Raw genomic sequence first — 144,179 nt, forward strand, 5'->3', positions numbered from 1 at the left:
CGTCGCCGCGACTGTCGCGAAAAATATCGTGATTCGCTTCGTGTGTCGTGTTCAAAGGGCGACACTAGACACACGAAGCAATACACGATAGTTTGCGCGGCAGTCGCGGCGACGCACAATATTTGTACTGTTGAAAGGATTCCGTAGTATACGACATCGTAAACTACATGTCAAGGCATGAACGTCGCCATCATGTTTGTCACGTGATTATCCCATCTGCCTATATGACTAACATTTTATATTTGTGCAAGCAAAAGATGTTAGAATTTCTTATAACAAATTCTTTCTGAAATTTTCCATATCAAACACATAAGATTTACCCAATGAGCTTTTTTATTTTTACCATGAGATTTCCTGTTTTACATAGTTTTGCAGACATTGTATTTAATTATCCTCGCTCTAGAAGAACGTGTCTCAATGCATGTGCGTTTAGTGCTTTCCCGGAAAAGCCTGTGCAGTCCGCACAGCTTTATAAGGGACGACACTTTGCGCTGGCACCGGATTTGAAGTTCTTTAAACGAAAAACACAATAACAGCGGAAAGTGTCGTCCTTGATTAGCCTGTGTGAAGGACTAATTTTATAGAATCAACCTTATTTTGGATCACGATGCCATTGAGTTGCTTTAAGAATCTTCAAACTGTTTTATTGAGTCTTCAAACGATTTTACCTGTCGTCATAGGGTTGCCTATTACAAAAATTAGCCTCGTCGCAAAAGACTTCAGCGCTACCGACACCGTGTTTACCGCTACCGGAAGTGACGTGGAAAACGATAACGTCATCTACAATATGCTGTCCTGTACCCCGAATGCCACGTGCCCATTTATCATGTCTCCGAGTAGGTTGTTCAGTAAGCATTTTACGCGGAGTGAATCATTTACGCGGTAACGAAGTGTATAAAGATTTCCGCCCTGTTATGGAAACGCCCCATAGTTGATCTAAGAGTGTGCTTTAGATTTAATAACCATAATAAGTGGTTCGATTCAAAAATTAGCTTTTGGGGAATACGAGTTAACATAAATGCACTAAATAATGTATCACAAAAAGCCATTCACTGTAAAAGTATTTAAAAAAAATTTTTTTAATGATTCCGTGGGTTGACCAATTTATTTTCATCAGCACACAATTTCGTCATAAAAATGACTATTTCGTTAGCACATAAATTCTGTATTTTTTGAATTTGAAAAAATGCGTTCAACACAGCGACGCAATTTAATTTTTTTTTCCCCAAATCCAAAATCTACGATGTAAAGTGTCCATAAAAGGTAATTTATTGAAGTATACACGAATTATCAATTACAACGGCGGTACTCTATAGTCTCCGCCTATTGAATTTGCTTACATTGCTTTCTTTACTTTTTTGTGGTTCGGTAAAATTTGAAAATGTATTGTACTAATATTTATTATATTGCGTACAACTATCTTCATTTTCATATCTTAAAAACAGATGGTATTTGCCGCATAAATCTTCAAATAATTAATGATAGCTTGTGTACAAGCATAATCTATTGCGCAATTCTAGATGGAACCATAGTAACGAACGCGGATCTTCATTCGTACCCTAACAACTCGTTCCAACTCTCGGTTGTGGCAACAGACAAGTATAACAAGAATCCGACTCCGTACACCGTCATTGTAGAAATAACTGGTCAGTACATTGAGACAACTAGGTAAGTGTTGGATAAATTAATTTAGCGAGGATAACAAAACCGAAACCACAAACATTGGCGACGTAAATGCTAACGTATCCGTTTTAGACACAGTTACCGGATATATTCTAGTTTTGTCAATGTTTCTCTGCCTTTGAAAAAAAAACAGATGGAAAAATAAAACCAAAACACGAACATCCACAACTGACGAAAGGAAACAAATCAAATCGACGACAATATTTGTACTTGTGTTCGCTGTTTATGCCATGGTATTTAATTTTGTCAATGCATGTGAAATGTACCATTTAATGTCGAGATTCGTCTTATAGCTACGAATCGCTCCGACCGGTTTCGCATTAAAATATTTCTTTCTGTCATTGTTTGCCTTTCCACCTTGATTATTGGAGGGGAGGTTATTGTGATTAAGTAACAAGAAATGAGTTTGAAATCATGATTGATAAAGCGCTTGATTTAAACAAGAACGTCATCATGCTTGGGGACATAAATGAAGACCAATTTAAACACAATGCTTGCCTCTCTCAATCAGTATCCCTGTATAACATGCACAACGTTATCACTCAAGCGACAAGGGTCACCGCAAATACTGCTACACTAATTGATCCGATATTAGTCTCGGATACCATTTCATGCTTGAACAGTGAAGTAATAGTTATCCCTCAAACTGTTAGTGACCATCATGCTTCTACCATTCATGTTACAATTCCTTTAATAAACAGCAAACCGATTCAACGAAACATTTGGTTGTATAAATATGCCGATTTCGATCGACTAAACAATCTTATTACATGTACAAATGGGAATTTATCCATGATTCTAATGTAAATGAAGCAACTGTTATGTTTACGAACAAACATATCGAACTTATAAAACTTTGCATTCCAAATAAACTTGTCACAGTGCGCCCTCATGACAAGCCATGGTATGATTCTTCTATTAGAACAATGGCTCGTAAACGAGATAGACAAAAACACATATCCATAGACAATCCTACTTCTTCTAACTGGAATAAATATAAACAACTTCGAAATAAGGTTATTAACATGATGAAACATTCGGAAGAATAGTTTTATTCTAACTTAGAAACATCTCGTGATGAACCAAATACTTCAAATCCAAAAAATATTGGAAAACACTAAAGCAACTAATAAAAACAAATTCTCACCCGAATTCGATACCACCTTTACAGTCAACGGACTCTGACGGCAATCTTATCGTACATTTGTCAGATACTGACAAGTCAAACTGTTTTAACAGATACTTTGCCTCCATTGCGTCGTTGAATGACTCAGCCGGTGTTCTTCCACAATTCTCAGATATCTCTAACGCAAAATTATATAACCTGCCCATATCAGAATCGGAAATTATAGATGTTATTAAATGCTTAATAACCAATAAAGCCGTCGGTTGTGACCTTATAAGTCATATTGTCATTAAGAAAACGTGTAATTCTATTGCTTAGCCTTTTTGTATCCTCTTTTACAAATCACTAAACGAAAGTACATATCCCGCCCAATGGAAAGAAGCGATTGTAATGCCTCTATTTAAAAAGGGGAAACCGAATAATCCTTCCAACTACCGTCCTATCTCATTATAAGTTGCGTAGGCAAGCTGATGGAGAGGATAGTTTATAAACATTTATACAACCACCTTCTTGCTAACAAACTTATATACTCCAACCAGTCGGGCTTCTTAAAAGGTCACTCCACGGTCGCTCAATTAATCGACATTTTTGATCGAATAACGAAAGGTATTGATGAAAAGAAACTCACATGCATGGTTTTCTGTGATATTTCTAAAGCGTTCGACCGCGTCTGGCACACAGGACTACTCTTCACACTTAAACAAAATGGATTTGATGGTAATTTACTTAATTGGATAAAAAGTTATCTAGGGAGTTGCATTCAAAAAGTCGTGGTTGATGCATCAATATCTCAAACGTTAGAGCTTAATGCCGGTGTTCCACAGGGATATGTTCTAGGCCCATTATTTTTTCTTGTTTACGTAAACGACATAGTCAAGCACATTCAATGTACTGCCCGCCTTTTTGCCGATGACACTTCCCTCTAATATACTACCTCAAATATATATATAACATTGAAATTGTTCTGAACCATGACCTACAAGTTATAAGTAACTGGGCAAAACTATGGCTTGTAGATTTTAATCTACATAAAACCATGGCTATGTTGTTTTTATCACACCATGCTGTTCCCCAACCACATGTTTTATTTAATAATGTACCGGTCAATTTTGTAGAAAACCACAATCATCTCCTACTAGATTTATCACACACAATTCAGGTATTTCAATACATGCATATACCAAAACACTCATATGGTAAACAAATGAACAAATACATTACCACCTGTCAACTTAATGTACGTCTTTAATGCGGACTCGAAATATATAATGATAATTATATAAGCAATAGTAAAGTATGCTTGATTGGTTATTGTCGGCTCAGATACTACTTCAAAGTACCCGGGGTAATTAAAAAATATACTGCAAAGTATGCGGGGTACAGAAAATATATTAGTATATTAAACCAGTTCTAAAAAGTCTTCCGTAGTATGACCGGGTGCGTATTTTCCGAATCCAGGGTACATTGTAGAATACTTCTGAGTACCCGGGGTACTTTTAAGTAGTACCTGAGCCGACAATGACCAATTGAGCGTAAATTATGTGTGGTGTCCCTCGATCGTGCTTAGGCTACTACAAAGTATCCGGTGTATGGAAACTGTACTAAAAGTGCCTTGGAATCTCGCCGAGTGCCTTTAAGCGTATTATCCGTACCTGGGTAACATTGTAGTATACCTAATATTAATAGTACACAGGGTACTTTGAAGTAGTACCTGAGCCGACAATTAACAGTTGAGCATTAATTATGTGAGGTGTCCCGCGATCGTGCTTAGTCTTTTGCTTTCAATAAGCACGCTCACACACAGGGAAATATATGTAAATTAATCAGCTGTATGCGTGTATATGGTACCCAGGGTACTTTAAAGTTTACTACACGGAACCTGGTGTATGGAAAACAGTGTATGGTGCCTTTAAGCGTATAATTCGTACCCGGGAACATGGTAGTTTACCTAAGGGTACATGGGGGTACTTTATAAGTAGTACCTGAGCCGACAGGGACCAATTGATTATGTGTGGTGTCCCTCGATCTTGCTTAGGATTTCGCTTTCTGTAAATCTATTAGCTGTATGTGTTTATATTTCATTATAACAATGCATATTCATTCTTTATTCTTTCTTGTTTTATTTGTTAAGTTTATTTTATGGTGTTTCTTTTTTCAATTACTTTATACTTTGCGTGTGTGTATGTCTGCAATATTTTTCTATGTGTACATGCATATTAAAGGGATCTATTTACGGTTTGGTAAATTGACAAAATTGAAAAAAGTTGTTTCAGATATTTGAGAGGAAACAGTATTACTGAACATTTGCCATGGCCTAATATAGCCATTATATGCATCTTTTGACGATTTAAAAACCTAAAAATTATAAAGCGTTGCAACGCGAAACGATTGAATAATTTGGAGAGTTCTGTTGTTGTCGTTGAAATTTGTGAAACTACAAAGATTGCTTATATAATGTATAAAATACGCATCTTATGTATGCTTGGCAAGATAGCTCAGTTGGCTAATCGTTTTTACTGCAGGATTCCGGGGGTCACTGGTTCCAGCCCTGCTGCGGGCTACTTTTTTTTCCTATTTTAAATTTTATTTTGGATTTTTTACTGGAGCTTTTAAAATTTAATGTTTACATTTATCAATATAAAGCATTTAATGACAAACTTCAAAACATGCCAAAATCTTTGAAAATGCCCCTTTAAATAATCTAGCCTTATTACCGAAAACAAATATGGAATATGTTCAATAAATATTTTAATTGATTCAGCAAGTCTTTCATAGCATTTCAAACCTCATTCACTTAGTAAAATAGTAAAAGTTACACCAACACCACATTTTATCTTTATTTTAATAACAACTTGTTTACAATGCAAACATGCGCCCGATATTATTCAACTTACTAATGGAACATGACACTTATCCGATTGCAGCGAGAATACAGTCATAAGAATGTGTCCTAATTCAAACTACACTGTTATACACAATACAATTTCAACTGCTACCATAAGACCAGATCGTCAGATTCTACGGTGAAAACAATTTGTGCAGTGTAACCTTTTCTTTTGCTTTGCTCTAATCGATAATTCACATCTTTCGCCATAAACCATTCGTAATCAAGTTTATGTTTTGAGCATTTCTCAACAAAATACACGCAAATTGATGTCGATTGCAACATATATTGTGTTTGTAACAATGTATTAGGTTGATTGAACTCGATTTTATAGACATTCGTGATACATATTTTTTTACATTGTTTTTGCCTTTGAACAAAAAGAACTATGAGCTGTACGTATGTACTCATAAACGCTCAGAGCATTCAAGAAGAACTTCAACGATAAAGCATAAGCTTTCTAAAGCAAAAGGTAAATTTCCGATGTCATTTTATGTAATTAACAGTAAATACTAAATATACGTCTCGTTGTGATTCACATCCATACGGTATTTTTCACACCTATCAGTCTATATGTTATCAGTGGGACGAAACGTCCAATGCCTCCCTACACAAATATGGGTTATGGAGGTTTCGGTAAATGACAAGTTCGGTAAATTGATTTATATAGTAAATGCCGTGGAGGTTTCGGTAAATTGGTATAAATAGGGATTATCGCACCTTTTGTCGATAAGCGTGTACATTAATTGAGTTGTTTGGCACTAATTAAATTATCTGTTTAGATGTACGGAGTTGATTTTATCAATTTAGAGATGTTTGCAAAGTGTTAATATTAATTATCCAGGCTTGCAACCTATTAATATTCTAATCAAGGGAGGTAAATTATATATTAAAAGTTTATCTTAGGTCATGATCTTTTTGTATTTTATATATGTTTTTAAACAATTAGTTGATAAAAACCTTAATTAAAGCGTATCAGATAAAAAATTAAATAATGTGGCTCTTACAAGAGGTGGCCTCCACGTGGCAAGAGCTGGGCAACATATTCATTATGTTGGCAAACTACCTCATGTTTATATAATGAGAAATTTTCGGTGGTTTAAAATACTTAGATCAAATATGTTTGTTTTTTATATAAATAAATTTCTCGCTTCTTTTTCCTACAATCAGGTCAGCATATAAGGTATTATTCTTAAAATAATCTAGATATGTATGTTTAGATCGTGAACATGCTTTAACACTGGTGGCCGAGTTTTTACATACACGACCAGTAACTTTCAAACTGTGAAATAAACAAACGTTTTCCTTCTTTAATCATGTTTTACAAAAAAATACTGGTGGTGACATCAAAGGATGTTTATTTGTGGTAAAAATAACATTATTATGTAATTGGGTAATTATAAAATTATCATGGTCATTTTCAAATAAGAAATCAAAGAGAGGATGAAGAAAAGACTACATCAAGCATGGGATGACTACGAAGAGGAGAAGCTGACAACCACTGAACTTCTGAGGATCATCAGCCACATCAATGCCCTGGGACCATCCACGGCGGTCCACCACATGCTCGACGCCGACGAGTTTTGAACAATGTGAATGGCTGATATTGTTGAAATGTCACATTAAATTGTACTGTGTCAAAAATGTATCTCATTTTTATTAAAAATGAAATTAAATTAAATCAGCATGCGGAGAATCTGAATGATAATAATGTGTCGTATTAATATTGTACTGTGTCAAAAATGTATCTTATTAATATGTGACTACTCCCTCATTTTTTTAAATGACATGATATATTCAAATATGTCCAATATATATATATATATATATATATATATATATATATATATATATATATATATATATATATATATATATATATATATATATATCACATTTAATTGAACTGTGTCATTAATGTATCTTATTTTTATTAGAAATGAAATTAAATCAGCATGCGGAATCTCTGAATGATAATATTGTGTCGTATTAATATTGTACTGTGTCATAAATGTATCTTATTAATATGTGACTACTCCCTAATTTTTGTTTAAATATATATATATATATATATATATATAAAACGGATTACAAAGTCAATCAGTTATTTTTTTTTATTCAACGGATTTGTTCAGGCTAAAAATGATATCAGTTATTTTGGCCGTAAAACCCATTGTTCCAGTACAGTAGCCAGATGCCTGTGTATTAAGTTGATAAGATAGTGATCATCACAGCAGCTTGCTATTACACAGTGTATTCATTCTACTGGCGTTGTGTTAGATGTGATTTTTATCAGTTTTCAATTATGTGTATCTCTTCGCTTAACTCAACGTTCAATGGCACGCGTACTTAACATAATTATAAAACATAACGCGTATCATTATATTACTTTTTATTAATTACGTACACGTATTAGATTTTATATATTGTTTTTTTCTTGTGTTTTTCTCAACCAGAAAGAAATAATAAAACATGTAATATAAAATTCAACATTTGGCTCTTACAAGAGGTGGCCTCCACGTGGCAAGAGCTTTGGTTTCATATTCATTATGTTGGCGAACTACCCCATGTTTATATATTGAGAAATTGAGTGTTTATCGGTGGTCAAAAATACTATTGTGCTTTATATTTAAACTGTAATCAGTTTTATTAAATCATATTTTACAAGAAACTTTTTTAAAAAGCATTAAACTGAATTGAAGATCTTACATTGATTCCGCCATTAATCATTATTTATTATTACTATTATGTTATTTAAAAAAAAGCACCAATTATAAAAAAAAACAGTATTGCGTTATTTAAATCGTAAATTAACCTACAATTTCCTAACAGAAATCGTTTTTCAGAGGTAGCTCATTCATTTCCCTTAATTCTTTACCGTTGGCATAGCATTAATTACTCAACTCAAAATTAATCCACAGTTTGCAAATAAATGCCCCTAATGTTATTGTAAGCCAATAATAGGTGTCATTAACACCTCGTTGTAGGTATACCACCTCTATAAAATCCAATTTACCGAACCCTCCACGGCATTTACTATATAAATCAATTTACCGAACTTGCCATTTACCGAAACCTCCAGCACCCCACAAATATCAGAGGCACGAACTGGTAGTGGCACGAATTATCATAGTGTCGTGCTGTGGTAAAAGGTAATGGCCTATAAGTAAATATATCGTAAACAAACCATATGAATTAATTATTTAAAGGCCTTACCGAACAATCCACGCAGAATGGAGTTTTGTGTTCGTTCCTCGGAAATAAACAAACGTAATATTCCCGCGATGTTTACTGTGTCAATGTTTTATGTAGTCGTGAAAATAGCGTTTTTAACAATTCGTTACTCTGCATTTGGAACCAAAATGTTTTTTTAAACAAAGTCCTTTCTTCAAGTCAGTAACAGCGTCGTTGATATGTCTAGTTGCGATGAATCAAAAATTTTATTGAAAACAAATCATTGAAAATAACTGTGCCTAACAATATCAGTTTCCGCATATTAACATAAATGTACACAATTAGAGGCAAAATTTGCTTCCTTCATATATGTTAGGGTTATGACTGCAAAACGACAAGGGCTCATATCCGCGGAAAGAGTTTTTATTGAACGTACGGGTTTTATAACAATCTGAACACTTCGGACAGTGGGCTACACATCGCCGGTATGGCGGAATTGTCCGAGGATTCCCGATTGGGTTTTTAATAAACTATTACACAAAGGTAACGAATATTGAAATAGAAAAAAATATCATATTAAATTATGTTCATACTGAACATTTTCTTCAACTTCATGATGTATTGATGAATGTGCGAAGGTTTTTCTGGTCAAACAATAAAAAACGGAACGGGTCGAACACAACGGAAATGTAATTCTGTCATTTTCCTTAAAAAGTATAATGTCCCTTACCGTGGTGTTAATTAAGGGCCACGTGTCAAATTGCAAGTATAATGTATCGGATTATAATCGATAATCAGGATAAATATACAGATAATTCAATAAAGATAAAGTCAATATAGGTACAGTATACGTGTTTGTTCATTGGAGTATCGCATGTTATAAAATAGTAATTATTTCATAATTTTCTTCACATGCTTCAAAGTCATTTCGTCACACTTATGACGTCATTTTGTGTTTTGAAATGTATTGATGCATGCCACGGGAGAAAGGGTAACTTTTCAGCGAAAGGGAAACAGCTGTTGATTATTGTCTTGAAAAAGGGGCATAAAAGAAACATTCACTCGTGATCATAGAACAATAATATTTTCACTTATAGCTGCGCCATTCTTGAAAATATATTGTATATGATCTCTCGTGAAATAACAAACGGTCTTACACTGACATGTACAAATATCCTCTATTTAATCTTTTTGCATAACACGTCGTTTCTGTTCGTTTATTTTCCTTTTTTAAAAACAACAAAAGCATTGGTGTATCGTTTCATCATTATATTCGATTTTGGGTTGAATGAGGTAATAATATACATTTCAACAGATAATTATATTACATATAAGTTAAATGTTGATTTCATATCAATAATTCAAATTAAAATTAAACCACCAAAAGCCCCTGTATTTTTCAATTGTTCAGAAGAGTGATGACATATAGAAAAAAATCACAAATGCAAGAAGGGGCGGGTCTTACAAAGGGTTATGGGTTACATAACCCAACTGTTCGAAATAAATATGGTAAAAATGTACAACTATTAGAAGTATACATGGTAAAACTGTTTAATAACAGTATATTAACGACTTTTGAATTCTTACATGCGAGTTTATAAAACATCATGGGGATGCTGAACAGTGAATAAAACTTGGCTGGCCTGGTTATGCAATTCACTACAATCCAAACACTTGTTCTGAATCAAACCCGTTTTGCTTCAGGGTCAGTTAAATCCTGATAATCACAAAAACAAGATATTAACAACAGTAAGTAAATTTTCAAAACAGAGCCAGTAAAACGAATCAATGTGTGATTAATATTTATGTATACATTTACAAAAACATAGTTGCGTGTATTTCATAATTCTAAAATTAGTGCTTTTGCAGGATGAGGCAGGTTTACAGGATGTTGGGTTCGAGTGGTTGCGATGAGTTCAAAATATAAAGAAAATAAAGAGACCACCAACAATTTGCTGTCAAGTGTCTAATGGTCAAGATATATTTCGGATTAAACACAAACACACAAGTGTTGGTCTTTTTTAGAAGTAATCGCCCAAATCAGCCCAAACGCGACAAAACTCTCGGGAAGATATCAAATTCAGGCGACATACTTTGTCCCACTTTTGCCGAGCGCTCCGGTCCCACGCACTTGTCGTTGTAACCTGAACAATGACCACTATGCACTTGCAGGTTGTTTCGAAGTGTATTAATATGAACAATGTCAAATTTCACAAGAAAGATGTGATTTAAATTTTAAAAATAATATCATAACCTTCGATTGGCAGAAAATAAACAGCTCAGCTTGTAAAACCACGGGGTCATGTAGTTTCAGAGAAAATTAGGTGACTCATTTTATATTGAAGTATGTATAATCACTGTAACCCCACGCAGGGGTAAGGCGCCTTACTTTCGTTCTACGATGATTTAAAAAGAGATTTTGTGATAAAAATAAGGACCTAAATAATCTACCTAGGCAAATATCAGCCTTTGACTCACAATTTGTTATTCACTTAATTAACATATACAAAGAATAAATGGCGTGTTGTATTTCAATACATACGGTATTTTCGAACAACTATAACCTTCTATTCCATAAAATGAATATCTGAATTGTAAAGTATGCGTCAGTTGTAAGATTGAAAAATAGTGATGGTAGTAGTAGTTGTAGTAGTAGTAGTAGAAGTAGTAGTAGTAGTAGTAGTAGTAGTAGTAGTAGTAGTAGTAGTAGTAGTAGTAGTAGTAGTAGTAGTAGTAGTAGTAGTAGTAGTAGTAGTAGTAGTAATAGTAGTAGTAGTAGTAGTAGTAGTAGTAGTAGTAGTAGTAGTAGAAGTAGAAGTAGTAGTAGAAGAAGAAGTAGTAGTAGTAGTAGTCACAGATTATACGTTTCAGAAATCATGCATTATACAAATTACACGTTTCAGAAATTATACTTTTTCATTGATTCGTATTTTTGAACTGTGTTGAATCAATTTTTTATGACTTTTTTCGTTGAGTCGTATTTTTTAACTGTGTTGAATCAATTTTTTATGTTAAAAATTTAATAACAATAAAACGGAAAATGTGCCAGTATAACAAAAAAATATGAAAATATTTAACAACAACTGAAACGACAAAAACTCGCATTGTGAAGGAGATCAAGTTGATGTTTGTGGATTAATGTCCCAATGTTCATTTATGAGTTAATTTGTATTTCAAAGTGTATGAGGTCCTTACGCGTCCGTTACTGCATTTACTTTCTACAAACAAGGACGTTTGGTCGAATACTGAATTATAGCAGCAATTTACAGCAATTAAGTTATTGTCACTGTATATGTACTTTTGGTGTGCTGTTGGGCGGAGATCCGGAAAAAAACAGAGGACATCCCTCTATCCGAAGAGCAAACCGGACATGTGTATATTAGTTCCCCGGTGATGCCTCTCCCAGCTGCAATGCGTGGCTCGATGACGTCACAGTTTGACAACCTATGGCGAATTTCGTGTCCGGCCAGCAATAACAACAGGAACGGACGCCAATATTTACCGCTCACTCCCCTGGGTCCGCCCATCATCCCACCGCCACTTCTGGCTCCGTCACTGCCGCCATTTCCGGCGCCCATACAGAACGGGCCCGTGCAGCCGCCATTACCGCTTCCACTGACTACCGGAAACATCGGGTTGATGCCGCCTGTAATGAAGAATGCAGTGCTCGTGTATATACGCGCCATGTGACATCTTAAAACAAAATTTGTTGTAAAATATGGAAAAAAACATCTTCATTATCCTGGAGACATTTAAAAAAATCGGATTTATCCATTAAGAGTCATTATTCCATGCAACTCCATCCAGCTCCTTCTTTCATAGCATGAAGTATAATTTGGACCCCTATATCACGTTTCGATTTATTTTCCGCAAAGAAGCGGGACGGGCAAACGATACAAGCGAAATTTATGATCCGAACTCACTTCGTAGGCATCGCACGCTCGAAAATGACCTCAATTCATCAATTTCCCCACATAAGGCCACTGCATAGACACAGTTTAAGTCATTTTACTAGTGAAATACATGTTCAATTAAACATACATAGGTCATGCACTATAGAAGTTTAATAGATTATAGCGAAAATTTGCGGATGCGTAATGTTTTCTTTAAATAGTGCATATATAATGTACGTATTCATTAAATGTGCGTGTTTTGTTATTCTTAAAGCGGGACTGCACGATTTTGTCAAATCTTTGTGAATTTATATAAAATGTGTAAAAAACACATAAGACATATATATCGATATGAATTAAAATAAAAGTTAAGAAGAACATGTGTCGAAAAATGCGAAATAAGCCAGATATTTTATTCTGAAATCGAAAATGTCTGTATTATAGTCGAATTCGACAGCATGCATATAATGCATGTACGATGTGAATCTAAATTTATTTTTACGGATCATGTTAATTTCCGGCAACTATATCTATTCATACGACACACAAACACTAACTAATAATAATAATGATAATAATAACTTTATTTCATGAAGAATTCACATTAAGAAATAATTTCTTTTTTACAATGTGGTCTTCAGTAACAAAACACAAGTATATATTTTGAAACATGCATACGAACATACAAGGGTAAAAAGGAAATGAACTATACAGTTAAATGTTATAATAACTTCCTAATCAATTCCGACGACGTCGACGACGACGAAGACAACGGCGACGATGATAATGATGACGATGATGATTATGATAATACAAAATATGCAAAATGTGATACAAAAATCAATCTTTCAAAAATTAATCTTTCAAATAAATCACATCAGACACATCACAACAAAGTATTAGCATAGAAAAATTAACAAATGAGCATACATATATATCAATGATTTGTTTGTAGGTATTCTTTAAATTTTATTTTGAATGTAATACAAAAGACGAATGCTTCGGTTATTGTAGGAACATATGTACGAAATATCTTCGTCACAATCGGCTCGGGGCGCTAATCTGTCTTTGCTGCATTTTATGAAATTGGTCTTCAATGTATAATTTTTTTCTTGACTATTTTGTGTTATTGCAACATATTTTTTTATCAATTTATTACAATTTAACATATATAAAAATCGTGCAGTCCCGCTTTAATATACATATTACAAAACACTAATTGAGATTATTCTTCAAAAAGTCGTCGCACACATAAGGCCTTTCTTTGCATTCATTTACACATTAATGTTATTCAATCGGTTAACCACGGGTGGTCGGATGGAAGGACATGTGCAATTTATCATGTTACCCATTCAGTGTGGGCATGAAAATAAACAGGTCAAAACTTAAATTGAAATAGAGACAAGGGCGTTGTCTATGTGTTTTACCATAACATGAAGTACAAAATGTCATCTATGTGTGATATCATAACATGAAGTACAACATGTCATCTACGCATATTGAGGTTTTTGATAAGGATACCATCAACGGGGTCATCTGTTATTTGTCTTTTTATTTAAACACCGTATTAGTGTATTTTAAAATTTGCCGCATTAAGACACTATTACATTAGTTGAATGCTAACCCATTTCTTTATGGGTGGAAATTATGAAAGCGGTGATACAATTCGGAACCCCTCGACCAAAAGATGGACACTATATTAGCTGCGTTCTTTGAATATTGGGTTTAATACATATGCTTTATAAACGTCTCAAATCAGTATGTGCAGTCCGCATAGGCTTATAAGGAACGACACTTCCCGCCAAGACAGGGACGACACTTCCCGCCAAGACAGGGACGACACTTCCCGCCAAGACTGGTTATTTAGTCTAGAAGATACTTCTTTTAAACAGTTAATTCCTTAAAGGCGGAAACTGTCGTCCCTGATTAGCATGCGCGAACTCCTTTTAACATCATTTATGCATTAAACTCCGTTTTACAAGAACGAGCCTCATAATTTGTTGATGAGGTTAAATGAAAAAACGAAATAACAGAACCTCCGCTTCCCGGACACATCGGCCCGAAACAACTAGAAGACGCCCGCTAACGACGTTAATAGCTCCTCATGTGTCCATCCCGCCACCTGAAGCGCTCCCGTCACTGTCTCAAACCGACGCTGCATTTCAGGGATCACAACCCCCGCCACTGCTTCCGGTTTCTGAACCAGATCCACAAGAGTCTCTTCCAGCACTTGCGCCGTCACCGCTCCCGGATGATGAGAGCCCCTTGCCGCTTGAAGAGCTCATACCGGATGCTGTAGTGGTTGGTTCTTTTGTGGTTTATTCCAATTTTGCTGTGACGCGGAATGTTGCAAAGATCCTAGAATGGTATTGGTGGAGAGTCTATACTTTTTCTCTAAAGTAAAAATGCTTAAACATGTAATGCATCATCATCCATATCATCATCATAATCATCATTATCACAATCATCAGCATCATCATCATCATCATCATCATCATCATCATCATCATCATCATCATCATCATCATCATCATCATCATCATCATCATCATCATCATCATCATCATCATCATCATCATCATCATCATCATCATCATCATCATCATCATCATCATCATCATCATCATCATCATCATCATCATCATCATCATCATCATCATCATCATCATCATCATCATCATCATCATCATCATCATCATCATCATAAAAATAATAATAATAATAATAATAATAATAATAAAAATAATAATAATCATCATCATCATTATCAGAACCGACATCATGATCATAATCATCAAATACAATAGCATCCCCGTCGCTACCATCATCAACCGACACATCATCATCATCATCATCATGATATCTTCATAATCATCATCAACATCGTGAGCAACATGATTATAATCAACCTTATCATTATTATTAGAAGCAGCCTCAGAAGCAGTAGCACCACCATCTACATCATAATCTATCGGCACCATCATAACAATCATTCCTATTCTCATCCTTCTACTATTCTTCGTCAGCATCATCAGCATCATCACTTCCACAAACCCGCTCAAAAAACATCACCCCCACCATCATCATCACCAACACTACCACATATCAAGTGATAATTCTACACGGCTCTGAATCCACGCATGCGCACGTCTGACAGCCAGTCTCATCTGTTGTGGTGCTTAGTGTGTAGCCATCGTTGCGCGGCAACATGCACATGTCGTTGCACTTTCGGTACGTGTCGCTGCTGATCGAAAGTGCACCTGGTTCGTGTAAAGTAAATAATATCGATCTTAATCTTCTAAGTTAACTCAAGTTTTGTTTTTAATGCAAACGTCATGCATAATACATATCCTTTTGAAAATAGCTAAAATACGTTTAGTTGAAATAATGACGCGAAATACGATTGATAAAGGTAAGGAACAAAATGCTCAATAATGCACTCGCTAAACAAAATATATTTAACGCCTTCTTTTAAATCACGATATGAAACGCATCCAAACGGAATACATGTGCAAAACCCTTCTGCATCTTGAAACATATTGATTACCATTCTCTTTGTTGGTCTCATGCGTGTCGGCACTTTCGTTCATCCACCACTTGCTTGGACAATTCTTAGGCGTCGGTGTGCATGCATGACTCGATGACGTCGCCTCAGGTCGCATTGCACAATCGCAGACTCTGCACTTCCGGTTGTCCACAGCCAACGGCGGGCAGCGGTTATTCTTCATTTCCGGAAGTGTTTCCAGAATGTTGGAAAAGGAATTGTTGATACGACATGCCACCTCCTACCGACCGGAGCCCCGGTACGCGAGCGAGGGAACTTCCGGGGTTCCAAGGTACTTGACATTTAGCTGCGATTATAAACGATTTGACTTTTCATATAATAATACTAAAGGAATTATCGAACTATAATAACTTCTCTTCTCAAACTACATGTTACGGCTAGTTTGACATTTGTGCTTCTAAAACTACCAGTAGAATTGCTACTTAATATTGATGATTGAATAAATACCAAATCATTAATACGTCAACAACAGACAATCTTTATCTTAATTGTTTACTGAAGTACGTGCCTGATAAAATCAAGATCTATTTATTAAGAAAATAACGACAAATATTCACAATTACAGCACTTCATAAAACAAAAACAGTATTATCATCACTGTACCATAACAAATAAGTAGAATCAAAATCGACGCCCAAATGACATCCGACCTATTTGTGAATAACAGCGTCAAGAATAATTATGTCATTATTATTGGCACGAAAACAGCGCTGCACCTCGCGCGTGTTACAATTTTGCAAAAGACGTCGTTTCCGAAAACGTAAAATATAAAAGGGCTGTTCGATGTTTGATAATTATGCAAGTAGCTGATCCGTGGTCTAGTGGTAACACACTGGCTTCACAATCCAGAGATCGCTGGTTCGATCCCCCGCTGCACCTAACGTACTAACTCGTCTTTCGCATGAGACGTTAAACCGAGGTGCAGTGTACTAGGTGCTATACACCGGGCACTAAAAGACCCAGGGTCACCTCTGGAACGGGGTGTCTTCTGTATCTTGCACTATCCCCCGTAACCAACTAACACGTCTTTCTGGGGGCGATGGCCATATGGGAGACAATCCCGGTGCACTCGATAAAAAACAACAACAACAACAACGATAATTATGCAGTAAGACGCTTATATGATTACCATATTAAACACAATTGAGTTACGGCGTATCAACGCGGCTTTCTGTCATTATGGGCGTAAAGGAAGGCTTTATCAGCCCGTGTTCTTAAAATGCGTGACAGTTACTCGAAGAATACATTCAGATTACGGTTAGTTGCGTGACAGTTACTCGAAGAATACATACAGCTTACGGTTAGTTGCGTGACAGTTACTCGAAGAATACATACAGCTTACGGTTAGTTTTAGTGATATTCGACCCTATGTTGGCTCGACTGTTTCAAATGTTTGCGCTTTAATTATAATACATACAGTTCCGTTTTCTGGCTAGAACTGGTGTCAGATTTCCGAACGCGCGATTCAAGTTGAACTATAGGAAAATGTTTGATAACAGATATATGTTTAAAATTTGAATTGCTAATGATCTGCTGTTAAAAATATGTAATAACCGACATGTACCTATACATTATTAAGAGATGCTTAACTTAAAAAAGACAAATAAATATTTTCAGTACTCTAAAATTCTTTCGTAAGGGTTAATACAGTTGTGTTCTGTGGTGATATTATTACATAAGTATTTACGTTATGATGGTTGTGTTTCTTTCTCAATCTAAACTTCTTTAAATCATCTAAAATGACTTAAGGTCAGAATTGTATTAAAACAATTCTTGGTGTTTTCCTCGCTTCCTTTATTTAAAACTGGCCGTAACTATGTTCATCTTTATCTTGTTTGTTGGAAACTACACAATACCTGAAACGTTAACACATCACATGACGCATATTTCTCTGGGCCGCAGGTTTCTCGGTACAACAGTGGAGAGTTCTTCCGTAGTGCCTCTGCTACAGAGTCTGGTGCAACAACTGAGTTTATCATAAACTCGATAAAGAACATTCTTTTTGAAAGATGAATAGTTTATTAGTGCCAGTTGTATTTGTAATCTAACATTAAATGCCAAGCAAAAATACTTGTAAGTCAGTAAACCATCATTGAATTAATTGGGAATTCATTATTTTCTTTTAGTAATCAATCTCAAGGGTAATCCTAAGTTATAACCGTTCCGTCCAAAAAGTCTTCAATCAGGATCATATTAGTCGACAAGTTTGAAGTGAGTGGAAACTTGAACGTTTGATGCAAACAAGAAATTACACAGCTAGGTTTTTTTTCAATAAATTATTTTGTATAACGCTATACTGACATTTTGCTCAATTCTGATCTGCTGTCGTTTGACGAAGCCATGCTTTGGCGCTCGTTCGACCCGCCGTCACGGACAGTACTGCAGACGACAGTCCGTACCTCAGTCGACTTCCTGTTCAGTCGTCTGGAGAAACTGCACGGCCGGATATTGGTGTGTCGCGCCTTGGGATATTTTACCTTAGGTGGGGGTTGAGTCACTTGTATTCAAGTCTTGTTCTGGGTAAACTGGCCTTAAAGCACTTAATTCGGCCTTAACTAGATTTTTGTTAAGAAAAGATTGTACACTAACCAAATAAAAGCGGAACATGTCTTCCCTGATAAGCCTGTCCGGGCCACAAATGCTAATCTGGGACGGCACTTTTCGCACATGCATTAAGACCAACTTTCCCATAACGAGGATCACTTGTTTATCTACTTGCCAGCACATTAATGGAAGTCTCGTTTAGCAAAAATCCAGTTCAATATGGATCTTTACTTCAGCCAATCACGGAATCACCGAGGCGGAGCTTGATGACGTGATGTCCTGCGATGATGACGTATTAAATGACGTCTACACCTACTGGACACCGCCCATGCGCAGACTGCCCCCTCTACTTCTCGTGTGCATACGGGCGGACATCGACCAATATGTCGGTACTGAACTTTACTGTTATTTTCTCGTTTGAATTTAATGTTTTACGAACGTCGAGCTGATGAGAAAACAATGATGTTATATGTACTATGGCGATTTATATTGGGATTTCCAATTCATTATCAACATCGCATGTTATTAAAATTAAGATAAAGCGGTTATCGCAACGCGGTTGAACGTCTGCCTTAAGAACTTGTGATCATATAGGTTCGCTACCACTTGATGTTTTCTGATTTGTTTTCAGCTGAGAAACACTTTGTTCAACTTTCTTTAAATGACTTGCTTATGACTTTAGAATTGCAGAGCAGTGTTGAGATTAGCAAGGAAAAAAGGCTGATTTTATGAATTTTAGGCACTATGATATTCACAAACAAAAATTTTCATTGAGTACCATTGGTTCATATTGAGGCAGATAATTATTTCAATTGTATAACTTCAATTGATGCCAAAATGGCTCAGCAAAATGATTTGGAAAATCCGTATACTAAACAAAGCGTCGCACTGTAAACTTCGATGGTATAATCATGGTGGACATCGGAACGTACCGAGCTAGAATCGGGTGTTTAACGGCCAGGTCTGGGTCTCTTTTGGACCTAGACACACTTCGGGTGGTTGGCGTTTTTGGCTTTATTGGTATTCTCATCTTTATGGCCGGCGTCGAGTTAAATCCGGGACCGTTTCAGGTGATAAAAATCTTTGTGAACATTAGAATTTGCAAATTATGTATCCCGCGTATTAAACTTTTTCGACATAGCTGTATACGCCAGCTTTTCACCTTACCTGACCTTTGTAACTGTCCCATAAAATTCAAATAAAATTTCCCGCGGCTAGGTCACAAAGAATACACTTCATTTATCCCATAGGCTGATATGAGCATACGACCAGAACATTGGAAACATGTCCGCGTCTTTGTAACACTGTTTTACTGCGTGTTCAGCATGAAGCAATTTTATCTCTAATGAAAAGGCTTACTAGATAGAACAGTTTTACACTCAATCTCGACATCAATACAGTTTGTGCGTGCACCTTTTATTTTAAGAGGATTGCCAGCGCGAGAACTTTTCTACTTAAAGGCTATGTTCTCATATTTAGTTCTAACTTCCATATTCCTGTCAACATGTTAACATGTAAAAGTATAAAGAGCAGTGGAAGCGAGGCCTCACTTTAATGCATTGCATTTCAACCCGCGAGGTATCAGGGTCAGTTCGCGGTTAGTGTGTGTGAATGTCAGAGTTTATATACAGGTCATCGCTGCGTCTTCACGACTACCTTATGTGTTGACCGGAGTTCGCGGCCAGTAAAATAATCGTTATATAATAAAGACGATAAAGCGTGAACTAGGTGAACTGGAATTTTCTTTAGACCAGAAAGATGTTAAATGAAGATATCCAGCGATATAATGGTATGTCAATAATATATTCTTAATGTGTTCTCAACAATACCATGATAAATATTATTTTTAATTAATTTAACAAGAATTATTCCACTATATTGACTAATGTATTAAGCATGAGCGCGATGATTCTCGATACTGTTAATAAACGAATCAAATAGCAATGCCCGACAAACCACTAAATCAGGTTTGTTCGAAGAACGCGCGTATAAATATTTAAAATATGTACGGATACTAAGCGTGTGGCCGGTTGACTCGTATGTTTTAATTTCACTTCCATTCTTCTTTTGGTTTTCTGTTTTGAATCTATAGGTTTATGACCAGCAATATGTAATAATGTAAAATAAGCCGCGAAAACTCCGCGTAACATCCCGTACTGTGTGTGATGCAGCTACGAACTGCACAGAAAAAGACATTCGCTATCCTTGATCTCATTCATTGAACTCTTTACCTTTTATAAACAATCAACGCCGTATATCTTTTTTAAAGATATTTCTTGTTTGATATAAAGAAGTTCAATTTTTTATATAAAGAAGTTCAAGTCTTTTCTTTTTAATAGTCAATGTAATTGATGATAGACCTGACAGAAAATGATGAGGCAGTGCTATAACAAAATTTTACAGAAGAAAATTTAAAACAATGGCCAGAAACTTTACTGATTTATCTTAAATATTTGTACTCCTCATAATAATCAATACGTCCCTGTGACGCAATCAGTAACGACTCTGGATCCATTGACCACTATTATATTGTCACTGCATTGGTTCGAACCCCTGTAGTTTTTTTTCCAAATAACTTTTCCATCAATGATCATTTATATATGTGCTTATGATTGAAAACGCTTTTGATTTTATGTATTTAAACATTTTTTAAGAGCTCTATGGTGCTTTCAAGCTCTAAATGAAAAAAAATGTCCATGAATTTGTTCACGGGAACTTGTCCGAACTACAACAGCAAGTTTGCAGAAGCTGATTTGATGTAAACTCAAAAATAAAATTTATAAAAAACTCATAACGAATAATATCTTATGTAAATACAATGCTATTATATATTAACATGTCAATGGCATCGCTTTAATGTTTGTGCATAAACACATTCCAGTTGATCGAAAACGAATTGTTTAAATGTGGGATCCGACTGGAGACAGGAGAGATAAATTAGCGTTTAATAAGATTGATATTTAAAAGTTGAAGAATAATAAAACATGTTAAGAGAGTGAAAACGTTTTTCATAATATATGAAACATTATTCGCTAAAATGTTTGATAGATCTGTTTTCTTCATAATATAAGGTAGATCTATATTATTTTAGTATTTCAATAATAAATATATAAAGCACATTCTATTATCCATAAACATATTATGTATGAGAGAGCTGCGTCTCATTTTTTTATTTTTCTATCTGACTTCAAATGAATTATATGACCATTTTTCTGTATTAAAGGTTGTTACATCATTGTCACTTCAAACACCGTTTATGGTAACAGAGTTTAAAATTGACAATAAACTTGAAGCAGATTTTTTTGTTAACTATATTGATACTAACGTCAAATGTAGCGTCCACGATTCCACGATTCCGATAATCTAGGTATACACAAATTTACGGGGGGGGGGGGGGGGGGGGGGAATGCCCCCTGACCACCCTACATTGACCTTATATACTGCCTCGGCTAAAATTTGGGTCTGGCTACGCCACTGCTTTAGCATCAGCGGAAGTGGTAAATTAGCTACATTCTGCATGTAATAAGTCAAGGCATTTTAAAAGTACATGTACTATATACACACTGCGCGTATTTTTGTAATGCTCTGTGATTGACTATAATTAACAGATGTGTTGTTTTTTCACCGCAGTTGAGCGCGGTGCAGACGGTGCGCGCGTGTTGAACTGGTACCACCGTCAGTTTACGGAAGCTGCGCACGAGCGCTACTGCGCAGATTAAGCGCAGAAAAGCGTCTCCATAGCAACCTAGCTGATTTCTTCGCGGGAACCTGGGCCAATGGTAGTATTGTGCATAATTATGATATGTATGGACAGTTAGTCGTTATATCAGAAAGATAATCACAATATCGAGTATGCAAACAATAAAAAATATAAGTTGATTGTTCAATCAGGCGCAATTTGCTATGTGAGTCTTTGATAATTTTTGATCCTCCAATAAAGAAGTATAATGAGGAACATTATCGTATTCATGAGTTTTTAAACGTTTCGTTATTTTCGAATTTCCGCAAGTCATTTTTAAATAGAGACTTTTGACATTGGTTTTACTAATTCACTCCCTGTAATATCGAAATTTTCACCGAAAATACATGTAACCAAATTCATGTGCTAGCACGTGAGTATCTATATAAGTCTCGCTTAAGGAAAACCGGACTTTATGCATGTGCTTACATTGTCCCGGATTAGCCTGTGCTGACTGCAGAGGCTAATCTGAAAGGCACTTTACGCACATGCATAAATACCAGTTTTCCGAGATTGATGCTAAAATAAGCTTTAAAGTGTTTTTAGTGGAGGTAATAGAAGAGAACCGCTATGGGACGTCACAGCCCTTTCGCTTCAGAGAGGATGACTACAACAATCGGGCTCTCAACAATCTGCCCTATCTCCGCGGTCACGTTGACCTTCTCAAGAAGGAGTGTCTCGCCAATGTGCACTTTGGTTACACGCACTTCTTGTTGAGTAACCTTTATGGTTAAGAAATGTTACATCGTATGTTATAATTACTCACTTAAATTGTTACGACCTAACGCTCTACCTTTGGTTTTAGTTGTCGTTTACTGTCATTGCTACCACTGTAACTAGTGTATGCGGACTTAGTTACCTGATGTAATTGTAGACTGATAAAATGACTTTTTACCTGTTTAAATACACGTTAAAGTGAGACTGCACGATTTTGTCAAATATTTATTAATTTACATAAATTAAAATAAAAGTTAAGAAGAACATGTGTTGAAAAATGCGAAATAAGCCAGATATTTAATTCTGAAATCGAAAATGTCTGTACAGTCGAATCTCGGGAGTCGAATTCGCCAGCATGTATATCATGCATGTACGATGTGAATCTAAATTTAGTTTTAGTTCAGATTCGTTCATACGACACAAAGACACAATTTTATTTTAAGGATCATTTTAATTTCCTGCAACGATATCTATTCATACGACACACGAACACTAACTCCGACCCTAATGAAAAGACGAATGCTTCGGCTATTGTAGGAAAATATGTACGAAATATCTTCGTCACAATCGGCTCGGGGCGCTAATTTGTCTATGCTGCATTTTATGAAATTCGTCTTCAAAGTATCATTTTTCTTGCCTATTTCGTGTTATTCTTACATATTTTTTTATCAATTTAACACATATAAAAATCGTGCAGTCTCACTTTAATTTAGATTGTTTGAGTTTTTTATGTGAACATTATGTATAGCTTTCAACGAATAAGTAAGTAAACTTTGCTCAGTAACATTTTTAGCTTTTCGTTAAAAAACATCTGACATAGATAAAAGTATATTTTTCAAAGTAAACAAAACACTGTCTCTTGTACTAACACTGGAACATGAGCCAAACGCGTCTTAAAGTATGTTTTTCACGCATGTTTCTCGCGGTTATCCCAGGGCGCTTTTAGACGACTTCACGGCGGCCAAAGCGGCATTCCCGGGGAACCCCCTGATCAAGTGCATTCTGGAGGCGCTTTTGTTCTCCCGGAAGGGGCTGCAGATGGATCCGGTTCAGTTCATGCCTCAGCTTCTAGGGCGCCTGGAGGACAACGAGGTTTGAAATAGGACTGATATGAGCCTCGTTTCAAGAAAACTGGTCTTAATGCATGTGCGCAAAGTGTTGTCCCAGATTACCCTGTGCAGTCCACACATTCTAATCAGGGACGACACTTTTCGCCGAAACTGGATTTGCGTTTAGAAGAGACTTCTTTTTAACGAAACATTCCATATAAGCGGAAAGTTTCTGACTGTTCTGGCTAATCTGGGACGGCAGTTTATTTACATGCGTTAAGCCCAGTTTTCCCAGAACAAGACGCATATTTATAAACATACATTAAGGTAAAACAAGAATACAAAATCATTTTTTTACATCTCCGGTAGCACTTGAATAATAGATCATTGAATAAGAGATCTGCTATTCAAATATCGTTATTACTTAAAAAAACCCGCGCATACAAGTGGAACACTCTTTTTCACCAAAAATAATCAAAATATGCTGTTTGATGTTATAATACGTTATATGTATACAGGCATTTAACAAGGAAAATCACCGAAAAGTGTTTTCTTAAAAGTTCTGTATGAATTGAGCCGCTTCATGCGAACACTGTTCTTTTGCCGTATGTGGTCAGCGAAGCCCCAGGCCATCCTGCGCATTCATTCAGTCGGATCAGGAGCTACCATGTCTGCTATTGACATCACGAAATATCGCGTGACTTTAAAGAGGACAAAGTAACTCCTGACCAGAGTGCGCAATCGGCATACGACCCATATTCGCATGACGCGGCTCAATGCAGTGTTTTGTTTCAGACAACAGCCGAGTTCAAGCAGCGCTTACGTGAATATAGCTCAAAAGTGTGGTTCGAGCCCGATGTCAACATCCTGGAGCGTCCCGGGGGTCAACTGCTTCACGGCATCCACGTGCACACGTCCGAAATTTACATGATGACGATTACGTCATATGGACATTATGTAATCACAGGTGCATTATACGTTATGGCTTAACTTTATAAAAGAGTTGCCTTTTTTTGGGCGGGTTTACGAAACTGAATTAACGTTTTTAGTTTCGCAATTTTCGACATGTATAAATTGTAAGAGTGGATATTTTATTACAGTTTTGAACTTTCTTTATCAACATATATAAGCGTAATCGAGGCCACATATTTCCATTACGATGAAACAAATATTGCACGAGAGAGGTCGGTATTTACCGTTTAATGGTGTGATGAAAAATGAAATAATTCACAGTCATCTACAGAAACGAAACCAAAATAAATTGGTTCTAAAATGTAAACAAACGTGAAACGCTAAACAAGATGGTCTCATATAGAGAGATTATTAACGCTTGACCTTCTTTAGTCTGCGGGTCGTTGGAGGAGATCAAAATCTGGAACATCAAGGTCGACCCCCACGGTTGCTACGCAATGTGACGGGTAAAGGTCAGTCTAGAAAGGTCGCGTTTTGTCATGGCGATGAGTGGATCGCCATAAAATTTGGCAACGTAATAAAAGTAAAAGGTCTGCAAACAGGTGAGCATTACCAATAAAAAACTCTATATTTAAAATTTGAAATATATATTTTTGATTGTGTATGTATGCATGTTTATTTGTATTTTGCTAGCCTTTGAAATATTAAAATGTGTTCTTATCATAAATCATCAATTAACATATTTTTACAAACAAACAGAACATCAACACAATAATTAGGCCAAGCCGAAAATGACTTTATCTATATACTAGGATAGAACTTGTCACGAGTTTCTTTTCAAACAATCTATTGTTATTCAACGGTGTTGGAGGTTACTCACGAATTTTCGGGGCGAATAAATTATATGAAATAAAATAGCAACGAATGTCGGATAATTTTATCAACAATCAGTTCTGATTCGCTGTAAATTCATAAACACAACGTCATTCCACCTCTCAGAGAAAATATATACTTAAAATGTAAAATGCATACCGGTATTTAAAATGTATCTTCCACATTTAAAATTAGCAATTAAACTCCATAAATCTTAACAGGCATGAAATTATTATTATTATTTACTTTTTTATATAAAAAAAGACACAACTAAAACATACAAACATATCACGATTACCGGTAATTGCAAAAAAATGGTAGTTTGCACGCTGCAGTTGCATTCAACTCTTATACGGTTGCAATGATGCAGTCGATAGTTTGTTCGTTTGCGACCGGATTACCCCTTGTTAAATCCCCGCTCAAGGTGCGCTCTTAGAATCATCTCAAAAGACATTAATACGTTGGTCTTGCTATGAAATGGAATCGATTCAACTGACAAAAGTTTCCGATGTTATATGGTTTTAATAAAAAAGATTATATAACCTTCATTATCGCATTCCTGTTTGCAGGTAAACAATGTATGGACATACCGCTACTCAACGGCGATTTGGTAACAGCGTAAAGTGTGGTCCCAGTTAAGCGTGTGCAGTCCGCACAGACTATATATGTATACAAGTATTTGCTAAGATAAAGAATGTATTAGAGACTCGCTATGGGAAAACGGTTCTTCTTGCTTGTGTGTTAAGTTTGGTGCCAGATAAGACTGTGAAGTCCTCTTGCTAGTGCGTAAAGTGTGGTCCCAGATAAGACTGTAAAGTCTTCTTGCTAGTACGTAAAGTGTGGTGCCAGATAAGACTGTAAAGTCTTCTTGCTAGTACGTAAAGTGTGGTCCCAGAAAAGACTGTAAAGTCTTCTTGCTAGTACGTAAAGTGTGGTCCCAGATAAGACTGTGAAGTCTTCTTGCTAGTTCGTAAAGTGTGGTCCCAGATAAGACTGTGAAGTCTTCTTGCTAGTACGTAAAGTGTGGTCCCAGATAAGACTGTGAAGTCTTCTTGCTAGTACTTTAAGTGTGGTCCCAGATAAGACTGTGAACTCTTCTTGCTAGTTCGTAAAGTGTGGTCCCAGATAAGACTGTGAAGTCTTCTTGCTAGTACGTAAAGTGTAGTCCCAGATAAGACTGTAAAGTCTTCTTGCTAGTACGTAAAGTGTGGTGCCAGATAAGACTGTAAAGTCTTCTTGCTAGTACGTAAAGTGTGGTCCCAGATAAGACTGTAAAGTCTTCTTGCTAGTACGTAAAGTGTGGTCCCAGATAAGACTGTAAAGTCTTCTTGCTAGTACGTAAAGTGTGGTGCCAGATAAGACTGTGAAGTCTTATTGCTAGTTCGTAAAGTGTGGTCCCAGATAAGACTGTAAAGTCTTCTTGCTAGTACGTAAAGTGTGGTGCCAGATAAGACTGTGAAGTCTTCTTGCTAGTTCGTAAAGTGTGGTCCCAGATAAGACTGTAAAGTCTTCTTGCTAGTTCGTAAAGTGTGGTGCCAGATAAGACTGTGAAGTCTTCTTGCTAGTTCGTAAAGTGTGGTCCCAGATAAGACTGTGAAGTCCTCTTGCTAGTTCGTAAAGTGTGGTGCCAGATAAGACTGTAAAGTCTTCTTGCTAGTACGTAAAGTGTGGTGCCAGATAAGACTGTGAAGTCTTCTTGCTAGTTCGTAAAGTGTGGTGCCAGATAAGACTGTGCAGTCTTCTTGCTAGTTCGTAAAGTGTGGTGCCAGATAAGACTGTGAAGTCTTCTTGCTAGTTCGTAAAGTGTGGTCCCAGATAAGACTGTGAAGTCTTCTTGCTAGTACGTAAAGTGTAGTCCCAGATAAGCGTGACCAGTCCGAACAGACTATATATGTATACAAGTATTGACTTAGATAAAGAATGTTTTAGAGACTTTCTATTGGAAATCGGGTCTTCTTGCTTGTACGTAAAGTGCGGTCCCAGATAAGCTTGTGCAGTCTGAACAGACTAATTAGGGACGACACATTCCGCTTTATGGTATTTTTCCTTTAAAGAAAATCCAATTTAGGCGGAAGTGTCGTCCCTGATCAGCGTGTCCGGACTGCACAGACGAATAAGGACGATACTTAACGCACAGTCATAAAGCCAGTTTTCCCAGAGCAAGGCTCCTTTGTATAAGTTTCTTTCTTTTAGCCGACTATAGTCTCCAGGCCCGTACCCAGGCCATGGGCCCAGGGGCCCCGGCCCCCCAGCTGGCTGTCGAACTATGATTTTTTTTTTAATAATCGGCCCACTGCAATTTTTTCTCGGCAAGGGCCCACAGTATACTTTCCCTCAAAACAAAAGAGCAGCTATGTTTTATTGTCCCTGATAAACAAGGGGATAAACGCTCGCCAATCGAGATAAGCCTCAAGGCAATGTGTTCTTATCGCCTTGTACACACTTCCCCGATCAGTCCCCCATTGTGATCATGAATGCTTCATCTATCGATGGTGATGTAACATGTATTTTCATACGTGCAGCGAATGGAAGCAACTGCTACAGGAGTTCGTAGACTTTGGTCTGATAATTGCCGTCGCAAGTTTTTTTCTTCTTTGAGAAGGCCCTTGACGTATTTTTCCCTTCTAAAAGTTTTTTTTTAAACCTTTTATTGGGAATTTTTAGGTCCCAATATATACTTTTTGCATTGAGAATAGGGCCCTGAATTTGAACCGGAACAAAAACACTGACAAAGGTATTTAAACTGAGTATTTATAATTTTTGAAAGGAAATCACTGAAAAAGACTACGATAAGATAGTTAACATGTTTGTTTAAAAGAAAAACAGATTCATAAATTTGCCGAGCAAGAGATAAGAATTTGGCAGAATTCAGTATTTAAAATAATTGAGTACCGAGAATTGAGTAATATCAACCTATTAATGGCTCATTGGTAAAAAAATGAAAATTGAAACAACAAATCGATCTCATTATAGAAGTTAACCTGATCCAGTGTAGAAAAATATTGTATAATTAAATTATCTCTTTCCTTGAATTTGTTTGAAAACAGTAAAATATGTTAAATTGATTATTTAAGACTTTCATTATTTCCCAAAAAAATTAGGCGTTTCGCGCATTTTTTTCTCAAAAATGACAAGGTCTTTCCCAAAAATCAAATTTAAAAAAACCTGTGACGTTATTGAATTGTGGAAAAAAATGGTGGAAGCAATACGAGAGTTGATGTGGATAATCGTCAGTTTAAACCGGTAAGTTTCGGAAATCTAAAGCTTTTAATATTGTTGTGAATTCACACCAATGTTTAAAGTTAAAGACTTCCGAAATGTGCTGATTTACTTGTTATATTCCATTAATTCATATCACAAAATAAGTTTTTTATAAGCATTAAAATTCACCTTGCAAAGTGCCAAATTAAAAAAAAGTATATACATATATGGAGGGGGGGACCCCTCCCAAACCCTCCCCGGTTGGGCCCCCCAGTAAAAAAAATCCTGGGTACGGTCCTGGTCTCTGCATCCGCAGTATAAACTTCTCTATCGACGGCAGATTTATCTACTATATAAGCTACGGATCCCTCGAATTTCATAACACTGCCACACTGCAAGAAATTCTTCCTTTGTTCGGGGTTTTACACAAATCTTTATCCATGTAAAATCTTTACATGCAGTAACGATTCAGAAGGCTTACAAACACAAGTAACGTAAATAATTTCAGTTCTTCGTTTAAAAATAAACTTATAACATTTATTAAATAAATAATACAAAATAATACAAAAATACATACATAAAAAATATATACATATAACATATATAACATAAATAAATACTATGACTTTGGTTAAGAACACAAATGATATTTATTCAACTACTCATGGTTCGGCCTGTATCAACGATTACGATTACAAGATGTGGCATATTTTCACGGCATCGTGCACCGCTCTTCGCGACAGGAGAAAGATCGTCTGGAACACACAAATGATCTGAAAGGCGCGCGCACTGTTGACATGGTAACGGTGGTAACGATTGCAAAAGATAACAAATTCAGGGTGTGGGATCGATCCCGGGACAAAAAGAGTGCCACAGATCGGCAGGCCAAATCGAGTAACTAGCGATAATTAAAAAAATATATAAAATATAAAAAATATTCTGGTAAAACGAGAATTAATGCATTTGCGTTACGTGTCAACCCAGATTAGATTATGCAGTCCGCACAGGCGAACCAGGAACGACAGTTGTCGCTTAAACTGGGTTTTACTTTAGAAGAGACTTCCTTTAAACGAAAATTTCTATTCAAGCGAAAAGTGTCGTCCGTAATTAGCCTGTGCAGATTCACAAACCGATCTTGGACAACACTTTTCGCACATGCATTAAACTCTTTTTTCGCAGAGTGCGGCTCATATATAATTATATTTTACTTATTTTAGGGCTGTTTCGTTCCCGGTTTCGTTTCAATTTTAACGTCATTTATTATATTTTATTAAGTTCAAGTTATTTTTAGCGCATGTTTTTAGTCCTCTTGATTCGCGACTTTAATAACATACAGCATATTTATATTTATTTTTGTTGTAAAGAAATATTTCAGAGAAACGTATTTGCTTATTATATAACTTAAAAATTATATTAGTTAAAGGTTACACATATTATTCAATAAAACAACAACGGGGACGGTGTGCGCAGAGAAAAAAAAACATTTCAATGGCCTCGCTATAAAGTAAAAATACACCGCAATAGCATTAAGAAAACTAACAATTATTCTTTAATTAGCCTCAATAAAGTCTGTTTACACAGAAAGTGTTTTCCGGCGGACCACCATAACAATTATATTAGTTAAATGTTTAATGTTACACATTATTGTTTTTAGGAAATATTAATGGTTTCGCTATCAAGTAAAATACACCGCAATATCATTCGGAACACTAACAATTATTCTTTAATGACCGGTAGCCTCAATAACGTCTGTCTCCACAGGACGTGTTCCACTGGGCCACCAGGATGCGTTGTTCGTGACCGGCAGTGCGGGAGAGGACTCGCCCAACATAGTCGGCGTGTATGATGTCGGCAGACTGGAATACCGCGCCATCCGAGAACTTGTTAGACGACGGGTTTTATTTCGCTCTTTGCTAATTGTATGTGTATTGCTCCCATTTGCTTCAATGAATATAATGATGACGTCTATATGAGCCCCGTTCTGTCAGTGCCGTAGCCAGACCCAAATTTAAGCCGAGGCAGTATCTTAGGTCCTTTTAGGGGGCATGCCCCCCCCCCCTGAAATTTGTTTGTACCTAGAACGTCTCACGTGCGTTTTAAAGGCCATTTAAACTACATTTTATACCTAAATTATCGGAATCGTGGACGCTACATATTACCGTTTGGTATCAATAAAGTTTTTAAAAAATTGCTGCAAGTTCATTGTCAATTTTATATTCTGGTACCATAAACGGTGTTTAAAGTGAAAATGATGTAACGAACTTAACTACAGAAAAATAGTCATATACTTCATTTGAAGTCAGATAGAAAAAATAAAAAATTGAGACGCAGCTCTATCATACAAGCCATAGCATGTATATGGATAATATAATGTGCTTGACATATTTATTATTGATTTACTAAAATAAAATAGATCTTCCTTATAATATGAAGAAACAGATCTATCAAACATTTAAGCGAATAATGTTTCATTAGCATGTACATGTATTATTATTCTTCAACTTTTAAATGTCAATCTTATTGAACGCTAATTCAGCTCTCCTGTCTCCAGTCAAATCCCACATTTGAAGAATTTGTTTTCGATCAACTGGAATGTGTTTATGCACAAACATTAAAGCGATGCCATTAAGCCGTTCCTCTTTCACAGTAGAACATGTCCACGTGTTAAGCCTTCGCAATGCGCTAAAACTCCGCTCACATGTACAAGAACCAATACAAAATATTATTTCTTCAGTTAACATCAAATCAGCTTCCGCAAACTTGCTGTTGTAGTTCAGACAAGTTCACCGTGAAAAAATTCGTGGACGATTTGTTTTTCCATTTAGAGCTTGAAAGCACAATAGGGCTCTTTAAAGAAATATTTAAATGCAATAAATCAAAAGCGTTTTCAATCATAAACACATATAAAAAGGATCATTAATGGAATTTACTTAAACACGGACCTACTGGGATTCGAACCAACGCAGTGACAATATAATAGTGAGCAATGGATCCAGAGTCTGCCGCCTTACCGATTGCGTCACAAGGGAATATTGCTTATCATGAGGAGTACAAATATTTAACATAAATCAGTAAAGTTTTTGGCCATTGTTTCAATTTTCGTGTGCAATATCTTGTTTTAGCATTTCGTCATCATTTTCTGTCAGTTGACAGTTCTATCATCAACGTTCTATCATCAACTTCATTGACTATTATGCTATAGTCTGGTTGAGTCGTGGGTAATTTTCATAAAGTTGTTACATCACAAATATGTTATAAATATATGACCATGAATCATAATGAAAATAATTATTAACCTTTCTTCTTTAAGATGTGTTGCTTTTTTCCAAATGTTTATTGTCTTTAAACATCAAAATAATCGACTGTGTTGATAGTGTCAAACTACCATCCACTCTGGATCAGCAGACGATTTATTTCATAAATCAATCTCTGGGTTAATGGTCGCCATCTTTCGAACTACTTTCAAAAGTACAACAACAACAATAACAGTAGAAGACAATTTTAATTGCGAAAGTTGAAAAATTGAGTACATGTGTCACGGTTGTTGAGTGAAATAGTGTTATTTTCAACTGTGTATGAAGCATGTGAACTGGTAGTGGAATAACCGAATTGTTGGTGGAAATGGAATTTACAAATATATCTAATAATTCATTATTGTGAAGAATTATCATCAGCATCATTTCTGTGGAACATTGCAATATTCAAAATACAAGTGTTTCATAGATATGGTGCTTTTGACATGGTTCACTAACCATCAAGACTGAAATGATGCATGCACACAGGTAAAGTAAATAATTGAATTTGTGCAGAATGTTTATTTTTTACAAATTATTATTTAATTTGACCAATTTATTTTAGATTGATTGCACTGAAACTCAAAGTCTCAAGCTTAGTAAGACACTTAAAGGTTACACATATTATTCAATCAAATTTGATCCTGACCCGCATGTCACAAAATTGAACATTATATACGCTTATATCTTGCTTATTTTGTGAAAACTTTAAAAATAATCTTGTCCTTAACTCTAGGACCTAGGGCTACCACATTTTGTATATAGTGAGATATAGTAGTCCTCTACAAAGTTTGCTCAAATTATGCCCCTGGGGTTAAATTTGACCCAGCCCAGAAGGTCACAAAAGTGTACATGTGCTTAATTAGGGCCTATATTTAAGTATTTGCACATGCAGAGAAATTAGTTTCAGCCTTTTTTTTCAGCAGTGGAGCGATACAGAGCCATCATGGCCCTCTTGTTTAAATACTCAAAAAATGAAACCGCGTTAATGCTTGCATGAACACAGTTTATAAATGCTGTCAGATTTATAAAATATGCAATTACTATAAATACACATGCCAGGGAAAAGTGCTTTTTGTACTGAGACTGAGCCACACTTAGTATCGTTGGGGAGATGAGTTGTCAATTTTATGTTTATCAGTCTTTTATAATCCAGTATGCCTGTAAAAAGGGAATTTGTAACTAATAATCACAAAATATACACAATTAAAATTGTATGCATTTAGATTTATTTAGTACTGCACATTAATCATTTTCCAAAAATATGTAGCAACATTATATTATATAATGCTGCAATACTAAAGTAAATTACTAATTAAAGGTCGCTGATGTCCACCTAATGATCTGGAGGTCACTGGTTTGATCCCCAGTGTGGGAGCATTCTTAAGAAATCTCCAAGAGACACCCAAGTACTGGTTCTAGGCCCAGGAAACGAACTCAAGAGCATTTCACATACATGTACGCAGTTAGTAATTTAAATTCAATCGAACTAAAAATGGGTTAAAACTAACAACTGAAACCCTTATTAATACATTTTATTTCGAATCAAGCAAATGTGGAAATTCATTAAAAATAATGAGTACAATTTAAAAATTCTACTTTAAAGTAATCATGATAATTTAGATTATTTTCAGAATATTTAATGATGACAATGATACAATTATTATTCCCTAAATGATAAAAATAAAACATGTTATGTTAATTTATGACAAAAACGTTTATTTATATCAATATCATGGAAATTACAACTAGATACAGGCAATTATATCAGAAACGTGCATTAATTATATTAATGAACAACGCAGACATTTGTAGTGATTTATGGTCACTATTTGATTAACGTTCTATACATGACCTGTCATAAAAGGTATTTTTTTTAGCCAGTACTACAATCGGCAATGATAGTCTGTATTGCATACATATTCCAACGTCTATTATCGATTCGCTTCCTCAAACTGAACAAATATTTAATGTTTACATCGCGAAACGTAATGCATCCAGTTTCACTTTCGGTTTGGTTGGTTTTGTAAACACCGTCATTTCATCTTAAAAATTGGATGATAGGGTGATTAAATAATAATGGAAAAGTAAATCACTTGGATAATAGGTCAAAATGCAACACAAATGAACGTTAATAGTGCTCTTAATATCAAAGTTTCGGTAAAAAGTTTGGCGCTAGTTCAACGCGCATCGTATACAGCCTCATAACAATAGACTGACAACCTTTTGGGTAGTAAAGTAGTAAAACAAGGCAATATGGCGACCGTTAGCCACGAGGCCTATCTTACGGAGGAATCCGAGATAGCCGATGTATCACGATTGACTACCATCATTAAAATAAGCTTCCGGTTGATTCGTGGGTTCTGATTGGCTGCCAGAATTTCAAGATTTGCATGCTATAAATAGCCTTTAAACTGACCTTGCAGGACAGGTTAATTTCTTGTGAAAAAATGTCAACAGACGATGTAGCATGATAAATACTCATAAGTTAACAATTTTGTGTTACTTTGAAACACTATATGAACACTACATAAATGAGGAAATACTTCATAAGGACCTATCAAGTTATGATGAATTACACTATTTACTTGTTTTTGACGCATTTTTTATCGGAAAAAATGGTGACCGTGTCAAAACATTTTTCCGTAACGAACTGCATCATGTGCGAACGTTCTATCGCGAGATTTCGCGCGATTTCTATACCCACGAATCAAACAGAACCCACGACTCTACCAGTAACAACCATAAAAAGAAAAGACTTGAACTTCTTTATATCAAAAAAAGTTTAATACGCGGGATATCATAATTTAAAATTTCTAATGTAAACAAAGATTCTTACCACCTTAAACTCATCGCCGGCCATAAAGAGGAGAATTCCAATAAAGGCGAAAACGCCAACCACCCGAAGTGTGTTTAGATCAAAAATAGACCCAGACCTGTCCGAACAACACCCGATCCTCGCTCGGTACGTTCCGATGTCCACAATGATTGTAACATCGAAGTGTACATTGCGACGCTTTGTTTAATATACGGATTTTCAGAATCATTTTGCTGAGCAATTTGGCATCAATTGAAGTTATTAAAATAAAATAATTATCTGCCTGAACATGAACCAATAGTACTCAATGATACTATGTGTTTGTGAATATCATAGTGCCTTAAATCCATTAAATTTCCTCAATTTCTTATATAGATTTTATTCTTTGACACAAATTGTGTTTTTTTTTCTTGTAATTTCAACATTGCTCTGCAAATTTTAGCCGAGGCAACTGCCTCGGTGTGCCTCAGCGTGGCTACTGCGCTGTCTGGGAAAAGTAGGGTTCACGCACGTGCGTACATTGTCGTCTCAGATTAGCCTGTGCAGTCCGCACAAGCTCATCAGGAACGACACTTTCCACGTTTGTTGATTTTTTTCGTTAAAATAAAGTCTCTTTTTTACGAAATTTCAGTGTGAAAACTGTCGTCCCTGATTAGCCTCTGCGGACTGCACACTGTACGCAATGCGTTAAGCCCAGTCTTTCCCAGAACGCGGCTCATATAAATAACCCATTAATTAATTGTTTTCAAATATTTTTATTGAGTTTCTGTTATGTAATTATTCTTTCTACACTTAAAACGTCCATATTTTTGTAAAATGTTCCATTCCCCCTGAAAATTATTCGATACTTAAGATACGTTTATAATTAATTTGATTACAAAACAGTCCAATTAAGTAAATTTTTCAAAAATAACAAAATATCGTGCGTCATACTTGCAAACGTTATACTCATCAGGAGGTGGCCTGCAATGCAAACATGAGGTTTTACGAAGGAGACAACAGATCAGTGATCATGGAAATTTACGATAAGTTTTACTTGTTTGACCTTGAAAAGATGGACGTCGGCATCGTGTTTCCGGGTCGAGTAGTCGATACACGAGTGTGTATCTTGACCAAACGGAAGCGTACGTACAATTCTTATTTACATTATACAATTCATGTGTGGAGGTGGCAGTATTCACAACATAGTTATTAAATATTCCGGTGATGGTGTGTCATTACTATTCCGCGTCACTAAGAAATCAAATTCATGATTTAAAGATTTTGCTAACTGAACGATTTGGGTCAGAACGCGTAAGAAACCGTTCCGCCCACTTTATCTCTGTCTATGACGTCATTCTTCCATTGTAGAACTCCTCGTGACGTCACGTTTTGGCAAGAACGTGAAACTGTACAACATCACAAAATGCTGCATTGACGCCATAATAAAAACTGGACACAAGAAGGAGATCTACCAAGTTGTGGTCAGTTTTTATACCTTTCTTAACATTATGTCATATGCCACCTGTACTGTACAAGTGGTGTAGTAGCAAGCAGTGAACATCTCAAAACTGTTTTGCTTTTTGCTTTTTAATGTTTTGACGAACATTTACATTCGCAAGTGATGTGTTCATATATATACGACCATTCTCCCCATACCCCTGATTCAAGTAGGCAGTTAACAGATCTGATAAAAGCATGTGTACTAACTTTTGTACTAAGTGATTGGAATCGGTTCCCCAAACGGAGTCGATTAATCGTAGGCCATAATCAGCGATTAATCAATTAATCAGCTTTTTTAACAAAAAATTAAGTTTTTAATATTTAACCAATGTTTTTGTTGATATTAACATTATATTACTATATTTTATCAAAAAGAACTTTATCATGACTATTCCTTATGTGTTTTGTGATTTAATAATGAATACATGCTTAAAAATATTGCTTTGTGTTTGAAATATTGTGGCTGCAATGTTACGTACTGTGTGAAAATGGCTTAAACCCCAATGACTACAACAAATCTTGTACAGAGTGAAGAGTAATAAAGATTATTATTAGAAAAACTTGTATGATCATTATCAGAAGAATATGAAAATATCTACTTAAATATGGACGTTATGATAATAGTTTTTTGACATGGAAAGGTAACAAATTCTTCTCTGACCGACATCTTGAATGAATTGGCTATAGCTGCTATACACATCCGTATTAAGATCGCTGATAGGTTTAAAGGGGTTGTTTTATAATGTTATTGATTAGCTGAAATATTGAACCTTACTGCACTATTGTTATTATAAAAAAATTGAGCTGAATATGCTAGGGACTGAGTGCTTAAAGTATATTTTTAAAGATTTAAACTTTTGCACACAAAAAACATATATATCGAATGATCCGTGCGGTATAAAAATCGTCAAAATTTCGTCGACTCTAAATTTTCATGGTCATCGTCACGTCAGCAGCGATTCGTCGATGACGCGTCGACGATCTGATTAATCAACTCACCACTAGTACTAAGTAATTGGAAATCAGCTAGCCAATTAAAAGTTATGTTAACTGGCCGCCACGATATGACTTGTTTACTGTTGAAAACGGTGATCAATGTAAATAAACCCCGTTCTGCGAAAAATGGGCTTAATGCATGTGCGTAAAGAGTTATTTCAGATTAGCCTGTGCAGTCCGCACAGACTTATCAGGGACGACACTTTTCGCTTTTACGGAATTTTTCGCTAAAAAAGGTCTATTCTTAGCGAAAATCAAGTCAAGGCGGAACGTGTCGTCTCTGCTTTCCCAGAGCAAGGCTCATATCGTTGTTTTACAGGTGAACGATCCGGGAAGGCTTGCTGCAGTGACGGTAGTTTTTGGACCTGTAGTGTTGATGGACCTTGTCACTCCCTCTCGCATGTATGAGATCTCAAACAGTACGTTCAGCAGATGCGAAAGTATCTTTACCTCTCAGAATTAAACATACGTTGAAATTTCGCGGCATATATCGTACAATATATTTTAATGTTAACGGCGTTTCTTTTTTCTGTGTACGCATTGCATACTAGCATAGCATATACTATCAATAAAGCGCACTTTGCGAATGTTGTTTTCAAGATCAGTTTATGGTGTTCGCTCCATATGTTATAAGACTACGAAAGTGTTATCGACCAATCGACTTTTAAGTTTGAACGGATGTTGTTTACCAATGAGTCTCTTTCGTCATGTTAATCTGTTGAAGAAATTCAGTTCTATTCAAACAAATATTTATTTTATGTGAACACATGTAAGCACCGTTGTCGCTTAGTTGATTGCCTTTATAACTTAATATATAAGCCGCGTTTTGTGAATACGGGGCATAATGCATGTGCTTAAAATGTCGTCCCGGATTAGCCTGTGCAGCCCACACAGATTTATCAGGGACGACACTTTCCTCATAGAATAGATTTTCGTTTATAGGAGATTTCCTTAAAACGAAACATTCCATAAAAGCGGTAACTGCACATGGTTATCTGGAAGTATACTTTAAAAGCATGCATTAAGGATTGTTTTCCCATTGTTAGCTTTGTTAGTTTCCCGATTGAAAGAACCGGTCGATTTTTTTAATTTCGATTTCTTTGGCATTGGCAGATCAATGTTTTACAAGGTCTTATTAACACAAATGTGAGTACATGTATAAATATATGGTATAAATATATGTATATATTGTTTATACCCATATCCTTTTCTAACTCCCGATGCACATGGTTAAATGTCGTTCAGAATATTGCATCATGAACATGTCATTTAAATTCATAACTGGTTATTTAAATTTATATTAATTTCTTAAAAAGATGTTCTCGACATGTCTGTATTTCAAACGGTATAAATGTAAATATTTCAAAGCGGTTGTCAGCAACATTCACTTTTTGAGCACAAATACGAATTGCATATAGATCAAAAAGCGAATGTCAAGAAGTAATCAAGCAGTCGCTACTCTCAAGATTGATATCTGCTACAACGAAATTGGCACGCATTTTTTTTTCAAATGTTTATTGAGCAAAAGCAATTAACAAGAAGCAGTTAAGCATTCTTTTTTCACCATGAGATGGTCTCATCTGAATAAATACTAAATACAGGTGTAAAACATTTACGATTAAATGTAACATGAAGGTTTGAAAAAAAAAACAACAACATGTCTTTCATTCAACATTGAATCCGAAATAGGAATCGGTTGAAATCAAAGCTAAATCTGAACCATATGACTTAACTAGGTCTGAAAGCGGACAGTGTCGCCCCTGATTAGTCGGTGTGGACTGCACAGGCTAATCTGAGACGACACTTAACGCATATGCATTAAGCCCGATTTTTCCAGAGCGAGGTTAAAATGATTTTACAGATTTAGGAAACCAAAGAATTGTGAATGGAACATCACGAAATATACCGGTAAGCAACAAAAAAATATTGATGCCAATCACATGTACATCCAGGCTCCTTCGAGTAGCGCTATTGGTTTGAGTGATGCAATATTGTCATAATAGCGCTGGTCTATGAGCCGCGTCATGCGACAATGGGTCGTATGTCATAACCACTCACCTAATTCAACCACGTGACAAGAGTTTGTTCGGTTCATTTAAAACTAGTAGATTATTGAAACAGATACGTTTATAAAAGTTTCGTTTATCTCGTAGAAGAATACATGCTGAGTCCGGTGTATCTGAAAAACACATGATAAGACCAAAAGTAAGGACATGATATTCCGCATCGGTCTTCATTTGGGTTTTAACAGACTGATTTGGGTTTATTAAACCAACTTCTAAAACCATACATGACCTATAAAGTTAGATAAGTCCTATTCACATTACATTGAATGTCCTTACCAACTTTATCATTTCAATGTCTTTAAAAGTTCGAAATTAAGAAACATGCTATACCGGTAGTAGAAGCAAAACAGATATATAACATAAAACGATATTTGGCAGAAACGACTGCAAAAGTCAATGTCTTTTTGTGTTTCGACACGATCATCATTAGTTTACGAGGAAATACTTTATCATAAGTTTAACAACAATCAAAGTACAAGGCATCCCTAAGCTGGCGCATGACTTTAACCCATTTATGCCTCACGTCTAGAAAAAAGGCCTTTGCAAACAGCGTAGAACCATATGAGACGCCGCATCATGCGGCGTCTCATCTGGGTCTGCGCTGTTTGCTTAATGGAATTTCCGTAAGAAGTATTCTAAATATAGAAATAAATATACTAGACATGCCTGATTTTGGAAATAAATTGATTCAATTTAGATGGATGCGAGAGTCCACTAGGCATAAATGGGTTATGATACATGTATATTGTTTCTCAAAAGCGATGCGTCCGTATGTTGTTTTGATTTGAAAAACAATGTCCAGTAGGAGCGATTTCTACAATATTTTATTTAATACTAACGTAATTCAGAAATGCATTTTAAAGGGACTTTTTCACGTTTTAGTTAATTGACAAAATTAAAAAGAAATGTTTCAGATTCGTAAATTTTCGTTTAAGTTATGATTTTTGTGAGGAAACAGTAATACTGAGCATTTACCATGCTCTGAAATATACATTTTATGCATCTTTTGACGATTTAAAAACCTGAAAATTTTAAATTGTTGCAACGCGAAACGACTGAATAATCTGGGGAGTTCTGTTGTTGTCGTTATATTTATTTTGTGACACTACGAGGATTGCTTATATAAAGTATAAAATACATCATTCATTGTATGAGAACGGATGGCCGAGTGGTCTAAGCATTAGACTTTAACGTCAGAGGTCAGTGGTTTGAGCCCAGTGGAGGGTTACTTTTTTGTTTCTTTCTTGATTTTAAACAGAAGCTTTTTAGATCAAATGTTTACATTAATTAATATAAAGCATTTAATGATACACTACAATACATGCCAAAATCTGTGAAACGGTCATTTTGAGTCCATACACAAGTCATTTAACTTTAGGCTTGCTATGCTGTTTAAACATGTACTTAGACAAGACTTCAATATGGTGTCACATACATAGGTAATACGTATGCGATTCATACCAAACCTGATACCGTAGAGATGGTAATTAAGGAAATATTTACAAAACAAATATGCTTGATTAGGATCATTATTCCAAACAATCGCGGTTCAATATGGGAACATGAATGCTTTCGTCATAAAATGAGTCGCGTTCTGAGAAAAATGGGCTTAATGCATGTGCGTCAAGTGTTGTCCTAGATTAGCCTGTGCAGTCCGCTTGACAGAGCCACGACGCTTGACAGAGCTACGACGCTTGACATAGCCAGGACGCTTGACAGAGCCACGACGCTTGACAAAGCCAGGACGCTTGACAGAGCCAAGGCTTGACATAAAAACGATGTTTGAGATAGCCATGACGCTTGACAGAGCCACGACGCTTGGCAGAGCAACGAAGTTTGACAGAACTATGACGCTTGACAGAGCCACGACGCCTGACAGAGCCACGGCGCTTGACAGAGCCAAGACGTTTGACATAGCCAAGACGCTTGACAGAGCCACGACGCTTGACAGAGCCACGCCGCTTGACAGAGCCACGACGCTTGACAGAGCCACGACGCTTGACAGAGCCACGACGTTTGACAGAGCCACGAAGCTTGACAGAGCCACGACGATTGACAGAGACATAACGCTTAACAGAGCCACGACGATTGACAGAGCCACGACGCGTCTTAGGATTGGAAACACACTGTAACTCGGTGGCGCAGGAGAGTATGTCCTCGTGCTGGAACCGTTGTCGGGAGCCCTTCACGGCTGCCAACATTCTGCTACACTGCAACCTCTGTTCATTGCAGAGGCGCCGGCTTCGAGCCGCATTGCACTCCCATGGACTAGTGTTAAACCTTTTCATCGAGGAGCGATGCAAAGACCCGGTCTTCTCTGTGCTGTCCAAATATCTACTGGACATTATGATAACTGACAAGATCTTGGTCTTTGGGAAAGAGGCAGTAAATCCCACCAACGTATCATACATCTTGCGCGGAAACATACCCGGGCTGATTCTAGTAATATGGTACCGCATTCTTATAATTATTGGAGTGATAGGTGCAATGCAAATTATAATTAAATATTAATACAAACTTTGTATAATAGTATAGTCAAATTTCATATTATAAATACGTATTTAATGATAGTAACAGTCAATACAATACTATATTAACACATACGTACGCTCTGCGTGTCATACCCTGGGAATGTATAGTCCAGTATATTCCTTATGCCCTTAGGAATACACTGTTTTAGACCACTATTGTGGACTCAAGAATGGTTACACGATTTTGCTATGATTTGACATAGTGACCTAGTTTTAAACACGTGACTTAAATTCTATCTTTATATAATGTTCAAACAGTCCAATATTTTCTGACTAAGTTCCATAAAGATGAGATGGAAAACGTGGCCTCTAGATTTGAAACGATCTGAAATATTTCGATACACACATACCGCACACCAAATGATGCTGGACGCTTGACATAGGATGATTACAGAAGCTCACTTTGAGCACGGAGAGACGTTCTTTAAACGAAAAATATCATAAAAGCGGAAAGTGTCGTCCCTGATTAGCCTATGCGGACGGCACAGGCTAATCTGGGACGACACTTTACGCACATGCATTAAACCCCTTTTTCACAGAGCACGGTCCAAATATATTAAAAGATCACTAGTAAGAACAATAAAATAAGAAAGCATAGATAAACACATAAGTTTAACAATTTATACCAAACAACTCAACAAGAAAGTGTTAAATGTCATTCTATACAGTCATGCGCCTTTTATGCTCTCTAGAAACTATTTTTATAAATATGTAATGTTGATCTTATTAATATCAATCTTATGTTATATTATGTGAAGTTTTATTTACCTTAAACTTAAATGTCTATTTTATTATTTTATCCACATTTCATGAAGTCAATGTCGAAACAATGACACCTGGGTTACTGCACTGATAACCATGGTACCATGTGGAATACTTAATTGTAACATGTACTGTTACAATTTTGTTACACGTATACACTATATGGGTCTTGTTCTGAGAAAACTGGGCTTAATGCATGTACGTAAAGTGTCGTCCGAGATTAGCCTGTGCAGTCTGGACAGGCTAATCAGGGACGACACTTTACGATTTTTTGGTATTTTTAGTTTCAAGAAAGTCCCTTCGTATCGAAAATCAAGTTTTGGCGGAAAGTGTCGTCCCTGATTAGCCTGTGCGGATTGCACAGGCTAAACTGGGATAACAGTTTACGCTTATGCATTAAGCCCAGTTATCCCAAAACAAGGCTCAAATAGTTTAATCATGTGATCTTTATAAAAGTGGTATACTCTTCTTTTCTCTCTCTTCTCGCTATAGTTCCAAGCTGCAGAGAAAGAAAAATACTGAAATAATATCACGTTATCATATTTATTGTAATAAAACGACGCCAAAGTGTGTCTGGTGCCATGTGGAGTACGTATTTGTCACGTGCTCTCTTACAATTTTTGTTACACGTATACACTATATGTTCATAAAGTGGTTCTATGATCAAACAATTTAACGATTTCATAAATAATAAAGCACGGTTTGGCGGAAAGATCTCGATGTCATATCTCACTGAACCTAATTTCCTCGTTGTGATCATCCCCAACTTGGGAATGTAAAACTCGCCCATTGCTTGTTTTATGTTGCAATGCCCACTTCATACAGAGAATATGTTACTATTCTATCATTGCATAATTTATCGAATCGGCGAGGCTTAACATACCATGGCCTGAAATGCGTATATGAGTGTTTTGACCCTTTACTACTTAGATACGTATTTTCAAGCATGTGTAGTCCCTTAGAAAGTACTTTTAAATTAAAGGCCTTTCTTCAAGTTTGTAAGGCTTCCTTTCCAACACTTAGATACTGGTGAGTAGCAAACAACATAAAACCTGAACAAATTGCGAGTTACTCCACGGCTGTTCTGGTTTTATGCTGTTTGCACATAGTCATTTTCACTTTGCTTCTGAATGGGAGAGGGTTTAATATTATACTGCGTGGTTGATATATACGGGAATTCTTCAGCAAATACAAAAGCTTTTTACAAGTAAAAAAACTAACGTAATAAAAAGTATTTAAAAACATCTTATCCTAATGCTCACGCACGCGCATTGGCAATAATCAAATTGTAGTTCGGCCGAGTTAGATACATTGCTTTTTTTCAAATCAGATAGTGTTGCAATCTACTATTGTTCATATCACTTTCTCGCTTATATGGCTGGAATGTGAGCGGCATTAAAAAAGGTATTCAAGGTCATACAATGGCGAAAAATACGAAACTCAGAATGAACGTCGCCAAAATGTCTGTCACGTGATTGCATCCCACTTTTATTTATAATCTGAATCAGCCTGTTAACAGATTTATTTCTGAGAAAACTGGTCATAATGCTTGTGCGTAAAGTGTCGTCCCAGATCAGCCTGTGCAGTCCATTTTCGTTAAAATAAAGTCTCTTCTTTGCAAAAATCCAATTAAGGCGGAAAGTGTCGTCCCTGATTAGCCTGTGCGGACTGTACAGGCTAATCTAGGACGACACTTTGCGCACATGCATTATGTCCAGTTTTCTCAGACTCATTTAGTCCAGTTACTCAGGACTATGAAATATCGGTTGAATGGTTTCAATGTAAAATTGTATTGTTGTTATATATCAAATCGCTCCAAATCGCTTGGTGCAAAATGGTACCACATACCGTTAAATTTAAAGTACACAAGGTACCTTTTTGCACCATGGGTCGAAATAAAACTATGAAGCGCACGCGGATGAAATTGATAAAAGACTGATCCTTTTTTGCTACTTTGACTTTTGAGCTGAACATACTGCCTATGATTGGTCGGCTAAGTAAGGGCATAAGATTGCTGATGATGGGCGTTAGGTTACAAAAGTTAACATATCAGAACTGTTAAAATAACTATATTGACTGTGATCTGTGAAAAAGGGGTTTAATGCATTTGCGTTAAGTGTCGTCCCAATCTGGGACGACACTTTACGCACATGCATTGAACCCCTTTTTTACAGAGCATGACCCCTTTATAATCTGCTCTTGGTCTGCCATCCACGAGTGTTATTTGAAACCTTGGCGTTTACCCATGCCAAGTTTTGTTTTTAACTATGACTTGCCAGATTCAAAGGCTTACACTGGGACGGATGATTTAAGTCTATAAGTAAGGGAATAAATAATATATACCCATCACGTAGTTGTTAGATCATCAGGGGGAATCTTAGAGGAGACTTATAGTTGATACGCTCCGCTTATGGAAATTACAGATAATTTTCATAGTTCACAAGAGGTCTCTAAAAAGAGAGTTTTATCGTCCATGTTATCGCGATAAAATCTTCTGTCTACATTACCTGCACATGAATAAGTAATGAATTTCAAAACGGAAGATTACAGATTAGTTCTGAAGTTTTACCTATAAAGGAATCCTACCTTTGCGCAGACACCCGGTGTGGTTTTATGTGATATGGATGAGAAGAAGAAAGAAGATTGTTATTTTTTTTAAGTGTTTTCAGACATAATTTAGAATTTCAAAGTACCAACTTTTATTATGGACTACTTGTTTTCTCCTGTTTTGTTTTCATAAATTTTCAGCGAAATTCCAAATGATAGAACGAGTACGCAGCGAAATTATAGGTCAATTAGAACTTGAAGTAATTAGTACATTTAACAAACTACCTAAGCTGTCGCTAAGCAAATAGACGACAATGCACTCAGATTATTAGAGCAAATACAACATTGATAAAAGAAAAAATATTTAGTTTCAAACAAAGTCCGTGTAATGTGCATTATATTTATGAAAGAAAACTGAGTTAAATTAAATGCAGACGTTGCAAACTCAGGTCAGTGGATACACAGTCCGTCCAAATACCGTATTTTCGTTTTTTGACAACCTTAATACGAAAATAAACACATATTTAATTCGTTTACCGATTTTGAAAGAACCTAAACTTAAAACTACTGAAAACCGAATAATTTTCTTTACATCTTTTTTGTTGTTCCCGTAAAACAAACATAAATAAAACATAGCCGTTAATTATACAGGTATGTTGTTAAACGTCAGAATGAGAAATATAAAATAAGACTCTTAATATAATTGCTTATTTATTTTTAAGTTTCATTACTCATTTCCAAAAACAAGATAGTTATCATCTATACAAAAAGTATATGCAGCTTTATAACAAAAAAAAACAACAACATTATTTTAACGTTGGCGCGTATATTAATTCGGTATATTGAAATTCCTATAAGCTTCTTAAAAACAAACAACAGTTTGTTTATGACGCGAAACCCAAGTGTTTTCGTTCAAAGAATAATTTTATGTGTATTTAAAATATGTCATGCATTAACCCATTTATGCCTAGCGTCTAGAAAAAAGGCCTTGGCAAACAGCGCAGACCCAGATGAGACGCCTCTTGAGGCGTCTCATCTGGGTCCGCGCTGTTTGCTTACAGGAATTTATGTAAGAAATATTCTAAATAGATAAATAAAAATACTAGACATCCCTAATTTTGGAATGAAATTGATCCAATTTAGAATAATGTGAGAGTCCACCAGGCATACATGGGTTAAAAGTCCCAGTGGTATAAGTTGCGCTATGGCTTTAAACTCCTCATGGTAAACACTATTTTCATATGACAAAATGTTCTTCCTTTGATATAGTCTCCGCATTTCTCCTTCCCACATGCTTCAATAGCATAACTTTGATTTCCGATTCTTCATAAATTATTAAAAGCGACAACTTTCCCTCATGACATCATCAAACGTTACTAAAACAAAACTTTTTTTGTTATTGAAGTATCTGGTTGACACATTCATTTCCTCGAATTTTCATTTTCGACCGCTGAATTTAAAAAAGTACCAGTTTGCACTCCTCCTGTTCAATATTATGGGCACAAAATACGTTTCACGAAATACGTTTTCTTTTATGTTATGCTCAATTATTCGTTTACTAATGAAGCGCTTTTTTTCTACCGCTGCACTTTTGCAGTTTATTGTAAGTGATGTTCCGAATAAGAATTGTATCTCGATAACAGAAGCTCTGAATTATAAGTTCTGTTAATTTATAACTTTATTGTACATACAATGTACAAGATTATTTAAATTTTGCACACACCAATACTAATAAGTGCTGCGATTCATTCGAAAGATCCAATGAGACCACATTTTTAAAGGCATTCTGACAAAGATTAAGTACGGGCCGTACTCTGTGAAAAGAGGGTTTGATGCATGTGCGTAAAGTGTCGTCCCAGTTTAGCCTGTGAAGTCCGTACAGGCTAATCAAGGACGACACTTTCCGCTTTTACGTTATTTTTGGATTGCAGATAGTCTCTTCTTATAAAAAAAACAACAGTTGATGTGCCTCTTAACAAATAGTGTAAATAATCAAGCTCGCGTAACGAGAGCCTACACGATTGATATGTGAATATATTAAGTCGTGTTCGAAGAAAACTGGGCATAATGCATGTGCGTTAACGGTCGTCCCAGATTAGCTTTGTAGCCGCACAGGCTGATCAGGGACGACATTTTCAGCTTTAACAGAATTTTTTGCTTAAAGGAAGTCCCTTTTTACCAAAAATCTAGCTTAAGCGGAAATTGTCGTCCCTGATAAGCCTGTGCGGACTGTAGGCAAATGCATTAAGCCCAGTTTTCTCAGTACACGACTCATATTATTATCGCAATTTCAAATTAATTATGAACAGGACTGATAAATGTTATAAAACATCAAATACTTCTTATGTTCTTACTTCATGGAAAATTCACGAGCAAATTAACGCCAATACCGACAAATTGACTCGTGTTTGATATATAATTGATCACAATTTGTCCATGTTTCCTATGAACGAATTTGCACAAATCGATTGGGATTACACAACTGAGTACCTGTTTTGAGTACAAGAAAGCAAAACATTATTTGCCATTGAAAAAAAAACACGTTACGTTGTTATTCTCGACTTCGTTTGAAATGTATTAAAGTCGTTAATACAATATCGTTTTATCGATTTAAAAATAGTAATACGATCGTATATACGCGTAAGTCCTCAGCAAGTTTTGACTGTACAAACAGTATATGCAAGGGTATAAAGCGTTCAGTGTCGCGGTGCTCAGGGACTCTTTCTTCTGAACTTGTATTCAAGCTTATTATAAATTAACGTTTAAATTGCCAGTTACATAGTACGCTGTTTTCAGTAAATAAAGCCTTAGTTGTTTATTTTATAAGCATTCGCTATTTAAATGGTATGTGGGTCATGAAAACAGAAAAAAACAACAGATTTATCAAAATTACAAAATACGCGATGCAAAACGCGAACTTCACGAGGCAGTCAGCAAAACAGAACAAACTGGTTAAACTCTGCAGCCAATGGTAGGTTGCGTAATAAGTAAATTTTAAAGATATTTATAAAACTATTATTTCTCGGTTTCATATTGAAAAATACAGAATGTATATGCAACTGGTCGGCGTTGGAACAGGCACATTACGTGAAAAAAACACGTAAATTTATATTTGAGGATACATGTATTAACTGACTAGTGCCTAAAAGACAGTAGAAAGCGATGATGCCGCAGTCAAAACATATCCATACATGTAGAAACAAATCCTATTACAAATGCTCGTTCACGTTTTGACATGTTCTCGTCTTCAGGCACACGTTATTCGGTTTTCCAAGGATATGTTCACATTGGCACTGCAATCGACGTTTCCGCGAAGGTCCTGTCAAATCTCCTCTGCGCATCAAGCTGTTCCAAAACAGAGAACTGCATGTTTCTTATTTATACTTACTATTTATATTTACTATGCCAAATAAGTTGTTTGGCTTTGAGACGCAGTTTTTCCCCATATTCAAATAAAACTATATCATCCGCGTCATGCGAAAATCGGTCTTATGACATATGCGGCCAGAGTAGCTCAAGCCAAGCCTGCGCACTTTCCCATCAATGGCTACGCTTTCCGCTTTAAAAAAGGCACGCAAGGTTTGGTAATAACCGAGTAGTTTATTCAGTATTCATATTCTTACAAGACTGTGCGATTGCGCAGGCCTGGCTGAAGCTACGTTGGGATCATATTGCATAAGATCAATTTTTGCATGACCCGTATACAAATCTTATAAATAGAACATCTAAGCACAATACTTGCAGATAGAAAAGTGAATTCACCTTGTGTTGTTTATAGCAAACTGGCAAATGTCCGTAGACTATTTTGACTTGCATACGTCACACATGTGTGGTTAGATAATTAAACGATTTTCCTTCTACATGTATCATGGGCACTCTACTATTAGGTCGTTCTGTCTCACAATACAAGACAAATGGCATTTACCGATAGGTTTTCATCAATTTCTTCCCTAAAATTTGTGTTATTTGATACATTGAAAACAATACTGTGTTATCAACAGAGAGTAGTCTGCATTTGCTAATTTTGCTTTGACCAAAAGCATGTAGATATTCTGACGACATGACTTCGTCAGCATCAAATTGAATCACAGCAGTTATCAAATTTAAGGCTTTACCAGCATGATTTTGTAAAATTATCATGTGTGACGACGTCTCAATAACGCCTTTGTCACCATGAGGAAACGTGTGCATACGTCTGAGTGATGTCTCATTGAACGATTTCCTTATAAACGTTACATCAAGTATCGACTGAATGCAAAGACGATGGTGTGCTCAAGTCTTAATCCCGTCATTGTTACCATTTTCACCCAAGAGACCCCTGCAACCTTAACACTTTACCTGAGGAATCCAAAATCAAACGATACTAAACCTCCAAGAACGCCAATCACAATGTGAAATTTGAAAGCTCTTAACGGAATAGTTCTTAAGATATTGACTGTTAACCAATGTCGACCAAAGTATGACGGCGAACTAATAGACGGAGAGGCCAAAATCAATATGTGTGCCATAGTTTCAATAGGGGAGCCAATATAGTACTAATTCAAAGGGTAGCCAATATAGTACTAATACAACGGTTCATAGTATTTTTATTTGAACTCACAACACTTTTTTACAGTACAATACTTTTCCCATTTAAATGAGATAACTTGTAGTTATCTACTTTAAATAGTGTGTAGGAACAGACTTGGATCAGCAAAAACACATCACTAACATAAACATGTATATCTCTTTAAGTCACATAAACTATATTATTTCCATAACAAATTCAATGTTTAAGCAATAACTTGTACACTTAATAAATGCAACATTTTGCACATAGAGACCCTCATAACCATACCATTTCTTAAAGATAATTCAGATCCAAATTATTTTGAGATAGTTCATGCATATCGCATGCATGACATATCTTGCGTGGAGTTCTGTCTTACATTGTTTAACATCAATCTTTTTCCCAGCTACTCTGCAGTTAAATGTTTACTGCCATCTTTCAAGATGTCAACATAAAGTTTCTCACCTTCAAGCAAACAATGTTTTCCCTACCGCACATTCAAAGAAATATTCACGAATTAAGTCATGGGAAGTGCCCATATAAAAAATCAATAAATAGTGCTGATTTATTAGCACTAAATATTATGTATGAAACTTAAATTAACAGATAACCTGGTTATAGTTTAGATAAATATTTTAACATTCTTAAAGTTCTATTTGCAGTAATTTGAGGACTGTGAAGAAATAAGTAAGACATAGGCACACACAAATATGCAATACATAAGAGTCTTTAATCAATATGACGTACACAAGCAATTTAAAAAAGGCATCTAAGCAGTGTATATACACCCTATATTTACAAATGCACAATGCTTATTTGGAATGGATGACAATATTAACTCATTATTGTAAAAATTGCATCTTAAAGTATTAATTAAGTTCAATACTAATATGATTGTATGGTAACAATTGTTTGTTATGCATTCAAAGTAACGCAAAATGTAATTATATTTTTTTATGTAATCAATATGATTTATTTGAAACATTTCATACAATTTTACAAACATCAAGCTATTTTCAGCTGTTAAGCAACATAACAATCATGTTTCATGCATTCAATTTAAGTTCAATATAAACAATCACATTTTTAAGGAAATATGGTCTAATGGTCGAGTGGAACAAACTGTAACACAAATAGTAAACTGCCGCTATAATCAGTTGTAAGTAAATTCTTATAATGTATAATATAAATACAAGTACAATATGATTGCTACAATTTTCACATGTCTTAAAAAGACATTTTGAGCAGAACATTTCCTTTATCGTCGCAATTGCAAAACTGTAAGCATTGTATGGACAACTAAATTTTATGATTTGAAATAAATGACATTATATTTTTATTACACATGTTTTGTAACAATGAGTATCATATTGTACCATAGCTATTAATTCATTAAACAGACGTATATTAGTTTAGTAAGTATTCCACAAATTCCCAATACAAACTGATGGCTGAGAATTAAGAGTGTCATATTTTTAATAACTGTATGAATGTACTTGTTATGTTGAGAGATGAACAAAAGCATTATCTAACAACGGATACAACTTTGTTTTTCAAGCAACAACATCCCTATATCTTACGTACAAAGAGAGACAATTCAATTATTGACAAGTGTAAGCATGTTAAACCACTCTCACTTGATTTGCAATTGACTGATTTCCAAGTAGAATATATTATTTTTTCTTAAGATAATGCAAAACAAAGTTAAACCAATCTTTCAATAGTTGGTTGACTTTATCTAATGAAAAGCAGTACATATACTAGTAACAAGATGTTCCTTTTGCCTAAAGCATAATTTATTTGCCTCTTCAGACTGTGTTGTTCTGTATCATTAAGAAAGTTTTAAATGAGCATCTCCACAAGCAATGTTTGTTTTTATTATCTGGCATCTAAAAGATGTACAGGATGAAAATTGTTTGTACAAATACATGTTAACAGCGAAAATCAAAATGGCAACAATAAACGCATGATTTTCATTAACAATACAATCATTTCGCAATCGCTCTATATACAAATGACAAATGTACTGACCGATATACACATTGATCACGAATTCTTGGTCAGGTTAATCTGGTCGTCTAAATGCCTATACACAAACATATAAGGCATAATTAATTTTACAAAAACAAAAAATAATTATCATAACTTTAGACATTATTCCCACATCCTATATTTTCGTTTTTAAATGCTCAGTTTTAAAACATATAAAGCATTTTAAGCAACAAAAAAGTCATTCTTAAATCATGTTCAAGCAAATTAATAAATAACTGGTAGTAAATACAGAATAGACAATTTAAGGAAGATTAAATGATTTTGTCTAAAATCAATCAATATTGTCTTCAAATACTAAGATAATAAACAAGATGCTTGACAAAAACACCTGACACCAATGGGCACACTTAAGAGTATCAAAGCCTTAGCATTAAAATTATCCACCTGTCTAAACAATGTGTGTAACTACCACCTCTATATTACATGTTAAGCCAAAAAAAAACTGAAGCATGTCTCATTACATGAAAAGAATACATTTTCTTTCAATTTTGTCAAAGTTACCAGCATCATTTAAACAGCTTTGACAAATTTTAAAATCAATATTCATAGACATATATATATATTTTTCTTAACATTTCCAAAATAAAATTTCATAATACAGACAATGTAATTGGATAGACTTGCTAATTTTGCTCTTAAAATGATATTGCTCATTATTGCTTTTATCAAGAAATCTTAATCTTATTATACTGAGTATTTAAATATAGTTCATAAAAGCCTTTTACATAAAATGACTATCAGCATCATAGTTCCAATAAAACATGAACTATTGTTTTCTTTTAACACAACTTGGATGGTCACATAAAAACATGGCTGGCTACAAGACTGTCTGGATTTCCACTTTTTGTTGTGATTTGTCATTATGCGACTTCTGTCTGCATCAATGCATCAATTTTCCACCTGTCCCAATTTCAAAGATGAGACCTTCAATTGTACATGTTCACACCGGACATGGGGTACGTAGAGACCTTTAATTGTTCATGTTCACACCGGACATGGGGTACGTAGAGACCTTTAATTGTTCATGTTCACACCAGACATGTGGTATGTAGAGACCTTCAATTGTACATGTTCACACCAGACATGAGGTATATAGAGAGCCATTCAATTGTACATGTTCACACCAGACATGGGGTATGTAGAGATCTTCAGTTGTACATGTTCACACCAGACATGGGGTATGTAGAGACCTTCAATTGTACATGTTCACACCAGACATGGGGTATGTAGAGACCTTCAATTGTACATGTTCACACCAGACATGAGGTATGTAGAGACCTTCAATTGTACATGTTCACACCAGACATGGGGTATATAGAGACCTTCAACTGTACATGTTCACACCAGACATGGGGTATGTAGAGACCTTCAATTGTACATGTTCACACCAGACATGGGGTATATAGAGACCTTCAACTGTACATGTTCACACCAGACATGGGGTATGTAGAGACCTTCAATTGTACATGTTCACACCAGACATGGGGTATGTAGAGATCTTCAGTTGTACATGTTCACACCAGACATGGGGTATGTAGAGACCTTCAATTGTACATGTTCACGCCAGACATGGGGTATGCAGAGACTAGCACATCTTAAACAGCATTTATATCTCTGAGCTTCTTCGGTATGGGGTTAATATGATAACAACGGTAGCAACAGGCTGTCCTCCTGATTTGCTGGTTTGATTTCGTCAAGGAACGTCTGAAAAAAGAAAGATTCATAACAGTTAATGTCAGTTGATCATTGTATGTGTGTTACCAATGATAAACAAGAACAAGAATAGCACTTTTATACATTGAGTTACATTTAAAGTTAATCATAACCACTTTATTTCCAACTCACTATAAATCTCCCCATCAATCAGGATATATGGGTTGATATTTGAGAAACATACATTTCTTCCATTTGAAAAATATTACCTTATCATTTATAACAATAAGAAAGGGCCAACTAGCCAATAGCAAATAAAACGTGTTGGAGAAGAGTTTTACTGAGATGTATGTGTGAGGTAGGCAAAAGGCAACCGATGCAACCACATTGTACTTTTGACTGAAAACTTCACTTCTATGAAATAAATGAACCAATACCAGAACTTTGTCACGGACGTGACGAATACCCCCACATGCCGCATTGACAAAGGTTATTTTGCATGTTGTCTTCACAAAAAAAGCGCACACCATGCTCAATGTTTAAAACGCACTAAGTGACCCCGTGACCTAGTTTTTGACCCGGCAAGGCCCATGTTCGAACTTGAAATAAACATCATATAGCTACAACTTCTGAAAAAGTTTGGTGAAGCTCTGATGAAAACTACTTGAACAACTAAAAACTAATAATAATGCCGTAATACAAGATCAAAACGAAATATTAAAACACTGACAAATTTTATGAAAATCTTTATAAAAAAGACAACAATATAGATATAAACATCATGAATGTCTCTATACCAATATCTGCCATAAAATAAACCCAGAACAAACGCAAAATGAACAAAGATACCTATCAGAGTATGAATGCGCTAAAGCACTGCTAGACATGAAAAACAATAAAAGTCCAGGATCAGATGGCATATCTGCAGAATTTTACAAAATATTTTGGAATTATATTAAGCAATATGTTGTTAATTCTCTAAGCTATTTTTTAGACACCAATAATCTAACATAATTGCAAAAACAAAGCATAATTACTTTACTACCTAAGACCGGAAAGGACACCCTTTTGATCGATAACTGGAGGCCCATCTCGCTCCTTAACGTTGATTACAAAATAGCTACAAAATCCATTTCCAATCGCATAAAACCTCATTTAAATAATATAACCAGTGTAAATCAAACAGGATTTATCAAAGGAAGATATAATTGCGAAAACGTAAGACTTTTGCATGAAATTATTGAACTAATGGATGAAAGTAACGAAAACGGTCTCCTATTTTTTCCGATATAATGAAGCCTTCGACAGTATGGATCATGGATTTATGTTTAAATGCCTCGCCATTTCGGATTTAGTGAGCACACCTTACAGTGGGTAATGCTATTTATAAAGATGCAACATCACGCGTTACAAATAATGGTCTTTTTTCAGATTTTTACGAAATACGAAAATTTACGAAATAACAGAAAATACAAAAGCTTGCAAAATGGTATATAAAGCACTTATACTAAAACAAAAACCAGAAGTATTCAAACAATTTGATAAATGGAAAGAAACTTTGAATAATCAAAACGTTAACCAAAGAACCATCTTCAACCAACCAATCAAATTAACTATTGACACCAAACTTAGAAACTTCCAATATAAATACCTCATGCACATTTTACCAAACAATTCTTTCCTCCATAAATGCAATCTCGTTCCATCAACATTATGTGATATTTATAATATGCACACAGAAACGAATTTTCACTTATTCTGGGATTGTCATCCTATTTAAAAAATTTGGATGGATATAAAATACTTTATTTACGACAAGTTAGAAAGGTTAGAAAACTTGGAGCTTAATTATGCAACTTAATCATTTTGTAATTTGACCCTAGCTGATGCAAACAATTCACATGTCATTAACTTCATAATATTGTTGGCTAAATATTTTATCTTTAAATGCAAACAGGAGAAAACAACACCACTTGTAGAAACTTTTATACTATTTTTTAATACTAGAATTTAACTCCAGGAATTAATCCCAACAACACAAAACAAACTACATATATTTAATACTCGCTGGGCTCTTGTTATACCCAATTTATACACTGACCCTAAAAACATCTTTACACATACTCACTTACATAAGAACACCTACCTTAAAGCAACAAACACCCCTTTTTTCTTTCTATTTTGTATATTTGTATTATAACCTTTATTGACCTGTGAACACCATTTTTGCAAACTTTTAAATATTGTTTTTTATTATTTCACACATATTCATTTCACACAAACTAATGTCTTCACAGATGCTATGTATCACAAGTAATATAAAAAACTTTTTGAAACATTTTTCTAGTAATATGTAATAGGCAAAATACACATGCTTTATCTACACCAATCATAGTCTTCAAAACCATTATATAGTAATACATTGTGAAACAAATATACTAATTGTGTGTATATTTGACATATTATGTATTATGTTATATGCTAGGTGTATTATGTTTACGAAGGAAATAAACAAGAGCTGTCAGAGAACAGCATGCTCAACTATTCGAGTGCTTGACAGTATAACGTAAGCCATCATGGGGAAATTGTTCATATTCAATAATTTATTAGACGATCTTTCAAAAATAAAAAAGGAAATTTTGTTTTTCTGGGGAGGTGGGGGGAAAGGGGGGTTGAGAGAGGGGGTATAATGTGGGGTGGGGTCATTTATTAGACAATCTTTCAAAAAATAAAAAGAAAAAAAAAATGGGGGGGGTAGGGGGTGAGAGAGGGATATAATGTGGGGTGGGGTCATTTATAAGATGATCGTTCACAAGTAAAAAAATGAAAAAAAAATGTGGGGGAGGTGGGGGGGGCAGGGATTTAGGGGGGGGGGGGGGGCGTGGAGTTTTTTTGGGGTGGAATCCATTGTGGTATTCAGGTATGTGTTGTTTTGTCAAAGTATTAATAAAATCTGATCATAAATAGAGAAGTTGTGGCAATTTAAGCAAAATGTTCAAATATCTAAGTATAAAAGGGGCCATAATTCTGTCAAAATGGTTAATACAGTTGTCTGCTCTTGTTAATATGTTGGTAAACAAGTATGCAAAATATGAAAGCAATATGTCAAGGGACACAGGAAATAGTTGGGATAGTACGCAAACTTTAACATAGATTTATCAATAAACTAAGTATATAAAGGGCCATAATTCTGTCAAAATCCTTGATACAGTTGTCTGCTCTTGTTTATAGGTTGGGTCATGTTGGTAAACAAGTATGCAAAATATGAAAGCAATATGTCAAAGGACAAAGAAAATAATTGGGGTAGTACGAAAACGTTAACATTTGCACGCCAACGGAAACGCCGACACCGGGTTGAGTAGGATAGCTCCACTATATATATTTCATATATAATAGTCGAGCTAAAAATGGAATAAAAAAAGAAAACTTCTTCAATAAGAGAGCGGACACCGTGCTCAATTTTTAAAACGTACTAGACACTATGCTCAATTTTCAAAACGCACTTAGTGACCCCGTGACCTAGTTTTGACCCGGCATGACCCATATTTGAACTTGACCTAGACATCATCTGACCAAGTTTGGTGAAGATCGGATGAAAACAACTTGAATTAGAAAGCGGACACTTAATACAGACCGAACAACAGACCGACCGACAGACTAGCTCATCCCATATACCCCCTTAACTTCGTTTGTGGGGGTATAATAAACAAGAAGGCAAGTTCACATGATTGTTAATATGTCTGATTTTATCACATTAGGAGCAATACTTTTTAAGATCACACACGACCAATAAAACCCACAGCTGGATTGAACAATGTATTGACACACAAGGGTAAATCTACATGCACCCACCAATCTCTGAAAGTGAGGCCATGAAAAAGGAAAACTAACCCAAGGTTCGCTATGCATGATGTTCATAGACTGAGGGTTGTGGAGCATGGGGATCTCATAATCTGCAGACGATGACTGAAAATGCTCCTGGGACATACTCATTGCTCTGCTACCCAGGTTTTCTGGAATAAAAGTAAATCATGTATCAAACAAAACAAATTCAAGGCAATACTAGCGTTTTCAAGGACAAACCCAACTGATTTCAACCCGACAAAACGCTTGTCATTGCCTCGACCTATCATATCAACAAGGTAATGTCAAAATATTTAACTGAAGCCCACCTTGTGCCCACGATGTTCTAGAGTTGTAAAGCGTGTTGAAACTGTGAATTGATTCAATGCATTGAAGCTAAAATCAATATAGAGAGAGAACATTAGTTCATTTTGGTTTATCACCAAACTTTATTTAAAGAATGTTTAAATAAAAACTAGAGCTCCGCGGTCTGAGACAGATGCCTGCCAAAACAGAGCCTTGACACCCATCACTCAATTCTTTTGATGACATATCAAATTGATACCAATTTAACACTTAATGTCACAGTGACCTTGATCTTTGAACTAGTGACCCAAATTTCAATAGACATCATCTACTGTCTAAGACCGATGTACATGTGAGGTCTCAAGTCAATTGGTAAATTTGTTAGTAATTGGAAACGATCCTCACACTTATTGTGACAGTGACTTTGACCTTTAACCTAGTGACCCCAATTTCAATAGGGCACATCTACCGTCCATGGTCAATGTACATGTCAAGTATCGAGCCAATAGGTCAATTTGTTGACCATTGATTGATCAGAAAGGATTTTCACACGTATTGTGACATTGATCTTTGACCTAGCGACCACATTTTCGATAGGGGCCATCTACTGTCCTAGGCAAATGCATATGTGAAGTAACAAGCCTATTGGTCAATTTGCTGACGAGTTATTGATCAGATGATTTTCACAATTATTGTGACAGTGACCTTTACCTTTGAAGTAGTGACCCCAATTTCAATAGAGGTCATCTACTGTCCAAGACCAATGCACATGTGAAGTATGAAGCCAATATATCAATTTGTTGACGAGTTAGTTATAGGAAATCAACTGGTCTACCAAAACACGAAAGACAGACCAGCAAACATCCCGCAAAACAATATACCCCCTCTTTTTTGAAGTGGGGCATAAAATGCACGTGGCGGGTTAACAAGAAATGGTTTAATGACAGCTTGTTTATTGCAAAAGACATGTGCACAGGTCGGTACTGGATTAGTCTCTTTATAGGCAGGGCTCTATTTCTAATAGGGGTCTGATGCAAAGTCTGATACACACTTTTTTTAATTGCATCCTTACAAACTGACAAAAAGTATGGTGGAAAAAACGTGTCATAATGAGTGCACTGTTGTATATTAATTTAATATTTTAAATTGATTTATGACAAACACAATGTCCTAATGATATTCGACACACATTTGCATTTTTTAGAAAAACAAGAGCTTGTCACAATAGTGCCAAATCCCTGCCGAAGTGTGTTTGCGTGTATGACAACATTTGGTTTAGAGAGTAGAATAATATTTGTAAAACATGGCACCTTTGCCATCCATTTATATTTCAAGGATCAATTAGTTATATAGTGTTTGAGATATGCTGTAGAGAATAAAATATAAGGTAATAAAAGAAAGTGAGGTAATTAAAGAAGAGGACTATAAACAGTTACTGTTCTTTGTCACTGTATTTTTCCTTAAACTCATCTATTTATTTTACAGTGAATTCTTCGTTGTTCAAATTAAAATATTATTGTAAAAAAAGATAAAGGGAGATATTAAAAATTAAAAAGCTAAAATATGTACTATAAAATTTAATTAAATATAATTAAAAATATAAATAAATAAAATATTATAAAAAAAAATAATTTAAACAAATAAATTTAAAAAATAAAGGGAGATAATTAAAAAACTACGGCCGAAAGAGTTATGGTTCATGTTCACTGCACTTTTCCTACTTGCCATCTGTTTATATTTCTAGTTTTAAGTAAATCCCTTCAGTAGATTTAGAGTTATGCTCCGGACAAAAATTTACTTTAAAATAAAATAAAAGGATGTAATTCAAAAACTAAGGTAGATAGAGTTATGGTTCTTTGTAAGTGCACTTGTCCTACTTGCCATCTGTTTACTTTTTTAAGTTTTAAGGTAATCCCTTCAGTAGATTCAGAGTTATGCTCCCGACAAAAATTTACTTTGAAATTAAATACAGGCGGATAATTCCATAACTAAGGTAGATAGAGTTATGGTTCTTAGTCACTGCATTTCTGCTACTTGCCATCTGTTTATATTTCAAGTTTCACGTTAATCCCTTCAGTAAATTAAGAGTTATGCACCGGACAAAAATTCACTTTGAAATTAAATAAAGGTAGATAATTCAAAATCTAAGGTAGATATAGTTCTGGTTCTTAGTCGCTGCACTTTCCCTACTTGCCATCTGTTTATATTTCAAGTTTCAAGTAAATCCCTTCAGTAGATTAAGAGTTATGCTCTGGTCAAAAATTTACTTTAAAATTATATAAAAGGGGAGATAATTCAAAAACCTAGGTAGACAGAGTTATGGTTCTTGGTCACTGCAATTCTCCTAGTTGCCATCGGTTTATATTCTAAGTTTAAAGTAAATCCATTGAATAGATTTGGAGTTATGCTCTGGACAAAGTTTCCGACGGAAGGACGGACGCTCAGACACACAGACGGACGGACGGACGGACGGAGACTAATGCTATATCCCCTCCGATTTTTTTCGGCGGGGATAAAAAATAATTTACTGGCTGACTGATGTTGAACACAAATATTTTTATAATTGTTCTCATATTTTATTTCAGTTAATAATATTAAATCTATATTTAAACTACATACATATATATTCCTACCTAACTAAATCATATAATAATTAGGTTTAAAATAAACCCATACATACCAGATAAGGTAAGCCGCTGGAAACTCTCGTATTGTGTATTGGCTTCCACTGCTGAAGTGAGGACACTTATTTCGTATTTGCAGTCTCGGATGTCATGTTGTGAAGTCATCTTCTTTTCTTTTTCCCTGCAGTCTCGGATGTCATGTTGTGAAGTCATCTTCTTTATTAAAAATGATATACACTATTTTGAGGGAAACGTTTAAAGATATAGTCCTGTTCTGTAGTAAATTCGTTTACAGTAAAACAATGGAGCAACAGTTTAAAGTATTTTTCTTTCTGTAGAAATTCCGTTTACTGTGAGTGATTGAGCAATATTTAAATGAAAATGTTAATACAGATAGATGTTTCTGTTGATGCCCTGTTTTATAGTCATTTCGACAAATACAAACATGTAAAAAATACAAATTTAAAGGTAAATGTTAATAGATTTACTTAGTGATGCCCTGTTTTGCAGTCATTTTGTTTACAAATACAGATGGAACAATATAAAATAGCTTGATCATCAAGTTTTCAATATTATTTTTCAAACATTATTAAAACCACATCAACATAGTTTATGGAATAACCTAAAGTAATTAATATACAAATTAAAAAAGAAAATCATAAAAGCTGCCTTCTTTTGGGTTCTAAACTGAGATTATTAATATTATTATGTATTAAAAGCAGTAAAAGCAATTTACAATAACATACTGCAAAATATTGGTATACACTGTGTAGTTATATGTTTGTTTGTTTTTTTAAATATGTAGCCACTTTTAAATGTGCTTTAGTTATGACATTCGGGTCAGTCAAAGTACTCATAAAATCTGTGAACAAGTACCTTTAAAATCTTACACTTTCTTACTGCAGTGACTATCTAAGCCCAAGTGATCGTCAACCTGACCATTAGGTGAGTCCAAGGGCAAGGTCACAGTCCCGTAAGAGGTTTTCATCGCAAGGCACTGGGTGGTTTTGGGCGACCCTCAACCTGGTAAGTAAAAGAATGGCAGAGTGATTAAATCAAACAATAAATCAAAGCATAGTCAATTTATTGCTAGGCCGTTACACCTCCCATTGGCCATTCCGTAATTCATGGTGTAATGTAAACAAACACTTCTTATTAAATTAAAATGCTTATTATCTAAATAAATTGATATTCATTAACATCATATTTATTGATTTCCATTGATGCATATTGTTTAACTTACGTTTTTGTCATTGTATTTGTATAATATTATTGTTCAAACTTGATTCTCATTCATTCAATAAATCCGCCATTTCACATTACGTTTATTGGCATATATTTTACTTTAAACGTCGTCACTTGTCAGTGATGTCATGACCGAAAAAGTAAAAATAGCGGTTCGAAAGTAAACAAGTTTCAGTTTGGAATACAGATTAAACGAAAAACATACGGTTAAGATATATTATTAAACAAGAGAAAGATTATGATACAGAATAAGATGCAGGTACGAATATTTTATTATTGATTGTATATGATATGTTTTGGATATATACTTTTGTTGTAATGAAAATACCGTAATAATGAAACTGAAATTGAAAGTAAAACTAGAAATTTTGAATGAGCCCTTTGTTTTATTTTGTTTTACAGCTTAACAATATCAATATGCTTAAATATGTTTTGAAACGAATTTTTGATAATGACTAAAAATTATAAAGAAATTCATTCTTTAATTTGTGCATTAATACTTGTATAAGCTACCTTTCATATGTGTCAGTGTTGTTCATGTATTGTTTCATATACAATTAAGATCATACACAGGAATCAGCAAATATCTTCTTTAACTCCATTTGTTTTATTAAAACAATCCATGTTGAGTGGACTTTGCAACAGACTGTGGCAAATAGGTAGCACAAACGTGAAAGACAAATTACTTGACTGCTGCTGTTATTGCTGCTTTGGCGACGTGGCTTGGTCGTAAGGATACTGCTAGACACTGACCAAGATCCGTCAAAAGACAAATATATTCTGGAGTATTGGTCATTTTCAAAATGATTGTTCCTTCATCGAACACTATTGATTACAAGTTATGTAAATGCTTTATTCTTTTTTTAAACAAAAATATTCACACAACTTTACACAACTGTGGGCACAATGTTAGTTATTAACCCTGAATAGAATATAAGTTACACAGCCTCTGAATTCCCATATGTGGTGAGATACAGTGTTATTAATTGTCTTGTGCAAAAGTGACTTGGCCAATGATAATTTAGGGCTTTGTCACAAGATGACCATCTACCAATCAAAGCAAGACTTCGTGGGGATCAAACAACTGAAGTATCAATTTAATCCTGTGAGAAATGTAGATGTTGTTTGATAAAATCTTTTTACATTATATGCAGACAAAACGCTCATTTTACTGACCAACTACATGTAACGGTGGATGATTTCATCGCTAGGCACTAAACGTTGCGGGGTGACCCTTGACCTGGTTAGGAAAAGAGAGGCAAGTGATAAAAATCAAACAATAAATTAAAGCAAAGTAAAAAATATCGATATGCTTAAATATGTTTTGAAACTAATGTTTGCGAATAAATTAAATTATCAAGAAATTCATACTTTAGTTTGTGCATTAATACTTGTATTAGCAGTCATGCATATGCATCAGTGTTGTTGATGAAAGTGCATTATAAAAGTACGATCTTTCACGCGAATCAGAAATTATGCTCTAAAACTCCATTAGGTTTTATTAAAACAATCCATATCGTGACAACGTTGCTGAAAGCTGCTACAACTAGGTAGCTCAAACGTGTAAGACAGCTTACTAGAATGCTACTTTTGTTTTTGCTGCTGCTTCGACATGGCTTGGTACTGCCAAACACTTAACAAGATAAGCTAAAAGACATATGCTTGGTAATTTGACAAAATGAAACATAATATTTAACTATGGCTCCTTCATGAACATGATTGATTACAAGGGATGCAAGTGACTATTCCTTAATTGGTTTTTAGAAACTACTATTCAAACAACTTTGCGCAACTGTGGACACAATGTTAGTTATAACCCAGAATTGCATATAGGTTACAGCGCAACTGTGGGCAAAATGTTAGTTAAAACCCTGATTAGAATATAAGTTTCATAACTTCTGATTTCCCATGTATGGTGAGATACTGAAAGTAAAATACCGTAATACGGGGTAAAAGAGTGACTTGGCCAATGAAACGATGGGGCTTTGCATGCAACAAAATCACCACTTATAACTTACTGTTCAACGGTTTCACACAATTTAAGTTCAAATTTAATCCTTTGAGAAATTTAGATTTGATACAAACCTTTATATAATATATGCAAAAAATGCCGCTTTGACTATAAAATAACTAACAGGAAATTGACTCCAATATACCCTCTCCAAAACTTGGTTTGTGGAGTCTCATTATCATTAATTCACATCAATTGCTGTGAGATTGAGATGTTCAGAAATAAGTAAGGCCATGGATGCATCATGAACCTGCGGTCAAGGCTGAGGCTATTGCTGGAGACCTGAGTAGTACAGGTTTGACATTCCGTCTGGAATCTTATTTCACTGAAGGGTCACGTATGGCGCAGTCGCACTCAGCGAGGTTTTCAGGAAGGGTGTCCTCTGAAATCAAATATCAACGAAGTGAATATCTAGTTGCATCAGCAGAAGGTCATTCTTATATTTACTGCAAGGTCAAACCTTGACAACAAGTCACCATTTGACATTAAATTAGACACAGTATAAAGGAGTGAAACTCCAGCTGCTGGAGTAGTATTGAATTATTATTATAAACAATTAGTAGGTCCTTTATTTAAGGCAAGTGACCGATTGCCCAAACAGTACAAAACAGCACAATAAAAAACAACATAAACAAAAATAAGAATAAAGCTGGGGTCACCGCCTTGGAACAGTCAATGCAAAGCCTTGGGGGTTTAAACGGGTTTTGGAGCGCTCAACCTCACACTTGGCCCAGCAATATTCATAATACATCCAAGTGTAAATAAAATTTAACCTCATAGCATTGTAACTCAAATTAAACAATAATAAAAGGGAATTAAAACGCATTCAATTTAATTACCATTTAATTACTCAATGGTATTGAAGATACCAGAGCAACAGAGTTACAACTTTTTGAGGAACGATGGAATGAAACTATGAACAAGTGTCAACTACATTCCTTCTTTATAGAAAAAGATTTAAAAATATAGCATCCACACAGGCCATAAACTATTCAAGACAATATAACACGGTTTTGCAATGTGACAGCACACTTAAAACTGTAAAAACTGTCAGGAAAATTACGCCGATTGCATAAATTCTGATGGCATTTATGCTCAGACAAGTCGCATTATTTAGGCAGTTCATACACAAAAATAAATTAAGAACGAGATTGCCAACAAAATACACCCAGTTAGAAGACTGGTTTACATTGATCGTGAGTACATTGGCACACATGTTTACTGGTCATTTTTTCTTCATTAAACAAGTACAGAGAATCTGGCTTGTTACTAAACTTGTACACAAAATTCTGCCCACAAACATTATTGACAACTTTCATGAAGAATCAACTTAAACTGCCTTGAATTAGTGAGCAGATGTAATAGTGGATGCCAACTGCCCAACAGCCAACATGCAGCTGCTGCTGGTTGTTCTATTAAACATGAACCTTGCAGGAATAACCAGGCTAATCAGGGACAACACTTTCTGCTTTTATGGAATTTTTGTTTTAAAGAAATATATTCTTAGCAAAATCCAGTTTAGGCGGTAAGTGGTGTCCCTGATTGGAGTCAAACTCTTTACGCATTCAACCCATTTCCCAGTGCAAGGCTCATATCTGTTTTTAAAGCTTCTATTACTCTTATAATTACAACACAAAGTGAACATAATCTGTTATATCTAATCCTTTTAACGTGTTGTTGTTTCTGTTTTGATGAATGGCTATGTGTTAACATTGAACTCACTTTGCCATAGACAAAAGTAACCCAACAATGGTGAGGTTGGCATAAAAAAGACATAATTTTGTAACTCGTGAATGAAATTAAAAACAAATGATGAATTTGCCTTGTTTTCAATTATAGAACATTTAGATTGCTTTAGAGAAAAATCTTTACATATAAGTTTTTTTTATTTTCAGTTACTTAAAAAACATATGGAATTGATTATGCTCTAAATCATTCTAAATGTTCCATAATTGAAAACAATTCAAATGGTAGGTATAGATGTTCAATTTAAAAAACAAATTTGAGCTTGAGTTCAAGCTTGAACCTTATGCATTTTCTTCACATGTCTATAAACGATACAACAGTTTGTGGCTGAACCCTTAAACTTAGATAAGATAAACTGGTCAATTAATTGAAGAGCAGAAACCTCAGTTTGCATAGGGTTTAACCTTATTTGTTAAAACTTGATTCCATCTAAAGTATTAGGCAATGCCACAGTGACCCCTTTTGCAATGGGAAGAGGACTTACCTATTGAGACGTACTGATTGTGTTGTAGTTGGGCCTGAACTTGTGAGTATAAGGCCTCTGTGAACAGATAAAAGGACCTTAGCGCATCCTAGTAATGTGTCCCTGTCAACCAAATAATTCATTGCATTCTGAAATGTCATCAATTACATTGGATGTAAATCAAGTTTGTTTGAGTAAAAAAAGAAATACATTATGTTTGAAAACTCTTGATACAAATGAGATATACGCTAAACACTTCATACAAACATTCAAACATAGACTACAATATACTGTACACTAGAAGCAAACATTTTTCATCCATCTGAAGCCAATATTTATTAAGTGCAGTTCAACAGCAAAAAGGTGGGACGGACATATGGAAGAATGGAAGGAAGGACGGAGAAAATTACAACAGACAAGGACAAATCGGTACGCACCCCCTTTGCCATTTCAAGGCAATTATGAATATTAACGATAACATAATGATTTTATTAAGTTAGCAGCCATGATAGAGATTTATTAATATATAAAACGCACAAACTATTTAAATTGAAATTTGAAGTAAACAAGAGATGTGTTCATCAGAAACACAATGCCCCCTATTGTGCTGCTTTGAAATAAAATTTCAATATATCATTTGACAGGTTAAGAAATTATCTCCCTTTTAAACAGTGTTTTTTTTCACTTATAGGGGAATGGTGGCGGGGCCTGTCCAAAGGAAAAAACATGCGTTGTTTTTAAGAAAAGGGGAAATTAAAAATTCACTCTTTTATATGTAATGATATTTATTATATGAATACACATGTTTGTATGAATATAATATTCACAGCAGAATGTCTCTATACTTTTTCTGAAATATATATCAATGATTTTTTCAACATTAGTTTCAGACAGATCAGCCTTCATGCACAGTCTCAGTTTTCTTAGCCATTTTGAGTCTAATTGAGTTTTTTAAATCGATTAAATGGCAAATTTGAGCATTTAAAAAAAAAATGGACCAAACTGGAATGCTTTTATCAACAAATATTGACACAATATAAATACATCAGGCCTTTTCATGGCAATTTTGGGAGAAAAATGCAATTCATGTTAAAAGTCCACTGATTTGGGAAAATCTAATCTAATTTAATATAACACTTTATAATAATTAAAAATCATATAAATTATAGTTATATACTTTGTTAGTTATTTATGAAATAAATTTGAGATACATTTATCAGGATTATGAAACAGTTCTTTATAAAAAAAAAAAAAAAAAAAAAAACATCTGGAGGGGATTTTTTTTACAAAATGGGGGAAAAATATATACTCTTTTTTGAGGGGAATGGGGCCGAATATCGGCCCCGAAATTGCCATAAAAAACTGTTAAAGCTAATCCCTTGGATTGTATTTTTTTACTTTTGACCTTAGAGGATGACCTTGACCTTTCACCACTCAAAATGTGCAGCTTCATGAGATACACATGCATTTCAAATATCAAGTTGCTAGCTTCAATATTGCAAAAGTTATGGCCAATGTTAACGTTTTCGGACAGACGGACAGACTGACTGACGGACAGTTCAACTGCTATATGCCACCCTACCGGGGGCATAAACACTGAACATTATACATATTAAATGACAGTACCAATGTACCTTATGGATGAGGTAATCTCGGCCCCACAACAGGAGAGTTTGGAGCCCAAGAATTAGACTGGCTTCACCATGCAGATAAGACATGTTGAGCATTTGCCCCAAGGTCCTGGGCCAGGAAGTGTTGCTGGGCATCTGGGCCCAGCTGACCAGAGATCCTGTTTTTCAGCAGGGTACCGTTCTATGATTGCTAGGAACTAGCTCTTTAAACAAAATTCGGCAATTTAAATAAATATTGAAAATAAATGAAGATAATAACTTTATAATGTGCTGAAGGCATTAAATAATTGTTTTACTTAAATTTAATAGAATTTAATAATTGATAATAACTGTATAATGTGCTGAAGGCATTAAATAATTGTTTTACTTAAATATAATAGAATTTAATAATAAAAGTGGATTTTTTTATTGCAAGGAGAAACTGTTGTTCAAGGGCTAAATTTCAGCAGAAAAATAGACACAACTATGCCCTGACCTATGATTAAAACTGATATCAGATTAACTTTTATTTGCTATTTATTTCCCAAGTTTGATAAATTTAAAAGCAGAGAATTCATATTTTAAGCTAGGAACTTTTCCTCAATCAGGCAGAAAAAGGACTGACGTTAAGTGAACTATATGAGCCTCATTCTCGGATAAATAGGACTTAATGTATGTGCAGTCTGCACAGGCTAATCTGAGATGACACTTTAATAGGACTTAATGTATGTGCAATCTGCACAGGCTAATCAGGGATGTCACTTTAATAGGACTTGATGTATGTGCAGTCTGCACAGGCTAATCTGAGATGACACTTTAATAGGACATAATGTATGCGCAGTCTGCACAGGCTAATCTGGGATGACAATTTAATAGGACTTAATGTATGTGCACTCTGCACAGGCTAATCTGGGATGACACTTTAATAGGACTTAATGTATGCGCAGTCTGCACAGGCTAATCTGGGATGACAATTTAATAGGACTTAATGTATGTGCAGTCTGCACAGGCTAATCTGGGATGACACTTTAATAGGACTTAATGTATGCACAGTCTGCACAGGCTAATCTGGGATGACAATTTAATAGGTCTTAATGTATGTGCAGTCTGCACAGGCTAATCTGGGATGACATTTTAATAGGACTTAATGTATGCGCAGTCTGCACAGGCTAATATAGGATGATACTAAATATAAAGAAGTGAAACTCCAGCGTCTGGAGCAGTATTGCATTCTCATTATATACAATTAGTTGGTCCTTTATTTAAGACAAGTGACCAACTGCCTTAAACAATACGAAACAGCACAATACAAAACAACATACACACATATAAGAATAAAGCTGGGATCTGTCAATGCAAAGAATTGAGGGTTTAAATGGGTTTTGGATCGCTCAACCTCACACTTGGCCCAGCAATATTCATGATATATATAAGTGTAAATAAAATTTAACCTCATAGCATTGTAACTCAAATTAAATAATAATAAAAGGGAATTTAAACGCATTCAATTTAATTACCATTTAGTTACTCAATGGTGGGAAAGAGACCAGAGCAACAGTTTTTTTGAGGAACCGACAATGAAATGAAATTACCAACAAGAGTCAACTACATCCCTTATTTTTAGAAAAAAGATTTAAGAATATAGCATTATAAAGTTAATATTTTAGATATTTAAAGCACATACATTAAGCCCCATACCACAGAGCATCGCTCAAATACTGGTAATACTTGTTGTTTTTGTTGCTGCTGCCTCTGCGACCAGGCAATAGAAAGAGAGTCCCGACGACAAAGTCACCACCCCAAACCCGGGAATTCCCGACTTGTTTTGTTGAATGGCGTCAATCTGCTCTTCAGGCATAAGGTTCACATTATTCGAAAGCAACATATCAAGGTCAGTCACATCAACAGACGAGTCTCGCAACGCCTGCTCTATCTGTTGGATCAGATTGTTTACGTTCGAGCGACTTGTGCGGAACAATTTGTTGATGCCAGCATCTAATTGTTGCTAAGCGACATCGAATCTTAGACAAAAGTCAAACTCACCAAGGCTCAGCTATCAGAGTTGATAGGAGGCGTGCTAGGCTGACGCAAGACATCTTCGTGCTGAATTTCTTCAGCAAGTTGTAATATTTGTGCCCGAAGGGAGTCAGGATTGTCTTTGACTTTCACTTCAATGATGTTTTCATCTTGTTTGCTAATAATGTTTGCTGAAATGGAAAGCAAACTAAATTAAGATTTTTTAGTGACAAATGAATATGCGTTGCAACATTTTTTTTTCATACCTGCTTTTTTATTGACAAAAATTGCCTCTATAATTGATATTAAGGATATCGCAATTAATTTTTTACCAATTATAACTCAGAATAGCGTTGTATCAATGTGTTACGCGCACCAACGTTAAATTGAAATGTTGGATGTTTTAAACAGCGAAGAATATATGTTAAAGTACAGTTTGTAGAAAGGTGTAATATTAATAAAAAACAGGCATACATGTAACTTAAGCAATTTGAAGTGTGAGACTGTACACCTTTAAATATGCATGTATGCAACTTTATATGCGCTACTTTACAACTTAAATAACTTTAAATGTAAAACTACATAGTTCTCAGCAACTGTAAATGTGAGACAATACAACTTTAAATGTGACACTATACAATTTAAAATGTGAGACTATGCATCTTTAAATGTGAGAGTAAATGACTTGAAAAGTGAGACAAAACAACTTTAAATTTGAGACAATACAATTCTAAATGTGACAAAACACAACTTAAAATGTGAGATTGTACAACCTTAAATGTGATAGTATATAACTTTAATACGTGAGACTAAACAACTTTAATGTGAGACAATACAACTGTATTACATATCATAAGAAACAATTGTTGTGAGTTGAATACATGACTGTACTGTAAGTGTATGAGTACTTGATCTTACACGTTTTTGTCGATGGATTAGACAGAAATGTAGAAATACAGATGACCCTCTATGGTGAAGTCTGTCTTTCTTGCTACCAGTGGTCATTATACTCAGTAACTATAACCTATTCCTGTTAAACGTATTAGCTGTATGTGATATGGAATCGATATTAGTTGATTTCTTCATTTTCTTTGATGGCCTCGTTTTTGTAGGACAGATATTAGATTTAAAGTTTCAAACCTAAAAGCAATATAGTGCTATTGTTTTGCAAACATCCGCGCTCTACTTTAATTAATCATATCCCCTTTATGTGACATAAACCAGGCTTTTTTTCCCCCACTTTTTGGGAAGATAGCCCATGGCTTTGGAATTGGGAATTTTATCGGCAAATAAATTCATTAGCCTTTTTTTCCACACGAAAAGTCCACTGATTAGGGAAATACTAAATTTGATATAACCCTTCATAATCATTCAAATTAAAAGAACAAAATCATATAATACTTTGTTAGATGTAATTGAATTAAAATTGAGATAAAATACACATTAGACTTCTTTCTGAAAAAAAAAAAAAAAAAATTTTTTTTTTTTTTGGAAATTGGGAATTTTTTGCCACATTTTGGGAAAAAAGTATACTTTTTGGGATTGGGAACATAGCCGAATTTCTGCTATAAAATCGGGCCAATAAAAAACCTGTAAACAATTTTTACAACACAACAACTTCAAAATAGTAATAAATCTTAGTGAACTAAGCAAATAAAGCCAGTTATTTTTATTAAAGACTTTAAAATTTGCTAGAACTATAGCGGCTAGCTCTGTGCAGAGTTTATTTTAATCATTTTTGGAATTGGGCCAATTTGGGAAAAAATCGTGCTTTTTTTATTTTAATTGGGAACCTGGCTTGTTGTTTTTTGCTAACAAATATTTAAACATTGAGATTAAGTGCTATCAAGATTAATTGTACTAAGGTTCATCATATAGAGCTGAATAAGGAACTTAACTCAATGTCGCAACCTGTTAAACAAATACATTTTGTGGGCAAACCTTGAATTGAGAATATAAGCCAGTATAAACTTGTTGAGACTAGGAATGATGCCGACTTTCGGCCCCAAATAAAACAAAATAAATAACGCAGTAAGGTCTCACCTGAAGCTCAAGAAGCTGAGATAACATGTTGGCCTCGCTGTGAGTGCTATGGTCAAGTTTGAGGTCTCATCAACGTCGGGTTCAGAGTCGAAGTCCTTACTGGATCACACAACAAAACTGCTGTCATTTTCTAAGCCTTTTCTAGCGTTGATTCTATGTGCTTTGGGCTTGGAGTGCGAAGTGCTCGTAACAAAACCGGACGTGTTTACTTTTAGCACCTTGTTTACAATATTGGGCGGAATTCATATTTGAGGCAAACCCCATGGGTGTATCGTGTCTTGGGAGTTCACAATGAAGTAGTTACTGCCTTTCTTTGTCAGCAACAGCGTCAAAAGCGCGTTTGAAACTCTACTACTGTCCAAACTATAGACAGCAAAAGTATCCCGCTTGGAAAGCTTACACATGTGAATAAATTGCTTCAATTGTAACAAATTTCCTTGATTTTCTCCTGTTCCTCGCTGAATGTATGTTTGTCCCATAAAGAATGGAACAAATTAATCAACTTTTTATTCTTCGTGATATTCGTTGTGATGTCAAACGGCAAGAACTGACTGTTAGTGTAACCATAACTACATCTATAACTCCTCGTGTCTGTCCCACTCTGGCACTCGAGCTTAACAAAACTACTCAGTCTCGAGTGTTGAAAACTCAACACAGACATTGCGGTTGTTGAGTACAGCGCTTGAAAACTCTATATTCTCAGAATTTCCTGCAGAACGGAATTGTTCAACTATGATGACCCTTTGAGGCCAGAGGTCAGGGTGGAAGAGCTATAGGGATCAGGGGGGGGGAAGGATCGTCCTGGACTGGGGATTGTTCAGGCAGACTGGTGCTGTTCCTGGGCAAACTCGATATCAAAAATGGTGCTCTCCTGAAAACAACAACAGCACAGTGGGTGGTATGAAGTAGTAACAAATGTTAATACTACAATCTATAACAAACTATGCCTTTTGATTGGATGTGAAGGTTTTCAACAGCAAAACTTTAGTTTAATGAATTTCTAATATGGCATTTGATTGGTTCCTTGTAATCAATAGCACAAACATTAATATAAACAAGAGCTGTCACCATAGGATGACTTATGCCCCCTATAAACACTTGATAGAAGTTATGAGCTTTTTTCGAAACCTAAACGCAGATTTCGAAATCTAAACACGAACCCTAAGTCCAAGGTCAAGGTCACAAGGGGTCAAAATTTGTGTGCGTATGGAAAGGCCTTGTCTCTATACACATGCATATCAAATATGAAGGTTATATCATTATAGCTCAAGGGACATAGAAGTTATGAGCATTTTTCGAAACCTAAACGCAGATTTCAAAACCTAAACGCTGACAGTAAGTTCAAGGTCTAGGTTTCAGGGGTAAAATTTTTTGTGAGTATGGAAAGGCCTTGTCTATATATAAACATGCATACCAAATATGAGGGTTATATCTCAAGGGACATAGAAGTTATGAGCATTTTTCAAAACCTAAACGCAAAGTGTGACGGAATGACGGACAGACAGACAGGCGGACAGGCCGATCACTATATGCCCCCTTTTCTTTGAAAGGGGGCATACTTAAACCATTTTGTATTAAAACATTGTTGGCTAATGTTATACTAACCTGTAAATTCAATATTGTAATTTTCACTAAACTTTCAGAGATGTTATTTTATAAGTCAATATGCGGCTCATCAATAATATTAATTTTTGTCCCTTGTGTTGTCTACATAAGCTAATCAGGAAGGACACTTTCCGACTAGACTGGATTTGTGTAAAAAGGACACTTCCTTTCAACAAAAAAAACCTTTGAAGAGAACAGTGTTGTCCCTATTAGTCTGTGCGGACTGCGCAGACTTTTATGGGATAACAATTTGAGCACATGCATTAAGCCCCATTTTCCCACAGCACCGGTCATTTATATTTTTTGCCAGTTTTTTCCTGCATATTAACAACAAAAAAGAATGGAAAATCAACTTATTAACAATGTAATGTTTTCTAATAGTACTTATTCAATTAATCACTTAGCTTTTACAATACCACAAAGGTGTTTTATTGTAAATATATGTTGCAATAAATGAGAGGCAAAATCAAACATTTAGGATTAATGTCTGCCCAAAGTTGCAAAAACACACACAAATTTGGACCATGCATTTACAGATCTTTGATTGTTAAAAGCTGTTTGAATTAACAATAAACATAAATACAAAAATAAATCAACAGATAACAAACAGTGGTAGACATAATACGACAGTAACTAAAGGGCAACAACTCACTGCTTGTGCAGATCTACAGTTCTATCCCTTGTTAGTGTCAGCTAAATTAATTAAAGTTTAAAACAGTAACTTAAGTTGTCTTCTGTGCTGAGCAGTTGCTGTAACATTGAGCAAACCAATATAAAATATGTTGGCCCAGTCAGTCTTTTGAACGTACATTTATTTTAATTTAGTAATACATCAGCGATTTTTTTTGTCCAAATTCGATAAAGTCCCTTTACCACATCAATCGGGAATAATAAGTGTGATTATAAATGACATTTGGAAAATTCTTAGAATTTTTTGTTTAATTTGGAAATATTTGGGTTGTTTTAATTGCATAAAACTTAATTGCACAAACCCATCAAGTAATTATTTTACATGCCTGTTTGCTGACATGTTCAGTTTCAGTGCTCTATTTATTAGTCCACTAGCATACAAGGAAATGCTTTGAACAAGTACTTTATTGTAAACTCATTGATATATGTTGGCAAAAATTATCGGGCATTTCAAAAAATGACTTTGATATGGACATGTAAATTTGTGGATTTTTTATTTTGGCAGAAAAGAAAAGAAATTTGCAATGGTTATTTTGTTATGTATGTGAGCTAAATTTGTGTATCAGTAAATTCATGAAATCAACATTTATTAATGTCCCACAAATAATAGCGATTTTAAAATTCATATTCCATATTTTTTGCGAAAAGTGTTTTGTAATGCTAACCTGAGATGACAATTTTCGCCTAGAATTGATTTTTGTTTAGAAGAAATTTCCTTAAAACAAAAAACTCCTCAAAAGCAGAAAGTATCGTGCACTGCACAAGCTAACATGTGGATGGAACTTAAAATGCATTAAGACCCCTTTTCCCAGAATGATGCTTACTTTGAATCACATTTAGAAATTCTGTGTTACTAAGGTTTGGAAAGCATCCTGGATTCCGCTGCCGTTCGCCAGATTCGCCAATGGTGAAAATTTAGCAAATTCGGCGAATAAAATAATCGTTTGGCGAAAACGTACGGCAAACGATTTTTGTCAGGAAAAAAATGTTCGCTGGACGTTTTTGCCAAACAATTATTTTCCTGACAAATGCCATTCCAGATAGTAAACTCTTTCAGCTTTAGACTGTGCTTCAATACATCGCCATATTATTGACCCGCAAAATTGATTCGCAGTCTGCATGAACACCTGTCAGAAACCGGATATCGAGACAAAGGAAACTGACTGGTGTAACCATCGATCTTATCAGCTTAAATAAACAATAACATCTGATTAAAGATTGCTGCCGATTTCAATCAATTTGAGTAAAAGCCGTTAGCGAATTATCAACTTAGTCACACAATGAACGTAAGTAAAGAAGTTAATAATTGATTTTAATTTTGAGAAGTTCGTAATGTTTGTAATGATTAAAGGCTTAATGCGTTACAATTGTGAATGACGATAGATGAAGGGGTATAAAACCCTTGACATTTACGGCGAAGGTGTCGGAAATTGTGACTGCCATGATGGCGACCATAGGCAATAAGCGTCCTTTGGACTCTGACGAATCTAATGACCCAGTCTCACAAAAAAACAACAACTGATAATAGATCATTTAAAGATGTTTGGCTTTAGGAATTCATGTGGTTAGATTATAATGCAAAATCAAAAACGATGTATTGCAAAATATGCATACAGTTTCAAAAATCAAATTCATTCACTTCTGGGTGTAGTATGTTGAAAAAAGACAACATTTCAAAACACGAAAAATCTAAATGTAATAAAAAAGAATGACAATCATTAATATTAAAATGTATATACATGAATATTTTTTATATTATTAATAATATATTAAAAATAACAATAATAATTTATGTTCATAATAAATATATATTGACACTTTTCAAAATGAGCTTTTTGTTTTGAAATTTAGCATATTTGATTTTGTTTATTTCAGATCACAAAGAGGCCTCACAAGCGTCTAGTCTGAAAACATCCATGAAAAATGCGCAGGCTGCAGCAATATCCAAAAGTGAAGCGGCTGTAGTGTCGGCTATGACTAATGTGTACTTTGATGCACAACTGTGTTTCTTTTGTTATACACACATGATGATTGTAGTAATAAACATATTAAAGCTTCTTTGTTTAGTTTATTTTTTACACTACTGCAGCCTATACTTACAACAGGCGGTTCCGAATGCTTTGCTAATACTTTGGCTACAGTTTCTAAAATTTGGCTACAAAAAAATTCATTTGGCTAAAATGTTGGCTACAGAAATTTTTGGGCCAGGGGAAGCCCTGATCCAGCTGAAGAAGGGTTGAGTTATTGATCCTAAAGTAAAAGAAGTCATTATTCCTTATGTGAAATCATATCATTCTTGTCAACTTCATCTTTAGCATTCTTAATACACAGCCTGGTACACTGTCAAATCATTATTATTAGTGGGACATTATTTTGAGTTGATTTTAAGGGTTGACATATCCACAAAGTTAACACAAACACATTAGAAAATAACTTACACAAATTCCTCATGTTTTTTTTCCAAACTGAGATATCCATGCATCAACTTATGTGTCCATGAAAGTCTGTTTTAACCAGGAAAGTTCATATGGACAAAAATAAATGATTCACAAGTTACAATCAATTACAGAGGATATTTTACCTCATGTAAATTGATACTTTTCTTTCCCACCTCATTTCTTTTTTGCATTCTTAATACATATGAAATACACAAGCAGGCCTTTTCCTGGCATATTGATGGGTCTGTTAAACGGAACCATAACCAAACCTTTTTTTTAGATAAGTGCCATAAGCTTATTTTATCTCAATTATGTTTCAATAAGATCTAAAACAAAAGCTGTCACCAAAGGATGACTTATGCCCCCTATAAACGCTTGATAGAATTTATAAGCTTTTTTCGAAACCTAAAAGCAGATTTCGAAACCTAAACGCGGACCGGACCCTAAGTTCAAGGTCAAGGTCACAGGGGTCAAAATTTGTGTGCATATGAAAAGGCCTTTTCCATATACACATGCATGCCAAATATGAAATAGCTTTCTGAAGCGACATAGAAGTAATGAGCATTTTTCGAAACCTAAACGCAAAGTTTTACAGACAAACCGACGGACAGTCCGATCACTGTATACCCTCCTTTGGGGGCTTGAAATGTATAGAATTATCATTACGTGATTTTATTATTATAATTTGAAGTATTAGAAAGAGTAATATAAAATTATTTTTCCCAAATCAATTGATTTTTCATGCGAAAAAATTCACTATCCAAAAAAACAAATTTCCCCCAAAATGGCAAAGAAAACACCTGACAAATAAAGAATCTATTTTACCTTCTGCATATTCAGGTCATTCTTGTCCACCACATCCTCGGACTCAGCAGCCACTGGAGCAGCAGAAATAAGCTTGATGTATTTCTTGTATGTATACTTAGGATTCACACACATTTATATAAATGTTATTAAAATCAATAACAAATGTTCAACAGCATAAAACAAAGTAAACTAGAAATGGCGGGCCAGAGGCTGACGCGAATCCCCATGCCGCATGTTTGACCAAGGGAAGCCCCAGGGTTGGTAATTGGGCTATGCATAGTTGAGATTGACTGTTAAGTCATAAATGATATTCAGTATAAATTTGAAGTAAATCTGTGTGGAAATAAAGAAGTTAATGTAAAATAGCCTAAAAAATGAGTAAAAATCTCTGACCCGGCCCCCACCACAACCCCCATAACTTTTGACCCAGGGGTCAGATCAAAATTCCAAATAATACACTGTCGCACATATGCTCATAGCTACTATGCGTGTAAGGTACGGTTCTAGTGCTAACAGTGTAGGAGAAGATATTGGCCAGGACGGAAAGACGGCGGAGATAACCACATAATAGATTTTTGCAATCTAAGCGTTGACCCTAAGTTCAAGGCCAAGGTCACAGGGGTACAAATTTTATATGCGCATGGAAAGGTCTTTTCCAGATACAGATGCGTACCAAATATGAAAGCAATTTCTGAAGGGACACAGATGTTATGAGCTTTTTTTTAACCGCAGTTGCAGATTTCGAAACCTGAACGCGGACCCCAAGTCCAACAATTTAATGTGCATGTAAAGGTGTTGTCAAGATACACATGCATACCAAATATGAAAGCAATATCTGAACGGACACAGTAGGAATGAGCCTTTTGCGAATTGTGGTCGCAGATTTCGAAACCTGAACGCTGACCTCAAGTTCAAGGTCAAGGTCACATGGGTCAAAAATTATATGCGCATGGAAAGATGTTGTTCAGATACACATGCATATCAAATATGAAAGCAATTTCTGAAAGGACACTGTAGTTATCAGCACATTTCGAATCGCGGTCATCCGAACATTTTGGTTCAGGTCCAAATTTCGACCAAAAAATAAACTATGCCCTAATTTCTATGATATAAACATATATCAGATCAACTTTCCTATTTATTAACCAAGTTTAATCAATTTAAAAACAAAGAATACACATTTGATGTTAGGAACTTTTCCTTAATCAGCCAGAAAAAGTACTGATGTTAAGTGAACTATATGGGTTGCATTCTGGGAAAATAGGACTTAATGTATGTGCAGTCTGCACAGGCTTACTATGGAATGATTGTTTAAGCACATACATTAAGCCCCATATCCCAGACCACAGCTCAAATACTACCTGCTGTTCTTGTTGCTGCTGCTGTTGCTGCGAGCGTGCCATATGCAGAGATGAAGCGAGTCTCGACACCTATGTCACCAACCCAAACCCGGGAATTCCTGACAACAACTGTTGTTGAATGTCGTCAATTGCAGACAGCTCTCCTGGTGAGGTTCACATTATTCGAGAGCAACATATTAAGGCCAGTCACATTTACGGACAAGTCAATCAAGGCCTGTTCTATCTGTTGGAACAATTGTTTCACTTTGAGCGTCTCTACAACTGAAAATGTGAGACTCTACAATTTAACATGTGAGACTATACAATGTTAAATGTGAGACTGTTTTAAGCTTTAAATCTGAGACACAACAATTTTAAATTTGACACAATATAACTTCAAATGTATGACAATACACCTTTAAATCTAAGACTACACAACTTTAAACAAGAGACTGAACAACTTTAAATGTGAGACAATACAACGTTTGAAAATTTGCCACTATACAACTTAACATGAATGACTGTACAATTCAAAATGTAAGACAATACAATTTTAAATGTGAGACTTCTAAAAACATTTAATCTGAGGCTATACACCATTAAATTTGACACTGTACAACTTCAAATGTATGACTATACGCCTTTAAATGTGAGACAATACAACTTTAAACGAGAGTCTAAAAAACTTAAAATGTGAGACCATGGTAAGTAGTGATATTGATTTCTACATTAAATGGCCTCCTTTTGTAGGACAGACCTTCTAGTTACTGGTGTTATCATCAGGATATAAAGCAATTTTGCAAACATCCAGGCTCTGATTGAAATAATAATCATATCAAATTATATGTGAAATAAACAACATAAACATTTTTTTATAAAACAAACTACTTCAAAATTGTAATACAAATTAGTGAAATAAGTAAGCCAGCTGTTTAAAAAAAGACTTCAAATGTGATAAAACTAGGTGCTAGCTCTGTGCTGAGTCTATTATAACCATTTTTGAAATTGGGTCATAGCCTGTTGGATTGGGAAAAACCTGGATATTTTCACTAAAATTGGAATATTGGGGTTTATTTTTTGCTTACAAATACTTAAAAATCGAAAATCAGTACCATCAAATTTAATGTATTAATTTAACTTAAGTTCAATTTATAGAGCTGAATCAGGAAATACACTCAATGTTGTGAACTATAAAACACATTTTTTTGTTGGAAAACCTTCAATTGGGAATGACAGCCAGCTATTATGGAAAAAATATAGATGTTTGGAGATTAGGGCTGTGGCTGAATTATTGGCCCCAAATTTAACCAAATAACATCTGACGCTCAAGAAGATGAGAAGACAAACTTACCTTGCTGATATTACTAAGGCCCCAGTTTGAGTTCTGACTAACTCTGTTGAGAGTCGAAGTGCGTACTGTACGACATTACAAAACTGCTGTCATTTTTCAAAGCCATCTCTATTCTCGTTTCAATACAAGTGCCAAGTGCTCGTAACAAAGCTAGACATGTTAACATTTTGCACCTTGTTTACAATCTTGGGCGCAATTTGCGTCTGAGGCATGCCCCATTGATGTATTGTGCTCTTGGTGTTCACAGCCAAGTCACTACTGCCTTTCTTCATCAGCAACAGCGTCAAAAGCTTTATGTTCCCTTTGGACAGTTTAGACGCCTGAGAGGACAAACCAAGACGGTCCGTAACACTACTACTGTCCTAACTATCAACAGCAGAAGTATCTACTTTGGAAAGCCTACACTTCTGCATTAATCCCGTTCCTCACTGAATTTGTGTTTGTCCCATAACGAATGGAACAAGTTATTCAACTTCTCATTCGTCGTGATATTCACAGTGATGTCCAACAGCAAGAACTGACTGTTGATTGAGCATTACCATAACTACTGATATAACTTCTTGTGTCTGTAACACTCTTCCCACTCGGACACTCAAGCTAAACAAAACTACTCGGGCTCGACAGTGGATAACTTGACGTGGACATTGCGGTTGATGAGAACAGTGCAAGAAAACTGGATGTGTTCAGAATTTGAGGCTGGAGGTCTTGGGGGAGGAGATATGGATCAGGGTAGGGGAAGGGTTGTCCTGGACTAGGGCTCATGCATGCCGGACTGGTGCTGTTGTTGGGCCAACACAATATCAATGCTGGTGCTCTCCTAAAAAACAACAACAGCACAGTGGGTAATATGAACTTGTAATAAATGTTTATATTACAATCTATTACAAACTATGCTTGTTGGTTGGCTGTGCAGGTTTTCAATAGCAAAACTTCATTCCCATGAATTTCTTATCTGGTGTTTCATTGATCCATAGTCCTTTATAGCCTAAACATTGATACAACTAAATCCTTTCGTATTAAAACATTAAAAGTGTTGGCTAATGCTATACTAACCTGTAAGTTCATAATTATTATTTTCCCATAACTTGCAGAGATGTAATTTCATAAGCCAATATGCCGCTCATTAATATCTGAAAGTGTCGTCCCAGATTAGCATGTTAAGTCAACATAAGCTAATCAGGGAGGACACTTTCTGACTAGACTGGATTTTCATTAAGAGGATATTTCTGTTCAACCAACATACCTTTAAGAGAAAAATGGTGTCAATGATTAGCCTGTGTGTGCTGCACAGGCTAATCTGGTTCAACAATTCAAGCACATTCATAAAGCTCCATTTTCCAACAGCACAGCTTATTTATCTTTTTAGCGAGATTTTTCCATTAAGAAAAATTTATACTCATCTTGTTAAAAATGTCATATATTTCAATTATTCTAATGCCTTTAATCACTTTACTTTTACTTTGCTTTTACATTTGTTTTATTGTTAATATATGTTAATAATAATGTCTTCCCAAAGTTGAAAAAAAAATTCTACTATTCCTTTACAGATCTTTGATTGTTTAAATCTGTTTTAATTCAAACTGGACAACAGTTCCAAAGTAAATCAACATGTAACAAAAGTTGAAAGAAATAATAAAACAAAAAAAACAAAACAAGAGATGTGTTCGTCCGAAAAACAGTGCCCCCTATTGCGCCGCTTTGAATTTTTTTTCTATTTTTTTGACCTTTGACCTTGAAGGATGACCTTGACCTTGAACTTCCACCACTCAAAATGTGCAGCTTTATGAGATGCACATGCATGCCAAATATCAAGTTGCTATCTTCAATATTGAAAAAGTTATGGCCAATGTTAAAGTTTTCGGACGGACAGACGCCATATATTTGACATTTTACCTTGGAGGACGACCTTGACCTTCACCTTTCACCACTCAAAATGTTCCGCTCCATGACATACACATGCATGCTAAATATCAAGTTGACATCTTCAATAGTGAAAAACTTATGGCCAATATTAAAGTTTTTGGACGGACGGACAGACGCCATATATTAGACATTTGACCTTGAAGGATGACCTTGACCTTTACCTTTCATCACTTAAAATGTGCAGCTCCGTGAGATGCACATGCATGCCAAATATCAAGTTGCTATCTTCAATATTGAAAAGGTTATGGCCATTAAAGTTTTCGGACGGACGGACAGACTGACTGACATACACACATACACAAATGCTGACATACTGACACACTGACGGACAGTTCAACTGCTATATGCCACCCTGCATAAAAACATTTGGACAAAGTTTCATCAATATTGAGCCACACATGTGGCCTCTGAAGTGTTACATGTAACAGTGATTTCATATGATTTAAATATATGTGACCTTGTAACAACAAGGCTTGTTGAAGGAGTCATGTGACCCAGATGTAAAATTGCCAAGATATTGTCTAGGACCAATCAGACCAAGTTTAATAAATATTTTATCAAAAATCAGGCTTCTAGCTTAGTAACAAGCTTAACATAGTATGATCACAATTGCTTTTAGAATCGTGTGCTCAAGTCAGCTACAGCAGATCTGCAAATGTGTTGCAGCACATATCACTTTTGAGTCTTTTTGGGTCAATAGGAAATTCCTGATACACTCAATAAAACGCGACTTACACCACTTAACTATCATGTGCTTTTGTTAACTATTAAAACGAGAGCTTTGTCACAGAAGTGACCCCCACATGCGGCATTGAATTGACACAGAATATTTTTCATGTAATCTGCACAAAAAAGGCCGGGAACCTTGCTCTTTCTCTATTTACTTTCAGTTTCAACAGCAACATCCAAAGACGATGTGATAAATCATTGTAACTACTGTTTCACTCAATTAATGGGGCAATCAACAAAAGATATTGTAAATTGCATACACATGAATCATTCCTTACCAATTGTTTAACTTGATTTCGTCTGCCATGGTGATTTCCAGAAAAAAAATCAGCACGTCAAAAATCAAATCTGGCGCCCATAGTGTTTAGTGGCTGTTATTGTGTATAAAGAGCGAGGTTCCCGGCCTTGCACGCGCATTTCAATGAGCAAGCGGGATGACAGCGATTTAATTATGCATAATGACGCACTTCCGTTGCTTTAGAAAATGGGGAGTGATTTACCTTGTCAATAACTGTACATACATAGTCGAACTATCTTTGTTTTAAAAACGTTTTGTCGGAAGATTTTTTATTAATTTAGTATGTGTATGCATTATAATAAACAACGGGTAACTAAAAAATAAATAAATAAATAAATAAATTTAAAATAAAACATTGTCATTGACATCGAGCGCCTATGGATCAGACAGAAATACAGATGAAGGTCTATATTGAATTCACTCTATGACACTCTATCTTGCAACCAGGGGTTGTAATAATTTAAGTAGTAATTATTGCCTATTCTGGTTAAAACTATTCACTGTAGGTGATTTTGAATTGATACTTCTAGCAACTGGTGTTGAAATTGTGTGCATAAGCATATGAAAGCAATATAGTGCTATTGTTTTGAAAACATCCGGGCTCTAATTTGAACAATAATCATATCCAATTATATGTGAAATAAATAATTTATGTAACTCCAACTTCAAAATAGTAATGAAACTTAGTGAAATAAGCAAATTAAACAAGTTATTCTTATCAAAGACTCTAAAATGTGCAAGAACTAAGGGCCAGCTCTACGCAGAGAGTTTATTTTAAACATTTTTGGATTGGGACAATTCGGAAAAAATCATGCTGTTTTGAATTAAATTGGGAAAATGGTTGTTGTTTTTTTTGCTAAAAAAAATAAACATTGAGAATAAGTGGATATTAATTGCATTAAGGTTCAAGTTATAGAGCTGAATAAGGAAAAGAACTCAATGATGCAACCTATTAAAACATTTTTTGGGGGCAAACCTTGAATTGAAAATTTTAGCTAGTAATTATGGGAAAATAGAGACTTTTTGAGTCTAGGAGTGGGACTGAATTTTGGCTCCAATTTTGACAAAATAAATAACACTGTAAGGTCTCACCTGAGGCTGAAGGAGCTGAGCTGATATTGCTAAGGGCTGAGTTTGAGTTCTGATTAACGTCGGGTTGAGAGTCGAAGGGCCTACTGGACCACACAACACAACTGCTGTCATTTGTCAATGCCTTCTCTAGCCTCGATTCAATACGAGGCCTATGGGCTCGGAGTGGGAAGTGCTCGTAACAAAGCTAGACATGTTCACATTTTGCGCCTTGTTTATAATCTTTGGCGGAATTTGCGTCTGAGGCATGCCCCAAGGATGTATTGTGCTCTGGGTGTTCACAGCCAAGTCATTTCTGCCTTTCTTTGTCAGCAAAAGCGTCAGAAGTGTGTTCTTTATGGACAGTTTACACGCCTGAGAGGACAAACCGAGGGGTCCGTAACGCTATTACTGTCATAACTATCAACAGCAGAAGTATCTACTTTGGAAAGCCTACACTTCTAAATTAATCGCTTCAATTGTTCCTTGATTGTTTGCCCTGTTTCTTGCTAAATTTCTGTTGGTCCCATAATGAATGGAACAAGTTATTCAACTTTGTATTCTGTGATATTCTTTGTGATGTCCCAGAGCGAGCACACTGGCTGTTAGTTTTACCATTTCTACTGCTTATATTTAACAAAACTACTCAGGCTTGAGTGTGGAAAACTTGACCAGGACATTGCGGTTGTTGAGAACAGCCCGTGAAAACTTGACGAGCTGAGAATTTCCTGCAGAACAGAATTGTTCAACGATGCTGATCCTTTGAGGCTGCAGGTCAAAAGTGAGGAGTTAGTGGCCAGGGGAGGGGAAGGGTCGTCCTTGACTGGATCTCCTGCATGCTGGACTGGTACTGTTGCTGGGCCAGCTCAATACCAATGCTGGTGCTCTCCTGAAAACAGCACAGTGGGTTTTATGAACGTGTAACAAATGTTTATTTTACAATCTACAACAAACTATGCCTCTTGATTAGATGTGAAGGTTTTCAACAGCAAAAATTCATTCTCATGAATGTCTTATCTGGTATTTCATTGGTTCCTTGTCCTGAATAGCATGAACATATATACAATTAAACCATTTCGTATTGAAACATTAAAAGTTTTGGCTATTGCTATACTAACCTGTAAATTCATAATTATAGTTTTTGTTAAATTTCAGAGATATAATTTCATAAGTCAATATGCAGCTCATCAATATAAGGAAGTGTCGTCCCAGATTAGCATGTCCACATAAGCTAATCAGGCAAAAAACTTTCTGACCAGACTGAATTTTCATAAAGATGATTCTTCTTTTCAACCAAAAAATACCTTTGAAGAGGAAAGTGTTGTCCCTTATTAGCATGTGCAGAATGCAGAATGCACAGGCTTATCTGGGACAACAATTTAAGCACATGCAAAAAGCCCCATTTTCCACAGCAAGGCTTATTTATCTTATTTATCTTTTTAGCCATTTTTTCCAGCATAACAAGACCAAGGAATGGAAAATTATATTGTTAAAAATTTAATATTGTTTGAGTGCACCCATTCTTTTAATCACTTTACTTTTACAAAGCATTCATATATGTTTTACTTTAATATATGTTTCAATAAGTGGGAGGCAAAAACTAAATAAAAATGTCTTCCAAAAGTTGCAAAAAGACACATACAATTTTTACCATGCCTTGAAATGTCTTAGCTTTTTAAAATCTGTTTAAATTCACAATAGAAAACATATCCAAAGTAAATCAATATCCAACAAATTAAATGTTCAGTTTCAGTGCTCATTTCATTATTCCACTAGCATATAAGGAAGCGCCTATTATGGTGTACTTTATAAAGAAGGAAAGACAATCTGTTCAGTATTCACATACACCTGGGAGTAAAATTATGTTACAGGCCACTTGCCCTTAATTACTTCTAGCTGATAACACTACTTTGCTCTTACTTTGATGACGCCCACAAATCCAAATTTTTACAGTAACCAATACCAAGACATGATTTTTTTCTAAGTATAAAATTGAAAACATTAACTTTGTTTCATATGTTTAGGGAAAATAAAAGTTTCAGTAAAAATATTACCCACACACCCTCAAACACAAATCATATACATGTAACAGGGCTTGGTTTGTCTCATCTTTGCGAAGCGTTTCAGCCCACTCATTTTAAATTTGTTAAAGTTGTGAACAAATGAGGAGCAAACTCCTTAAAATTGCCAAAATTTGAGTCACAAACTTGTTTTAGTTGTGAAACTTTCAGTCACGAAATTCTCAAATCCCTAAGAAGGAAAAATAGCCCTGAATCATGCTCTTTGAAAAATGAAGTTTCATGATCCTAGGCGTAAGCATTATTAAGTTATCATCCAGAAACCATTTTACAATTTTGAATCATTATCACCTTGACCTTTGACCTAGTGACCTGAAAATCAATAGGGGTAATCTGCCAGTCATGATAAATGTGACATATATTGTATACCTCTTCAAAACAGGCCCTGAATGATAAAACAGAGCAAAATATTAGTCTCCAATTCAAGCTGGAGACTGGAGTGTTACACGCCTGATCCTGGAAAAATATTTATACTCGTTGGCATGACACTTAAAGGTTTAAAAAAAAAAATATTTTTTTCGTGGCTTTTGTATTTTCGAAAAAAGGAATTTGCCCTGGGTGATTTTGTTATGTGTTTGAGCTAATTTCATGGATCAGTAAGCCCACAAAATCAACATTAATTAATGTCCCACAATTAAAAATGAATTAACAGTTCAAAATCAACATGTTTTCTAGAAATGTGTTTGATGAGATTTATTTTATTTGTTTTTAATTAAAAATCAGACTTAACTTGAGTCTTATGCTGGGACAACTGGGCTTAATGAATTTATATAATGTCCTCCCACATTAGCCTGCGCAGTCCTCACAGGCTATAACCTGAGACGACAATATCCACCAAGACTTGATTTTTGTTTGGAAGAAATTCCCTTAAAACTAAAATTTCCTCAAAAGGGGAAAGCATTATCCCTGATAATTCAGAGTGCGCACTGCACAGGCTAATCTGTGGATGGTACATAACATGCATTAAGCACCCTTTTCCCATAACAAGGCTCACTTGGTATCATCTTGTACAACTCTGTAACAGACTGTAGGGGGACTTACTTTGAGCCTCATTCTGAGAAAACAGAGCTTAATAAATTGTGCACTAAGTGCACTAGCCTATACAGCCACACAGGCTTATCAGGGACAACACTTTCCGCTAGACTGACATTTTCTTTAAGAAGAGACTTCCTATATACAAAAAATTGCATAAATGCGGAAAGTGTCATCCATGATTTTCCTGTGCAGACTACACAGGCTAATCTGGGACCACACTTTACACACATGCATTTAGTCCCTGTACAGACTACACAGGCTAATCTGGGACCACACTTTACACACATGCATTTAGTCCCTGTACAGACTACACAGGCTAATCTGGGACCACACTTTACACACATGCATTTAGTTCCTGTGCAGACTACACAGGCTAATCTGGGACCACACTTTACACACATGCATTTAGTCCCTGTGCAGACTACACAGGCTAATCTGGGACCACACTTTACACACATGCATTTAGTCCCTGTACAGGCTACACAGGCTAATCTGGGACCACACTTTACACACATGCATTTAGTCCCTGTACAGACTACACAGGCTAATCTGGGACCACACTTTACACACATGCATTTAGTCCCTGTACAGGCTACACAGGCTAATCTGGGACCACACTTTACACACATGCATTTAGTCCCTGTACAGACTGCACAGGATAATCTGGGACCACACTTTAGACACATGCATTTAGTCCCTGTACAGACTACACAGGCTAATCTGGGACCACACTTTACACACATGCATTTAGTCACTGTACAGACTACACAGGCTAATCTGGGACCACACTTTACACACATGCATTTAGTCCCTGTACAGACTACACAGGCTAATCTGGGACCACACTTTACACACATGCATTTAGTCACTGTGCAGACTACACAGGCTAATCTGGGACCACACTTTACACACATGCATTTAGTCACTGTGCAGACTACACAGGCTAATCTGGGACCACACTTTACCCACATGCATTTAGTCCCATTATCCCAGAGGGAGGCACATATGTTTCTTGAAAAAACACTCAACAACAGACTGTAAGCAGACTTAACTTAAGTTTGTGGAATGAGGCCTGAGTCCTTCTAATAGCGAAAATTCTTGGTGTTTTGACCACAAATTGGGACATTGTGTTGTTGGTTTTTTGCTTACAAATACTATACAATTGAGAATAAGCGTTTTCAATATTGCATTTAATAAGGTCAAATTATTAGAGTTGGGTAGAGAGATAAACTTGGTATTGTGATTAATTTCTTTTACTTTACCTTCAATTGGGAATTTTAGGAAGTTGTTTGGGAAAAAAACATAGTTCCAGCATTTGGTATGGGGCCGATTTTGGCCACAATATTTGACAAAAAAAACAATAACACAGTTTACACATCAAGAACTTAACACCTCCTGCAAACAGGCTCTATACGATCAAGGCATTCAAAGCTTTACTAAATATCTCACAACGTTATACAAACTCAAGGCCTGCATGGGGATGACAGAAATTCTTGTGGTGTTTTGTTACTGAGGTTTCTGTATTGGTAAGTTGGAAAGCACAAGCTGAAGAATGTTTTGATTTATTGATCCTCAAGTAAATGAAGTCGTGCTGTAAACACGATACATAAAAGAAAAGACCCAATTTTAACTTCTATGAAATCATATTTTTGTCCACTTCATATTTAGCATTTTGAATACAGAGGTAACACTGTAAAACCATTATTTAATCTCCTAATTACTTAATGATTACAACTGTCAAACCATATAAAGCAGCATCACCGGCAACAATAAGTAGATGGGTAAAATCAGTGTTAAAAGCTGCTGGTCTCGGGAACACATTTAAACCTCACAGTACAAGGGAAGCTTCAACATCAAAAGCTAATCATTTAGGTGTTTCATTGCAAACTATCTTAGACACGGGCGGCTGGTCAAATGCAAAAACATTTGCTAAATATTATTCAAAAGAAGTTCACAATGAAAATCAACATTCTATGGTTTTTCAATCAGCTATTTTATGTGGAAAATAAAAAGTGTACATATTCTATCATGAATTCTTGTTTATCTCTTTATTCCTGCACAAATTTGCAGAAATTCTCTAAAATCTCGTGTGGGGCTCATTAAGGGGTTATACAGGAGATGAAATTGAATAATTAATCGAGACTTACCTTCGTAGATGGGAAGGTGAAGATTGATTGTCATTTCATCTACTGCAAACCCCTTAAGAGCTCAACACGCCCTACCCAATCCCACCCATTCCATCTTTTCTACAAATTTGTTAAACAAAGTATTCCTTAATGAATACTTTGCTAACTCTAAAGCCTGATATTCTTGGCTGCGGAAGCTGCGTCATCTCTCGTGTAGAGCTCTTAAGGGGTTTGCAGTAGATGAAATTACAATCAACCTTCACCTTCCCATCTATGAAGGTAAGTCTCGGTTAATTATTCGTTTGAGGCTATTTTTTGTTGATTTTAAGGTTTTACCAATCCACAAATTTATCATAAACACATGGGAAATGAACTGACACAAATTTCTCATTTATTTTTCCAAACTCAGTAATCCACACATTAACTTATTATATGTCCATGAAATACTATTGTAATCACCAACAGTTCATGAGGAGGAATATCAATGATTTTGCAATATACAAACAATTTAAGAGGATATTTTACCTTATGTAAATTCATTCTGTTCTTTACCACCTCATCTTTTTGCATTCTTAATAAACAGGAAATACACAAGACTGCGCGTTCCTGGTGTATTTATGGGTCTGTAAAACAGACCCATAACCGAAGCATTTTATTTGTTTTTAAATAAGTGCCTTATTATAATTAATTACAGTGCTTTCAACAGGAATTTTTTCAGACGCCCCGGGGCCATTGGGGGGGGGGGACGAGATTTAACAAAAAATGTTTTAAACCTTTCCCGCATAGATATGCATAATCGTGCCACGATTGATTCCTTAATACATCCGTATGAAACCATACTTTTTATCTATTACTGCCAACTTGCTACTTTTACCGTTGCTACTCATTACCCTATAATCCGGTATATTCCATTATAAAAAGGACATTCTGATAAATATTTAAGATAAAAGTGCTCAAAATTTCCAAGAAACGCAAACATTCACCATTTGTTGTCAAATTTTGGCATATCTGTTACTGTGTAAAGATGTGATAAAAACGTCCAATCAGGGCGTTTTTTTCCACTTAACAGGCGTAAATCGCCTGACGTGATGTTCCCGGTTTTATGCATTATAATTATTATATCTCAATCATACTTCATCATATTAGATCTAACAAAGTATATAACTATCATAAAATGATTTTATTCGTATAATTTGATATATTAGAAAGAATGATATTAAATTAGTTTTTTCCAAATCAATTGACTTTTCACAGGAAAATATTCCAAAACCACAATGGCATTTTTCCCCAAAATGACAAAGAAAAGGTCTTACAAAGGGTCTATGTTACCTTCTGCGTATTCAGGTTATTCTTGTCCACCACATCCTTTCCCCCTTAATAGTTTTGACTAAACCAACTTTAATTGTGAAACTTTACAACTTTAAATGAGAGAATTAACAACTAAAAATGTAAGACTACATAATTTTAAATGTGATACTCGCCAACTTTAACTGTAAAACAATTCAACTTTTAACATGACACTAAACAACTTAAAATATGAGACTGTACACATTTGAATGTGCACAACTTATTACGCGAGACTAAACAACTTGCAATAGACAATACAACACGTCATAAGACACAATACTGTAAGTATATGAGTACTTGATCAAACACGTATTACCTATGGATTAGACAGAAATGCAAAAACAGATGAAAGTCTATGGTGAATTAAGTATATGATACTCTGTCTTGCTACCAGGGGCCATTATACTAGTAATTATAGCCTATTATGGTTAAATCTATTATATGTACGTGATATTGAATCGATACTAGTTGATGTCTACATTTTATGCCATTGTTTTTGTAAGACAGACCTTAGATGTAAAGTTTAGTCACTGGCGTTGAAAGTGTGTGCATAAAGATATGAAAGCAGTATAGTGATTTTGTCTTTGCAAACATCCGGTTTCTAATTTAAATAAAAATCATATTAGATCATAATCAGTTATACGTGAACACAAATACTTATAAATTTAGAATTTTTGATTTGTATTTTAATTGTACTAAGTTTCAACATATAGGGCTTTATAAGGAAAGTGACTCATTGTTGCAATCTATCAAACACTTGTTTTGGCAAATATTGCATTGTAAATTTTAACCAGTAAATATTTATATTTTTTTTTAGACTTTTTGAGGAATGGGGCTGAATTTAGGCCCAATCTTTGACACAATTAATAACACTGTAAGGTCTCACCTGAAGCTCAGAAGCTGAGCTGATATGCTGGCCTCGCGGATATTGTTAAGGGCCGAGTTTGAGTTCTGATTAACTTCGGGATGAGTCGAAGGGTGTACTGGACCATACAACAAAACTGTTGTCACGTTTTTAAGCCTTCTTTAGTCTCAATTCAATGCGATGCCCTTTGGGCTCGGAGTGCAAAACCGTACGTGTTTACTTTTAGCAACTTGTTTTCAATCATGTGGGAATTGGCGTCTGAGGCACACCACATGAATATATTGTGCGCTGAGGATAGTCCGTAACCCTTCTACTGTCCTAACTATCTACAGCAGATATACTTCTGAATGAATAGTTTCGATTGTTCCTTGATTTGCTCCCGTTCCTCGCTGAATATATAGCTGTCTTATAAAGAATTAAACAAACTATTCAACGTTTAATCCTTTGTGAGATTCTTCGTGATGTCCACAGTGAGAACTAACTGTTAGCGTTAACTGTAAGCGTTACCATAGGTGCTGCTATAACGTCTCGCTTCTGTAACACTCATCCCACTCGGGCACTAGAGCTAAACAAAACTACTCGGGCTTGCTTGGGGAAATCTCAACACATACATTTCAGCTGTTCATAACAGCGCGTGAAAACTTGACGTGCTGAGGATTTATTGCAGAACAGACTTGTGTTATGATGCTGACCCTTTGTGGCCGGAGGTCCAGTGGGAGGAGCTAGGGATCAGGGAAGGCAAAGGATCATTTAGTATTGGGGCTCCTGCAGGCCGGACTGGTGCTGTTGCTTGGCCAACTGGATATCAATGCTGGTGCTCACCTGAAAACAACAACACTAGAGTGGGGGATATGAACTTGTAACACATTTTTATATTACAATGTATAATACACTACATATATGCCTCTTGATTGGATGTGAAGGTTTTCAACAGCAAAACATAATTATCTGAATTTCTAATTTGGAATTTAATTGGTGCCTTGTCCTAAATAGCAATTAATGAAAATTAATGCAATTAAACCATTTCGTATTAAAACATTAAGTGTTGGCTAATGCTTTAATAACCTGTAAATTCATAATAATTATTCTTACTTTACTTTCAGTGTAATTGTATAAGCCAAATTGCCGCTCATCAATATTAGAAGCTTTCGTCCCATTTTAGCATGTGAAATCCACGTAAGCAAATCCGGGACGATACTGGATTTTCACAAAAGAAGATACTTATTTTCAACAAAACAGACCTTTAAAGAGGTAATTGTTGTCCCTAAGTAGCCTGTGCGGACTGCACAGGCTAATCTGGGACTACAATCTAAGCACATGCATTAAGCCCTATTTTTTCACAGCGCGGCTCATTGATGTTTTTAGCAAGTTTTTCCTGCATAACAACAAAAACCAAGGGCTGTTTGTAAAACATGCATGCCCCCCATATGGGCTGTCCGTTGTAGTGGCAGCCATTGTGTGAATACGATTTTTGTCACTGTGACCTTGACCTTTGACTTAGTGACCTCAAAATCAATAGGGGTCATCTGCGGGTCACGATCAATCTACCTATGAAGTGTCATGATCCTAGGCAAAAGCGTTCTTGAGTTATCATCTTAAAATCATTTTACTATTTGGGGTCACTGTGACCTTGACCTTTGACCTTGTGACCTCAAAATCGATAGGGGTAATCTGCAAGTCATGATCAATCTACCTATGAAGTTTCATGATCCTAGGCGTATGCGTTCTTGAGTTATCATCCAAAAACCATTTTACTATTTCGGGTCACCGTAACCTTGACCTTTGACCTAGTGACCTGAAAATCAATAGGGGTCATCTGCCAGTCATGATCAATCTACCCATGAAGTTTCATGATCCTAGGCGTATGCATTCTTGAGTTATCATTCAAAAACCATTTTACTATTTCTGGTCAACGTGACCTTGACCTTTGACCTAGTCACCTCAAAATAAATAGGGGTCATGATCTGCAAGTCATGATCAATGTACTTATGAAGTTTCATGATCCTAGGCCCAAGCGTTCTTGAGTTATCGTCTGACAACCACCTGATGGACGGACCGACCGACAGACCGACCGACAGACCGACATGAGCAAAGCAATATACCCCCTCTTCTTCGAAATTTAAATTCACACTAGACAACAATTCCAAAGTAAACCATCATGTCATAAAAGTTGTAAGACATATTACAAATTAATAAATATGAAACAATTTAATGGCAACAACTCACTGCTGGTACATATTGACAGTTCTCTCCCTTGTTAGTGTAAGCTAAATTTATTAAAGGCCACAATATACTAAATGATTTCCCTATATAATTCAATGTAAAAGCGACAAATTAAAGAGAAAATAAATGCAACATTTTGAACATAGAGACCACCATAACCATACTTTTACTGAAAGTTCATTCTAAGCTGAATCAATTTAAGCAATACAAAAGATATGTCATGTTAAAACCAAACATTAACTTTATTCAAATCAAACTCTACTTCTTTTGCACCTTAAATTTTCCGGCCATTTTCTAGTGCAATGTAACTGTTTTCAGGTCAAATTTGTACTTAAGTCTCTATATTTTTATCATATGTCAGGGATTAAGTAGTGAGCACCTTTTCTTTCCCTTCCAATATATCCAAGAGATAAAGGCAGAACACCAGTCTAAAGTGTAAAACATGGCCTCGAGTAAAATATGATTTTTATTGAGAACAGCCCAACATAAAACGATTATTTAGTATAATGTTACCTATAAGAAAACCTGAACTGTTTAAAACGCAAAAAATATGCACTTCCTTATCATTTTTCATCTGTCCTCAATGTGCATGCCAAATTTTAGATCGATCCTTCACATAGAAATGTTTGAACAATGAAAATTATTATAATAATGCCTGATAAGACATATGGCTTCCATTGTCGATGCTTAGATTTATAAAGGGCTTTCAAGAGCAAATAACATTAACTTATATAACATTATACAGTAAATATACTGTAAACTTCTTATATGCTATATCGAAGAAGAATTATAATATTATTAAAACGTGTTTGGGCTTCTTTCAGTGCGAATTTGTGAGTTTAGAGGTGCTCAATACGAGTTTCTCTACTTTTTATCATTCCCCGCCATAGGCGGAGGGATATTGTTTTGGCGTTGTCTGTCGGTCCTTCCGTCCGTCCGTCTTTCCTCCCGTCTGTCCGGAGCCATATCTTGTAAGTGCTTTGGTGGATTTCATTGAAACTTGGTATGAGTATGCATATGGATAAGAGGATGATGCACGCCAAATGGCATTGTACACCATCAGTTAATAACAGAGTTATGGCCCTTTGTATCTTGAAAAATGCTTTTTGTGTGTCCGGAGCCATATTTTTGAAGTGCTTTGGCGGATATTATTGAAACCTGTAATGCGTATATATATGGATAAGAGGATGATGCACGCCAAATGGCATTGTACACCATCTGTTAATAACGGAGTTGTGGCCCTTTGTATCTTGTAACAATGTTGTTTTGAGTGTCAAATATAATAATTTTGTGTCCAGAAGCATATTGGCGTGGGCTATCAATTCAACGAATTTGCTTGTTTTAATTATTTTCCCATACAAATTTTCCCATTTAATTATTTTTCTTTACGCTTTCCAATACTCGTTAACTCCATGAAACAAAACGCATTTATTCCATGAAACTAACAAGAACGCATAATATCCTGTGAAAAAATGGTGGTTTTATGTAAATCATGCTCCTTTGTAACGGGGCCTGTTTTGACCAAAAAAAAAAACAACACTGTATACACAATGAAAACTTACTACCTCCTCGCAAACAGACTCTATACGGCATTAGATGGAATAGATTCCAATCAAATAGGCTTAATTAAATATCTCACAGCTTTATAAAAACTCAAGGCCTGCATGAGGATGACAGAAATTATTGCGGTGTTGTGTTTCTGAGGTGTCTGTATCGGTAAGTTGGAAAGCATCGAGCTGGAGAAGGGTTTGAGTAATTGATCATCAAGTAAAATAAGTTGTACTGAAAACACTATATACACAAGAATAGACGCCCTTTTACCTTCTGTTAAATCATATCATATCATTCTCGTCCACTTCACTTATTTATACACTGCAAAAACATTATTATTCGCGGGACATTATTTTTTTATTGATTTCAAGGGTTGAACGATCTACAAATTGAATACAAACACACTGACACAAATTCCATATTTAGGGCCCTCACACTACTTTGGGGGAAGGGGTCCGCAGCCCTTAGGAGGGGGAATTTTCGCGGCGTTTCCCTTTTTGGGGTATTTTGTTACTTACTCTCTCATTATTTCATTTGTACATGTTTGCACTATATTCATTGCATTTTTCATAATTTAGTATGTTTGAAAAGATTAAATTGAAATAGAATTGAGATATAATGATTATGAGACACATCTTCCTATTAAAAAAAAAATAAATCTTTTTTTAGGGGGAATTTTTCCACCCAAAAGGGGAAAAAAGTATACTTTTCAGGGGGGGGGACTGCCGCCGAAATTCGGCGGCAGATTTGATAGATTGAGGGCCCTGAATATTTATTGTTTCCAAACTGAGAAAGTCACGCATTAATTTCCACGTCCATGAAAGTCTTTTTTTAACCACAAAATAACATGCGGACGAATATATATGATTTTACAATAAACAAACAATTTAAAAGGATATTTTACCTTATGTAAATTCATACCATTCTTTTCCACCTCATCTTAAAAAACAGGAAATACACAAGCAGGGCTTTTCCTTGAGTATTCATGGGTCTGTTTAACGGACCCATACCCAAAGTGTGTTATATGCTGTTCCTTATGAAAATTATATCTCAATTATGTTTCAATTAGATCTAACAAAGTTTATAACTATTATAATAGGATTTTATTCCTATAATTTGAAGTATAATTAAAACTTATTAAATGTGTTTTCCCAAATCAATGGACTTTTAGCACGAAACAAATTCAAAATCCCAAAATTGCATTTTTTCCCAAAGTGGCCAAGAAAAGGCATGACAAAGCGTCTCTTTTACCTTCTGCGTCATGTTTGTCTCCCACATCCTCAGCATCGTTGTCCCGACTGCCAGCAGCAACTGGAGCAGTAGAATAGCTCGATGTATTTCTTGTATGTATATTTAGGACTTACACACATTCATATAAATGTAATAAAAATCAATAAGACATGTTGAACATCATAAAATATGGCAAATTAATAAATCTCACATTTAGTGTTACCTTTCTGTAAACATTGCATAAAATATCAATACATACTCCTCCAAAGATTACTTAAACAATGTCATATTTTATTAAAAAAGTATTCATCCATATACATTTCTTACATGGCATGGTGTTTATAGAAATGAAAGTCTAAAAATAGCCTCAGTTGCTATATATATAATGTACATGTGCATATATGTAGAAATATTAATTTTTCTGTTGAAATGCTTTGTTTTTTAATGCAAAGTTTACAAGAACTAAATTTTAGGACCATAATGACACAAACCCTATGACAACATAACATAATATGCATTAGATCTTATGTTCAAAACAAAAACCCTCACATTGTATAATCAGATAACAATATGTGTACATAAATTATTTGTATCTTTAACTACACACTTAATGTTGTATTGTAACATCACACACTACTATGTTCGTATGCTAAACAACACATTGTCATTGAAATACTTATCACTAATTACAACAACTAATACATACATGTACACACTATTCCACTCTGAACACCAGGATGTTGTCCCACCACTGCCCCCTCTGTCCCACAATGATGGATGATGTGGTGCTGCTGTAGCAGACTGACCGTGGCCTCCACACTCCATCTCTCCAAGTAGCAAGATTAGCCAGCTTACTCTTTCCCTCCCAGCCCACCTGTAGTACAGTGGCGGGCCAGTCTCCACAGACCAGCACTTGGCCTGCAGGGGTCACATGTAGACCATATGGTTCACGTAGTGCTGGGTCTGTGTATGTAGCCAGGAGTGTGCCATCCCTGGCCAGGGTGAGAAGCTTGTGCTGATGGTAGCTGGTGATGTACAGCCTGTCCCCTGTGGGACTCACAGCACACTTACTTACTGCAAAACAGAGTAACATCAAGATATTGAATCACTGTAAATGTTAAATAATCTTATTAAACATACTGCAGTGATATTGTATTACGCATATGTTGCTATAAAGAGGCCTTTACACATCTAAAATATATGCATACATTTCAATGATTCAATAGTTAAGCGTGACAATAAACTTCAGTAGCAGAGCTATTGTGTTAACGTTTGACATGTTGAAATGCGACTGTTGAGTAAGATATGAATTGAAGCAAAACAATTACACAGATGGAAACAATTACACATACTGAAACAATTGCACAGTTCTATCAACAGGTAAACATATTGTACATGTACAATCATTTAACAACCACAAAATTAAGACCAGGTCAGAAAGTGTCTCTTTCCCATGAACTCAGTTTCTATTTATAGACATGCCATGTAGTGACAGTCAAAATACTTCATTACTCATGATTATAAATCAATATTTCTGAATCTTGTTTTGGCTACAATGTACTGTAGCATTCAAAGGGCACATTTGAATTATAGAAAAAATATTTTATAATACATCAGCAGGTTTTCTGCTATTACATCTGAATTTTATTTTATTATCATCTCACAAAGTATATATCTATAATTTATATGATTAGTTTTTCAAAATAACAAGATAAAGGCCTAATGGGTCAATATCTGTTGATTAAAAAATAAATCCTAATTCGGTTCATTTATTGAATAAAAATTCCCAAATTTGTCATTGTATGAATTTAAAATAACACAATTTGACTAGACTCCTTTTCCCACAATGGCTAGACAAATCCCTGTACATAATACAAATGTTATCAGGATGGATTCACCATTATTCTTACCTGTATTATAATCCAAATCTTCATAGAGTCTGCAGATCAGTTTGCCACTCAGCGTGTATTTGTACAGTTCTTTACCACAAGTGACAAAAATGTCTCCTTGGTGATGGACAATCCCTGTACATTCATGTTGTAACTGAAACTTCCTGCCAAGAACAAGCTTTACCTGGTTGACAGTGATAAACTGGACCTCATGTATGTAGCTAGTATATACAGCCACTGCAACCTCACTCGGTGTGATCAAACATATGGCCTGTGGATAAGCATTCACATCCCAGTGACTCACCACCTGGTACTGCTGGCTCAGAAGCTTGACTCTCTTATTATTGTAGTCTGTAACCAGGACCTGTCCATCTGGGAGAGCACATATGCCTGAGATACCACATGTAACTGAATCACTTGGTATTCTCACATTGTACTCAGACTTCCCCTGGACCTTAAACACCTTGCCTGACTTTCCAAGCAGAGTCAATGCCTGCTGTATGATATGTTTACATTTTATGCTGGCTATAAGGCAGAGCTCCTTATTATCTCCAATTTTCTGAACGATTTCAAGTAATTGTAACAAGTCACTGTGAAGACTGGTGCATTTATGAACGGAACTTGTTACTGACCCTTTTATGCTTATAACTTCATCTTTCATCTCGTTAAGTTCCTTCGCAGTAATATTATCAAATTCATTCACGATAGAGAGAACACTCCTACACATCTCTTCTTTTAAATATTGCTCATTTCCGCCTGATGAACCCACAGAATTATTATCACATTCATCTATATAAGTATTTAAATTGCCACACATTTGTTCTATCATAACTTCCCTATGTTCCTTGTATGTTCTCTGCAATGACTGAATGCTGGCCTCTTGACTGATCTGCAGGGTTTTAATTTCCCCCATAACAGTTTCCAGCTCCACTGACAACCCCTCCAGGCCAGTGGGCTGCGAGTTGGTCAGCTCCGAAATCTGGGTCACTTTACTGCACTGGCTGAAATAAACAATTAATACATGTACATACAAGGAATAGTAAGTGATATTATGTATTACTTCAAACAAGAATAAAGTGTTAAATAAAAACATACATGGACAATAACTGAACGATTCTTGGGCCTAATATGGGGTATATAGATTTGCACTTATCCATCCATCTGCCTGACTTTTTTGTTGTATATAACTCAATATGTATTCCTGCAACTTAACAAGTACAGTAACCAGGCATGTGAGCTAATGTGCACCTCTATATTTTGTTTCTGTTGTTTTCATCATAATTGTAGTTATGTCTCCTATTTAGACAAAAATGACATTTTAAAATATGTGTAGAGTGTAAAATGAACAAGGGCTGTTTGTAAAACATGCATGCCCCCCATAAGGGCTGTCAGTTGTAGTGGCAGCCATTGAGTAGATACGTTTTCTGTCACTGTGACCTTGACCTTTGACCTAGTGACCTTAAAATCAATAAGGCTCATCTGCGAGTCATGATCCATGTACCTATGAAGTTTCATGATCCTAATCGTAAGCGTTCTTGAGTTATCATCCGGAAACCATTTTTTCTAAGTTGAGTTACCGTGACCTTGACCTTTGACCTAGTGACCTGAAACTCAATAGGGGTCATCTGCGAGTCATGATCAATGAACCTATGAAGTTTTATGATCCTAGGTATAAGCGTTCTTGAGTTATCATCCAGAAACCATTTTTCTATTTCGGGTCACCATGACCTTGACCTTTGACCTAGTGACTTGAAAATCTATAGGGGTCATCTGCGATTCATGATCATTGTACCTATGAAGTTTCATGATCCTAGGCAAAAGCGTTCTTGAGTTATCATCCGGTAACCATTTAACTATTTCGGGTCACCGTGACCTTGACCTTTGACCTAGTGACCTGAAAATCAATAGGGGTCATCTGCGAGTCATGGTCTCATGATCCTAGGCATAAGCGTTCTTGAGTTATTATCCAGAAACCATTTTACTATTTCGGGTCACCATGACCTTGACCTTTGACCTGGTGACCTGAAAATCAATAGGGGTCATCTGCGAGTCATGGTCAATGTGCCTATGAAGTTTCATGATCCTAGGCATAAGCGTTCTTGAGTTATCATCCGGAAACCATTTTACTATTTTGGGTCACCTTGACCTTGACCTTTGACCTGGTGACCTCAAAATCAATACTGGTCATCTGCGAGTAATGATCAATGAACCTATGAAGTTCCATGATCAGAGGCCTAAGCGTTCTTGAGTTATCATCCGGAAACCATCTGGTGGACGGACAGACGGACAAACGGACGGACGGACATACGGACGGACTGACATGTGCAAAACAATATACCCCTCTTCTTCGAAGGGGGGCATAATTGTATTGCTACTAGAGGACTAACACTTTACATAAATATTTATCACTGTGTAATTTTACCCACATGCATAGTTTGGTATGTCTTTTTTCAACATACCCAGAGTTATGACCCCTGTTTAGCAAAGAAAGCACATTTAAAATTGTATTGTGAGTAACTCAAAGAGTACAGCTGATAGAGGGATGAACTATTATTAAAGTATTACCCACCATGTGAAATTATGCACCTTGATATTTTTTTCAAGTTTTTTTTTACATAAGAAGAGTTGTGACAGTCCCTTTTACCAAACGATAATATTTTTTCAATTGTGAGAATCCTTACTCAAATAGAGGGATACTTCTGCAGTAACATATTAATCGTCAGGTTAACTTGTGCAACTCCATATGTTTGTTCATAATTTTAAGACATTTGTGCAGTTGTAGGACAAATTGGATTGTAGAGGTATCCATGTACTCAGAACAATGTTCTAGTTGTTTATACTGTTTTCAATTTTAATATTGTAAACCTTGACCACACTATCAATAATAACAAATGCAAGAAAAGAGGCATGACTTATAATTTATGTATATTCCCAAACATTTTTAAATAAGCCATCGATGAAAGTCAATAAATTGTTCACAACCACCTGTCTTAAGTGGATTAAAAGTCAATGAATGAAAGCATTTAATAAGGGCAGTACTGTAATATATATGAAGAATGTCCAATTGTCCTACATGTACAGTGTTTTATGATAATGAAAATCTGTTAAAAATATTGTTATGATTGGTATAACAGGTACTTAAACTGACTGTGACACCTTTATACATGTAATTTCATGGTATAAGCTTCTGTGACCTTTCACCTATTGACCTAAACATGGATTTACCTCTTAATCTTCCGCGATGTAAACATAAAAGTCAAAGTATTCCCTAGATATCATGTGGAAACAATTTGTCTACAGACCAACCAACAAATGGACCAAAGGACAGATGCAAAGCAAAATAACCCTGCTTCTTAAAAGAGGGTCTTCTATTTCTAAATAAAGTCTCAGCATGAACAATCAAGCCTGTGATGAGTGGCTTATTATGACATGCAACCTCATGGTCTGCTATGTCCCAATATATTGTGTTGTTATGTTACCTATTGTGATTACTTTGCTTTTGTTCTTGTCACATGATCTATTAGTGGAAAAGAAAAGACGTCATTGTAAATTGTTTTAAAGGAGGATCCGAGAGATTGGTCTATTGTTTATTTATATGTGATATTGAAATACCATACAGTAGCAAGCCTTAGTATCAATGATGTGTTTTTTTTAATTGGGATATATGAATAATAATTTTGCAATTTACTTTATACTACACAAAATAAGAAAAATTACAACTTTTTTAAAATTTGTCAAAAACATACTTTAATTGTATTCGCATTATTTGCATTATTTGCAAAAAAATGGTTAAATGGCAGCAAAGCAAGAGCAAGTCGCTGTTCATGAGCTATTTTCACATTCAAAATGTTAATTTCCTAATGCTAATGAATTCCAAGATACAAAACATGTTTATGATTATATTACACACATTTTTTACAGTATTAAAAGTGTACTGAATAGTGAACACAGTGGACTGCACATTTTCAACAAATATACACACATTTACTTTTCTAAATTATGCAAATAAAAACAAAGGTTTAAGAATTTTTGTGGGTTTTATTTCCTTTAAAGTCACATAATATCCACCGCATGAAATGTTTGTAAAAAGTTTATGTTTTTTAAATCACATAATAGTGTTAGTAGATATAAAGAATAACAGGTTACTGCTTGATCTTTTTGTAATATATCAGGCAAGGCTTAGAATAATATAACGGCGAGGCTTGCCGCGCCGTTATTTTATTCTTGCAGAGCCTGATATATTACAAAACGATGGGACAGTAACCTGTTTTTCTGTTTATCATACCATATTTTCCTAAAAATCTGCAAAATAATCCATTTTTTATATTTAAAATGTACAGATCCCCACTGATTTTGCTGATCCGGCTTTTACACGTTGACATACATGTAACAACGGCGTTGGAAAAGAGGTCACGAATAATCGTTTAGAGAATAAAAGTTGTTTCTACTAAGAGTGCACCCGCTTTATTTATAAACGTTTTGAATTGGAGATCAGGAATGGACTGCAGCGACAACATTTAATGTTTGATTAAGACACATTTTTTTAAACACATTTAAATAACACTATTACATCCCCGTCATGCAAAAATTGGTCTTATAGCATATTTGGCCAGCGTAGCTCAAGATTTCGTGATATCTCCTGAGTATCCTCTACATAATGCATATCCTGAAAAGACTGCTGGACTGGAGCTACGCTGGCAGCATATTGCATAAGACCCATTTGTACATGACACTGTTATTTACAAATCTGTGCATCTTGTAAATGGAACATCAAACCACAATGCTTTCTAATAGAAAATTGAAGTCACACTGTGTTATTTATAGCAAAATGGCAAATGTCAGTTGCCTATTCTGGATTACAGGAAAGATTTTCAAACAGACTGAGTGCATACATGTATGTCACGTATGTGTGGCTAGACAATTCAATGATTTCAGATCTAGCATGCAAACTATATTATTTTGTTAATTGAAAGACAAATGCAAGACAAACAACATTTACCAATATATTTTAGGTTTTCAATAATTTATTTCCATAATATTCATGGGATTGTTATTTGATATCTTAACAAGATGTGTTTGTGAAACACAATGTCCCCCTATATGACGTTTGACCTTGAAGGATGACCTTGATCTTGACCCTTCACCACTCAATATGTGCAGCTCCATGAGATACACATGCATGTCAAATATAAAATTGCTAGCTTCAATATTGCAGAAGTTACATTACATGAGCAATTTTGACCCATATGTTTGACCTAGAAGGATGACCTTGACCTTTCACCCCTCAAAATGAGCAGCTCCATGAGATACACATGCATGCCACATATCAAGTTGCTATCTTCAATATTGCAAAAGTATTCATAAAATAAGCGATTTGGGCCACATATATTTGACCTCTGACCTTGAAGTATGACCTTGACTTTTCACCACTCAAAATGTGCAGCTCCATAAGTTACACATGCATGCCAAATATCAAGTTGCTATCTTCAATATTGCAAAAGTATTCATAAAATGAGCGATTTTGGCCACGTATATTTGACCTCTGACCTTGAAGGATGACCTTGACCTTTCACCACTCAAAATGTGCAGCTCCATGTGATACACATGCATGCCAAATATCAAGTTGCTATATTCAATATCGCAAAAGTTATTGCAAAATGTTAAAGTTGGCGCAAACCAACCAACCAACAGACCAACAGAACAACCAACAGACAGGGCAAAAACAATATGTCCCCCACTACTATAGTGGGGGACATAAAAAGCAATATTGTATTATCAACATGAGGACTTTATTAATAGTTACAGTCCATCTTCCCCTGACAATTTACGGACCAAGCATTGACCCTGAACGTATTGGAGACGAAATGTATCTGCAGTCTGCGAAACAAGCGCACGCCCGGTGGCCTGGGCGTGTAAATTATAGCTCGGGCCTATTAAAATTGCCATATCGTACGCCCGTCAGTCTAGTAAACATATGGACATATGGACGGTCATACGGACCGACATGTGCAAAACAATATACCCCCTCTTCTTCGAAGGGAGGCATAACAATATATAGGGCTCTTAAACCAGGCAATCACTTTTTCTAGGTAATTGAAGTAATCTAGGTAATCATAAGTAGTTTCTTGACAGCTTTAATTTCTTATTGCAGCTGGATAGAGATTTCTTCAATATTGGAAACAAAACACTAGACAAGAATTCTAGTACACATAAAGGTAGTCTTGTCTAAAAGGCTTGTGAAAATTGCTCATGCAGTGTTACTGGTCTGACAGTGATGATAGAGCTCATAATGTGTGTTGAATGCACTTTGTTTTACAAGTTAAAACAATACAATCATAAAAATCAAGCATGTGATCTACTTTGGACAAAGAACCCAGTGTATAATGTAAATCTGTTCTATAATAACTCCATGCTGAAAGACCTCCCATACCTGAGCATTTAATATATACTTAAATTTAGTTCTGTACTGTTTGAATTGAAACCCACCTTCAAACTTCTTGTTTTTCTGATGCATGGTTATTAAGGATAAAGGCGAATGCCATCACAGAAATTATTTAACTCCCATGGATAAGAACTCCAGACCTAATCATTGTGTATTGACCAATAAACAACAGTAAGCATAAATTTATTGAAGAGTGTGACACATGCTTTACAAGTATATGCAATATATATATATATATATATATATATAGAGAGAGAGAGAGAGAGAGAGAGAGAGAGAGAGAGAGAGAGAGAGAGAGAGAGAGAGAGAGAGAGAGAGAGAGAGAGAGAGAGAGAGAGAGAGAGAGAGAGGGGTCATTTTTTACCTCAGAGGCAAGATCTGAACAAACTTACCAGAGGACCACCATACGATGTTAAAAACTGTTATCAAACCCATGACTTTTATGGATTCAGAGAAGATCTCAAACGGAACTATTTATTATATAAGTAAATAGAAATCTTTTGACCCTTGGCAAGGCAAGTTTTGACCCCTGAGGCATAATTTTAACAAACTTGGTAGAAGATCACGTCTTTTTCTGCTTACTTTCCAAAGAAAAAGAAATACGGTAAGAATATCAATATTGTTCAGATACATCAATGTTGATGAGCAACATGAGGAAACAACACCCACATGGTGTCAGAGCATCATGAATAAATGATTAAATGTTACTTTGTAGCAAATGATCTAAAGCAGCAATTTGCAAAATTAAAAATTAATTTAATAATTTATTTCCAAAAAAAAGAATGAAAGTGTAGTCTTAACATTACAAAGTATTTCATACTTTTCAAAAACAATTAAGCAAAACAAAATGTAATTTCTAAAATACCATAAATTAAAATTGACAACTTGACAATTCCAAATTCTCATTTAACCCTTTCCCACTTAGAAGCAATGTGCAAATGGCTATCTGCAAACAGCATAAAACCAAAACAGCCTGTGAGTAACTTGCAGTCTGTTCAGGTTTGATGCTGTTTGCTGCTCATCGGTAACCTAAGGTTTGGAGACGAAGCCTTAAAAACTTGAATCTAGTAAAAAAGGTCTTTAATTAAATGTAACTTTCAGCACGACTAAAAATGCATGAAAATACGTATCTAAGTGGTTAAGGGTTAAATTGTGACATAGTTCATTGATATCTTTTGTGCCAAAGTATTTTATAACTACCTGTGATTATTGAAGGCACACTTTGTGCAACACAGCTGACTGTGGTCATCACATAACATTTCAATTTTGTGGTCCTTATGCGCTTCACACTTTAATAGAAATTCCTCCACCTCTTTCGAAACTGGCCATGTTTTGATGTCATTCCTTCCATAAGCTGAATGTTTTTTAAACCACTTATCATGCAACTGAATACATTTCCCACAATACAGTTTCAAACATGTTTTGCAGTAAAATTCTGCATTTGCTTGCTCTTCGCATGAGGAACAAATAAAATCCTTAACCTCGTCAGAGCTTATGGCAAGTGAAGACATAGACAAGCCCGCCATTTTGATAACTGACTGTTTAAGCACACAAAACTAACAGCTTAAGTTGAGGAAAATTATTAATTTCACAGTATCTCTGTGAATACGAATAACTAGTCCAGAAAAGACACGATTTAAATCTTTGTGTATTTAAAAGTCAATCAATCACAACATCTTTACTGTACAAAAGTCAAGTTCAACCTCAATAAGCAATCAAGTATTTTGAACTAAACAAGTACCAAATAAACTGTCAAATGACATTCAATGGTATGACATCAGTGAACAGTGTAACTATGTAAACTGTAATGGGACTATTGGGTCACGTGGGTATTGAAGATATTTCAAACTGTGGAAAAGAAGATACTTAATTGAAAATTAGATCATGTTTAACAGATTGGAAGGCAAAATGCAGTGAGTTTAAATGCATATTGATAAATGAACAGACATTTATGTACAATGTAAAAAAGCAAGTTCTAAGTGAAGGACACCAATTGTATATTTATCATCAATGTCAGTTAATTTTGCTTTAACATAGAACTGTTAGTAATTGCTATGTTAAGTATTTAAAATACAAATGGCTATTTTTACAATTAAAACATCATACCATTTTTAATATAAAATATTTAGGAAAAATTGCACATAATAAAATGGGGCATCCTACAAGTTAAAAATTGCACGTAATATGGGACTTCCTACAAGTTAAAAATTGCACGTAATATGGGACTTCCTACAAGTTAAAAATTGCACGTAATATGGGGCATCCAACAAGTTAAAAACTGCACATAATATGGGGCATTGTACACGTTAAAAATTGCACATAATATCGGGCATCCTACAAGTTAAAACGCCTTTCAACTTAACAGTTTTCAGATTTGATTTTCTTATTTGTTTAGGCTGATTTACCAGACTGTTGAATTCGGATGAAAACAATATACAGTACAGCCAAAGCAGCACAAACATAAACCGCGGCTACTCCACGGCCAGATTATTAGTACGCGGCGGCCGAATCGTGTGTTCACGTGGCGTATCGCCGTGGCACTCGGCAACGATCCGCGCAACGACGCCGAGTCTGTATTTACCTTGCGTACTTTTGCGGAGTAAATCCGCCGCATACGTACGCGGCGGAGCGAGTGAAAAGATATCCACCTACATGTACATACATGTATGTGTAGCGTAGAAACCAAGATTTACGCTGGTTTCATAAATATTATTTTCACGTTTAAATAAGCGATATGACACGTAATGCGCTTTAAAAATTATCGTTGAATTAATTACGAGCAACTGTTAATGTTTCGTTCGATTATCAAATTATCATTATTAAATTTGTAATCCGAAACACACTTTCAAATTTAAATGCTAACGCGACCTTTGGCAAATTCTAGCGTCAAATAAACAGTGCTAAAATATCCTTTGTTTCATAAAAAGCGCGCGAAAATTATGCAGACATGTAGAACGTCGTTTGGAAAGTGTGGGTGTATAAATACATGAACATAACGTCAGGCGTAAAGCGCGTGTTCAGTGGAAAAAAACTCGCCCCGATTAGACGTTATTTCATCATCTCTTTAAATAGTAACAAATGCCAAAATGTATTTGATACTTAAGGAATTATGGAGAATGTTTGTGTATCATAAATATTTACCAGCATTTGCTTTAAAAAACTGAAATATACGGGATTATCAGGTAATGAGTAGCAATATTAACTGTATAATATGAACAAAATAAAACGTGTTTATATACGCATATTCAAACAATAGTTATAATAAGCTGATAATTAACAAAACAACAAATATGTCTTCACAGTCTTGATTATTGATGTGGCTTCAAACTGCTAATTTTCTCAGCTTAAATATAATAGCAAAATCAACATGCAATTAATTCATAAATCCACCATATGCTGGAGCCTTGACCACTTGTATGTGCGAAAGCATAATTACGTGACCTTGTTTATATGTGAAATACATACACTATGGGCGGGAAACAAACTTAATTGGCCAGACACATTAACTACGCTTACATGTATATGCTAATACAATCCGTGCACAATAAATTTATTATTATTTTAATTATTATTATAATTGTTTTTTCAAAATTTGTTAACTACATGTAACTAATAATTTTAAAAATATTTTTTATGTCATGATGCGCATCGACTCGGCATCATGTCGCTGATTGCAACATGCCTCGGCCGACAGATGCGAAGCTTCGCGGCAAAATGCGACATGCCGCCGCATACTAAAGTGGCTTCAACGACTGACGCGGCATCAACTCGTTTCGCCTTGCTGCCGCAGATCGCGAAATACGTTTGTTCCGCGTAAGCTGTACTGTAACAATAAACAAGGAAGCCCAAGAGACAGCAATATCCTCCATGAAGATTGTTACGACCTTGAAGGGGTTACCTTTATTTTGAGAAAGTGTGACTGACTCATGCCTTTTGAACATTGTCCCAATCACTAATCCTTGTTGCAAAACTTGATACAAATCAGTCAATGGGTAGTAGTTATAGAATGAACATGTAAAAAATACTAAAACTTTGTTTCTTAAAACTTTCTTAAAAGTACAACCTTGACCTTCAGCCGGTGGGACGCTATCATTTATTCTGCACATTGTCTCTATGGCCTAAACATTTTAATCAAGTTAATTGAACACCTTACCATGGGTATTATAGGAGATACAGACCAGGCTCAAATATAGAAGCTAAAACTGTTGACCTTGAAGTATGACCTTTACCTTATACAGGCGTGAATGACTCATTCCGCATTCACATCATCTTAATGACCTAAACATTGTAGCCAAGTTAATAAAAAATCCTTCCATGGGTATAGGAGATATTGACCAGACATGAAAAGTCTATGCTGTTCCGTAACAACCATGCCTAGTTTTGCATAGTGAACATCTGCGTTTGAAGAGCAAGAACTTGAGTAACGCTGGTGTGATTGTCTATCACAATGTGTCATTTGTGACTTTTACCTAGGACTTAAAAGACATGGTTGTTGAAGGCAATTAATGGCAGTGCCCCAGATAAGCTGCGTATATGCGTCTTTCACCCTATTAAAATGTTTAAAAACGCAAAGAAATACAATATCATGCGTATTGAAAATGCAACCAATTTGACTTTTACGCACATTCCTACAATTCAATGCGTACGATACAATAGCTTCAATAAAAAATTCTTTGCTCATTTTCGGTATATCCTCTTTGCAATTATAATCTTAATGCGACGTCGCTTTTATTCAGCAAACGTCTGGATGAAGGAGCAGGAAAACAATCACAGTTATTCAAACGCTCTGCGTACTAGATTTCATAGTTAATTACAGCATCTGACCAAATTATTTATGGCAAACATGCATTTTCAATCTGATTTAATCTGTCGCTCTTTATGCATGTATTTTGTAAAGCGCAGTGATTCATTTTGATGTGCGTCCCGCGTGCCAGACGCACGTTTTTTTCTGGGGACGCATCATTCTCAAACATATGCGTACTCGGGAAGCATTGTTTAAAAAGTCCGATTTTCAACATCGTCAAAGTTGTGCATGATACAGAGTTCGATTCGTGGAGATAAGCGAAACACATGTTAACACCGTTTTGAAAAGTAGAACGGAAGTAACATTACTACATTCAGAATGTAATACGCGTATTTTGATTGGTTGAAATATATCAATTATCCAATCAGTTACGGCGTTTTATTAAAAGCTCATTGGACGTTAAATTTGTTGTCCCGGACAGTAAACAAAGAAAATGCCATCCAAAAAGGTTTTCAAAATTGATCCTCAACAATTTAAACTCGCTCGGTGTGTAGATATTTATCGATAACGCAGCCTCGATGTAAAACATGTGGTTCAATGTGAAGAATAAACGGCGGAAAACACATTTTGTGTTCGTCTGTTGTGAGCGCAGACAGTTATATTGTAAAGCGATGTTATTATAATTTTCTGGATTAATTGATCATTGTTGTTTTTTTCTAAAGTGACAATTAAAAATGAGCAAGTTCTGAAATAAATAGCATCTTTTATTTGTATACGGTACATACATAATAGTGATGCAGATCGTACAGCATTCCGTCCTATGTAACATAGAATGTAAGTACATATCACAACACACACTACTGCTGTTCATACTGCAGGATGTGAGAGGGGTTTTTATGTACAGAATAAGGTCTTGACCAAATTCAGGAACAGTTTAACTGTAGGGAACCAAGACAAACTTATGAGAGTGAAGTTGTGCAATTTTGTCAGGGATGAATTTATGGAAAAAGCTCTCCCTGTTTGAAGAAAAAACAAGGCGAGAAGGCTATACACCTTAAATACAGACTGAGTGTTGGTACACTAAATATTTATTGAAGGTTTAAACCTTTTGACCAAAGAAGAAATTGTCTTTTGTCACACTGTTTGAAAGGGATTATTTTGACCAAAAAATTATTAACACTTAAGTCCTCCAATTTATTAAAACTCTAGTCAGTCCAAATTGTTAAATAAGTTAAAAGTTCTCTGTTTAAGATGATATATGTTTCACTGTTTGTTATTTAAAGTAAAACAAATAAATTTGACTTGCTATAAACCTATTTCTTTTTTAGCTGTTAAATTGCATAAAAGAGCCCCTGGCTGAGGCGTATCATGTTAAGTAGAGTATTTGTAACAAACTTACAAAGACACAATCTGGGACCCATTGTTTTCAGTTTGGACCCATTGATTCAAAATATGCCAGTCCCAGGGACTCATTGATGTAGTTTTCAAAATGAATCGCTGAAAGCGTCTGTACTTTCAGTTTCTACAACGATGCGAAATAAAAATGTCGAAGAGAGGTTGAAAGACGTCCGCGATTGTTGCGCCAAAATATCAATCGATCGCAAACTTTTTGAACCAAGAAAGCAAGAGCCATTAAGTAACAAATCATTCGTGTTATTGATTTTTTAAGTTTGATGTTTATATTATGCACAGTTTCAAGAACTAAAGATGTTATGAAACATCAGTTTATGACAGTTAATTATAACAGTTTACAGTTTTATTGAATCAATAAAAGTGTGCAGCTTCAACAGAAGTAATCTGAATCTGAATGGATACGTTGAAGTGACCTGGAAGATTGGCTTTTATTCAACGGGGAAAGCAGTAAAGATTTTAAGGTACAAATTTTTATAACTCATTTCACCCTATTTCAAGACTGAAATCACCCTATTTTTTTAAATCAATGGGTAAAAACCCTATTTGCCAAATAATTATCTGGGGCACTATAATGGGTTTGATCCCAAATGTAGGAGCACTTTTAAGATCCCCACAAAGACACAGAGGAAATGGTAGTGTAAGAAAAACATATTTAATCAAGAATTTGTGTTTTGGCCACATTAAATAATGTTTCAAAAAATCAAAACAATCAGGATGTATGACATACAATGCTGTATATTTATCACTCGTAATCACTTATTAAGAGATTTCAATATATATAGTTTAATTCGCACCACACATGTTGTTTTTTCCACTAGTATAATAATAATTCTTCATTAAAGTCATTCACTGTAAACTCAAATGTATTCAATGTATAAGAGAATTATTATAGCATTTAATAGTGTTATTTACTTCGCTTTTTAAAATGATTTGCAGTGGGGTTTTTTCATTTAAAATCGGGCCTGGTACTATTCCCCATTTCCAAGGAAAAAAAGTGTATATTTTTCACAAATAGGAGCCAAAAATTCCCCATGGAAGGTGTTTTTTTTTTCAAATCTCAATTTTTCGTTCAACTCCCTTCCATATTAGTTTATCCTTAGTAAATATAATACTGAAAACACTTGTATTCTCAATTTTGAAGCTTTTTAAGCAAAACAACAAAACTAATTTCCCTATTTTATTGAAAACATCGCAAATTTTCCCAATCCAAATGGACCTTGCCCCATTCCCGAAATGGAGAAAAAAACAACACTGCATGTCGTTTGTCTTATGGTTGATTTAACACACCTCTTACAGGAAAAATGACACCAACCAACACACGCATACTTTTGAGAATTTTACTAACATACATGTACACTTATTTATAGTATTACACGGCTAATGTATATCTTTGTTTTGTGGAATTTTCCATGTTAAGTTAATGGGTAACTCTTTTTCTCCAACATTTGCAGTAACAAAAGAAGACAGTTACACATTAAGCCTCCTTATGAAATCCTATATCGCAGTAGATGTAATAATCATAAATACGTATTATTTGAACTTTTAATTTTAATTTAAAAATAGACATCAAAATCCAATGGAGCCATAGCTTGTGAATTGATATTATTATGTGATAGAGTATTTCATTTCATATAGAGCAATTTAGGTAGTAAATGCAAATGTGAAGTCTATAGTAAATATCACCATTAAAATAGTATACACTACTTTTACGTAAGCAAATTGACTTTCATACATTTAAAACTTCAGTTTGTACAGCAAAGTATACATAAATGCAAGTTTGAAACGGATTCCAGACAGACAGACGGGCTGACAGATGAACAGTGAGACTGCCATATGCCTCCTAAGATATTTTCATTAAAGTAACCTTTCAATAGATATAACATATCTTCTATTGAGCTTGCATGACCATTTAGCTGAACCGAATTCACTGGGGAGTGATATCATGTTTAATCTTTTTGAGGCGTAACGACTCTCAATAAGTTAATGTGTTTGTTTATCAATGACAGGAACAAAGAAAAAATGAGTGCTTTGTATGATAAACCTATTGAATAACAAAGTACTTGTACGCTAATTGCGGCGTTTTGTATGCTGACATTTCTTTTTAAATGGAATTTCAAACTGCAAAGTCATTGACAGTTACAAAACGGTACCTTCAATTAGTATGTAAAGCTATACTTGTTAAACAATAGATAAAATGTTGAACCAATAATGCATTCACAATTCATATAGACAATATAATTTCATATTTAAAGCTATTGAGCGGAAACCATAATATTACTACAGTCATTTTGAATTGCAAAACAAACACCATGTGCAATGCAAACTGCCATTATAATAGCATAAATCAATCTCAATTTATTGGACTCAAACCATTGGTGTATTATTTATTCTTACATGTATCACATAGACCTTGATCAAACCAATATTAATTCATTATATAAACCATGATATAAGGCTTCAAAATTTTCATTTTAACTTTTCAATAAATTATAAATAAGCTTATTTTGTTTAAAGGAGTAATTGAGCTGAAAACGTTTTACTAAAAAGGATCTTAACAGATGCCATAATTTGTATCCAGATATTCGTATGTGATATCAGGATACTATCGTGATAACTGAATAGATCAGCAAGTGCTGCCTACATGTCTTAATTGTATATTCATTGACCAAAGCGAATAAATAAATAATAAGTTATAAGGTTACAATATACTAAATCTTTTTGGAGTGCAATGCTATACCCTCTTAAAAATGGAATGTCATTTATTTGAAGGCACAATTCTCAGTATGGGCACTTGCCATGACTTTATTTTTGAATTTTTATGTGAGTGTGCATGTGGTAGGGAAAACATTGTTGTATACTACAAATTCAGTGTGTTGCTTTTAGATTGGAGACTACATGACACTTTGACAGATGGCGGGAAACCCTCATCCACTGGTACAAAGCTGGTAAATAGATGGCCATAAAACAGTGTCCGCTGATTCGCGTCGAGTTCTTTCTTGCATTACACATGACCTATCTTTTTTATTGTTTTAATCATTGCGGCTTGGAATGCTCTTTAAGAAAAGGTATGGTTATGGGGGTCTCTATGCGCAAAAGTTTGACTTTATTTTTTTGTTAAAGTTATTGCTTTTACATTGAATTTGTGTAGGAAATCGTTTGGTATATTGTGACCATAAGCAATAATATTGCTTTTGATGAAAAAATAACAATCCAATTACTAAATGTCACAAGAAAACAACAGATAAAGTAGATATGTTTCACAATATCACTAATTGCAACAGTTGGTGATGGCTTCTAAAAGCAATTATGCATATATTCAATACAGTATTAGTACCAAGCGTTTTCAAATGTGTTGTAATACAAAACACTTTTTGTAAATAAAGTTGTTAATCTGATTAAGTTCTTCATGTTCATTGAAATTCATAATTTTGTTTGCCTACAATGTTATCTAAATTAAAAGATTCCAAAATAATTTATTTTACAGGTGTCTGGTATACTGTATAGCAAATCTGAAAATTGTGTAACATTTACTTAACGAGATGTGTTCACATATGTTTGTATTTTTGAACAAGATATGTGTTTGTCAAAAACACAATGTCCCCTTTTGCACCGCTTTGAAGCCATATATTTGAACACTTAAACTTGATCCGTTAGTCTTGTAGGTCACAGGACTCACATACAAAACATAAGGTCATTATCGGAACAACAACAATCATTTTTGATCTGTAAGTCATGTACAGTACAGCCAAAGCGGAACAAACGTATTTCGCGATCCGCGGCGGCAAGGCGAAACGAGTCGATGCCGCGTCAGTCATTGAAGCCGCGTCAGTATGCGGCGGCAAGTCCCATTACGCCGCGAAACTTCGCATCTGTCCGCCGAGGCATGCCGCTATCCGCGACATGATGCCGAGTCGATGCGCATCATGAAATAAAAATCTTTTTTAAAATTATTAGTTACATGTAGTTAACAAATTTTGAAAGAACAATTATAATAATAATTAAAATCATAATAAATTTATTGTGCGCGGATTGTATTAGCATATACATGTAAGCATAGTTAATGTGTCTGGCCAATTAAGTTTGTTTCCCGCCCGTAGTGTATGTATTTCACACATAAACAAGGACACGTAATGATGTTTTCGCACATACAAGTGGTCAAGGCTCCAGCATATGGTGGATTTATAAATTAAGTGCATGTTGATTTTGCTATAAATTTAAGCTGAGAAAATTAGCAGTTTGAAGCCACATCAATAATCAAGACGGTGACGACGTATTTGTTGTTTTGTTAATTATCAGCTTATTAAAACTATTGTTTGAATATGCGTATATAAACACGTTTTATTTTGTTCATATTATACAGTTAATATCGCTACTAATTACCCGATAATCCCGTATATTCCAGTTTTAAAGCAAATGCTGGTAAATATTTACGATACACAAACATTCTCGATATTTCCTTAAGTATCAAATACATTTTGGCATTGGTTACTATTTATAGAGATGATGAAATAACGTCTAATCGGGGCGTTTTTTTTCCACTGAACACGCGATTTACGCCTGACGTGATGTTCATGTATTTATACAACACAAAATACACCCAAACTTTCCAAACGACGTTCTACACGTCTGCATAATTTTCGCGCGCTTTTTATGAAACAAAGGATATTTTAGCACTGTTTATTTGACGCTAGAATTTATCAAAGGTCGCGTTAGCATTAAAATTCGGAAGTGTGTTTCGGATTACAAATTTAATAATGATAATGATAATCGAACGAAACATTAACAGTTGCGCGTTATTAATTCTGCGCTACACATACATGTATGTACATGTAGGTGGATATCTTTTCACTCGATCCGCCGCGTACGTATGCGGCGGATTTACTCCGCGAAAGTACGCGAGGTTAACATAGACTCGGCGTCGTTGCGCGGATCGATGCCGAGTGCCACGGCGATACGCCGCGTGAACACACGATTTGGCCGCCGCGTACTAATAATCTGGCCGTGGCGTAGCCGCGGATTATGTTTGTGCCGCGTTAGCTGTACTGTAAGTAGACTCACACACAACAAATCCGGTCAATATCTGCAAGCCTGTAGGGAAAAGTCCAGAAAACTGTCATTCTAGAGAAAATTTCAAAGTCAAATACATGTTACTACGCCAAAAATCAATGGACCGGAAAGAAACTTAAACTTGCTCTGTAAGTCAAGCAGGTTGACTCACACACCAAAAATTAGGTCAGTATCTTATAGCGTATTTGAAAAATGATATGTGAAAGATTTTTTTTAAATCCGTAACTTTATCAACAAGAGATGTTTGTCAGAAACACAATATCCCCTATTGCGCTGCTTTGGAGTCATATATTTGACCCTTGACCTTGAAGAATGACCCTAGCCTTGAGAAAGACACATACAATGACAGACAGACCGACAGACAGACCGACAGACAGACCGACAGACAGACCGACAGACAGACCGACAGACAGACAGACAGACAGACAGACAGACAGACAGACAGACAGACAGACAGACAGACAGACAGACAGACAGACAGACAGACAGACAGACAGACAGACAGACAGACAGACAGACAGACAGACAGACAGACAGACATATAGGCCCAAAACAATATACCCCCGATCATTCGTTCGGGGGCATAAAAAGCAATTGACAAGAACAAAACTCAAACTGAATCTGTAAGTAAAATGCGTAGACTCACACATACACAATCAGGTAAATATCTGCAAGCATTAAGGAAAAACACTCCGGACACCACATGCAAGACAAACGGACGGACAGATGGACGGATAGTGCAAGTGCTATATGCCTCCGTACCGGCGGCATAAAAATGCATAGGAATATTAAATCCACTGCTGACAGAAGTTTGTAAGAATTAAACAAAACTATACATGAGTAAGCAGTCTTTAATGGTAAAAAGTTGTATTAATTAGCCAGTAATCAATAAACTCAACAGAAGGTTATTTAGATGGTCTAACATTATTAACGGTTGTTTTCATTTTCAATATGTAAGTGTTTTCATTAATGATAGCATTTTATGTTATATCAAACTATTTTGATTGTAATGTAATGCGAGGGACTCAAACTAAATCTAATAAACTCTGACAAACCCACTTTCAAATCGAACAAGAAAGCAATTATAAACTCACTGAAGATTGACCATAGATTCATGAACACATTGTTTGTTAGAAAATGAAATCAGTGAAGCTTTTACTCTTTCTTTAGAAAACAATGACAAAACAACTAAAGCCGAAATAGTAGCCTGATTCATTTGATTTTTGTCCTACAGTAACAATGAAGGTTTAGAAAAACACATTGAGCGGTCTCTCCTTAAACAGTGTCAAGGACTTAATATAAACATTCATTTATTATTTGTTAGGGCAAAGTGACATTATGTAGGGTTGTATTTCAAGTAAGCATGGACTTGTATTTCTTTGTCTGTCCTAATTGCGTTGTGTAACGTAATCTTTGCAAACTTTAACATGCGTAAACAAAATTTCAAAGTTGCAAGGAAACAATACGGTTATGGTTTGCAATTCTCATTTAACTTAATAACATACTTAACAGTTGCTGACCAAACTTCAGGTTACTAAGAGGTCATGTGGTTTATTAAGAATTTCAACAAATATACCATCAGTTGATCCATTCATAATCCATAACATTATGTTATAAATAATAAAGTACCTGTTTATGTTATCATCAAAAATGTCAAAACGGGTGTGCTGTTTTACATTTTTGCTTATAAAACATAGTCATCGAGTTACATCATTCAAAATCAGTATTTATTGATATTTCTGTGCAACAGCATTTGACCTTATTATAAAACCACTATCATTCAACATTTTGAAGTTTCTATGCGACAATGATTTTTGTTAACAAAATCGCCAGAGAACTCAACGGCCTTTCATTGTATAAAGCAGGCTTTATTGTATGTGAAGGCAGTTTATGTAAACCACATAGACAGCGAGAGAGATTGTATAAAGCAGGTTTTATTGTATGTGAAGGCAGTTTATGTAAACCACAAAGACAGCGAGAGATTGTATAAAGCAGGTTTTATTCTATGTGAAGGCAGTTTACGTACACATAGACAGCAAAAGAGATTGTACTTATTTCTTAAAGGTAGTAGATCTCCCCTACGGAGTGCCCATCAATGTTCCTTATAATGCTTAAAATATATGTTTAGTATTGTGTGGACTTGGAAAGAGTAGTTTTAAATGACAGAATGCATTGCAATGCACGGTTTTCCAAGTTTTGTGCGCCATGTTTCTGTCAAATTTGTATTGTAACGTCTCAGTAGAAGATTGAATTCCTTTATATTTAGAGGCTAATAAGTTAGCCTTGCCAATAACTATAAATCACCAACAGGGTAATAACCTTTTAAGCAATAATTTATGCATTAGAGTGAACATGTCAAATACGATTGAGAACAGATGGAAATACATGCCAGAATATTTATTAGGTACCATACCTGCATTGTAATTAAAAAGAATGTTCTCAACTTAAAACAAAAGCTTTCTAAACAAGGGCTGTACGTTTGTAAAACATGCATGCCCACCATATGGGCTGTCAGTTGTACTGGCAGCCATTGTGTGAATAAGTTTTTTGTCACTGACCTTGACCTTTGATCTAGTGACTTGAAAATCAATAAGTGTCATCTGCCAGTCATGATAAATATACCTATGAAATTTCATAGTCCTAGGCATAATTATTCTTGAGTTATCATCAGGAAACCATTTTATTGTTTCGAGTAACTGTGACCTTGACCTTTGACATAGTGACCTGAAATTAATAGGGGACATCTGCCAGTGATGATCAATGGATCTATGAAGTTTCATGATCCTAGGCATAAGCATTCTTGAGTTATCATCCGGAAACCATTTTACTATTTCGAGTCACTGTTACCTTGACCTTTGACCTAGTGACCTGAAAATCATTAGGGGTCATCTGCCAGTAATGACCAATGTTCCTTTAAAGTTTCATGATCCTAGGCGTAAGCATTCTTGAGTTATCATCCGGAAACCATTTTACTGTTTAGAGTCACTGTGACCTTGATCTTTGACCTAGCGAACTGAAAATCAATAAGGGTCATCTGCCAGTCATGATCAATGTACCTATGAAGTTTGATTATCCTAGGCATAAGCATTCTTCAGTTATCATCCGGAAACCATTTTACTGTTTAGAGTCACTGTGACCTTGACCTTTGACCTTGGGGGCTAAAATTCAATAGGGGTCACCTGCCAGTCATGATCAATGTACCTATAAAGTCTTATGATCCTTGGCGTAAGCATTCTTGAGTTATCATCCGGAAACCATTTTACTGTTTAGAGTCACTGTGACCTTGACCTTTGACCTAGTGACCTGAAAATCAATAGGGGTCATCTGCCAGTCATGATCAATGAACCTATGAAGTTTGATTATCCTAGGCCTAAGCATTCTTGAGTTATCATCCGAAAACCATTTTACTATTTTGAGTCACCGTGACCTTGACCTCTGACCTAGTGACCTGAAAATCAATAGGAGTCTAATCATCTACCAGTCATGATCAATCTATGTATGAAGTTTCATGATCCTAGGCCTAAGCATTCTTGAGTAATCATCCGGAAACCATCTGGTGGACGGATGGACGGACTGACTGACATGAGCAAAACAATATACCCCCTCTTCTTCGAAGGGGGGCATACATATCTGAAGAAACCAGATATTTTTATACATAAACAACAGTTAGAATGTAATCTAACCATTATTTTTTATCCTTAACCAAGTTGTAGATCACATATTTAATAAAACATGTGGACATAAAAAGACCAAAATTTGACTATCAAAAGCTAAGCCAGTTTAATGTTCATTTATCAACAAAAATACATGTAGACCCATGACCCAGTGGTTGGTGCGTTAGCTTTTGATGCCAGATGTTGAAGGTTTTAGTTGTTACTCAGGCAATTTCTTACCTGACCAGTTGCCTAACAATAAAGCTAGTTAATTGAGGGTATATTAATGATGTCCTTGCTGCTCGGGCATCAAAGATGGGATAGGGAGTATTTACTTCATGCATAAAGGTATTTCGTTAGTCAAAACTGGCTGGCCCCTTATTCAGAGGGATGACACTATATTAAACAAATACTGCTATATTTTTACTTACATATTATCTCTACCCATTGATTGTCACTGGTAACAATAACATATTGGCTTTGAAAGAATCAATGTTTAGAGCATATTTCATTTTAAATGGGAGGCTTGATTTGTAACAACTACATGTAGAGTGTGAACATTGTTTTTTTTTATTTGTTTACAACACATTACTTCCACTTCAAACTTGCTCTCAATAAAGAAAGAGCAGTAAAGAAATGTATGAGCTGGAAACCCACAATAAAGCCATTACATATTCCAAGGAAGGCAGAACTGCTACCCCATCCACTTGTCAGGGCTGAAGAAACTGGTGTAACAAACATTACTGACAACTACAAAATTATATATTCATCTGAGAAACTTAACACATGGTTAACACTTGTTGCATACATGGCAATGGTGCAACATTTCCAAATGATAAATTAAAAGCCTGGACAATAAAGTACAGACCATTGTGAAGGCACATTGAATACCATTGTGTAAATTTGAAATGCTATTGTGAAAACTTAGTCAAGCTGATCTTGTGGGCTTTGTTTGACACCAATTATACACAAAACATGCAACAAGCATGAAACAATTTAAGACTTAAATGCATCATTACCCGGTATGTAAAACAGACATAAAAGGAAATTCAATATGTTGTATTTTTACAACCAAGACTGTGCCACAGTACAAGTTATCAAACTCTTTTTAAATCTGATCACTAATCACACAGAGTATTTCAAATATTTTGAAATGTTTTATTCTTCTTAATCCTTAACAAGAGATGTGTTCGTAAGAAACACAATGCCCCCTATTGCGCCGCTTTGAAATAAAAAAATATTTTGTTTGTTTGACCTTTGACCTTAAAGGATGACCTTGACCTTGAACTTCCACCACTCAAAATGTACAACTTCATGAGAACGCCGCTTTGAAATTATTATTTTTTACCTTTGGCCTTGAAGGATGACCTTGACCTTGAACTTCCACCACTCACAATGTGCCGCTTCATGAGAACGCCGCTTTGAATGATTTTTTTGATGATTGACCTTGAAGGATGACATTGACCTTGAACTTCCACCACTCAAAATGTGCAGCTTCATGAGATACACATGCATGCCAAATATCAAGTTGCTAAAGTTTTCGGACGGCCAGACGCCATATATTTAACATTTGACCTTGAAGGATGACATTGACCTTCACCTTTCACAACTCAAAATGTTCAGCTTCATGAGATACACATGCATGCCAAATATCAAGTTGCTATCTTCAATAGTGAAAAAGTTATGGCCAATGTTATAGTTTTTGGACGGACGGACACACGACATATATGAGACATTTGACCTTGAAGGATGACCTTGACCTTTACTTTTCACCACTCAAAATGTGCAGCTCCGTGAGATGCACATGCATGCCAAATATCAAGTTTCCATCTTCGATAATGCAAAAGTTATGGCCAACGTTAAGTTTTTTTTCGGACGGACGAAGGACTGACATACACACATACTGACATACTGACTGACGGACAGTTCAACTGCTATATGCCACCCTACCAGGGGCATAAAAAGTTGAATATATTCTGGTTGTCACTTATAAAGGGGAAATAAGTCTGGCTTAAGTTTTCTTATTATCAAATTATCAAAAAAAAGAAAATTGCCATGCCTAAAAACCAGATTTTAAACGTTTAAATTATTTGTTTAATTTAAATCATTGAGCAATCCAATGCTAGGGCATTCATGTAAAATACATTCACACAAAATTTAAGTGCATTACATGCAACCAAACACATGCTATTGATTGGAAACCATTTTCCTATTTTTTAAATTAGAAACAGTGACCTTTACCTTGATCAACTGGCCCCACATAGAACCTCAAGTTAGGTCTGCGTGTATGCTACATACACACAAAATACCAATATTCCATCCAAGCTCTTCTTGTTGAGTTGAAACCACTTTTCCATTTTTAGTAGCAATAACCCCAACCATTCCTGACTAGCCCCACATACAATCGATGCATTAAGCTTGTTAGATCCAAAGTATACAATTCATAGATGCAAAGTTAAGTTACTGACACGAAACCACCTGTTACTGTTTTTTTCGGCGTAGCTGTATTAAGCCAGCTTTTCACCATACCTGACCTTTGTTAGTGTCCAATAAAATAATAAAATTCAAATAAAATTTCCCGCAGCTAGGTACGAATGAATACACTTCATTTATTCCAATGGCTGATTTGAGTATACCACCAGAACATTGGAAACATATCTGCGTCTTTGTTACACTGTTTTACTGCATGAAACAATTTTATCTCTAATGAAAAGGCTTAATAGATAGAACAGTTTTACACTCAATTCTCGACATCAATACAGTTTTTGTGTGAACCTTTTATTTTCAGAGGATTACCAGGGAAAAGCGTTTATACTGTAAAGGCTATCTTCTCATATTTAGTACTTACTTCCATATTCCTGTCAACATGTTAACATGTAAAAGTATAAAGAGCAGTAGAAGCAAGGCCTCACTTTAACGCATTGCATTTCAACCCGCTAGGTCTCAGGTCAATTCGCGGCCAGTGTTTAAATGTCAGAGTTTATATACAGGTCATCACAGGAGTTCGCGGCCAGTAAAATAATCATTATATAATAAAGACGCTATCCGTGAACTAGGTGACCTGGAATTTTCTTTACACCAGAAATATGTTAAATGAAGATATTTAGCAATATAATTATGGCATGTCAATAATCGATTCTTAATGTGTTTTCTACAATACAATGATAAATATTATTTTGATTAATTTAACAATAATTATTTCACCATATTGACTTATGTATTAAGCATGAGCGCGATGATTCTCGATACTGTTAATAATCGAATCAAATAGCAATGCCCGACAAACCACTAAAACAGGTTTGTTCGAAGAACGCGCCTATAAATACGGATACTTCGCGTGTGGCCGGTTGACTCGTATGTTTTAATATCACTTCCATTCTTCTTCTTCTTTTTTTTTTGTATCTATAGGTTTATGACCAGCAATATGTAATAATGTAAAATAAGCCGCGAAACTCCGCGTAACCTCCCGTACTGCGTGTGATGCAGCTAAGAACTGCGCACAAAAAGACATTCGCTATCCTTGATCTCATTCATTGAACTATCAACGTCCAGGCCTTGAAGAACCCACTCGACCGCTAACAAAAGCAAGTGAAGTTGACGGTCGGGCGAGTAAAATATGTTCAATACTCGACCGACCAGGCGAGTGCTGTTTTTCAAGTCGAGAAATATAAATTCAGTTCCAAAACTCCTGCCACATTGATACAAATTGCGAAAAAAAAATCCAACAAACAAAAAATAGGTGTAGTACACAAAGAAACTGCACTTTTGTTTTGACAATGAAAAATGACGTCACGGGCTCAGTAAAAATAATTCTCAAAATTGGCTGAGCTCTATTCATAGGTGTCAGTGCTCTTAGCTTATCGATTAAAAGTGAAAAAAAACAGTTAAATATATTGGTTATTCCGTGAAGAATAAAATTTCATTTTAATGTTAATATCCATACAAAAATAATACATAACTGGTTAATTATAATTCTTCTTATATTTAATAAAAAATAAACAGAAACAATAATAATTCATAAACAGAATATTTCATAATCAGAAGCCTTAGCCAAAATTTACCATATTGTAACCATTTGTCAATCAAGCGTGTCTTTCAGTAAAAGTTCGTCTAAAATATTAATACTCAGCATGGAAAAGGGTTCTATTTTAAAATATCTGCAAGCTGGTGGAGAAAGGGAACAGAAAGAAAGGTAATCAAAACGAGAAGTGGAAAGTATTGAGAAAAGGAAACAGTGCATAAAACGTACGGAAAGCAAATAAAATCCATCAGATAATGTAGTTAATTTGTTTACAGTTTAGTGTGATTATGTTACGTAGGTTAAACAGGTTATGGTTGATCAAAACTATAAATATATATATTTTTTTAATGCAGGGCGAGTAGATTTAAGTGACGGGCAAGGGGATTGTCAGGCCTACTCGTCCTGCAGGGTGAGTGGCTCTGGAAAAATTCTTCAAGACCTGACGCCGTATATCTTTTTTAAAGATATTTCTTGTTTCTATATTCAATAGCATTGGTCTCGCCCTTGACCTTACAGGCCTCACATGCAATCTCAGGTTAGGTATCTATGCAAGGCAGCTGCTGCTATATATATATATATATATATATATATATAAACTCCATCAAGATAGGTTCATGCAAATTAACTAGCATCCAATACAATGCCAACCTAGGTCTCCATGTAAGCTGTGTATAAAGTTCATAAAGATTGGTACACTGTAACTCCAATATAACGCGGATGACGGGGTCCAAGCCACGCAACAGCGTTATAAACGGACAGCGTTATAAGTTTTGAGCTTATTTATTTATATTGTCATGCTGTGTTGTAATCCGCAAATACATGCATATAAATCGAATCGAACGATAACAGTATATAAAACGCTTTTCTTATGTGCACATTTGTCCGATAATCCAATATAATTACAACATCAATTACGAAAAAATAATGTTAAACATTTATTACAAGAAATATGTTTACGTATTTCGTAAACAAATTCATATGCCTACGCCATTTTTCAGAACAAGAGTTCCGCGGTCGGAGATGACCGCATTGAAGCCGGATTTTTTATTTAAATGACAGGAAAGTACCTTTCGTGTTTTTGTCAATGCAATACTTAAATTACTGAAATATTGTTCAAAGGTCAAAATGAAATGTAAGTACTTTTTAAGGCATGAGCAAACCTTGTGTTATGTTTTGAATGCATGCATATACATACCAAAGTTACAACAATTTTAACATTTTAACATTTAAGTTCACAGTGACCTTGACCTTCAAATGAATGACATTGAAATGAATGACCTTGAAATGACCAGTGGTCATCTAAGTGTGCTTGCAAACCTTTACGTCAAGTTTGAGATTCTAGGTCCAAGCATACCAAAGTTATAACAATTTTAACATTTTAACATTGAAGGTCACAGTGACCTTGACCTTCAAATGAATGACATTGAAATGAGCAGTGGTGATCTTCTAGTACTGGCCAACCTTTATGTCAAGTTTGAAGACTCTAGGTACAAGCATACCAAAGTTATAACATGGAATAAGAACTTTAACATTTTTACCTACCAAAGTTATAAGAACTTTAACATTTTTACATTCAAGGTCACAGTGACCTTGACCTTAGAATGAATGACCTTGAAATGACCAGTGGTCATCTAAGTGTGCTTGCAAACCTTCATGTCAAGTTTGAAGACTCTATGTCCAAGCATACCAAAGTTATAACAATTTTAACATTTTAACATTTAAGGTCACAGTGACCTTGACCTTCAAATGAATGACATTGAAATGACCAGTGGTCATCTTCTAGTACTGGCCAATCTTTATTTCAAGTTTGAAGACTCTAGGTACAAGCATACCAAAGTTATAACATGAAATAAGAACTTTAACATTTTTACATTCAAGGTCACAGTGACCTTGACCTTCAAATGAATGACCTTGAAATGTCCAGTGGTTACTTACTAGTTCTGGCCAACCTTCATGTCAAGTTTCAAGACTCTAGGTCCAAGCATACCAAAGTTATAACAACTTTAACATTTTTACATTCAAGGTCACAGTGACCTTGACCTTCAAATGAATGACCTTGAAATGTCCAGTGGTTACTTACTAGTTCTGGCCAACCTTCATGTCAAGTTTCAAGACTCTAGGTCCAAGCATACCAAAGTTATAACAACTTTAACATTTTTATATTGAAGGTCACAGTGACCTTCACCTTCAAATGAATGACCTTGAAATGACCAGTGGTCATCTGTTAATCCTGGCCAACCTTCATGTCAAGTTTGAAGACTCTAGGTCCAAGCATACCAAAGTTATACCATGAAATAAGAACTTTAACATTTTTACATTCAAGGTCACAGTGACCTTGACCTTCAAATGAATGACCTTGAAATGACCAGTGGTTACTAACTAGTTATGGCCAACCTTCATGTCAAGTTTCAAGACTCTAGGTCCAAGCATACCAAAGTTATAACAACTTTAACATTTTTTATATTGAAGGTCACAGTGACCTTGACCTTCAAATGAATGACCTTGAAATGACCAGTGGTCATCTGTTAATCCTGGCCAACCTTCATGTCAAGTTTGAAGACTCTAGGTCCAAGCATACCAAAGTTATACCATGAAATAAGAACTTTAACATTTTCGAGCACGCCGCCACCCCTCCCGTCCGCCCGCCCCCCGCCCGCCCGACAACATCAATCTATAAGCCGAGATTTTTTCGAAAAAAATCCGGCTAAAAATAGTACGGTGCATTATGGGACACAGCTTTCATTGGACGAGCGAATTTAAATTTAGATTGAAGGCAATACGATACATGTACAAAATAATGTTTTATTGCGTCATACGCAGCATGTAAAAAAACGCGCTTTCCGCGGACTTTCTGATAACGGGCAAAAATTTAAGTGAATCTCTGTTAACAATTACACTGCGTTAGCATGTAAATAAATCGTCAGGATTTTTTAATTTACTTTTCGTATACGTACTGAAACATTAAACATACACAAAGATCTTTTTATGTATCAAGATTGAATAGCATATAATAAACGATAACACACTTACACAGCCATAGTTTATACAATGAAATACAATACACGATAAATATAAAACATAAACAGGTAATCGTTTTAAATAACTTTAATTTGATAATTATTACGCTTGCACTTACCTTATTGAAATTAGCGCACGGAACCGCTCTGATAGGGAATACATGTAATATACACGGACTCGCGAGTTTTAACACCTTTATTGACATTACACAACAGATTAACACCAATTAGCTGTCGAGTGTCGTTTAACCTCTAATCGATTAAAATCAGTTAAACGAACGGATAAAGCAATCAAGCTGTGATCGCCGGCTTCTTTGAATTTTCTGAAAATACAAGTAGTTGCATAACATGGATTTGAATCAGAAATGTAAGGTTGGAGAAAAAACGGGATCCAAGCACCCCCCGCGTTATATTCGACACAGCGTTATAACGGACCGCACTATATTGGAGTTACAGTGTATAAGCAAACTGAAGTTATTTACCAAACAAACCACCTATAATAATTTTAGTAACAGTGACTTTGACCCCACTCAGGCATCCAATAAAATCCCAACCTAGGTCCCTATGCTTGCTTGCAAGATCATAATTTTATCAAGATTGGTAAAAAACAAACAGACATTATTGACACAAAAACACTTGTATGATCCCGCTAACATGCCAGCACCCCTTCAATTCCTCACTCTTTTTACTAGGATTTTAACTTTGTTGAGAACTAAGTTCAAACACAATCATATCATAATTAAATATAAATCAATAATCTTATCCAACTGTAATATACGTATACAGCAAAAGTTGAACATGTCTGTATTGTTTTTCATGCACCTAGCAGTGTGTTTTGGGGTCAATTTTGGGATTCCTGATCAAATATGTTTTTTTGTAAATGATTACCTAAAATTCCATTTTGAAGGTTCCCATAAATATAATAAAAAATTCAATTAACAAAAAATAAACCTCAACTTAAGTCAGGGCTGTACCCACAAAATGTTGACTGGGGGGACCCAAACGGGGAGGGTGCGGGAGGGGTTGCCCCTCCCGAATAGATTTTTTTTATTAGGCACTGTTCAAGGTGAATTTTAATGCATAATTATAGAAACATATGTTGTGTTATAAATTTATGGATATATAACAAGTAAATCAGCACCTTTCTGAAGTCTAAAGCTTTAACCATTACGGGCCGTCCATAAAGTATGTCACGCTCCAGGTGGGGGGAGGGTGAGTAAGAAAGTGACAGTTTGTGACATGGGGGAGGGGAGTCAGGCCATGTGTGATGTCACACATTTATTTTAAAAAATGTATTTTTATTTATTATTTCTTAAGTAGAATTTAAAAATAATTTTCAAAAATTTGTGAAACATTTTAATTAGTTTTATGTCAAAATAAGACGAATTGCGTATCTGCTGATTCTGTTGTTCGAATGTTTAATAGGCAACTTGGCTGGGCCGGCTTATTCAATAGGCACATCCTCCACACAGATTTCAATGACGAAATAATTGGACTGTTCCATTTTTAGTTAGTAAAGGGTTGAAAGAAAATCTAAATTATAATTTCGTTTTTATTAGAGATTAACACGTGGATAAATATTCATACTGCTCATCGTAACAACCCTACAGTTATAAAAGCCTGTAATGTGAAAGTTCTTTTACCGGTAAGTGAAATTTGAATACGGTTTAATCGTGAATTGAGTTTTAGATTAAATTTAAATTAAGTATTAATTTAAAAAAATGTTCGAAAGTGTGAGTTTGTGACATACTTTAGGGAAGGGGGTCCAAGATTTTGTAACAGTTTGTGACCAGGGATCATATTTTCCCGCAACATCAATCGGTCCGGATATAAATGGAGAAAAAGTGTCCGAAAATTTATGTCCGAAATCATGACAAATTACCTTAAAATATATACCATTGATTTTGCCATTCATGAAGGTGGTATAATAAATGTACAAGTTAAATTCCCTTAGGCATTTTTTTAAACGGAACGAGTTTTCTCAACTGGTTTTATCATTTGCTATTTTATTGTTGTTTCATGTGCTGTTTTATCAGACTTTTTCTTAAGTCTTTACCGATGTTTTAAATTGTTGTCGACTCGATAATAGCTTACAAACATGCACTGAACCAAACAAATGTCTGTGCGTAGGTTGGCTACTGACAATAACATACCAAATAATTAAGGAATAATTCGTGTACATTATAGTTTGTTGTCAAATAACCCACGGCCGATAGTTAAGATGCGTAGGGATTTAATCACGAGAGCGAAACATTTGAAACCACGCATCTAATTTTCCGGTCGTGAGTTATTCAACAACAAAGTTAAAAGTACACGAATTATTTCGATTCTAGCACGGTTTTACTAAAGATTTATACAATGTATATTATTTTCTTGTGTACTATTTTATGTGAAGTTCCGCCCATAAAAATAACTTTCGGCTGTTCTGTCGATCAGATCCGCGACTTTCATGCATAATTATATAACCGGATTATTACGCTGGTGGAAAATGTATCGGCATGTTTTGTATAGTAACAGCGGGTGCTTTCAGATGCGTCTTTTCGGATGCGTCTTTAATCCGCTGTTCACAAGTTTTTGATTCTTGGTCTGACGTGCAATAAACCGGTCCTGACCGGTTTAGAGAAGGCAGCCAATTGTTATCACACCTAATCGAGATAAGAATGTGATTAGGGTTTGTTAGCATGTACAATGTGTAATCGATTTCATGACATGGGAATTTTAGCAAACAGAATCGGACCGACTGTTTGGGACTTTCAATCGGTCTTTCATGACCCCAATCGATCTAGGACCGACAAAACCGAAAAAAATATGATCCCTGTTTGTGACATCCCTGGGTAAAAATGGTAAAAAAAGCGTGACATGCTTTATCAACTATCCCTTGGTGTGAAATTCTCACACATGTTTAAATCTTTAGATGTCAGAGATGTATTACACTTTTTAAAGAAGTTAAAGCAACCTTTGAAACTAAAAAACCTTTATTATGAAATGTAACATAAAGTATGACTGTAGAGGAGGTTTGATTTCAAAGAGAAAATACTACTATGGTTATATGTCAGTAACTGACATATAACCTACTAGTATTTTCTCTTTGAAATCAAACCTCCTCTATATAAAATTTCAAAGTAAATTCATTATAAAATGTTTATCAAGACAGTTTTCACAGAAATGTTTAATAAGCTATCAGGGTTCCCTCTGGGCTTTAAAAAGTTGTCGCCACTCACTTTCGCCAAATTTAAAAAGTTGTCTCCACACTGGGGCTACATTTGGGCAATGAAGATCATGTCATTGTAATACAAACAAAAACTGAGCATTGAACAGTATGTTAAAGGAATTGATTTCATAACAGTATTATTAAGAATAACAACACATTTAACATTGTTCATTAAATAAAGGCACATTCAATCCGTTGTAAGTCTTGTTGATTGACACCTTCTTAGCAGCCTGAATATGTTGCCACAGCTTGGGTACTTCAGCATGCAGCTTTCAGGTAATCTGAAAATACAAAAAGGGAAAAATAATATTAATATACTACTAATAATAATCAACTAATGTGTAGTATATAAATAATATAAATGTGTGCTAGCACATGACCTACTACATAAAGCTCATAGCACAACAGTCAAATAAAATAAGCATTTGTGTACATGTACCGGGTATATTAAATTGTGTGTCAAATAGATTTTTGTGTGTGTCAAATGGATTTTCATGTGCTTAACAATGTTTACCTTTTTTAAACAGAACATCCGGTAGTGAATTAATTTATTAGTTTTGAGAGTATATAGAGTTCATACAGCATATATTGTGTGTTGGAAATCAAATTGAAGGAAATGAAATTCTGTTTAACAACTGTGTTTGTTTGGGTTTTGTTTGCTAGCTGTTGAATGTTAGCGGGGAAACATTTGCATTTTTGAATGAGTCTCATAATTATCAGAATCTAATGTTCACTTTCTAAAAGTCGTTCACACTCTGAACTTGCCATGTTGACGAGTAAAACAGAAATGTCACCGTTTACATGTAAATAGAATCAATATAATGTTTAATTATTTTCTATAATTTCACCGATTTTTCTAAACACAATCGATACTTACCTTTTTGAGTGTCACATGGTTGTCAATGTAACGGTCTTGGAATCGGCTTCGAACACTGTGACAAACACTTCACATTTAAGCATAAAGTCGGTAGGTTTATTTCAATGTTGTCTTATCTCTGAAGCCATAAAACTGCCGACCAATTAAGATAACTTGTAACAACACCCCAGATAATCGCAATTCTCACCATTGCATGCCACTTTGCGGTAGTCTGCAGTCAGCACCATGCTCCATTGATTACAGCTGTATCGCTTACATCATGGACATCTATATTATTACGACTGCCGTAAAGCGGCTGGTAAACACAGCGTCTTTTGTCATTTTAAGAAAATATGAACGCAGAAAAATGCCGATTTTTTTTTAAATCGCCATTTACAAAATTTTGTCACCAGATTTTTTATTTTGTCGCAATTGGCGCCAATGGCGATCGACAGCGGGAACCCTGGCTATGACTCTAGACGAGGTTTGAATTCAAAAGAGAAAACACTATTATCTTTCAATCCTACGACCTGTATCAGTTCCATCCATTCACTGTTTCTCTTTCCTTGTCCAATCAAAAGACATTTTACACCCACAATCAAAAGATGAAGCATTGAGCACAATGGGTAATTGACAGATCGGGGATGTGTGTACAAGGTGATAAGAAAACAATGCCTAGGGGCTTATCTCCACTGGCGAGTAAATTAGCGCTAATCCCCTTGTGTATCAGGGGCAATAAAACACATCTGCACATTTGTATTGCAGGGAAGTGTACTGTGGGCCCTTTCATGTGAGAAAATTTGCAGTAGGCCCATTATTAAACAAGAGCACCGCCTTGCGGGTGCAGACCGCTCATCTATTTTCTTTTTAAAGGTGAAGGGACTCTCATTTTCAATCACAAAGGAGGGAGGAGTGGAGTGAAGAGGGGTGTATAGTGTGGGGTTGTGGACATTTATTACATTATCTTCCCAAAAAGCGAAAAAAAAAAAAAAAAAAAAAAAAAATCGGGGGGGGGGGGGGGGGGGGGGGGGGGGGGTGGGGGGGCGATAGGGGGGGGGTTTGGGTGCGATGGTTGGACCGTATTTCAAACATAACAGTTTTAAAAAAAAAAATGGGAGGGGGGGGGGTATAGTGTGAGGGTGTGGTGGTAATTTGTGAGATGATCTTAAAAAAAAAAAAAAAAAAAAAAAAAAAAAAAAAAAAAATTGGGGGGGGGGGGGGGTGGGGGGGGGGTGGGGGGGTGGGGGGGTATAGTGTGAGGGTGTTGTTGGTCATTTGTGAGATGATCTTAAAAAAAAAAAAAAAAAAAAAAAATTAGGGGGGGGGAGGGGGGAGGGGGGAGGGGGGGGAGGGCACGGGGGATGGTTTGGGTGGAGTCTATTGTGGTATGTCAGGTAAGAGTAGTTTCATCAAAGTATCAATCAAATCTAATCATAAATAAAGAAGTTATGGCAATTTTAGCAAAATTTAATAATTTGACCTTGATAGTCAAGGTCATTCAAAGGTCATAGTAAAATTCAAGTTGCCAGGTACAGTAACCTCATGATAGCATGTAAGTATTTGAAGTTTGAAAGCAATAGCCTTGATACTTAAGAAGTAAAGTGGATCGAAACACAAAATTTAACCATATATTAAAAGTTACTAAGTCAAAAAAGGGCCATAATTCCGTAACAATGACAACCAGAGTTATGCAACTTGTCCTTTTACTGTACCCTTATGATAGTTTGTGAGTGTTCCAAGTATGAAAGCAATATCTATGATACTTTAGGGGTAAAGTGGACCAAAACATAAATCTTATCCAAATTTTCAATTTTCTAAGTATAAAGGGCCCATAATTCCGTCCAAATGCCAGTCAGAGTTACATAACTTTGCCTGCACGGTCCCCTTATGATAGTTCATAAATCTTGCAAGCATGAAAGCAATAGCTTTGATACTGTAGGAATAAAGTGGACCTAAACACAAAACTTAATCAAATTTTCAATTTTCTAAGTATAAAAAGGGCACATAATTCTGTCAAAATGCCAGTCAGAGTTACATTACTTTGCCTGCACAGTCCCCTTATGATAGTTAGTAAGTGTTGCAAGTATGAAAGCAATAGCTTTGATGCTTAAGGAATAAAATGGACCTAAACACAAAACTTAACCAAAATTGTCAATTTTCTAAGTATAAAAAGGGCACATAATTCTGTCAAAATGCATGCCAGAGTTATCTAACTTTGCCTGCCCAGTCCCCTCATGATAGTAAGTAAGTGTACCAAGTTTGAATGCAATAGCATTGATACTTACTGAGAAAAGTGGAACTAAACGCAAAACTTAACCAAAATTTTCAATTTTTTAAGTATAAAAAGGGCACATAATTCTGTCAAAATGCACGCCAGAGTTATCTAACTTTGCCTGCCCAGTCCCCTCATGATAGTAAGTAAGTGTACCAAGTTTGAATGCAATAGCATTGATACTTTCTGAGAAAAGTGTACCTAAACGCAAAACTTAACCGGACGCCGACGCCAACGCCAACGCCGACGCCAAGGTGATGACAATAGCTCATATTTTTTTTTCAAAAAATAGATGAGCTAAAAATCATAACTGGACAGCCAGCTGGGGGGGGGGCCGGGCCCCTGGGCCCAGTGCCTGGGTATGGGCCTGTAAGTAGTTTACATCACTTTTCAGACTTATTAGTGGAACCTTATATATTATAATATTGACAAAAATCTCCATGTTAAAGTATTTGTAAGCAAAAAAACTAACAAACAACAATTTCCAAGTTTAAGCCAAACCAACGCAATTTGTCAATCCAAAAAATATCCATGTTAAAGTATTTGTAAGCAAAAAAAACCACAACATTTAACAACAATTTCCGAGTTTGATCCAAAACAACGCATTTTCCCAGTTTGATCCAAAACAACGCAATTTCCCAATGATCCAAATGGGCCCCTGCCCCATTCCCAAAATGGTGACAAAACACTGCCCAGAGTCACTCACAGCATATGAAGCATAATAAGTCAGCCATTCAGGCTTAAACATTAAACAGGATACTTGTAATTGAACCACTACTTTAGTAATACAGTTGTGGGAGTAATTTCATTTGATTGAATATATTGAATACAGTTATTTTAATTTGTGACAATTAACATGCAAAAAAAAATCATCGCATGTAAATAGTTTTTCTTATATTTCAAAGAAGCCGTTAACTGGTAAATAACGATTATTTTGAATACATATTTTTATCTGATTTTGGGGTAAGGGCCTGGCCTTTATTGAGGCGAAAAAAGGAGTCTTAATTAATCAATTTAACATATTTTACTGCTTTTTTTTTTTAACAAATCAAGGCAACAGATTCTACACTGGATCAGGTTAACTTATATATTTAAAAGTTAAAAAAATAAATAAAAACATTGGAATTGGGATTATTTTTTTTCAATTTGGAAAAAAACAACCAGATTTGCATTGGGAATGGGGCCGAAATTCAGCCCCAAAGCATAGGGTGGAAAAGGCCTGTGTGACATTGTAAGTTGAAGGTCACATCAAGATTTCAACACAGTTTCAATAACGCTGCTACTTGTTGTGTGGCATAGGGCGGAAAAGGCCTGTGTGACATTGTAAGTTGAAGGTCACATCAAGATTTCAGCACAGTTTCAATAACGCTGCTTCTTGTTGTTGTTTGGCATAGGGCGCAAGAGGCCTGTGTGACATTGTAAGTTGAAGGTCACATCAAGATTTCAGCACAATTGCAATAACGATGCTACTTGTTGTGTGGCATACGGCGCAAGAGGCCTGTGTGACATTGTAAGCTGAAGGTCACATCAAGATTTCAGCACAGTTTCAATAACGCTGCTACTTGTTGTGTGGCATAGGGCGCAAGAGGCCTGTGTGACATTGTAAGTTGAAGGTCACATCAAGATTTCAGCACAGTTTCAATAACGCTGCTACTTGTTGTGTGGCATAGGGCACAAGAGGCCTGTGTGACATTGTAAGTTGAAGGTCACATCAAAATTTCAGCACAGTTTCAATAACGCTGCTACTTGTTGTGTGGCATAGGGCGCAAGAGGCCTGTGTGACATTGTAAGTTGAAGGTCACATCAAGATTTCAGCACAGTTTCAATAACGCTGCTACTTGTGTGGTATAGGGCGGAAAAGGCCTGTGTGACATTGTAAGCTGAAGGTCACATCAAGATTTCAGCACAGTTTCAATAACGCTGCTACTTGTTGTGTGGCATAGGGCGCAAGAGGCCTGTGTGACATTGTAAGTTGAAGGTCACATCAACATTTCAGCACAGTTTCAATAACGCTGCTACTTGTTGTGTGGCATAGGGCACAAGAGGCCTGTGTGACATTGTAAGTTGAAGGTCACATCAAAATTTCAGCACAGTTTCAATAACGCTGCTACTTGTTGTGTGGCATAGGGCGCAAGAGGCCTGTGTGACATTGTAAGTTGAAGGTCACATCAAGATTTCAGCACAGTTTCAATAACGCTGCTACTTGTGTGGTATAGGGCGGAAAAGGCCTGTGTGACATTGTAAGTTGAAGGTCACATCAAGATTTCAGCACAGTTTCAATAATGCTGCTACTTGTTGTGTGGCATAGGGCGGAAGAGGCCTGTGTGACATTGTAAGTTGAAGGTCACATCAAGATTTCAGCACAGTTTCAATAACGCTGCTACTTGTTGTCAAATGTGTCTAATTTTGCCACAGTCTAAAAGTTTTGATTTACATGTCTTGAAAATGTCTGAAAACCTGACAATTTTGCTGGGTGGGTCACACCCCTGATGCTGTGGGGGCATAAGGGGGGGGGAGGGGGAAGAAGACCCCTAAAGCTCCAGAAATTCATTTTTAAGAGGACCATATAATGTTTGTAAGGCACATATTACCATTTGACATTTTCATATAGTTTTAAGACTATGAGTATCCAAGTAAAACTGGCACTGATATTTCAGCAATACACTAGAATGAATTACAAATCTGAACCACTGGAAGGAATTCCCTATGTACCATAATCGAGTCAGATATATATAAGCTTACATGCAGAAATTAAAATGTCAAAACGGAAAGTATTAACGTTAAATGAGAACATTCGGGTATTGGAAATGTCAAAGAGTAAAAGTGCACGTAAATTTAATGGCGAATGAGTTTGGAGTCGGAAAAACCCATTCTCCGTGCAAACCATTTACATTGTATTTAGAATTAGAGAGAACAAAAACAACTTATTTAAAGTAAAAAATTGGTTTATTCATTTTATTTATATTTAGATTCATTTGATTACAAAAGCAGAAATTGCTGTGTCAAAAAGAGATACTCTGATATCTGGATTTAAATACAAATGTCCGCATTCATCACAAATGGCCTTTTTTTATTTAAAGACCATTTTATTAAGAGACCACTATTGGTAACTCCCTTTAGTGGTCTCTAAGTACAAGATTGACTGTATTACATCCATACTTACATGTGTATTCATATTATAAATATCATAACAAATAAAAGTGTGATTTTTGTTTTCCTGTTTTAATAAAAAACGACGCATTCTTCGCATTTGGACAGGCCCCTCCACCATTCTCCTATTTGTGAAAAAACACACTGATTCTTGACATAGGAACACAATGAAATGACGTACATAATCTCCATATTGCCATCTGTCCATGTTTCAAGTTTCTTGAAGAAATATGAAGAACTTTTTAAGTTATCGCAGAGTCCAGAAATGTGTGACAGACTGACGGACACACAAAGCGCAAACCATCAGTCCCCTCCTTTGAAACCGGAAGGGGACAATAAAGAGTACTTATATTATGTGTAGTTATACTAAAACAAATGTACCGCTAGTGCTGTTTGGTATATGTAATATACAGAGTCTGGTAGACTGCAATATTTTGTGCATTAAATCTTTAAATATTGCACAAATCTGTAAAGACAGAAGCCATCTTCGTTTATAGTTTCAAATTTTTCAAAATTTATAGAAAGTAAGGAATATAGAAAGTACATCGCATTACTCAACCAAGACCCAGTGAAAATAAATCATTATTCATATTATCTTATTAGGTAAATATAGTTTAGAAATATGACACGACCTATATTATTTAAATTGCTGCCAAAAATATGCAGTCAATTGAAAACCAAGATGGCGTAACAATCCTGTTTAAACACACATGTCGATCTAAAAAGTTATCTCAAACAACATATATGGGAATCTAGTTAAATCTATGGGATAAACAAATAAGGCAGAATATACAAATTTGAAGCAAGAAATATCGGAGATAATTGTCAACATAGCTCTCTCAAAGGAAGATTTATATATGGGGTTATGGAAAGACTGTGCATGACATACAATGCTATATCAAAGACATATATTTTAATGCTTTTATTCCTGTGGTAAAGTGGTAAATGCTTAATAACTTACACATGTCATGTGGGGAAGGCAGTGATTGAAAAACTGATTACATCACAAATGTTGTTCAATAGGTTCTAACATGAACGCGTTCTCCGAATACGTAACATATATTGTTCAATATGTCCTAACATGAATATGTTCTCTGATTAAATCACAAATATTGCACAATATGTCCTAAAAATTAATATGTTCTCTAGATTGTCTGTGCAAACCAATATTATGATACCAGATCATGTTACCTCGACCTTAAACTTTATATGCTTATTACTTCCCACCAAAGAAATCACTGAACCTTGTGACATTAAACTTTGGCCGTTGCTCCAAAACATTAACAGGTGCATTAAGTTTTTCACAAATAACCATCAAACTAATCTGCAAGATTGTACACCAATGCATTCACTAGATATCAAGCAGAACAAAAAAGTCTACATACCGACCAACCCAAGGTGGGCATGTACACAGCAATAAATACAAGCCAATTATACCGACCAACCCAAGGAGGGCATGTACACAGCAATATACAAGCCAATTATACCGACCAACCCAAGGTGGGCATGTACACAGCAATATACAAGCCAATTATACCGACCAACCCAAGGTGGGCATGTACACAGCAATATACAAGCCAATTCTTCGAAAAGAAACTTAAGCTTCATTGGTCATTGTCAGCCTCGGGTATTGCATAAATGTACCCAGGATATTGGTCATTGTCAGCCTCGGGTACTGCTTTAATGTACCCAGGATACTCCTAAGTATACTTCAATGTACCCTGGGTATGAAAAATATACTGAAACGTACCCGGAAATTACAACACTAAATTGGTCGTTATCGCCTTTTTTTCAAATTAATTATGTTCATATTTATGTCAATATTCTGTAAAATGGCCTGTTCATATTTATGTCAATATTCTGTAAAATGGCCTTTATATTATAGAAACTTTTGAGGAACTTTTTTTTCAAAGACAAATTTGTTTCGTATTCCGTAGGGCGTTTAACAACATTGGATTTCAAGTGGAAATAAAACTCAGGTACAGTCTAAATTGACCGGGTACGTGTTAGCATATTTTTCGTACCCGGGGTACTTAAAATATTCTTAAGAGTACCCAGAGAACATGTTATAAGAAGTACCCAAGCCGACAATGACCAATCGAGCGAAACTTAAGTACATATATAGGAACTTAACAAACTTGATTTTAAAAGTGTTGTAAGTATTATTTAAATTAAAGTTATTCAAGAATGCCAATATCAAAACTACTATTTCACACAAGTCTGACAGGCCAATTGCAAAAAAAGTAATACAAATATAATTTTGATAAGTTTCCAATGCTTATTGGAATTGGTTAAATAAACCATTGGCTAATTTGCTTAAATATCGTATTGAACATTCTTCAGCTTAAAGGATAATGAAAACTAATATTTGTGGATATTTTAACATGTCTATTTCACACAAAAGACTCTTTTTTAGTCGAGTATCTCATTTGCTGATCTATTCAAAATATTGTGAGGAATATTGATTAGTTTTAAAACATAATAGAAACTTGTTGGACCAAAGAACATATTTTTTTCTCAATAAAGCTGTTTGAAATATTTCTGAACTAAAGGATTACAGTAGCTTAAAGGGGTATAAACAACGATATTTTCAACTTACCATTAACATTATTAATGAAATACATATTCTCGCTTTTCAAGCAGATATTTATAAAAGAACATTGTTATATTTATGAATTTTTTTAGACTAGAGGGCATTCTGCCATTGATCGCTCACCTCTGTTATGGGCATGGCCAATCTTTACCCCAGGGGCATGTGTTGAACAGTTTTTTCTCAAGGACCAAAATCTGAGGTCATATAACACATCAAATGTGTATGTTAAGTTGATGTACAATATAAAATATTTAAGTCTCAACAACTACAGAGAAGGCAGATTTTGACCCCAAAGAAGGATTTAATCAAACTTAGTACAGAACCACTATATGATGTTACATGCCAAATATTACATCTCTGACTTGGCCTGTAGATACGATTTTAAAAATATTTTAACTATGCAGGTATGTATCAATTATGTGACAGTGGAGCACTTCCACTTTAGAAACCCAGGGGAAATAAACAGTCTTTTCAGTGGAACACATTTTGATTTCACATACAAAATATCAAAGCTGTATGCATTGTGGATTATCAGAAGAAGTTATTATGCTAAATAAATCCATGCAAAAAATGTGATTCTTGGGGCATGGCCATTTTTCTTTCCAAAGGGCTCCATTTTAACATCTTTGTACAGGATCTATCAGATGTGACATACCAACTATTTGGTCTGAGACTTATGAATCATATTTTTTAAGTCATAAGTCTTTAATAACTCATGTAACTCATGACCTTTGACCTTGAGCTGCAACTGTTCACTTAAGATTATTGTATTAATGAGTGACACATGGTATGGACAAGGAAGATAATATTCCTAAGTTAAATTAAAAATTTTCCAGGCATGTTTATGTTACAAATCAGACACTTGAACCTAGAGCATGGAAGCTTTCGGGGACACATTTTCTGGTTGTCAGGGAAGATTAAATATGAAATGACATTAAATTCCTTCTAGGAATGCAAACACTACAGAGATTATATTTAGACAGACAGAATACACACACATGCACACACACACACCAGAACTCAGGCATAGATGGACAGTGGGACTAATATACGTCCTCCTTCAGGGGCCTAAACATGCCCAAATCTGTGTGAACACATGCCTTTAATTGCTGATCACCATTGCATTTTAAATTGAAAGTTTCAGATATGGTACTCATATTGGAACCATTAATACTTAAGTCCATGGCTTCAAGTTATATGTCAAGTATGATATGAAAGAAATTCGATTGATTGTAGATCTTTTTCAAATTGCCTGACACTACACTCACACAAAGAAATTTGCGGAGCGATTATATCTAATTTATATATTTCAATGTTCAGGTATTCAATGGGTAGGGTAATCTGATTATAGGAGCTATTGAAGCATGGGTACTGAATAATTTTTGAATGTCATATTTGGACCAAAGAACATTTTTAAGGCATAGCATTTCAATTATTATTATTCAAGTGTGTTATCAATTCAAATGATCAAATAAGCAATCCCAATTTTGTGCTATTTGTATAGTCAAGAGAAATATTTTAATAGATCTGTTATTCAGCTTTTAAAAATGTATTTTACATTCTAATAAACCTAAGTTAAATTTAATACTCCATGGACATTTCTGTTTGCAAAATTCTTTTAAAGCTATTGAGTTGGTCACAAGTGATACATTATCTAGTGCTACTAAATTTCTTAATTTTATAATCATACATGTACTTCAAATATTGTATATAAACCATTAACTGCAATAATGGGGTTAGGCTATTCCATGGTTTTAGATAGAGTTAAGTACCAGTCAGAATATCGTTGGTCTAACAGTAAGTGGTTATTTGTTGGAAGAAAGTGTCGAGACAATGAAAATAAATGAATGCCAGAATTTGTATCGGGATATCCGTATGTAATATCTGAATACTATAATGATAACCATATAAATCAGTAATAATGGCTGAGATATTAAGTCGTGTTTGTATATTCTTTTAGCAAAGATCTTTAATAAATAATAAGTCATATATAATAACTGTATATGCCAAAAAAATCACTTTTGACGAATAATTATTAGGGATGGGACCGATTATTCGAATAATCGAAAATCAGCCAAATAATCAAATCCAAAATTTATAATCGAATATTCTATTGTTATGCAAATATACTTCTAAACAAGTTATACCTACATGTACAAAGTCACAGTTCCGGTTAAGTGCAGACGACTTTCCTATATAAGTCATTGTTTTGATAAAAGCAGCCATCAATAAGCGAGATGAAAATTAGCAAACAGGAGGGCATAAGGAGAGGGACCAATCGCCAATTTACTTATGATGCAATATGTAAAAACTATTTTCTGAGAATCAGTCGAAAATGAAAATAAATTTATGTGAAACATCAATGTGTATCGATAAGCATTCAATTTGTTTGATATACACAATCTGTGTTTTGACAGGTCTTTTTACCTCTGGTTGTTTAATAGACATTGCCTTTGGATTTGATTGGGTCGTAGTCTGCTTTTATTTCAGTGCGAGACATCTATTAATAGCAATAAGCGACCCATATCATAAAACATCACGGTGTGAATGCCTAATAAATTCAATAATTTGCCGATAAATTACTGATAAGGTGTCAAAAACTCCACTGGTGCACTGGAGTAGAAGTAGATTGTATAATAAGGGGCAATAAAGGGATTTATTAGTGATAGTAAGTTTTACCAAGACAGACCTTGAATAGCCATTTTTATTATTAATTTATAGAACGTTCGTTGTGTTTTAGCAATGTTGGGCCAAATTGTCTCATATCATGACGCCGGACCAAATACCCCAAAAGCAGGACTGCCACACCGAGATCGGGACGTATGCCATGTTTGTGTTCAATGCTTTATCATTATATTAAATCAATGTTTATTTAATCAGAATTTTGTTGCTCAAATATTAACCAATTAAGTCGTCGTGGTTCTTAATTCTAGAAAGAAAAAAAAACGAAAACAAAAGCATAAATATTATTGATGGGATGTAATCCGAATCAATTAGAAGTATTGAAATAAAGTAAAATTAAGGTTATGAAATTTTTGGAAATATCTTATATCTTATGAAAATAAACATCATTTATTTAAAAGTAAGAAATAATTATCAATAATCTTTTTTCTAAAATTATTACTGTAAATTGTTCCAAAGCTGCACATATGATACGATCTACATGTATAGTGGTATTAGTGGAATTTGGACGAGCACGTTGCTCCGGATGGTCATGATATATGGTTTAAAAATCAAATATATTTGAATAATGACAAACAAATATTCGAATATCATTTTCAGTATTCGTTCCCAACACTAATAATTACCGATCAAATTACTAAAATCCTTAAGAAAGTGACACGTTAAGTACACGTGTACTAGCGTTTTCCCATTATTGCAATATATAACAGCGGGTGATATCTGCATATGCATACATGTAAATCCAACATTCAGATGTTTGCTTTATATATAGTACATGTACCAAGCCTTTTCAATATTGTTGTAAGTCACAGTAAGAAAAACAGTTTTTCATAAAAAATATATGGTTTCTTTCTATATATATCTTCAAGTTAATCGCAGTTAATAAATGTGTGTGCGTAAAACGTTTTTATGGCTTTCTATTAAATTATTAGAACCCAAATTTATTATTTAAACAAGAGCACCGCCTTGCGGGTGCAGACCGCTCATCTATTTTCTTTTTAAAGGTGAAGGGACTCTCATTTTCAATCACAAAGGAGGGAGGAGTGGAGTGAAGAGGGGTGTATAGTGTGGGGTTGTGGACATTTATTACATTATCTTCCAAACAAGCGAAAAAAAAAAAAAAAATCGGAGGGGGGGGGGGGGGGGGTTGGGGGGGCGATGGGGGGGGGGGGGGGGTTTGGGTGCGATGGTTGGACGGTATTTCAAACATAACAGTTTAAAAAAAAAAAATGGGAGGGGGGGGGGGGGTATAGTGTGAGGGTGTGGTGGTAATTTGTGAGATGTTCTTAAAAAAAAAAAAAAAAAAAAAAAAAAAAAATTGGGGGGGGGGGGGTGGGGTGGGGGGGTGGGGTGGGGATATAGTGTGAGGGTGTGGTGGTCATTTGTGAGATGATCTTAAAAAAAAAAAAAAAAAAAAAAAAAAAAAAAATTAGGGGGGGGGGGAGGGGGGAGGGGGGGGGGGAGGGCACGGGGGATGGTTTGGGTGGAGTCTATTGTGGTATGTCAGGTAAGAGTAGTTTCATCAAAGTATCAATCAAATCTAATCATAAATAAAGAAGTTATGGCAATTTTAGCAAAATTTAATAATTTGACCTTGAGAGTCAAGGTCATTCAAAGGTCAAAGTAAAATTCAAGTTGCCAGGTACAGTAACCTCATGATAGCATGTAAGTATTTGAAGTTTGAAAGCAATAGCCTTGATACTTAAGAAGTAAAGTGGATCGAAACACAAAATTTAACCATATATTAAAAGTTACTAAGTCAAAAAAGGGCCATAATTCCGTAACAATGACAACCAGAGTTATGCAACTTGTCCTTTTACTGTACCCTTATGATAGTTTGTGAGTGTTCCAAGTATGAAAGCAATATCTATGATACTTTAGGGGTAAAGTGGACCAAAACATAAATCTTAACCAAATTTTCAATTTTCTAAGTATAAAGGGCCCATAATTCCGTCCAAATGCCAGTCAGAGTTACATAACTTTGCCTGCACGGTCCCCTTATGATAGTTCATAAATCTTGCAAGTATGAAAGCAATAGCTTTGATACTGTAGGAATAAAGTGGACCTAAACACAAAACTTAATCAAATTTTCAATTTTCTAAGTATAAAAAGGGCACATAATTCTGTCAAAATGCCAGTCAGAGTTACATTACTTTGCCTGCACAGTCCCCTTATGATAGTTAGTAAGTGTTGCAAGTATGAAAGCAATAGCTTTGATGCTTAAGGAATAAAATGGACCTAAACACAAAACTTAACCAAAATTGTCAATTTTCTAAGTATAAAAAGGGCACATAATTCTGTCAAAATGCATGCCAGATTGATCTAACTTTGCCTGCCCAGTCCCCTCATGATAGTAAGTAAGTGTACCAAGTTTGAATGCAATAGCATTGATACTTACTGAGAAAAGTGGAACTAAACGCAAAACTTAACCAAAATTTTCAATTTTTTA

General features: G+C 35.3%; 4 protein-coding genes and 4 long non-coding RNA genes across 50 annotated transcripts; 2 read left to right on the forward strand and 6 right to left on the reverse strand.

Moving 5' to 3' along the window:
- Positions 1–10,121: 10,121 nt before the first annotated feature.
- LOC127877700 (uncharacterized) lies at positions 10,122–15,201 on the reverse strand. Its single transcript, XR_008048651.1, has 2 exons — positions 14,797–15,201; positions 10,122–12,513 (listed from the first exon to the last, which is right to left on the reverse strand). It is a non-coding gene; the product is annotated as an uncharacterized LOC127877700 (long non-coding RNA).
- Positions 15,202–15,206: 5 nt separating this feature from the next.
- Positions 15,207–16,607, reverse strand: LOC127877054 (uncharacterized). The gene is made up of 2 exons (XM_052423012.1): positions 16,308–16,607; positions 15,207–16,020 (listed from the first exon to the last, which is right to left on the reverse strand). Exons 1-2 carry the CDS (start codon positions 16,486–16,488, stop codon positions 15,866–15,868), a joined length of 336 nt encoding a protein of 111 aa, XP_052278972.1. The 5' UTR covers positions 16,489–16,607; the 3' UTR covers positions 15,207–15,865.
- A 2,568-nt stretch (positions 16,608–19,175) lies between these two features.
- LOC127833581 (uncharacterized) lies at positions 19,176–23,247 on the forward strand. The gene is made up of 3 exons (XR_008027496.1): positions 19,176–19,258; positions 22,500–22,648; positions 23,155–23,247. It is a non-coding gene; the product is annotated as an uncharacterized LOC127833581 (long non-coding RNA).
- Positions 23,248–24,225: 978 nt separating this feature from the next.
- Positions 24,226–38,412, forward strand: LOC127866367 (uncharacterized). Its single transcript, XM_052406887.1, has 6 exons — positions 24,226–24,417; positions 25,170–25,341; positions 31,122–31,243; positions 36,427–36,595; positions 36,822–36,934; positions 38,269–38,412. Exons 1-6 carry the CDS (start codon positions 24,226–24,228, stop codon positions 38,410–38,412), a joined length of 912 nt encoding a protein of 303 aa, XP_052262847.1.
- Positions 38,413–50,424: 12,012 nt separating this feature from the next.
- LOC127876262 (uncharacterized) lies at positions 50,425–72,735 on the reverse strand. Of its 43 annotated transcripts, XR_008047833.1 has the most exons (13): positions 72,017–72,735; positions 69,686–70,164; positions 67,982–68,181; positions 66,369–66,496; positions 64,389–64,520; positions 63,304–63,367; positions 61,759–61,905; positions 60,939–61,098; positions 58,001–58,122; positions 53,779–54,160; positions 53,647–53,690; positions 53,469–53,602; positions 50,425–53,424 (listed from the first exon to the last, which is right to left on the reverse strand). XR_008047833.1 is itself a non-coding variant. In XM_052421354.1 (5 exons), the coding sequence occupies exons 2-5, from the start codon at positions 61,822–61,824 to the stop codon at positions 54,092–54,094; spliced, it is 354 nt and encodes a 117-aa protein (XP_052277314.1). In that variant the 5' UTR covers positions 61,825–61,905; positions 63,304–64,381; the 3' UTR covers positions 53,574–54,091. The 43 variants fall into 43 exon arrangements, 6 of the variants coding, with proteins under 6 accessions (XP_052277314.1, XP_052277350.1, XP_052277323.1 ...); XR_008047829.1 differs by having other exon boundaries at positions 53,647–54,160; XR_008047834.1 differs by lacking the exon at positions 53,469–53,602 and having other exon boundaries at positions 72,017–72,734.
- A 1,615-nt stretch (positions 72,736–74,350) lies between these two features.
- On the reverse strand, positions 74,351–80,659 carry LOC127878143 (uncharacterized). Its single transcript, XR_008048791.1, has 4 exons — positions 80,248–80,659; positions 78,918–79,178; positions 77,575–77,627; positions 74,351–74,371 (listed from the first exon to the last, which is right to left on the reverse strand). It is a non-coding gene; the product is annotated as an uncharacterized LOC127878143 (long non-coding RNA).
- A 3,571-nt stretch (positions 80,660–84,230) lies between these two features.
- On the reverse strand, positions 84,231–97,726 carry LOC127876519 (uncharacterized). Its single transcript, XR_008047910.1, has 4 exons — positions 97,427–97,726; positions 96,742–96,801; positions 91,738–92,538; positions 84,231–85,154 (listed from the first exon to the last, which is right to left on the reverse strand). It is a non-coding gene; the product is annotated as an uncharacterized LOC127876519 (long non-coding RNA).
- A 735-nt stretch (positions 97,727–98,461) lies between these two features.
- Positions 98,462–106,594, reverse strand: LOC127866438 (uncharacterized). Its single transcript, XM_052406994.1, has 3 exons — positions 106,252–106,594; positions 98,631–99,610; positions 98,462–98,475 (listed from the first exon to the last, which is right to left on the reverse strand). Exons 1-3 carry the CDS (start codon positions 106,575–106,577, stop codon positions 98,462–98,464), a joined length of 1,320 nt encoding a protein of 439 aa, XP_052262954.1. The 5' UTR covers positions 106,578–106,594.
- Between the last annotated feature and the right edge of the window lie 37,585 nt (positions 106,595–144,179).

The sequence above is a fragment of the Dreissena polymorpha genome, chromosome 1 (genome assembly GCF_020536995.1).
Source record: "Dreissena polymorpha isolate Duluth1 chromosome 1, UMN_Dpol_1.0, whole genome shotgun sequence".
NCBI classification, from domain to species: Eukaryota; Metazoa; Mollusca; class Bivalvia; order Myida; family Dreissenidae; genus Dreissena; species Dreissena polymorpha.

Excerpts from the sequence above, each read along its gene's own strand:
- LOC127877054 (XM_052423012.1), bottom strand. The coding sequence starts at position 16,488 with ATGAAGAATAACCGCTGCCCGCCGTTGGCTGTGGACAACCGGAAGTGC. Across the intron at positions 16,021-16,307 it reads TGAGACCAACAAAGAGAATG|GTGCACTTTCGATCAGCAGC; the intron begins GTAATCAATATG and ends TACACGAACCAG.
- LOC127866367 (XM_052406887.1), top strand. The coding sequence starts at position 24,226 with ATGTTTTTCACGCATGTTTCTCGCGGTTATCCCAGGGCGCTTTTAGAC. Across the intron at positions 36,596-36,821 it reads TATCTTGACCAAACGGAAGC|AACTCCTCGTGACGTCACGT; the intron begins GTACGTACAATT and ends CTTCCATTGTAG. Across the intron at positions 36,935-38,268 it reads AGGAGATCTACCAAGTTGTG|GTGAACGATCCGGGAAGGCT; the intron begins GTCAGTTTTTAT and ends GTTGTTTTACAG.
- LOC127876262 (XM_052421354.1), bottom strand. Across the intron at positions 58,123-60,938 it reads CCAGCGGCTTACCTTATCTG|AAAACCTGGGTAGCAGAGCA; the intron begins GTATGTATGGGT and ends CTTTTATTCCAG. Across the intron at positions 54,161-58,000 it reads TCATGCATAGCGAACCTTGG|ACGTTCCTTGACGAAATCAA; the intron begins GTTAGTTTTCCT and ends TTCTTTTTTCAG.
- LOC127866438 (XM_052406994.1), bottom strand. The coding sequence starts at position 106,577 with ATGGCGGGCTTGTCTATGTCTTCACTTGCCATAAGCTCTGACGAGGTT. Across the intron at positions 99,611-106,251 it reads TGTGCCTTCAATAATCACAG|CCAGTGCAGTAAAGTGACCC; the intron begins GTAGTTATAAAA and ends TGTTTATTTCAG.